Consider the following 143858-nt stretch of genomic DNA (forward strand, 5'->3'; position numbering starts at 1 on the left):
GGTGGATTCTGAGCAATAATCTTAATGAGAACATGACCCCATCGCAGGGGGGATTTACTGTGTAGTGATGACTAGGCACTCAAGGTGCGGAGAGAAACTAAACAGAAGGAAATGTGGTCAGAACTTGAACTCTGCCTGATTCCAAAATCTCTGTTTGTTCCTTTTTTCCATGAGGACATATAACCATTTTGCAATGTGTCTGCGAACTTCATAAAGAAGACCCCTGAGCTGAAATGTGAAGATAGGCAGGATTTTAATTGGTGGAGAAGAGCACAAAGGAAGCTGGGTAGAGCAGGAACAAAGGTGGGGAGGGAAGAATGAGGCTGGCATGAAGAGGAGCATTCCTCATGATGGTGGTGGCAGGGAGTTCGGCTTGGCCTGGCTGGAGCAGAGGAGTCACGTTGGGGAATGGTAGGAGATGCAGATGCCTCTGTCCTGCAGGATTTGGTAGGGGTGGGAAGTGGTGGGAAGAATCAGGGCTCTGAGGTCCCAGCCCAAACCCTACCACTCAGGGTGAGGCTGACATGGCAGGTGGAGGAACTCCAGCCTCAGCAAGTAAAAGGGCATAGTAAGAGTTGGGACTGCCAAGAGAAGCATCAGGGGCGTGGGCTGTGGGCTCCCAGGCTCTGGAAGGTCACGGAAGTGAGGTGCCAGGCAGGGTCCTTATGGGAACACAGACCCAAGACCCATTTACTGGGACTGGGTAAAATCAAAGACCCAGTTACTGAAGTCAGTGAATATGGATAAATAATCTAGTCAGTTTATTTTGTTGAGCACATATACCAGGCACCATTCTGGGCACTGGGGATACATTGGTGAATGGTTCATATAGAATCTTGGCCTTTGGGGAGCTTACATTCTGTCGGAAGAGACAGATACACAGGCATATTATAAAGTAAAATACCAACTGCTATGAATCCAATTAAAGTGACATAAAAAAATAAAGCAATGGAGGTAGAACAATAGTTGCATTATTTTGTATCAACTCATCGTATACCTCAGAAGGTATCTCCAAGGAGGTAGCAGTTGGACAAAAACCTGAATTAAGTAAAGGAGCAAGGGGTTAGGGGAAAAGCATTCCAGGTGGAGGGAAAAACAGGTAAAAGGCCCTGAGGCAGGAATGTGCTTGATACATGACTGCAGGGTGGCCTTTGTGGCTCCAGTGTAAGAAAATAGAAGGGGGAAATGGGGAAGAAATGAGTTTGGAAAAGCAGCTAGGGGTCAAATCACATAGGCCTGTAAACCTTATTGAGCAGTTTGGTTTCAATAATAGCAATGGTTAACCTACACAGAGCATGCAGTGGTGCTCAGTACAGTCAGGTAATCAGTATACATTTACTAGTATTTTTAAAGAGCCTGCTTGGGGGAGTTGGTATGATTATCTCCATTCAACAGATGAAGAAACTGAGACTCAGAGAGGTGTGGTGGTTTAAAAGAAGAAGGCTGTAGAATGAGTGATGGGGCCAGAATGTTAGGGTGTCCCTATGTTCCATTTTGCCCTAAATGGTACACTTAAGACTGCTGCTCCAAAGTAATTTTAGCCCATTTATGCCCAGTGTTCCATTATTGGAATGCTAAGCATGTGGGAATTATTTATATCCTACTGCTCCAGGTCATTGCCAAAATCCAATTGCAAAACTTCAAAAAATTGCAACCTCAGGCATAAATGGGTTAACAGAACCCCTTTTTACTCTCAAATATATCTTCTACCTCCAAAATTCATATGCTGAAGTTCCAACCCCAAGTAACTCAGAATGCAACCATCTTTGGAGGTAAGGTCTTTAAAAGAGGTGAGTAAGTTAAAATGAAACCATTTTCATGGGGCCTGAATCCAATATGACTAGTGTCCTTATAACAAGAGGAAGATAAACCATGATTCATGAACACAGAAAAATGACCATATGTGAAAACACAGCAAGAAGGTGTCCATCTTCTAGCCAAGGAAAGAGTCCTAAGGGGAAACCAACCCTGCCAGCACTATGATCTTGGACTCCAGCCTCCAGAATGGTGAGAAAAAAAAACTTCTGTCATTTAAGCCACTCAGTCTGTGGTATTTTGTTACAGCAGCATGAGCAAACTGATACAGTTGCCTTGCCTTCTAGGACTGGAACCCAGGTCTCTGCTTGGCAAAACCATGTGCTGGCCATCGTGCCACGCTGCCCTTCACTGCTGACATTCTCCTGCCCTTCACTGCTGACATTCGCTATTGGTCCTGGAATCTGAGCTGAGAGCTCAGCCTACAGGGGAAGGCAAAGCAGCCCAGCTGCATGGTGAAGGCTGGACAATTGCTACAATAGCCATGTGTATGCATAACTGTGTACTAAATGGGGTGAAAGTCCAACAGCATATAGGTGTGAATCTGGGTACTGGGGAAGGGGAACAAGAGGGTGAGCTGCTCAGAACAGTACTGCAGAAAGCACACTACCTTCTCATCAGAGGTGCCTGTGCTCTCAGGGCCCCTGTGCTGGCCTCCTTCACACACTGCCCTCCCCATGTTGAATGGCCTATTTATGCCTGGTACCCCACTGCCCATAAACATGTCCACCCAGAAATGATAGCTTTGTCATATATGAAATCCTGGGCCCTTGCATATCAGAGTGAAAATGGCTAAATGGGTTACGTACCTGAGCTTTGGAATCACATAGATGTGGTTTTGAGTTGTGATTCTGCTACTTTCTAGCTCTATGACCCTAGGCAAGAAACTTACCTTCACTGAGCCTCAGTTTTCTCATCGGAAAATGGTAATAATAACAGTATCTACTTAACAGGGTTGTAGTGAGGACTCAGATAATGCATGCAAAATGCCTGGCACAGTGACTGGCACATAAAAAGCACATACTCATTAAGATTAGCCATTAATATTTCTAGGTTCTCTATATAGGTTGCGAAAGCTCTTGAACTTCTGCCATCTGGGCCTTATCTGTCTTGTTCAACCTATGCATTCCAGTACAGAAGCATTCCATAATGCTTCACACACAATTAGAGCTCAATAAAAATTTCACAGGATTTCATAAAATGACTGAATTAACAGGCCTCCATTTTTGCAGCTGTAAAATGAAAGGGCTAGCTTAGGAAATCTCAGAACCCCCTTGAGCTGAGACAGAGTAGGATTCCAGGGTGATCCCAGGAACGTGTCTTCATGATGCTCCACATTGGCTCGTCTGATTGTCTCCTGATGGTAGGCATTCTGAAAAACAGAGGCATGCTGAAGGACAGATGTCACCTGGCCCATCATGAGGGCAGGTCAGGCATGGGAGGAAGTGGGTGTCAGTTTATATATGGGTCCTTGATAAGCATCCATGCAGGGCACTGGGGCCTGGGACAGAACCCTGCTTGCTGCCTGGTTCCTTGGCAGGAGGACAGGGCTGTTCCAGGCATCACCTGGGAACTGGTGACTGAGATAACCTCCAACCATTGCCAATCCTCTGTCCAGAAAGACACAAATAGAATGGAAACAGCAGAGACACTACCACCTTAAGTTGATAAGGTGCTCATCTGGGATGGAAGAGTACACACATGCCAGGTCCTTTCTCCAGCCTGGGCTCCAGTTGGGGTGGCTCCTCTGACTTCCCCTTATCTAGGCTCCAGTGGCATCACTGGTTGGGAATCCATAACTAGGACTCATAGGTAAGGCTGAGGGCAGTCTGCTGGGGTAGTAGGAAAGGCAGAGGGAATGTATAGAACCCCTTTCCAGGTACATGACATGCAGGATTGGAATAGCTGAAACAACTGGCTGTCTACCTTGTGCCAACTGCCTTCTCTCTGGGCCATAGGATTTACACTGCTGAGAATGACAGGTCCATGGAGCACTAGAGGTTGGAGTCATATTTTATTCCTCAGGTGGGCTATCGGCTGCCCTTCACTTCCCTGAGGCAAGGAGGAGGAAAATCTGGCATTTGGAGAGTCAGATGATCATCAGGCCCATTGACTTGGCAGACGGCTTCGATCCAGGAAGGGTAGCTCCATATCAGAGGTACAGGAAGAACCTGGGGCTGAAATTGTATTCTCTGAAGATAGCAGGCTGCTCCCTCACCCTTTCCAACCACAGGCCTCAGTCTTCTCCATAAGATGGGCAAAGTGCATGATGCCAAATCACACCACAATTGCAGGCAATTAGAAGCTTAGTGTCTGCCTTCCCTTCTAGACAGTAAGTTCCATGAGGACAAGAGCTAGTTTTGTTTTGCTCACTGTTGTACCTACAATGCCTGTGATGTTGGAGATATGCACCGTACTATTGTGAAAGGGAGGGACAGAGACAGAGAGGAAGGGAGGGAGGAAGGAGGAGAAACAATCTCGAAGGAAGGTCTATTTTCCTATCACGTAAGAGCTATGGGTGGGGTGAGACGGGGGTGCAGAGAGAAGAATTCGATGTCTGAGTCCCTGCTCACCCTGACCAGAACACCGTGCTGTTTCCACAGACAGCTGGGAGAGGGGTGGCGTTGCTGCCCCTCAGACCCCAGCGTCAGCTGGGAACATTTGAGGAGAAAGGAAATTTGATCCACAACACAGAGTGAGGTGTGTCTTGGGCTCAGTAAAGCACCTCATCTCTTCCCTCTGGCCATGCTCAGGCTCCATGTCCCTTCTGATAGGGTGCTGGGCATGGATGGAGGGCCCTCCCTACTTCCTTCCTCCTCTTCCTGAAGCCCTCCCCTACCTCAGGAGGTGGATCTTTCCCCTTTCTCCCCAACACAGAGCCTGATTGCTAGCTTGCTTCTCAGTGGGTTGGTGAATAAGCCCTTGGGCAACATTAATTGCCATCAGGCATTAGGGGCCTAATGAGAATCATCTTCTTTGACGACTCCAGCACCTTTTATCCCCAGGGCCTCCAAAAGCTGGCCAGCTCTCCCCAGGCTGCACCTTCCCCCAACTTCAGACAGATGTGGGGGTGGGGGAAGGGCCAGAGCAGCCCTCTATAGGCCCTGGTACCAAGCGAGGCAGCAACAGCCAGCAGCCAGGGAGGAGGAAGGCTTCCAGGAAAAATGCAAACACATTTTCCAAAAACAAAATGTCACTGTCCTGGATGAAAGGAAACTCTCAGGGTCAAGAGGGCTAGCATGGAGTCAGGCAGATGGAGGGTAGGGTTTGAGCACCCCAGCTGGCTTTGCTCTGATCTGGCCCCACAATCTCACTCCAGTTGAGTGCAGAGGTATAAAAGGGTGACCCTCAAGATCCATATCCTCCCCAGTAGGGATATGCCCATGGGGTTGAAGACCCTGTCCCTCCAGAGTAGGGTGGAATTGAAATGCACCCTCTGGGGATTGGGGCTGATACCCAATGAAGCTATAAAATCACTGCCATGGATCCGATGCCTGGTTGACAGATGAGGGGTGAAGGTTGACTTGTCGGGTCTGATCTAGGTTGCACTCTAATGGAAAGGGCCTGATAGCGGAACAAATATCACTCCAGCCACCCCTCCCCCTAGTCAGCAGGGGCCTGGGTGAGTATGCAAGAGGGGCAGTTCTCCACCCCCACGGCATGCCTCTTTAAAGGCTTGCTAAACAACCTGTAGGAAAGCACTGTCCCCTCCTCTTCTCCATCATCCTTCCCCAGCAGCGGAATAAATAGGTCTCCCACAGCTGCGCCCCGGACCCATCCCGCAGGAATCTGTGTCCCAGAGCCCCCGCAGCCCGAGAGGAGCTGGGCACAGCAGCGAGGCTGATTCCCAGCCTGTGCCCAGCGGACTCTGGGGATGGGTGTAGGGTGCCCCCTACCCGCGCCTCTGGCAGAGCGGCTGCAAAACACCTCCGGCGCCCGGTGGGGAGCGTGCATCCTTTGAAAAGGGACATCAGTGACTGCGCTGGCGTCTGCCCTGGAGAAACGCAGCTGCCGGAGCTGGCCAGCCCCATTCGGGTCCCAGCGCTAGCAGGCGTTGGGAAGGAAAAATCAAACATAAAATAGGGGCGAGCGGAATCGCGAGGTCGGCCCTTGGCCCGAGTCTCATTAAGGAGCCGCGCGCGCCCCCAGGCTGGGAATGCGGAATGGACACGTGGACAGAGGAGGGGGAGCTAGGAGTGGGGGGAGTCTCCGTGGCGCGCAAGCCGTGGGCCGCGCGCTTCGGGCCCACGTGACCACGGGGAATCTGGGAGGGGTGGGAGCGAGCGCGCCAAGCTCGGGGCCCGCTTCTGCCCGGGTGGGCGCTGAATCCCGGACGGAGGAGGAGGGCGGGCGAGCGCGAGTGTGTTTGTCCCTCTCGAGTCATTTACGGCGGAGCAGCCGGCGCGAGCGCCGAGGAGGCGGCGACAGCGGCGGTTGCTGCTTCGTGCAACTGTGGCTCCCCCCACCTCCTCTTCCTTTTTGCTCCTCGATTCTTTTTCTACCCCCACACACGTCCATGGGGAGCCGGCTCCCCTGCCGGCACCTCCTCTCCTCGCGGCCCCGTAGGCACCAGCTGCCGCTTCCCTGGCCGCAGGCTGCGCTGGTGCCGGCTGCCCTGGCCCCTGGCGCCGCGCCCGCCTCTCACCGCCCGCAGCCCGGACTGGCGCGGCGATCCGCTCGCCCAAACTGACTCGGAGAGAGCGGGAGCCGATGCCCGGCAGCACCGAGACGACGGGCGAGCGGGCGTCCGGGGGCAGGGCGAGGGCGGCGGGGAGAAGGAGGCGTCGGAGACTCTGAACCCCAGAAAAGTTCAAGGTTTGTGCAGGTTCCCCCAGGGAAGGCGAGGAGCGAGGCGGGGCAGCGCGCACCTCTGCTGAGACAGCGAGACCTGAGCGGAGAGCGGGGTGGCCCGAAGCTGCCGCGAGCTGCCGGAGCCCCTCTGCATCTTACAGCGTTTATGGTCATCAAGCCGGAGTCGACGCCCTGGGCGGGAAGGGCTCGGGGCAGGGCCATTAGCCGGCTTTCTCGCTCCTTCGCTTCTCCAAGCCCCATCTACATGGGGCAGCCGGTTCTGGCCGCGCCACCCTTGCCCCAACCGCCGAGCGGCTGCCTGGGCAGGAGGCGCTGACCTGGCCTGTGTGGAGCCCGGGCCCTGATCCAGACTGGAGAAAGCGCGCTGGAGCCGAGGAGCGAGGCTTGCAGAGGGGACAAACATCTGGCCGCCCGCCTCGGGCATCCGGTCTGGGCGTCGCCTAGGGTGGTGGCGACCCGCGTCGCCAGTCTCAGCACCGCACGGAAACTTTTCCTTCTCCAGATGGATTAAAGTTCCCTGGATTTTCTCTTTCTTTGAGAAAGACAGCATTCATTTGCACCTGACCTGGGATTTTTACGCTGGGCTGCTGCAGGGGCTTAGAGGAAGACAGCGGCTCTATCCATGTGGGGTTACTACCGAAACCGAGGAAACTGGGGCTTGCGTTGGAAGTCTGCACCCTCGAGTGAGTTCGGATTCGAGCTGGGCCGTGGGGCCGGGAGATTCAGCACTGGGCTCTAGGTAGCCTCCGGGACGCCCGCGGCCACCGGGCTCGGGACTGCACGTGCGGCTCCCCCCGCGCCTCGCAGATCCTGCAGGGGGCACCAGCTGGGGGAGGTGGAGGCTCCTCCCGCCCGGAGCTGCGCCCCCACCGGCTCCGAGGGTGTAGCCGCCAGGGCCTGGGACGCCCCCTCCCTGCAAAGTGTCCCCAAATTGCACTCTCTGGCCCCGGAGCTGCATCTGAGACAGCCGGGCGCCACGGCCGCCCTGAGTTGGATGTGACCAAGCCCAGCCTGGGGCCAAGTCGTCGTCGACTGTTGCCCTCTCGGACCCCTCCCGCCCCCGCCTCGGCCATGGCCCCGGGGATGTCGGGCCGCGGCGGCGCCGCCCTGCTCTGCCTCTCAGCGCTGCTCGCCCACGGTAAGTGTCGCGGCGCGGACTCGGGGTGAGGATGCGGCAGGCGCCACCGGAGGGGGCACGGGGAAGACTGGGGAGAAGAGCACCCACACCGCCTGGACTCGCAGCCGCCACTCCGGGTTTGGCGTCTCGGGCTGCAGCTCGAGTTACCACCAGCCCCCGAGTCCTCCGGCGAGCTCAGCTGAGGGGACCGAGCCCGGCACCAGGAAAGGGTGGGGGGAGGGCGTCGCTCCAGTCCTCTCCGGGTTATAAAGAAGGGTTCGAACCCGAGGGTCTGGGGGCGTGTCCGCCCACGGAAATCTAGAGGGATCCGAGAGATCCTCCCGATCGCGTCCCGGCCGCCCCCCGCCCCAGTCTCCCCCTGCGGCCAGCCAGCCTGGGGGCTGTTGGGATCCGCCGGTATCGCGTCTTTCCCCGCCCCGGGCGCGCAGGCCGGTGCGGGGCCGCGCCGCCCGGCGCCTCGCTTCCTGCCGCGGTCCTCGGGAAGGGAAGTGGACTGACTCCGGGCCGGGCAGCCGCCGCGGCTCGCACGCCCACGGTCCTGTGAGCTGCATCTAAATGGCCGGCTTAGGCGAGCCCGGAGGGCGGGGGTCTGGGCACCGGTACAGGCCGGGGCCGCGGGCGGCGCGCGAAGGGAGCGGGCTCCGCGCTCTCGCATTCTGCAATCTGTTGCGTCTGCTCCCCAGGCTCACCCCGGGCTCCGCGGTAAAGCGGGTGGGAGAAGGAGGGACAGGGGTTGGTGCGCTTTGGCGGTGGGATAGCGGGCATACGGGTGGCGGGCAGTGGGGCTTTGAACAGCCCCCAAGAGTGGGAACTCAGACCAGACGGAAGGAGGCTGCAGCGGGCCTTCCGCAAGCTGGAAACGCTCCAGGAGGCGAGGGGCGCAGACCGAGGAGGGAAGGAGACAGCTCCGAGGGGAGAATGGAGAAGCGGGGCCCTCTGCTCCCTCCTAACGTGAAACCAGCAGACCTGGGATACATTTTCTCAACCAGCAAGGCGTGGCGGGTTTGGGGGGCGAGGGTGTTTCGGTGCTCCACGCTGAGGGCTGAGCCTCAGGCAGGATGGAGGGCACTTAGATGGAGGGGGCAGTGGGCTGTCTGCATTGGTGGAGCGCCCTCGATGTGCCGGGCTCAGCTCTTGCCCAGATCTGCCCAGTCCGTAAGAGCCTGCCCAAGCTCGCCAGGAGTGTGCCCAAGATCTCTAACCAGCGGCCTCTTTCACCCTGACCAAAGCGCATTCTCAAGGTTGAAAGAATAAGAAAAGGAAGGGGCTCTCGGAATTGTAGGGTCCTGGGGCTAGGAGGGGGGAGGGGAGCAGGAGGACCTCCCTCTATGGGTGGCTTGGTTATTCCCGGCTGAGGTAACTCCAGGGGGGTTGTTGTGCGTTCAGTTCACCAGAGACGGCTAACCTCAGTTCTTTATGGGAGGAATGGGCAGAGCAGCGTGCCAGCAGAGGGACGAGGGTGAGATGAGGGTAAGTGGGAGCATAGCGGGGAACCGGAAATATCTAGGCTCTGTGTGTAACGCTGAGAATGGGATTGGGGGAGAGAGAGGTGGGCTGCCTGTCTGCGCGTTGGAGCTGCGTGGACTGCACTTGTGACCTAGCACTGGCCGGCAGGGAGTTTCCCTGCCCAGTAGGAGGAAGCCCAGAAACCCAGGCCTGAGTCTAGGTGGCTTCTTCCCCTCTTCTTACATCTTGCTGTCAGAATTCCCTTCCCAAAGCCCAACCACGGCCTCACCTCAAACGCTGTTGATGGGCAGCTCAAACTCTGTCGTTAGGGCCCCTCTGCCCACCTTCCTGATCCCTGAGACTGGAATTAAAGATCCCTTTCCCTTCCTCACCTGCCAGAATCCTGCCTGTTCCTAAGACGCAGTTCCAGCTGGGCCTTAGCGTCCTGGCTGCCTTCCCTTGGTCTTGGCCTTGGCCTCCTTTTTTCCTTAGGCACCAGTGCCCTCTCTGTGCCCCAGTAGCCCTGGATTGGTGGAGGCAGAGCCATGGGCTTATTCCCTGTCTCTCCACACAGCCAGTGCCTAACACAGCGACAGCACACATAAGGACAGAGGGCTTGGCTGCCTGAGCAGAAAGAAGGTATTTGAGGAGGTAGGGTCAGAATCGCCCCACTGAGCAGACGTTTCCCCTCCTGACTATATGGCTCCATTTCCAAGCTCCTTCCCTGAGTCCTGAACTCTCTTCTCCATCCCATGTCTCAGTCTCCCCTGCCTCAGAGAAGGGTGCCAGCAGATACTTAAAACTTCGGAGATCCCCCAGATGGGTAAGGCCAGTATGATAAAAATCCCCCCACAATAAAACCCCCTCTCCTCTGGGCCGCCCTCCTCCTCCAGGGCTGCCTGACACCCACCTAGCCACCCTTCCCTCTGTTAAGAATAGTATACAGGGACTTAGTCTCCCTTTGAGCTGACTCTTGGTTGGGGTTCCTGGGCTTTTCTAAAATACTGGGGGATAGAAGGACAGTTGCAGTTTTCTGTGCCTGGCAGGCAACTGAGATCACAGGGTTCTGACCACACGGCCAGACTGAGAGCCAAGTAGCCTGGGTTTCACTCTGACTCTGGTGCCACCGGGCAGGGTGACCTTGGGCTGCCTCCCTCACATTCCCCATTTCCACAGGCAGTATGGTCTCTGGTCCATCTCTCCCCTTCCCAGTTTCTGCCAGGACTCCTGGACAGAGACCATGTGTGAATGGAGCCCCACTACCTTTTCAGGGCCCAGTTCAGCCCATGAGATAGGCAGAGTGGTGTGTCTGGGCACCTCTACACTTCCCAGTCTCCAGGCTTCTTCCAGGGAACATCTGTGAAGACCACTTTCTTGTATCTAATCTTTGGGGAGACTCCCAGCCCCATCGTTAGTTCAAATAGGAGTTTGGAGGTCAGCGTGGTGGATAAATCTGTTAGAGAGTTGATTATGTCAGCTCCCTACTCAGGAACCATTGCTGGCTCCCCACGGCCTCTAGGATAAAGGGTACACTCATTGCCCTGGCCTCCAAAGCCCTTTATGATCATGTCCCAATCCACATCTTCACTTCCGTGATAATGGCCTCTCGCCATCCTCCATGTGCCCCGTGAGGTATTGCTTTTTCTCACTTTCCTGCCTTTCTGCTTTTGCACTCACCAGCCCTCCATCTGGATTACTCTGCCTCCAGAAATTCTTACTTAACCTTCAAAGCTGAGTTCAAATGTCACCTCCTCCAGGGAGCCTCCCTAGATTACCCCCTAGCTTCTCACCAGCAGTCCCCATGACGCGATAGAAATAAATGAACTTTTTCCATGACTTCTTTGGTACTTCATGCAACTTTTCTAGCACTTCTTCCTCATAAGCTGCTGTGTGAGGGGTATACATGGGCATGCTTACCTGTGCAATCCTCCTGATCCCCACGTTCTTGCATTTAGGGCAGGAGCCATGTCTTCCACGTGTTTGCATGGCTCTCCAGTGTTTGACACATAGCAGGTGCCCAGAAGAAATGGATGGGGCAGGAGAACAACTCTGCATTGAGGGACCCTGCCAGCATCAGTTGAAAAGGGAGCTCTAGGGTACAGGGTAGAAGAGGGGCAGTGGAGGAGACAGGCAGAGATACCACAAAGAGAGCAAAAGGATGGAGCAGGCCCATGCCATGCCCCTTGAGTGGGCACATACAAGATCCAAGTGTCTCAGGTGACATGCTATGACATGGTCTCACAGGATACAAATGTAGTGTCCAGGATCATTCTGAATACATTATCTCAAAACGTGTCCTCACCTCCATGATCCCCAGCCCAGCAACCTTGAGCTTCTCCTGTGGGTTGTGTCCACACACCCCACCCCATTCCCGATCGCCCAAGCCCTGAGCCCTTTTGGAGATGCAGGAGGAACACAGCAGGACAGGGTAAGCATCAGCCCTTGGGAGACCCCCTTACTGCCTGGCGTGAGGGATGATGCTTGTCTCCCCTCTCCCACACCCATCTTTCTTCTGGCCACACACAGCCATATTCACAACACAGCCTTGTTAATGTTTAAGACCAGTAGGTGGGGATGTGTTATAAACTTGGTGGCAGAAAATGAGCTTTATTGGAATCCATTCTGAGAATGGCTGGTGCTTCGCTGTGGGGGATGAGGCCACTGTGGAATACCAGAGCTGAACTTGGGTGTCTCCTAGGCCCTTGCCAGGGGCCTGTCTGGAACTGATAGACCCTGGACCTGAGATTGGTAGCGAGTGCTGGCGATGCTGCAGAAACTGAAACCCTGAGAGGCACCAACTCCCACCACTGGGGTCTGGACCACCTACCTGGGGCAGGGGAGTATGCATTGGGGGCAGAGTCTCACCTTGTTGCCCTGCACATAATGATGTCCACAACACTGAAAGAAGAACCGCCAAATTCAGCCTCATGTGGATGAGGAAATGGACACACAGAGAAGGGACTGACCAAGGTCATTTTGCAAGTTTGTTCTGGGATCAGAACAAGCACCAGAGCCCAAATGGGGCTCCTGGCTTGGCTGTCTGCCCCAGACTTCTCAACAGATTCCACCACCTCTGCTATCCCCTCTCTCTGCAGCTTCTTCCAATGGTGGGCTTCTAGCCTCAAGCTGGCCTCTGGTTGCAAGCAGTCATGATAATCAATCACTAGTAGCATTCATTAATAAACCTTACCAAGTGCTATGAAAGAAATGTGAGGGGCTCCACACCTGATCCCCAGCTCTTTCAGTAGCTCAAAGTCCAACTGGGGTGAATGAGACAAAGGTCCAAAGTCTTGAAATTCAAAGCGGTTTGAAATCACACAGTCCTCAGGATATAGGATATCTGGGTTCAAATCCTGACTTTGTCATCAGTTTGCTGTGTAGCCACAGGAATTTCACCTACTTCTCTGGGTCTTGTTTTCCTGCTCTCCCAAATGAGAGGAGGCAGTGCCCTCCAAGCCCCCTTCCAACTCTTTCGTTCTGTGATGGAGAAGCCCCTTCTTAACTCCCTCATCTTTCTCTGCCCGAGCCCACACCTCTCTCCCCTGATTCCTGCAGCCGATGCTAACAAGTGGATACGATTCTTCCTCCCCATTTCCTCCCCAGGGTCTTCCTTACCTCTTCCTTGCCCGTGCTCAACACAGAATTTTAATAAGAGATTAATGAACCAGCTGTGTGTGTGTGTGTGTGTGTGTGTGTTTTTAGGAACATAAATTTCTTTAAAAATTTTCCTTCTCTGTCTTTTTAAATGAAAAGAAAAGTAGGCCTTATTATCACCAATTCAGCTGGCTCTGCCATACTCCAGCAGTCCCCAAGGATTGGACAGGGTATCACAGAGAGCCAACACTCATCTAGCTACTGCACGGGGTCTCTGGGGGACAAATGGAACCCCCAAAGAAAGGGGGGACTGAGACAAGTGAGGCCATTGTTGCAACAAGTGGGGACAAGCAAGCCATTAGAGTGGTCTCAGCACCCACAGTCAGACAGAGTTTATCTCCTTTCTGCTGTCTCAGCTAGGATACCTCACCCTTACTTCTAAACCCCTTTCAGCTCTCCACCACCACCACTTCCCACCCACTCTCTGCCATACACACTTCCACCCAGGCCCTGCTGGCTATCAGACAACCCAGCAAGATGAAGTGGAAAATGGAAGCAGTTACCTAGATAATTCAATGCTTGTTGCATGAATGAATGAGTGCAAGGATGAATAATTCAATGCACAAAAAAAAGGAAGTAGAAAAGATAACTGAAGGAAATCTCTTTTTGCCTAAATTATCTAGGACATTACTTGCCCTCAAAAAGTTCTGCTTTTTATCAAACTTTAATCCTTCCTGCTGCATTCTCACCCACACTTTTTTGGCCTGTGAGAATGAGCGGCTGGTTATTCTTTTCTCTTACATGACTTTTTCTGTTCAGTTCAAACTAATGGCAGTGGGCAGGATGTATGCTTGCTGGCAGAGTTTCTCAGATTTTCTGTTTCCCTGGGCCTGTCTTTCATGACCACTGGAGTTAGAGAATGAGGTACCCAGTGTTACCAGGATGGATAGGATGTCTCTTAAAATGGCCCAGGTTCTCAGCAGTATCTCCATCCAAGAATTCCCAGAACTGAACATCAGACCCCATGGGGCCCTGGCCTTGAGAGAACAGGCAGCTAGGATACCCCACCCTTACTTCTAGACCCTCCCCAGGAACACAGCCCTGGAGCTGACCAACCCTTAAATAGAATCAGTCACAGTCACACTGAGTGGCAAACTCTCTCTTATTCTGAAGAAGAAAAGTGGTGTGGGGGTGGGGGGTGGGGAAATGGTTCTTGCACTTGGGGAGCATCCAGTATAACAAGGGAGGCACATTCCCATCTTCAAACAGGCCCCAATAAGATGAGGGAGGCACAGCTCAAGACCTCAGTGGTAGCCTTTGTTCCTTGCATGGTGAGGGTCTGATAGTGAGTGACTGACCACTTTGCCCAGAGATTGAGGCCCTCACAACCTTTTCAGCCCTTCCTGGTCTCTCCTTCCCCACCTCAGCCCCCAGGGTTTTGGGGGAGCCTGGCTCTGGTCCAGAAGCCAGTGTATTTTTAGTGGCTTGGTACAGGTGATGCAACGACTTTGTCATGGTGGAAGAAGGGTGTTGGTGGGAGGTAGGAGCGCAGATGCACACTTATGTGCACACCCACTCAGTCATGGCCACACACTGCTAACCTTGAACATTCTAACACTTCTCCAGTTCAGATCTATGATGACTTTGTCACAGTGGCTGCTATCTGAACACAGCACTGTGATCCCCTTTTTAGGCAAGGCAAAGCTGAGGCTCAACAGAGTCCTGACCACACTGGCTCTTGAAGTCAGGTTTTCTGACCCTAACATCAGAGGTCTTCTTGTCATACCTCTCTGTCTCCTGCCAACAGAATCAGCAGAGATGCAGGCAGCCTGCCATGCGGGCCCATATACCTGAGTGAGTCCTGCCTGGTGCTGTCAGGGCCCACTGACCCTCCAGTTTCCTCTGAGCCTTTATCTCCCCTTACCCTCCAGGCTTCTTTCAGTCCCTTGAATAAGTCATGCTCTTTTGCATGTCACGGTCTTTGTACATGCTGTTCCCTCTGACCAGAACACTCTTCCACTCCCTTGCCTACTCAGCTTTCAGGGCAGAGCATATCCACCACGTCTTCCTGAAACCCCATCCCTAATCTAAGAAGAACAAGGACCCACTGCAACTCATGACAGATTTGCTGTGGTTTTAAGTCTGCATTGCCCGGCTTCCTGCTGGCTGAAAGCTCAAGTGGATCTGGACCGTGTGTGATCTCTTCCCTGCCTCTGTATTCCCAGAGTCTGTCTGGGAGGGGATGTCTGAAATAAAATAGGCAGCCGATGACTTGTCAAATGAACCAGTGGACAAACCATTGTGCACATATGTGCACATAGAGACACTGTCACTCAACAAGTATTCAGTTAGTGCTTACTATGTGCCAAGCACTGTTCTAGGCACTTGGTTGTAGTCAGTGCACACAATAAAAATTCCTGCACTCATAGTGGGTATGTTTGTCAGAGGGGGGATGCACAATATACATTCTTATGTATATTGGGGGTGGAGAAGGCAGACAGTAAATAATAAATACGTTGAATAAGTGAATTATATATGTTCAAAGGCAACAAGTGGTTTTCATTGTTGTTTTGTTGTTGTTGTTTTTCTGAGATGGAATCTTGTTCTGTCGCCCAGGCTGGAGTACAGTGGCGCCATCTCGGCTCACTACAGCCACTGCCTCCTGGGTTCAAGTGATTCTCCTGCCTCAGCCTCCTGAGTAGCTGAGACTGCAGGTGTGCACCACCACACCTGGCTAATTTTTGTATTTTTAGTAGAGATGGGGTTTCACCATGTTGGCCAGGCTGGTCTCGAACTCCTGACCTCGGGTGATCCACCCACCTTGGCCTCCCAAAGTGCTCGGATTACAGGCAAGTGCAATTTTTTTTAAAAGACAGGGAAACGGGATAAGGAGAACTGGGAATTCTGAGGTGGGTGTGTGTGTCAGGGGAGGGATGCGCAGCATTGATACCAATGATCATTTGATAGTACGTCCTTCAGCAAAAACATTAAGGTGAGAGAGAAACTAAGTGAATATCTGAGAGCCTTCGGTGGAGGGACAAGCCAGGATAAGAGCCCTAGGGGGAGTGGGCTTGACCATTCAAAGAACAGCAAGGAGGTCAGTGGGGCAGAGCACCTGGATGGACCAGGAGGGAGGGGATGATGGGGCTGGGGGCGCCCTTGTAGGAACAGTGACTGGCAGGCTGAGGGAAATAGGGAGCTGTCATGATGGAGTCCACATGCTGGCTGTTCTCATCTGCCCAGGGCATTTGGGATGCTAAGCAACCTTCAATTTATTTCCCAGATTTGGATTTTCTTACTAATTACCTACCTTTACAAAAAAATCAGTTCAGGGGCAGGGATTGCATGCACTTATTTGGCCTGTCTGATCTTACACCACTGATTTGGGGAGTGTGACAGTGGCAGGTGTGGAGGTCCTTGTGTTCAAGGACTGCAAAGTCAACTTCTTCTGAGTCCCTGAGCACCCCACAATGGCCCTGGGTTACCTGTTGCTCTGACCTCACTGCCTGTTGCCAGTCTATGTTTGCAAATGCCTTAATTGGTGGTCCCTCCACCCACCACTGGAGCCCTGCCACCTCATGACCGCTGTGGCCCACGACTCCTATCCAAGGAGGTGACCTGCCCCAGGATGACCACATTGTACCCTGCCCTGTCCCTCCTGTGGAGAGGCTGGCTTATGGGGTCTTTGTCTAAAAGCAAGTAACTATTGGATTGGAAATAGGAAAAATGGCCATTTTCTCAGCTGCCAACACAGCAGAGAAATGATCTCAATTTTCTGTGGCTGTGCTCGGCAGGAGAAAAACTGCTATCAGCCAGCCCCGTGCATGAGAGGTCCGAAATGCTGTGGGAGGTTGTGGGGTGAGAGGCAAGGGGACTGGCACGGTGCAGAGGGCTGGGCTCCCTCCTGGGGCACTGCCAGCCCTCCTGCCTGGGAAGTTCGCCCCCAACTCCAGCCACCACTGGCCACGCACCTGTGTCTGAGCAGTTATTGCACTACCTAGTTATTTCAATGGTCACCCGCTACGAGCCACACCGTGTGCTGGACACCAGGAGTCGTCCCCCCAGAGCTGGCTGTGGACTCTTTTCTCTCGGCTTGGTCCCGACACTCATAGCTTTCCTCCTCCACTTTCACCCTTTCCCTATACTCAGCTCTGAAGCCAACCTGTCTGCTGTCCTCACTTCCACATCTGCACAGCTTGTAATAAAATGCAGAGTCATAGAGATGTTGCAAAGGATACAGAGGATTGCGGAGGAAGAGGGAGAAATCTCATAACTGTTAGAGGGACCCGGGGAGGCTTCATGGAAGAAGTGCCACTTTAGGAGCCCTTGATTAAGTTCAAGAATTCTGCTTCTGAAGACTAATCGATCGGCATCTACTGTTTGTCTGATACCCTGGGTAAGATAAAAACACAGGGCAAAAATGGTCACTGGCCAGCTAACTCTCAGAGTGTTGGTGGGAGAGAGCCAAGCTGCCTGTGAAGAAATAGCATGATATGATGATGAGTTCATGGTGTGTAACTGGTAACTGTTTACCTGGGTGATCTTTAAAGACCCCTCGGAACTTTGGCCCAATGTTCCATGGAGTGCTGGGGAGCTGTAGAGAGTTATGGAGTGAGGGAGTGACATCATCAAAGCAGGGTTCTCAATAATTACTTGGGCAGGGAACAATGGGCAGATTGGGGCAATGCTGAAGGAAGTGTTGGCAGCATCTGTTCTGGGAGTGGGGGTCTTGGGATGGGAAATTAGCACTAGAAGTCATTCGAGGCGCCACCACATGGCAAAGAGCTCACCATTAGAACCAGAGTGATGCATCTGAGTGTGAGTGCTGACTCTACCGCTTACCAGCAGCCTGACTTAGGTTTCTACTCCTTGGTTTCCACCTCCGTGAGACTGGATGACAGATTGAAGGTGAGGAGCCCGCAGCACGAAGGCTCAGTACTTGGAAGTGTCTTCATTATTTTAGCAGCCAAGGCCTGGAGAGCCGAAGGGACATGCCTGTGACTTCACAGCCAGTTCTGACTACTTGGATTACAGGAGCATCTTTATGGTCCAGTCAGGAGTTCTGAAGAATATGACCAAGTAGGAGAACCTAGAGAGAGATGGGATCTCCCTCACTATTTTTTTTTTTTTTTTTTGAAAGACAAGGTCTTGCTCTGTCACCCAGGCTGGAGTGTAGTAGTGTGATCACAGGTGGCTGCAGACTCAACTTCCTGGGCTCAAGCAATCCTCCCACCTCCACATTCCCAAGCAGTTGGGACTACAGGCACATGCCATCATACCTGGCTAATTTTTAATTTTTTTCTCTCCCTGGGGTCTTGCCATCGTTGCCCAGTCTGGCCTCGAATTCCTAGCCTCAAGTGATACTCTGGCCTTGGCCTCCCAAAGTGTTGGGATTATAGGCATGAGCCACCACATCCAGGCTTCCTCACTATTTTTAATGGAGAGGAAGCCTCCCTCCTCATTCCTCACCCAACGGTCAGCCAGTGGCTGAAGGAGCGGATCCACACAGGTATCACTCTCAGCATTTGGGCCCCAGGAAGGCCTTAGGAACCAATCATGTCAGAGAATCGTGGTGGGTCTTCAAGTCACACAAATGTCGGTTGAAATGGTGTGGGCTGCCTGCCCTGCTGCGGTGTAGCTGAGTGACCCAGGAGCACTGGCTGACATCTCCCTGAGCCTCTCCTCCCCCATCTGCAAACTGGGAGTAATACCCTCTCTCAGGCTGGGCTGCCACATGAATGAGATCCTGTGGTGTGTTTGGAAGTATCCAGAACAAACGCTACGTGCCTGCTGGAGGGGCTCGGTAAACCGGGGTCTTTCCATCCTTTCTTGCCTAGAGCCAGGCCTTACTGCTGGGAAGCATGTTTAAGACAGTGCCAGAGCGTTCCTGGAGAGCTGTGTTCTGGTGGTGGGGTTTTTTGTTTTGTTTGGGATCTTTTTTTTTTTAACCCTTGATGCCTCTTAGCAACATGCTGCTTGTCTTAGAAACAGCAGTGACCAGATGCTGGCCCCCTCCCTTCCTCCCTCCCCACTTTCCTTCCCAGGAAAGCAGTCACAGGCATCGTCCCATGTTCCTAGTGCTTCTTCAGCCCAGCCGGGGTGGAGGAGGCATTCCTGGGTCCAGCAGCCGGCCCCCATCACAATACCAAAGTTATACCCAGCTGGCAAGGCCACTGCTTCCTGAACTTTGCATCCTCCCCATAGTGGCCCCTAAGGTGGGTATAAAGTCTGTGTACACACTGCCAGGACAGCACTGCCATTGCCGGATAGCAGGTCTAGGGTTATAGGGAGTTTCTGGCAAGGAATACAGGCCTCCCTAATCTGCAGCCCGAAGGTGTGTGGGGAGAGATACAGGCTTGAACCCTGAAGATCCTGGAGCAGAAGCCTCCTCGTCCACTCCTAGCAGGATGGCCAGGTGACCACAGGCATATTACTCTTTAGTTTCAGTTTCTTTATGTGCAAACAATAAGAAGAAAATCCTACCCATCTTGCAGGGTTGTTGAGGATGGGGCCACTGCAATTATGCCCTGTCAGTGCTTGCTTAGTAAATGGTTGCCATAATCATTATTTCATAATGGTATCATTGGCATCAAGGAACCCTTAGGCGTCACCTCAGACAAACCTGATCCACCCAGAGGGTCCCCCACCTCCCCACATTCCCACCTCTGGTGTTGCTCTTTCCACTGCTGTTCTCTCAACCAACTGCATGCCCTGCGACAAACCCTTCCTCTCAGTGGAATTTTGTTTTCTTGTCTTTGAAATAGAGGTTGCTGAGCAGCATCGGCACTGTCCAGTAGAAATGTCACACCAGCCACGTGTCTCACTTAATCTTGTCTAGTTATCACATGAGAAAAAGCTAAAAGAAACAGGTGGAATTAATTTTAATAGTATGTTTTAACCAATATGCCCAAACAATTGTCATTTCAACATGTAATCGGGACCAGGCGTGGTGGCTTATGTCTGTAATCCTAGCACTTTGAGAAGCTGAGGCCAGAGGATCCCTTGAGACCAGGAGTTTGAGATCACCCTGAGCAACAAAATAAAACCCCATCTCTACATTTTTTTAAAAAAACAAACATTATATTAAAACAATCAAAAATAAAAACATGTAATCTGTATAAAAGATTATGAATGAGATATTTTGTTCTTTTCTTTTGTATTACATCTTCAGAATCCCTTGTGCATTCTGCCCTTGCCGGCAGCACATCTTCATGCCAATTAGCCACATTTCAGTTACTTCACAGCCACATGTGGTGAGTGGCCACCCAACAGGACAGTACAGGGCTGTATGCTGTCCATGGGCTTATCCATACCCAGTTCTCCCATTGGAGGTATTTTCAGGGCCCAGGAGTCAGTGCTCTGGGACTGATGAACTGAGCCCACTCACCTCCTGCTGTCCTTGGAAATCCACTGCCCAGCTCAGTGCCTGCTCAGCCCTTCCTCAGCTCTGGCATGATTTGTGCTGGCGATGATGACTCCCATCCATTCAGAGGCAGCAGCTCCCAGGGCCGGGGTAGGCGGCTCCCAGCTGCCTCCCAAGGCCACTTTCCCTTCCCCTCTGCCAGGAGATCCTGTAAACTACAAGTCAAATCATCACCCTTCTGCTCAGAATCACCTCACTGAGAGTGACAGCCGAAGTCCTCACAGCAGCTCACACCGCCAGCATGATCTGTCCCTTTTCCCGACACTACCTCTCTAACCCAGTCTTCCCCTTCACCTGCTCAGCTCCGGTCATGCTGGCTTCCTTTCTGGCCCTGACATGCCAGGCACAGAGCCTCAAGGACGATTCCCCACTCTTACCTCCTACCTCTTCCGGGTCCCTCCCTGGTCACCCTGTATGTAAAGCAGCCCTGTTCACTTTCACTCTGTCCCCTGACCCTGCGCTGTTTCCCTTCACCTGACATATGACATGGTTATGTGTCCCATGAACCCCTGAAAGCAGAGGTCATTTCTGTTTTGTTCAGTGCTGTATCCCCAACTGCTGAGGTCTGGCACAGAGGAGATGCTCAGTAATGATCTGTGGGATGAATGAATGAACCTGGGAGCCTGCTCCTTCCCACCCGCTCACTCTTTCGAACCAAGGAGTCGCTAGGAAGACAGATTGGGTGGCATGATTGGCAGTAACCAGAGAGAAAATACATTCCTTCATTCACTCATTAACACATTCATCTGCCATATCCCAGCTGTGTGGTCTTGGAAATATTGCTTAAATTCTCTGTGGCTCCATTTCCACATTTATAAAATGGGATAATAAGAGTGCCTTTCTCATAGAGTTGCTGTAATGAATAAATGAGTTAATGCATGTAAAGTGCTTGGAGCAGCGCCTGGCTTGTAGGAAGTGCTCAAATAGACACTCACTATTGTTTCATTCAGCACATGTTTTTTTGTTTGTTTCTTTGTTTGTTTGTTTTGTATTTTAGAGACAGGGTCTTGCTCTGGCATGATCATAGCTCACTGCAGCCTTGAACTCTTGGACTCAAGCGATCCTTCTGCCTCAGCCTCCCGCGTAGTAGCTGGGACTACAGATGTATGCCACCATGCCCAGCTAATTGGTTTCTTGGAGTTTTATTTTTGGAGATGGAATTCTAATGATGTTATCCAAGCTGGTCTCGAGCTTCTGGCTTTAAGTGGTCTGCTCGCCTCAGTTTCCCAAAATGCTGGGGTTACAGGTGTGAGCATGTTTTTGAACACCTACTGCACACCAAGCACTGTAGCAAACACCAGGCAGGCAGAGACGAAGACACCGTGGCTGGCTGATATGAGACAAGGATGCAAATAATTTCAGTGCAGTGTGATTGATGCCAGGGTGCGGGAAGAGCAAGGACTGGCCTACCTGGGCTTTGGAGAGGGCCAGGTGCGGCTTCCTGTCATTCTGTTGGAACCACTGCCAAAATCTATGTGAACTGGTGAGTTGAGCTCCATCAGCACCATGGCGTAACATTTCATCCAGGGCTTTTCCCATTCAGTCACTGCAGTGTGCTGAAAAGAGCACAGCCTAGGAATTAGCGAGCCTCAGCTCTGACAGCAACCTGATGGGAGTCACTTTTCTTCCCCAAACTTCAGTCTTCTCACCTGTAAGGTGGTCTGTAATGAACAGTGCCCACCTCTTAGATCATGAGAATTCAATGAGCTGATGGATGTAAAGTACCAGCATGTGCCTGGACATTCAATAAACAGGAGAGATACTCTGATTATCCTCATTACTGGTACCAGCCAATGGGAAGACCTCCTTATAGGGTGCCCTGCATATAGCTGGCACTAGATCTGTGTGTGTGGACCTACACTGAGAGCCTGTGTGTACTCTGAATTCCTCTCTGGACTGTGGCACAGAGGGCTGCACAATGAGGTGTGATCCTTAAAGTCAAAGAAACATGGGATGGGGGCTGGCCAGGAGATTCAGGCCCCTCTCACCTGGAACCATTTCTGTTTTAAAGATGGGAAAACTAAAGTCCAGAGAGGGGAGAGTTACAAAGCCAGGGTTAAGACCCACGTGCCTGACTCCCAGGCCAGTGGGCTCCTTCTTGTGTCTCCTTTGGTTTCACATGAGGGTATTGACAGGGGCAGCAAGGCCAACAATTGCTGAAGGAAGTTGGTTGGTCACAGCTGTGGGTACCCTCACCTCTGGCTTCCCTAGGGACTGTATCTGGGGAGGTGCCCCAGCAGGCCTGGTGTTTACACTGAGTAACCAGATTCCATCTCCAATAATCACATCACAAACAGCATGAAATGTGAACTATGGGGAAGGCTTTGCTAAATGTGCGACTGGTTTTCTTATTTTTCCCTCCATTCCCCTCCCTAGGACCCCAACCCCTCTCTCCCTCTCATGTCTCTCTGTCACACACACACACACACATACACACACACACACACACACACACACGACCTGCATTGCCCAGGCAACTGGTGCAGGCCTTTGATTCCAGCCCAGTGAAGGGATTTTAGAAGAGAGATTTCCCCTGTCTGGGGTGTGGGCAAGGGGAATTGGTATTTGAAGATCAGGTTCTTGCTCCTTGAAGTTCACTACTGTTGCCCACTGTGACCAAGGAATGTGGAGCCCTTGGCAGTTTAAAAATGGCTAAACATCTTATACCATGTAAGCCTCATCCATGAAATTGGCAATCATGATTCCCATTATATGGATGAGGAAACTGAGGCTTAGAGTATGGAAGGGACCACCAGGTCACAGAGACAGAATTAGCAGAGCAGGACTCTAGCTCAGGAGACTGTCCTCTACTCCCCCTGGGCCCTCAAGGCCTCAAGACCACTCCTCCAGCCCCTGGTGTCATAGAGGATGTGTCACACCCATTCAGCTTGGTCCCAGTGTCATCAAATTTACCCATGCAGGTGCCCCAGTCACAAAAAAGGGACACTGAGGCATGGAATGGCTGACTCATTCCTGGCAGTTGCTTTTCTCCTCACGTGTCTCAGCCCTTGGTCCATAATTTGCTTCCTTTCCCTTGGTCCCTGGCTATTCCCAAGGGGTCTCCCAGCCCTGATGTGTGGGACAGAACTCTGCAGCTCCTCCTCAGAATCCAGATTCTCCTCCACATCTCTGCAAAGCCGATCAGCATAAAACCATCCCTGGGCTTTGCCTTTAAAAGTCTTCATCTTTTCTCTTCTCCCTAAACGGCCCCTAAATGATTTCTGTAAATTGCTCTAAGTAGCTCAAAAAAAAAAAAAAAAAAAAAAAAAAGGAAGAAAGAAATAATAATAACTCAGCGACTGACTGCCTGACCGGAATGTCGATGGCTCTCCTCCTGCCTGGCTGCACCTCCCAGCTCCTTCCCACTGAGCATCCAGACACGCAGGCCCTCTGCTCCAAAGCTAGGAAGGGGGAGCTATGCCTCAGCCTGAGCCCTGCCTCGCCTCTCAGGCAGGAGGCTGCCCAAGTCAGGGCTGCAGCCACCATATCAGACAGGGAGCTCCTCAGGACAGCGGTATCCTCCCCTTCCCTTCCCCTACCACCACCAGACTGGGGACTCTCCCAGGAGAGACCTGCACCTCCCTCATCAATCTGGGGACTCCAACTACCTCCTTCTCAGACTAGGGGCTTCCCCAGGAGAGGCTGTGCCTGCCCTGTCAGACAGGGGATTCCCTCGGGGCAGGGCTCCAGAGGCACTCAGAAGCCCCTCTGAGTCTAACTTTCTGCATCTAGTTCCTTTATAGAGCCTCATTTTTTTTACCCCAGGTTAGAAATCTAGGTCCTGATTCCTAGGAAAAAAGATACTAGGATCTTTTTCATTGATTCAGTCAACTATTCATTGATTCATTCCATTCTACAAAGGTTTCCTGAACACCTACTATGTGCCAGACACTGACTGGATATGTGTCCTTCTGCAGATGTGGTCCCTTTGAGGAGATCCTGCGGCCAGATACCCCAGGCATGGTTCTTCTTGGGGTAGGGCATCCAGCCCGAGGCAGGCACTGTGGTAGCCGCCCCCCTGGAGGTGAACCCAGCCTTTTTTCAGTGTGGGCCAGGGAGCAGAGGCCAGAGGTAGGAGCTCTGGCCTGGCCCTCCAGGCCAAGTGCCTCCCATGAGCCTCTGGCCTGGCCCACATTTCCATCCATAATCTCCACTCACGTTCTCCTCCACACTTCCTGCCCATGCAGCTCTGCCATCTCCTGGCCACTGGGGGCTGAGATCCTACCCAGAGACCTCAGTCCTAGCAGCTCAGCCCCTAAAGTGACGGTGTGGCCTTGAGCAAGTCCCTTCCCTCCCACTGGGCCTCCGTTTCCCTGTCTGAGACGTGACAGAATTGGACTAAATCAGTGATTTTCTAAAACGTTTCTAGCCAGTAAAGTATATATGTAATAGATAATGCATTACAATATATAATATACATTACATATAATACATGTATTATATATAATGCATATATGATACGGTAAAAGCAGAACTACTGGTTGAAGGGAGAGTGGGGGTACCTCCCTAAGGTCTCATCTGTCCCACCTTCCCCTGTCACCCCATGGAAGGCCTTGAGACACCCCCAGAGAGCCCCGCTGGCAAGTCGTTGGTGAACTTGATCCCTTCCTAAGGCCACTTCCACTGTGCCATGGTGAGAGGGCTCTGGATGGTGCTATTGAGCCCATCCGGTGATGGGACAGTGAGGGAGACATGGCACAGTGGGGGAGACAGTCCCATCAGAGAGTCCCATCACCTGTCTGCCCCCTGATTCCCTGGGGCCCCACTCTGCTTTCTAGCGGGGGTGAAGCCCAGGAGAAGGATTGGCTTTTGCTGGGTATCCAGCACCCTCTAGGACTGGAATGAGTCCAGCACCTGATTAGAAATGCAGGCCCCAGGGAAGCTTAGCAGGCAGAGGCGGGGCCTACCCAGGACAGCCCTGCCCGCCCCTAACAGAAGGCAGGATTGTTCCAGATGAGATAAAGCCCCTTTGTCATCCTCCCTGCACTCCCTTTGATGTGCAGAAGGTGGAAGGAGGAGAACAAACATAGACACAGCCCTCTGCTTCCTCTCTGATGTAATTGGAACCCAATTAAGTGAATAATTGTTACAAATGTTGAAATTACCTTCCACCAACTTGGGGATGTGAGCCTGCTCTCAGCAGAAGCCTTTGAGACCCAGGCTGGGACCTGGCCCTGGCCTAGCAGTTTTGGTTTCCCTGGGATGGGGAGGTGTTGAACTACAGCACTCTTGATTGCCCTGCCAGAAGAGATGCTGGGTGAGCCAGTCCAGCCCCTGGCTGCTGCAGACCCTGGCCCCCAGCCTCAGATATTCATTCAGCTAACCTTTATTTACACTCCCAGAGCTCACAGACACTTGCTCATAGGAGCTGACCTGAGTCCAGGCGCATGAAAATAAGTAGCATGGTCGAGGCATAGACAGGGGTCCCAAGGAGAAACAGAGAGGGAGGGCCCCAACTGGAACACTGCAAACCTTAGGCAAAACCTTGCAAGATAGGTGGGAGTGAGGTTCCTGGTTCTGTCCAGAGTGGGTGTCTTCAGAAGAAACTGAGGTGGGGGTTCTCTACAGCAGGAGGGTATTTGGAGAATCAGAGCATGGAAGATGAATGACTCAGATTAGGATGCATTCTAGAAACCTGCAGAAGGAACACTCCACCATGGGGTGCCCGCTAATGCTGGTCAACCCCCACTGTCTAGCCATAAGCACAGTTGCACCATCATGGGGCGCTTCTAGTCCTCACGTTCAGGGCTGGTTTATCTGATGGTGGCCTTTGTATTGGGGCTTTTAGAGTATACCAACCTCATTGATGACACTTGCAAAGTGAATGGCTGATGCCACTGCTTCTGCCAGCGGTGGGTGGAGAGGAGAGTAGGGGGACAGGGCAGGTATGAATTTGGTAATGAATTTGGTGGATTCAGATGCAGGGAAAGGCAACGCTTTTGTGAAAACTAGAACTCAGGCAGTGCTTCTCAATCTTGACTGCACATTCAAGAATTTTATTTTTTATTTTTATTTTTTATATTTTTAATGTTTTTTATGCCAGTATCTGGGTCCTAGCCCTAGAGATTCTGAATTCACTAATCTGGGTACAGCCAGGGATCCCAGGTCTTCTAGTGGGAAATCAAGACTGAGCCTCACTGTCAGAGCAAGGCTTCCCAAGTGTGGTGGAGGGAGTGGGGAGGGGGCCAGAATCACCTTCTCAGCACCCACACCAGACCTTCTGAATTAGGATGGCTGGGAGGGGCCCAGGGAACTGCATTTTATAAGGCCCCCCAGCATTGTGACAGGCCTAGAGGAGATCTCCTGATGCTGGGGGCCCTGGTGGGGAAGGAAGCTTGGAGACCCTGGGGCCAGAGGATAGGACCCCAGGAAGGAAGAAGAACATAGAAAAAGTGTGGAAGATAGGCATGTCTTATTTTGAAATGATTTGAAAGGGAAACTATTCACTTCCTGTCTTCTTTTCTTCCTCTTGCTCACTTAGTCCCCTGTTCCAGGACCCAGAATCCAAGACAATGCTCTTAGAACCACTCTTTAGTCTCATTAGACACATAGTAGATGCTCAATAAATATTGACTGAAGGAATTATGGGTAAACTCTGTTTGGTGGGCTAACCCGGAAACGTAACTACTGATAACTGCTGCTACTACTGAACTACTACTGATAGTATTGTCCCTGTGTGGGGAAGTATTGAAATGTGTTTCCGAGCTCTAATAGCTAATTTCCAATGAACTTTTGATAAGCAGCCCATTTGTTAAGTTTGAGTGTATATGACTGTGTGTGTGTGGGGCGGGGGGGCAGGGTAGGGGAGAGAGAGTTCTGCTCTCAATGAACCCAGCAGGGGATCCACCCTTGGGAGTCTGCCCTGAGGTTTGCCATGGGGCACCCGGATTGATATTCCCAGTGGGGCATTTATGGAGATGGCAAAGTAGAACAAGGTCGGGGTAGGAGGGCCTGAGTGACTGCTGAGGAGAGAAGCAGCCAGGAGAAGCCAAAGAAGGCTGACGGGTCTAGGGCAGGAGGGCCAGCAGTTGGAGTGCGGCCCTGGCACAGCTGGGGGTCCAGGATGGAGCTGTGAACTACCCAGAGCCGCAGGATGCCTTGCACATGGCCTTGCTGAAGTGTGCGAGGGCAACCCAGCAGGTCAAAGGTTCCAAGCAGGAAAGTGATGGATGCAGCTGCAGAGGCGGAGCTGTGAGACAGAGGCCACAAGGTCATGGAACCAGGAGGTTGCTGGCAGCCTGGAGCCCCTACCCTAGGCCCTCGCCAGCTCACGGCAGACGCTCTCTCTCCATGTTTGCTGTGGGAGAGAAGAAGGGCTGGTCTCCACTGGGGAGCAAACAGAGTCCAGGAGGCCATTGGGCTGGACAAATGGCCTTCCTACCTTCTCACTGTGAAATTTGGACAGCAACAGCCAACAGGGATCCTAGGGGGTGCAGTTTTCGAGAGGATTTCAGGAAATCTCAGTTTGATTCTTGCCACATCCCCAACACCCCCTATGCCAGCATTAGTAAGGAAATAGGTTAAAAAGCTGAAAGAGAGAGAAGCAGAGCGAGTCCGGAGGCCTGGGAAGAGCCTACCCTTCTGTGAGCCTCTGGAAAGCCCAGGAGGCAGGCAGCATCTCCTGGAGGTGCTACAGTCAGCCTTTCCCAGTGAATCCCTCCCTCTCCCTGGGGCAGCCATTGAACTCAGAGTGAGGGTCTTAGAGGAGATCCCCCAGTCCCTGACTGCCCTGTCCCAGGCTGGGTTGTCTCTGCTGAAGTCTGGCTGTCCGCTCTTCAGGCAACTCCGGCCTCTGGCTGGGGGCTGTCTTTGTCCCCAGAGTCCCAGCCCTACTCCTTACTGATGGAGGACTCCAGAGAGGGGGCCATTCAAAAGGGAGATGACCCTGATGGCCTTGTGGGAAGGGGCTGTCCCTGACCACACAGGGTGACAGTGATTAAATGCACCAGCAGCTGGGCCATCAGGGCCCTCCCTGCTGCTAATTTGGGTCAATTAAGCCAATTTGTCTTTGTTGACTTGAAGTCTGTTCTCTGTAATGGCTCCAGCCCCTCTGGGGCTTCAGAAGGAAGAGAAGAGGGAGGAAGCGGTCCCCTAGCTACATGACTGCCTCTCCCTTCCCCACCTCAAAACCCCAGGCCCAAGTACCTTCCTCAACCTTGTGACCCCTCTCATCGTCCTCCCCAAGGGCCTCCACAGCTGTCATCCCTGCAGATGCCTCAAGGTTAATCTCACTCCACAGATGAGCAATTAGGGCTTCTCTAGAGAGGGTGCTACTCCAAGTTAGTGGGAGATGGGGGAACCCAGCATTTGGACTCACAGTCTCGTGCTCCTCTCCAGTCTCCACAAGGCACTGGGTTCATGGTCTGGCCCCTTGGGAGTCCTGCTACCATGGCCCCCTGAGGGGTTCCAAGGAACACCATTTAAAAACCAGTTCCTCAGCCCATTAGGCTTCATCTGGCACCCAAAAAATGGGGGAGGCAGGGACGAAAAAATGGTTTCTCCAGAGAGAGACAGCTGCCTGTGGGTGGCCTCCCAGTCTAGGACAGGACAGAGTCTGAAACGAACAATTGTGCTGCCTTGAAGCTGGCGCTCGTGTCCCACTGCCCCCAGGGTTGACCCAGCCCACAAAAGAGATTGAGGTATTGGGCACAGGTCAGAGATGAGGCTGACACAAGGCTCCATCCATTCTGAGGCCCCTTCACTTCTCTGGGCCTCAGTTTACCCATCTCTGGCATCACAGGGGCTGAAGAGGAAGGCTGCAGTAGGCCCCTGCAGCTCTCACATTTGGAGAGTTGGCCTGACAGGGGCCGAGGTGGAGGAGGAGGCTTTTCTCCCTTCTAGCCCAGGCGATGGAGTGCTTCCTCTCGGTCTCCACTCTTGACGGGTGAGAGCAGGTGGGACATGTTGTCACACTGGAGACTGGCAAGGACAGGAAAACCCAGAGCTTCAGCATCCCCTTCAGGAGACTGCTGCTCAGATTTCATCCCCCATGGAGCCAATCTGGCCGAGGGAGGGCTTCGCCCAGGGCAGTGGGGTCAAAAGGGAAGGAACCGTGGTTTCTGGGGAGGAGAACCCAGGAACTGTACACGGCAGGATTAGTGTCCACTAAGGACAGAATCAGCTGAGTTTCCCTTTCAAACTCCACGAGATGGCTTCCTTGACCCATCTGTGGCCAGGATCATTGGCGCCAAGGGCAGAAGCTGGGGAAGCAGATCCACGTGGGATGAAAGTAAGTGGACTGTCATTGCAAAGAGAGATGCCAGTCGCCTCTCCAAGATCTTCCTGGAGGTGCTGGTGACAAACACCAGAGCCAGCTACGTGGGGCTGGGAGGTGGCATTGCCTCCCGGGGAGGCACAGAAACTGTGTCATCCCAGCCTAGGCCTGCCTTACACAAGAAGGTGGTCATCTCCTGGTGTTAAGTCACTTGCATTAACTCCTCTTCGTGGCTGCATCTAGGCTGACAGAAAGTGGGATGGGCAGGGGTCAAGTTGAGAGATAGTGATGCACGGAGGAGACCCTGACCTCCTAGCCATCTTCCTGGGGGTTAAGCCAGTGTCTGTATCAGATGTGTGTAAACTCAGAGTCCTCCACTGCAATGTTAGGGCCTCTAGGGCAGGAGCCTGGAGGGTAACAGACTCACAGACCCTCGGACCCCTAGAAGGAACCTGAGGGAAGGGCTGGCTGAACCCCCTCTTATTATTACTAGTGGGGAAACTGAGGCCAGATGGCTTTCCCCAGCTAGCACACTGTGCAGATGTGCTCCACAGAGACTAGAGTATGACTCCCAGGCTTAGCTGAGCACTGTTTTCCTAGTCATACTTTAGAAACCTCCATGCCATGCCAGGGACTGCAGGAAGAGGGGCTATGTGCCATGCCTGCTCCTGCACAGGGATCCAGCAGACAGAGGACACAGAGGTGTCAGGCAGCGATGCTGAGTGGACCTGGGTCTGGACCCTGGAGGGCACCCTCAGAGGCTATTCCTTCCCTGTGGCAGGGTCCTCCTCTGGCCAGGTCTTCCCCCTGGGTGTTCCTGTCCTCCCTTCCCTGAGCACTGCTTTCTCAGCCTCATGGTGGCTCCTCTGCAGTGCCTGCCACCCTCAGTGATATGCCCTTGTGGGCCTCCATCCCTGGCCATCTCAGCCATACTCACTGTCTGAGCTCCAGCTGACCACTCGTCCACCGTCTCCTGTGGCTATTCCACAAGTTCCTCACTGTGGGTGTCAGCCCCCTCCACTGCCAGGCCTGGTCCCTTCTTTCATCCCCCTCCCTCACTCAATGGAGCCACCCTCCCTCCACCCAGAAGCCAAAGCCAGACAACTGCACCCCTCCTTCTTCTCTCTCCTGCCCTGGAGCCCCCTGGACTGTGCTGCTTTAGAGTAACAGCAACAGTAAACCTCTTCCTGAGTGCTGGGCATTGTTCTAAGGTCTTCGTTTAATCCTCACAACAGTATTTGTACTGTCTTCACTTCACAGGCTCAGAGAGGGCAGTAACATGTCCAAGGTCACACAGCACTGGTAACAGTGGGGCTGGGACGAAGTGAAGGCAGAGTCTGAGCTCTTTAGAATGGCTTCTTAGGAAGGGTTCAGTCCTTCTTTGCTGCTACTGCCTGTTGGGGCCTCCACATCTCTCCCCTGGACCATGACAGCTGCATTCTGAGGGCTGTCCCTAGTCTTAGTCTCCCCAGCGCACCATCCGCCAAGAGAGCCCTTTCCAAAATGAAAATCTGGCCATGTCACCAGCATCCTTCCACATTTGATAGCTTCCATCTCCCATTGCCTGTGTGGAGGATGAGATCCTCCCAGTTCCTCATGGCAGCATCCAAGGCCCCTGTGACCTGACTTTGCCTATTTTCCTGTCATCACCTGCAGCTCATCCTCCCCCTCCAAACATATGCACACCCTCTGCCCCCTCCCCCGACTCAGAGGACCATCAGTGCCTGAGCTCACTGAGCCCCTCATCGTCTGTCGGCCCCTTGCTCAGCCTGGCTAACTCCTGTCACTTTCCCAGCTGAGGATCTGCTGGCTTCCAGCTCTGCACCCGGAGCATCTCCACTAGCCGCTTGTGGGTCTCTCCCACTCAGAGACCAACTTTGACCTCTCTGTGCCCTTCCTGGCACACGGTAAGTCCTTGAGGGGCCGAGAAAAGGGAAAGAATGCATTTTGAGGAAGATGAAGTCCAAAGTCTAATGAGAATGATTTATTATTAATAGCAACAGCTAACGTTTATTTCTGAGCACTTCTGTGCCAGGCACTTGCATTTCCTGCTCACGGCAGCCCCATGAGCTGGATGTTACTGTTGTCAGCACTTTAAAGGACAGGCAGCTGAGGCTCAGCAAGGTTAAGCAACTTTCTCAAGGTCACACAGCTGGAAAGAGGCAGGACTGGGATTCAAAGCCAGGTTTATCTGAGCCCAAAACTTAAGCTGGAGACCTTTGCTTTTTGTAACCCACCTGCCGAAGCTGGCCAGAATAACTGGGTGATCCTGGATGGGGCCTGTGGATTCGTAGCCCACACTGAGAGGGATGTGCCGGTCCTCCACTTCCTAAAGAGCTGCCTGTATTTGCTTATGTAATCGGCCATGAAGTCCGAAGTGAGTGGATTCAGGTCCCTTGTCACCAACTGTTGCACGGGCTGTTGGGGCCCTCAGAGCATGAACCGTGTAATGAGTGAGGCTCAGCCCAGCTTCGGAACCATGTGGTGCTTCAAAGCTGGGCCCAGGAAAGGTATTTCCTTGTGGAATAAAGGGGTCAGGCGTACTCAGCACCCACCTCTGTGGGTGGGGTCAGCCAGGAGGGGTGGCCCCTTCCAGGCTAGCTTCTATGGAAGACCTTCCCTCGCCATCCAGAACAGGCCCCACTGAGCCAGCCTACCCCGAGTATCCGCAGCATCCCAGCATCCTGACCCCAGCCTGCTGTCCCGCTTGGGCTGAACACAGACAGGGAACAGCCCTGTGGCTCTCCTAAGCGACAGCCTTGCCTGCAGACACGGGAAGGGCTGAGGTTTTCCTTCAAAGCCTCCACCATCAGCACCAGGATTCCAAGCATCTAGGAAAGAAGATTTATTCGCTATCGCTACAATAATGCCACATAACAAACCACCCCCAAATCCCATGGCCTGAAACAGTGAGCATTTATTTCTCGTGAGTTGACCAGATGTCTGGGGTTTGGCTGCTCTAGGCTGGGTTCGGCCGGCTGGACTCCCAGCTGCTGATTTGGTCTCGGTCTGTTCGTGCCTCTCTCCTCCTCTTTAGAACTGACACTACTTGAGGTGTATTCTTCTTTTGGCGAAAAGGCCCAGTTGTGCGAGCACGTTTCCAACCTCTAAAGGCATCCCATTTGCTAAAATCTCATCCACTAAAGCAAGTCACATGACTGAGCCTCAAATCAGGAGGTGGAGAAGTAGATTCCACCCACCACAGCGCCATGGCAAGAGTGTGGCTATGTCATGCTATTCCAGAGCAACGTGAAGAATTGAGACCGGGTTGGGCGCAGTGGCTCACGCCTGTAATCCTAGCATTTTGGGAGGCTGAGCCGTGTGGATCACCTGAGGTCAGGAGCTTGCGACCAGCCTGGCCAACATGGTGAAACCCCGTCTCTACTAAAAATACAAAAAATTAGCTGGGCATGGTGGTGAGCGCCTGTAATCCCAGCTACTTGAGAGACTGAGGCAGGAGAATCGCTTGAACCCGGGAGGCAGAGGTTGCAGTGAGCCGAGATCGCACCATTGCACTCCAGCCTGGGCAACAAGAGCAAAACTCCATCTCAAAAAATAAATAAATAAAAATAAAAATAAAAGATTGAGACTGATAGTTCAGTCTACCACACAGGAAGAGAGTAGTCCAGAAGTCAGACCTGGAAAGGGCCTGAGAAGTCACAAGCATAGAAACTGAGGCCCAGGGAGGGGAAGAGACTTGTCCAAACCATAAAGCAAGAGCTGGGCAGAACCAGGAGAAGCACACATGCTTCCAGTTGCAGATTTGTTCTGCCCCACAGCTTTACCTCTCCTTCGCCCTCGCGGACTTCTGGGAAGCCCAGTCCCTGGACGAGGGGTGCTTAGGGAGACATGAGCCCAGTCTCATTCTCAGACCATGATTCTTATGTAGGTCCCCTGGCAAGTTGGAGGAGCTGGGCCACCTGGGGCTGGGGCGGTGCTGTGCCAATCCTGAACCCAGAACCTCCACTAATGAGCAGAGAGACATGGCTGTTTCAGTTTTCCCAGCTCCGACCCTGTGTGCCCTGCCTGGTTGCACTTCCTCTGCCCATAAAACAGTACAGAGGCCCTCCTCTCTGCCACCCACTGGCGCTCTCTCTCCTCCTTTCCTGGCCTCCTTCCTTTCCTCCTCCGCCTTCCACACAGCAGGCAGCAGCTCTGAAGAATGGCAGCCTCCCAGAATTTCACAGCTGGAAAATCATCCAGGCCAACCAGCTGCTTGTGCAGAAGGCTCTGTACAGCATCCCTGATGGGAATCAGTCAGCTTCAGGTGGCTGGGATCCTTCCTGGGACAGGGAGCTCAGTACGCTACAAGGCAGCTCCTTCCATTACTGGGCAGCTCTGACCCTGAGAAATTACTAACCCATTTTTAGTTCCAAGACAGCCTTCCCCAAATTTTTCTTCACTGATCTTAGCTCCAACAATATTTAAGGAGAACTTGCTATGTAAAAGCTGTGGACCGGGGATACAGAGATAGGGTCACTGTGCACCTCCTCAAGGGGCCCAGAGACCACAGGGGAGACAGACATGGCAACACGGTGCGAGGTGACATGTGCTCGGGCAGAGAAGGACGGGAGAACCAGGGTTGACTTGGGGAGGACCCCTATTCTTCCTGCAGCAACAAACAAATCTCTTCCCAAAGGAAAATCCCGCTCCTCTTTTCACAACGTTTCAGACACCAAATGTGCAGGATGTTATTCCTCACACCAAGCAATTCTCCAGTTCTCTGTGGGCACGAAATGGGTGTCCACAATTCAGTTTCTGATATTAACTGCCTGGAGTTAGCACAGACTCCACAGGTTAAAGGCTCAGTCCCACAAGACTGCTGCCCATTCCAGATGCCAGTTGCAAGTATTGAGTGCCCAGGTACCACAGTTCTGTCTGACTCAGCTACGTCGGGGATTCCCAGGACCTCTTCCTCAAGTTCAATAATTTACTACTATGGCTCAAAGAACTCAGGAAAACTTTTATTTTAAAACTATTTACCAGTTTATTATAAAGGATACAATGAATCATCAGATGAAGAGGTACATAGGGTGAGGTCTGAAAGGGTCCCGAGTGCAGGAGCTTCTGTCCCCCTGAAGCTGGGGTGTACCACCTTCCCAGCACATGGATATATTGTTCACCAACCTGGGAGACCTCCAAACCCCGTAGTTTAGGTAGGATTTCAATAAAGGTTCCATTATGTAGGCGTGATTGATTCAATCATTGGCCATTGTTGATTGGCTCAGTCTCCAGCCCCTGTCCCCTCCTTGGAGGTCAGGGAGTGGGGCTGAAGGTTTCAACCTTCTAATCACAAGCTGGTTTCCCTGGCAACCAGCTACAGCCTCCTTGCGTCACCCCATTAGCATAAACTCAGGTTTGGTTGAAAGGGGCTTATCATGAATAACAAAAGATGCTGCTCTCACCTCTATCACTCAGAAATTCCAAGGGTTTTAGGAGCTCTGTGTCAGGAACAGGGGTGAAAACCAAAGAGCGTCACCCTTCCCCAGGACGCTCTGCAGATGCCTTGGTGCTAGTCAGACCTGTGTTTGAGTTCCAGATCCATCATCTGTTAGCGATGATCTTGCACATAGCTAAGCTGCAGTGTCCTTCTGTATACAGTTGAGAAGATGGACGCATATTCTCATGGGGGAATGGAAGGTAGAATACATAAACCACTCAGCTCATGCAAGAATTCAGTGAATGGTGCTGTGGCCATTGTTATTATTGTTCATTATGCAACCCAGGATGGAATTAGCACTCAGCACATCTGCACTTGTGAAATTAAAACCTTGTCTTTCCAAGTGGGACTGTACACTTACACTATGTTGGAGTGGGCAAAGAACTGTTGGGAATATGACTCTGTTATTTGCCTTCTTGTCTCTTCCTCTCAGAAATCAGGATGGAGGGGCTTGGCAGCAAGATCCAGCTGTGGACCGTTCAAACCACATAAGGCGTCTTTTTAGCAGAGACAGGGGAGCAGGTGGCCTTAGCATTGAAGAAGATGTCAATATCATCTGCTCTTGTGTGGCCTCATAGGGAACCTTAAAAATGTCCAGCCCAATACCCCATCTGATTATTGTAGTCAGAAGGGTAAGGATAGTAAAGCTATGACACGGAGGCCCCTGCTTCTCACCCAGTACTTGCAGCAGGCAGCCTTAATCAGTCATGGCTGTCTTCTTCCTCTGAGTTTGGACTCAGATCCTGAATCATTCCTCATATCAGACTCCTTGGCATGAGAGAGAAAAACCTTTTAACCAGCCTGGCTCTACAGCAGTCAGGACAGTCTTCCTGGAGGAGGTGGGATTTCAGAATCTTATAAAATGAGGTGAATCACATTAAGCAGATGTGAGGAAAGCATGTTTTGAGTATGGAGTTTGGGGGGTTTCTGAAGAATGTCTGTGTTCAGTTCTGTCTGTGGTCTGGAAGAGATAAACCTCCGGCTGCCCTGCCTTTCCTGAACCTTCCTTGCAGAGCTTGGGTAAGGCCCCAGGAAGGGCGAGGAATGTGAGAAAGAGGATGAGATGGATGGAAGTGAAGTGAGATGGGGAGGCATGGGGAGGAAGAGGAACACAACTATGAGGCCATCAGGTGAGGGAAGCGGTGGCTGCCCCTTTACCTCGGGATGCCTGAGCAAAGCCAGGGCAGGGGAGCTCCTTCCTCCCCAGGACCTGACAGGTTGCTGAGATAACTTAAGCTGGAGAACTTAATTACAGCACTTGCCTCTCGCCCTATGCACCAGCCCCATGGAACAGCAGCTCTATCTGCCTCCCCTGTCTTGGCCCTGCTGTCCAAGTGTGTGTGGTTTGTGTGGATGTGGAGGAGACAAAGACAAGCACCACCTCGTGGTCTCATTCCCCTGCTCAAGAACCCTAAAGGCTCCCGATGGGGAAACTTTTAAAGGCATAGGATCTATCATTTTTCCAACAGTCTATGTGAAAAATTATAACAACAAAAGCTGACCCTGGGACCTGGGACTCCTCTGCAGAGCCCCAGGGCTCTAAGGAGTACAGTTTCAAAACCTCTGGGATAAAATTCACAGACTCCTTAGCCTAGCATTCAAAGCCTTTTGTTCTCTTGGTGTTAACCTGCCAGTCCAGCCCCATCTCTGTGCTTTCCCTCTTCCATGCCACTCAATCCAAACCTGCCTTTAATTCCTGGACCCCAGTTGCCACTCTGTTCCCTCCATCCCTGCCCCCCACCCAGGTCCCACCACACCCAATCAGTTCTCGAGTTTCTACCCATTCTTCAAGATCTTACTACTCAAATGACTCCTCCCATTGAAAGCGTTTCTTGTGTAGGCATCTGGCTCTTAGATGCTCAGGGAGCTCTGCGTTTCTCCGAAGCCTAGCAGCACTTCCTACCTTTTAGCATGGTTATTTATGTACTTGTCTGGTCTCCCTGTTAGCCAGCAAATCCCTTAAGGGCAGAAACTATCGTCTTTATCTCCGTCTCCCTGGCAGTTCCCAGCAGGGTCTGGTGCAGAGAAGGGGCTGAATAAATATTTATTTGTTATATATCTTTACTGAGTGTCAGTTACACTGTATTGTATTAAGTAGTCAGGCTGCACAGTGAAAGGCCTGGTCTCTGCCCGCAGCAGGGTCTCTATCTAAGAGAAAGCAAAACATGCAAACTGACAGCTGCGATGCAGAGAAAAAAATACAGAATGATAGATGTGAGCAGCCCAGAATCCTGCCTAACCCAGCCTTGTGGAGTGGTCAAGGAAGGCTTCAAAGAGGAGGTGATGCTGGGAGAAGTTAAAGGACATGTGACACTGATACTGGTGGGCTGAGGGAGGTCCCCAAACCAGTGGAAACTAGCTGGTGTCCAGGCTCTTGACACTGTTGTGAGAATGAATTCAAGGATGAGTCAAATAATAGTGAAATCACAAAGATTTATTGCAAAGGGAGAAGTGCACACTCAAGAACAGGGAGCGGGAGCATACTAAAGAGAGTCATGCAAGTGGGCTGGGGCTGCTACGTTTATGGATTTCTGTAACTGAGAATTGGAATATTCATGAAAACTCCTGAAAAAGTGGAGATTTCTTGGAACTGCAGTGTGCTAGTCATTTTTATACCAAATATGGATGTTCTCAGAACTGTCATGGCACTGGTGGATGTGTGATTTAGTGTGTTAATGAGCGGATAATGAGGTCGTAGGTGAAACCTAGATCAAATCCAGTGCCATATTGGGTCCAGTCGGTCTTAGCCAACTTGATTCACACCCTGTTTTTCAGAGTCTTATCAGCCCATAGCCTCTAGTCATGTGAAACTGCTGCCTGCAATTTTTTATTCTTGTCTCAACACCTACCAGGTGGAATGTGTGAGGAACAACACAGCAGAGAGAGGGAACAGCATGTGCAAAGGCACAGAGGCAGAAAGAGCATGGCTGGAAATGCCCAGACCTGGGGTGTGGGTTGGGGAGTAGGAGAAGAGAATTCAAGAGCAGGCAGGAGTAGATGATGCCAAGTACTGTGGGGCAAAGGAAACACTTGTGGAAAAGTTGGATTGGGAAATAGGAAGATAAGCAGCCCTCAGAGATGAGAAATGAGCTCCAATGAGACAGAGTGGCGGATGGGAGAGGAGAGAGCTGTGAGACCTTGGGCAGGGTTTTTCTCCTCTCTGGACCTTAGACTTTTCTGGAAACTAAGTGTTTTGAACCAGAGTCTTGAAAGCCCCTTTCCAGCACTGAGTTAGAAGTGCTGATGAAGCAGCAGTCAGACAACTGTCAATCAATCAATATGGTGCCAAGATAAACCAGGTATAATAAGGCATAGGCTTGGAGGGTGGTTAGAACAGGGAAGAGCCCATCAGGGAGGACTCTGTGGGGAAGACCAGGCAGCTGGAGAGTGGGGATGTCACATGTGAGCCAGGGTCCAGGAGAAGCACTCTGCCTGGATTCCCATATTCACTCCACAACAATTGTGTATTAGTAGGTTTTGTTGGCCCCATTTTGTAGATAGGGAAGCTGAGGTTCAAAGACTAAGTGTCTTCAATTAAAGGTGATGATTTCAGGGACTTCCATCCTCCACCCCCAACATAAGAAACTGGCCCAGTCCACAGTCACCTCTGCACACTTTGCAGGTCTCTTTCTGGGCCTTCTCACCACTCTATGGGGGCAGAGAAGGGAGGTTAGCCTTGTTCTGAGGGTGACTAACTGTCCCAGTTGGCCTGGGACCTAGGGTGTATTATTAAACCTGTAATAGTCTCAGGCAAATCAGGACAAGTTGGTCAGCCTACTCATTCCACAGGTGGCGAACTGAGGCCCAAGTCACCTCTGGCAGGTGGCAGTACTCTAGGCCCCCAGAGTTTGCCCCACTCTCAACGCACACATACCTGCTGCCTGGGGACCAGGTCAGGAGGGGGCTTTCCTTCCCAGCCACCCAATTCTCTAGGCTTCATGTGAGCTGGTCCTGAGTTGGAGGCCACTGAAGACACTAGGAAAGTAGAGAGCGTGTAACTGAGTCAGGGAAAGAAAGCTAAGACTCAAAGACTAAGCACAGAAAGGAAGGGGTCAATTCAGGGCTGAGGAAAGCAGGCTCCTCCTCAAGGGGCAGGTGCCCAGAGGGGCTTGGAATGTGCTCTGCTGTTGGTTCACTCTCTTCCCCATCTGGAAATGCCCTGACTTTTCCAGCAGGGGCCTTGGCTTACGGAGCCCCCACCCAGGGGTAGGAGTATGAGTTCCAAAGCCCACTCTCTGCCACTAAACCTCTGGGATCTCAAACAAATATCTTCCCTTTTCTAGGCCTTAGTTAAAACAGGGATCAGAAGATGGTCCAATTCTCAGGAATGTTGTCAAAACATCAGAGATCATTCACGCACAAGTGCATGGCAGAGCAGTGAGAAAGTCCCACCTTCACGACCAAGCCCACCTCCAGCTCAGGTCTGGGAACATAGCTCAGGGGGTCTCCACGCCTGGTCCCCGACTTCCAGCTCACTGCTCCCATGAAATGAGCCCAGGGCCAGGGAAATCAGGAGGGCCAGTGGGGCCTATCCCCAGCTGTGTGTTTTGGGCAAGGCTCTTGGCCTCTCAGCTTTGGTTCCATCATTGGGGGCGAAAAAAGATGCTGTTTCCCCGGAGTTATTGTGAGGTTGGGGTGACACTCAGCCAGTACCTAGCACTCCAGAGGTAGCCTCTAAATGTTAGGGGACCCCATGTCTCCCACCTTACACCTCTAAGGCTGCTGTTTGTTGCAGTTCTTACCTTGCCCAGGGCTGAATGGGCTGGAGGGGTGATGTGGTTCCCCAGCTCCCCCCAGAGCCTCCCCTCCCAAGGCCCAGCTCGAAACCCTTCTCCACCCACTGCAGGCCTATGGTGGCACTCACACATTCTCTGTTTCTCTCCACGCACACATACACACACACGCACACACACGTTCTTGCATTCCTTTTCCGTTGTTTGCAGCTAATTGTTTATTAGGAGATGCAGGCGGCTGCGCCAGTGGGAAGGCTCAGCTTGCTCCGCTATAATTAGGATAATGCACATTAGCCATTTAGTGTAACTCGGAGAGCAGCCCCCTCCCCTGCACTCCCCTCCCCTGCACTCCCCTCCCCTGCACTCCCCTCCCCCGCCGCTCTTGCTCAGCTGGCTGGGTTCCCAGGCCAGGGCTGTGCAGGTTTGTTCAGATTCCTTCCCGGGCCGCCTTGGTTGGCCCTGGCCCTGCCTCACTACTACTCCATCCAGCTGTCCCCAAGGCCCCCACCGCCTTCCTCTACTCCAGGATAGGGTTTTCTCTACTTTCTCTCTCCAGCCTTACCTCCTAGTTCCTTCCTCTCTGTGTCCCCTCTTTCTCTGCCTCTCCCTGTCTCTTTCCTTTGAACCCTAGCTTTCTCTCCCTCTCCCCGTTCTCAGCCCTTCTCTCCAGCTTCTGCACCCTTGCCTTATTTCGGGGGTCTCTCTCCTTCCCCAGCCCTCCATGGGTAGCCCAGCAGAGCAGGTCAAGCCTGTGCTCCAGGCCCTGGGGCGTTGGTGGCAGTTCTCCAGTCTGGCGTGACTGTAGGGGGTAGTTCAGACCCTCTCCCTGGGGCCTGATCCTCTGGAGGTTGTCCTCCTTGCTGCTGCCTTCCCTGACACCCCCGCCGCCAACCACAGCCCACTCTTTGGCTGAGGACTAGGCTGGCAAAGGCAGGCCATTGTCTCCAAAAGACGCTTCCCACGAGCACATCAGTGTGCCCTCACTGCCTCGTTCCCCCATTCCCTCGTGGTCATCCTGAGATCCAAGAAATTGGGCCTCACAGGAGGCGAGGGTGCTTGGGGGTGAAGGTGAGGGCTCTCAGCATGCTGACTGGAGCAGACAGCCCTCTGTTTCATGTGGCCTGGAGCGGGCATGGGGCAGTATCTTTTCCACTAGGAGCGAGAGGCTCTTCAGCAGTGTCCTTTTGTCTCTAGCTGCACAGCCACTGGCCAACTCCAGACCTGGTGACAAATAAACCTCCTGACCCCTATTCCTACATCCCTGAGACCCCCTCGCAGCCCTTTCTATCACAGAAGGGACCTCACATCAGAGCCCATTACAACGGAGCAGACTGAGGTCTAGGGCCAAGGGTTTGCCCTGCAGGTCGCTGCTGGGGTAAGGATGAGGATGGGGTCCCTCCAGTGTTTCAGAAATAAAGGAACTGCTCCCAGGGGTAAGCGATGCTTGAATGGAAGGACAAGGCCTTTCTTGTCTTCATAAGCCTGTTGATGTCTCTGGTTCTGATCCTGAAATCACAGATGCAGACAGACTAACAGACACAGGCTCACAACTTGCAGGACAGGCTCACAGAGCAGGTACCACAGCGGGCGTGGGGTCATTGTGCACTTGGAAGGGCCAGAGCTTCTGTCCCTATATCTGATATCTCTCCTCTGCCTGGACTCTCCGTGCAACAACTGGGCCTCCAAACTCCAAGCCCCTCCTGCCTTGGGAACCCTCCAGCCCAGGGACACCAGCCTGAGTTGTATATATTGTAGTCCCTGCCCCTAGAGATCCACATCACCCTGTCCTGCGCTGCTCCTTCTCACCCTCTTTCTCTATCATGTGCCCTGAGGCCCTGCCCCTCAGCGCCATATGCAGTTTACAGGATCCCATGGGAGCAGAGGCTGGAGGGGAAGGGAGGGACCCTGGCCCAGCTGATCTCCCAGGACCAGGGAACTTTTCCTTGGCCTCCTCTTGGGATTACTTCCTCATAGGTGACAAGGCTCCAGGGGCCAGAGGAAGGTACCCCTGAGACTAGCAGGGAACTGGGAAACAAGGGCCCTGATTTTCAGTAAGTCTCTCCTACTACCTTGCCATATGCTTTGAGCAAGTCTTGCCTCCCTGGGCCTAGGTTTCCCCAGGAGCAGGACTAGAAGGCCAGTTCAGGGGCTGTCCTGGTGGCAGCTTCTTGGGGTCTCATGGCCACCTGTCCTTCTGGTACCCTGGTCCTCCTTCAGGCTTTCGGGAAACAGACCTATCCCCCAAGTTAGCTGAGCTTGATTCATTCTTTCGCTCACCAGTCTGTAGTTTAGTACCCCCCTCCCCAATTCCTCTGCCTAGGTCTCTGTGATTTCTTTCCTTCCTTCCTCTCAAAAATGAGGAAGTCACACTGAGCAGCAGCCTTGGTCCTGTTTTAGGCTGAGGGAGTAAAAGGAGTGGCCAGTTTAAGATAGATGTCCCAGGATGGGGTACAGCAGGGGTGCCTGCAAGGGGAAGACTGGCACAGATCGTGTGTGTTTGTGTGAGTGTGTTAGCAGGCACAACCACAACCACCTCCCAGGGCCATCCCAGTCATTCCTTCACTCATTCATTCACTCAACAATCCTCTGTTCAGCACAGACCATGTGCGAGGTGCCAGGGATTTTAAAAAACAGCAGGATTTCCACCCTTAGCGGCAGGCAAGTGGAGCCCCAGTCAGAGCACAGGAGGATTCGCATTGGGTTCACACACAGGATAGAGGGGAGTCGGTCGCTGGGTCTTGGAGGATCTCTGCCTCCTGACTCAAGAGGCCATGTGGGGATCCATTTAATGATGATGATAATAATGCTCAGAGAATAGCTAATATTTAAAGAGGGCCATCTGTGTGCCAGGCACTGCTGAAATATTTCCCAGGTAATCTCATAACATAGGCATTTTGTTAGCAAAGCAAGTCAGTGAAAAAGGGGCTATTCTCACTCCATTGTACAGTTTAGGAAACTGAGGTGGGGGATATGAAGCCACTTGCCCATGATCACACAGCTAATAAATGACAGAGCCAGCCTGACCCAAACCTTTGTGACCCTTCTTTCTCATCTGTGAGGCGTAGGGGAGGGACCCTGACATCCCTTCAGCTGAGAGATGGGGAGTTCCCAGGCAGATGGCAGGAAACCAGAGCTGCTGGGAGTCAGCAGGCAGGAGGTCTCCTGGGAGGGGATTTAGGGCAAAGTGGAGGAGGGGCGTCCCTCCTGCTGGCCCCTCCCCACAGCTGACTTTTATTCCAACATTGGGTTCCAGTCAGGCATGGGGGTGGGGTGGATGACAGTACTGGGAAGCTGCCTCTCCAGGATTTACAACCTGCCAGGGAGTAGGCAAGAGCCATCTGGGGGATGCTGGCTGCTGGTGGCTTCAGTGGCTCTTCCTCCCACCCACCCACCCACTGGGGGAGTGGCCGCAGCATGGAGTCAGCGATTACGTATTCCCAGGCTGCATGTCCTTGCTCTGGGGCTCCTGCTGCTCCCAGACCAGCCCAGGCTGCAGTCACCCAGAGGCACTCAGTGTTGGGAGTACAGCGGGGAGAGAAAAGTGGAGCCTCCAGGTTGACGAAGGAGCCACTAGCCTGTGCCAGAGGAGCACCCAGGCTGGTCCTAGAGATGGGGCTGCAGCTTTGTGGTGGGGATGGTTTGAGCTGCTTTGGAGGAGGGAGGTGCTACAGGGCTGGGGATGGGATGGACATCTCCCTCAGACCCCAGACCTCAGGAAGGCACTCATTCCTCTGTCTCCGGGCTGGGCCCCTCTTCACCCCGCTGGCCCAGTGTGATTTCCTGCACCTCCAGCCTGGGGTGGGGACATGCCTGTGGGGACCAGCTTAGATGGTATCTTTGTGTATCTTAGAACGATACAGAAGCAGCCCCTCGCGAGGCACTGGGCTTGGTGAGCAGAGCCGGGGCTGGGTTTTAACCTCTGCTTGCTCCTTGAGCTGTGCACCTTTGTCCAAGACACCAAGTGTTCAATAGTATTATACATAGAGGCCCTGTCCTGGTGGTTAGGGAGGGCAGTGTTCAGGGCCCACCCGGCCCAAGTCATCACCTCTCCTTCAGCCAGCTGACTGCTTACCTAGTCTAGAACTCCCTGCAGACATAACCCTTACCCACTTCTAGGTCATCCATGTGGCATGCAGAGCAGGGACTATCCGCTTCTCCCAAAGAAAGAAGCTGAGGCCCGGAGAGAGGAAAGAAACTGCCCAAGGTAACACAGCAGATCAGTGACAAAGCTTTCTGGGCCGAATACTAGGGCCCCTCAACAGCTGGCACTCCTTCCAGCCTCAGTGCCTCTTTGGAGGCCTTTGGGACACTGCTCCATGTACCTGTCATCTCTGTACTTGTCTTACTTTGACTTAACCGACCTTAGCAGAAGAACTGCGTGAGCCAGACAATGCATCCAGTGCAGGAGAAGAACAGGTCAGCACTTCCCACCTCTCAGAACTAAATAACCAATAAATGTTGGATGAATGAATGAATGAACGAACGAATGAACACTGAGCACCAACTTTGTACCAGAAATTACATCAAGCAATTTGCTTATTTAATCACAACTCTATGAAATAGATTCTAAGGTCTTCATTTCACAGGTATGGAAATCAAGGCTCTGAGAGGTTAAGTAACTTGCCCAAGGACACACAGCTATATCAGAGCTGGGATTTGAGTGAGAGTTTATGTGACTCCAAAGCCAAACAGGTTCTTTCTTCTTCTTCTTTTTTTTTTTTTTTTTTAGAATTTCCTCTTTAAAAAAAATTCTTGGAACAACTTCAAATACTTTTGTTTATTTTTAATGGTATTTATTGTTTCCTTCCTAATTTTACAAGCAATGTGTGTTCATTGCAGACAACTGGAAAATACATAAAAACATAAAGTAAAAAATAGCAATCATCCATAATCCCCACCCCCTAGAGATAACCACCATTAGCATTTTGATATATTTCTTCCCAGTGTTTACATCTTTTTATATAAAATTAGTATTATGCTATATAGTCAGTTTAATGCCCTGCTTTGTTAATTCGCACTGTTTTGTGAACACTTTCCCATTCAAGTAAATATTCTTTTTTGAAAACTTGATCTACAATGGCTGCATATATCCGTTTTTATGCATTTGCATTTATTTAATTTAACTCTGCTTTTGACATTTAGGTTGTTTCTAATTTTTTACTGGTAAACATAGCATTACAGTGAACATCTATGTAAATTTTTTTGTTTTTGTTTGTTTGTTTTAGAGATAGGGTCTCACTCTGTTGGCCAGGCTGGAATGCAGTGACGTAATCATAGCTCACTGCAGCCTTGAACTTCTCAAGTGATCCTCCTGCCTCAGCCTCCCAAGTAGTTGAGACCACAGGTCCATGCCTGGCAATTTTTTTTTTTTCCAGAGATGGGATCTCTCTTTGTTGTCCAAGCCAGTCTCAAACTCCTGGTCTCAAGCCATACTCCCTCCTGAGCCTCCCAAAGTGCTGGAATTACAGGAGTAAGCCACCGTGCCCAGTCAACATTTGTAAATCTTTGAGCAGATTTTTGTTTATTAGATTCTCAAAGTGGAATTTCTTGGGTCAAAGAGCATGGACAGTTTTAAGACCTTTAAAACCTATCTTGTAATTGCTTTCTAGAAAGCTTGCCTAGTTCACCCTCCACCAGGAGGGCAGAGGAATGCGCCAGTTCTTTAGCCCCTTGCTAACACTGGGTATCACTGATTTTTTAAAAAATGAAACATCTTTCTCAAGACCTAGGTTTTTCCCACTGTGACACTCTGCTACACAGGAACAATTTGATATCACAGGCTAATAATTCCCCTTTTGCCTATGGGGAAATACGGCCCTGGAGAGCAGAAATAACCTGCTAGGTCAGACTTGCCAATCAGCCAAGGAAGAGCAGGCCTGAAACCCAGGCATCCTTCCTCCCAGTTCAGAGCCCGCTTCTTTGTACCCTTGGCCTCAGCTTCCTCCACCGCAGCTCTCCTGGTTTGGGGGTGTTTCCCCAGGGCCAGTCCCTCCCACTTCCTTAGGTTATACCCTCCTGTGGTCCTCCAAGTCTGGGTTGGGGTGGGGTCACCGGGCAGAGGCTATTTCTGGCCTCTGCATCATGGACCACATGGCACCTGGGATTCTCACCACCAGCACTAATCATGGCTCATGTCCCCTCTCATTCATTCATTCATTCATTCATTCATTCATTCATTCATAGATTTGATAAAAAGATGTGTTTCACATCTATATGGGCCAGGCATTGTTCTAAGCGCTGGGTACTTGTCATCATTAACTATCAACAACACCAACGTTAACGCTATGCAAGTCACAGCCTCTTCAGCGTCTTCACCCTTCCTACTTAGCGCTATGATCCAAGCATCTGCCATGATAACAATGCCTGGGATGCTTCATAAACATACAGATACCAGGCCTGTCCCCTGGAAATTCTGACTGTATAAGCCTGGGCCCTTCCTTAGGCGTTGTTTGCTGTTGTTTTGTTTGCTGTGGTTGATTTCTACATTCAGGCAAACCCAGGAGCAAGTGCTAACGGATCCCTAAACACTGACATCTGGTGTGGATGCATCTGTGTGTGTACACACACAGGTGAGCAGGCCAAGCTCTCTCCCAGCACAGCCCAGCACCCTCCAGCCCTGCTGGCATACCTGCTGTGCCCCTGAACCACAAACTCACCAAAGCTAATGACAGTTTTTTTTTTCTGATTTGCAAGAGATTAGTTTTAATTTGGAGACAATTAGAGGTAGAAGTAGGAAGCATCTGATCTTGATTAGAAGCAGGGAGATGGTCAGGGGGGCCCCCACCCCCAAGCTGCCTGGCCCTAGCTTCCACAGAGATTCATTTATGCACCCGGGAAGGTGGGGGCTTGCCTCTGCACCTGGGGAGAAGGTTGTCTGGGAGAGGCAGAGGGCCCCTGCTGTGCTCCCAGGCACCTAGGGCAAGCCTGAGCAGGTACCCCCAGCCTCAGAAAGGTATGGAATTGACATTTGTTAAGCACCCACTGTGTGCCACTTGAGCTGGGCATCTTTGTCCAAGACACCAACTGTTCAGTAGTATTATACATAGAGGCCCCGTCCTGGTGGTCAGGGAGGGCAGTGTTCAGGGCCCACTGGGCCCAAATCATCACCTCTCCTTCAGCCAGCTGACCTTGTACTATGCAAAGCTGGTCCAGCACCAATGTCCACCCATATCCCAGTTCAGTTGGATAGGCAGAGGTATGAAAAATAACTATGTGCCATCTAATGGTGGAGACAGCTGGAGAGGCCTCTGTGCAGGCACAGGGACGCAGGAGCCAGTGTCTCATGGCCCTAGGGGAGCAATCACAGAAGTGACTAATGAGAGAGTTCCCACATCACGTGCGTTTCACTCATACCAAGGCCAGGCTCCTCCTGATCTGTCAGAGTCAGAGCTGGCCAGAGCAGAGCAGTAGCAGAGAGGAGGAGGGGCTGTCTGCCTAGGATGGTGGCTGTGAGAGATATCAGAGAAGGCTTCAGGGAGGAGATGATGCTTGAGCTGGGCATGGAAGGATGAGGGAACCCCCCCATCGTCCCACGTGCAAGTCTTCTCTTGGGTCCTGTTGGGTCAGATACCCTCCCGCCAGGATGGTGAAACCACTATTCATGTATTTGTCTCTTTGGGTTATGAGAAGAACAGGGCTGGTCCAGCTCACATGGAAAGGGTGTCTCGCTAGGTACAGTCTGGCAGGGGTCGGGGATGCTGGAGGGAACTCGGAATACCTCAGGCATCATCGTTATCCCCATGTGCAAAAGCTGGATGATCCCAGCCTGTCTTCCCCACCCCCCCGCTGCCCCTCGCTGTATGGTGTCTCTACATCTTACTGGGGGAATCTGAGGCTGGGAGGGGCAGAAATAGTAATCCTCATGTATCAGTTTGCTAGGGCTGCCATGACAAAATTCCACAGGCTGGGTGGCTTAACAGAAATTTATTTTCTCACAGTTCTAGAGGCCGGAAGTCTGGGGTCAAGGCGTCAGCAGGATTGGTTTCTGGTGAGGGCTGTCTTCCTGGCCCATAGACGGCTGCCTTCTCCCTGTGTCTTCACAACATCGCTCTGTGTGTGTCTGCATCCTCACCTCTTCTTATAAGGACACTGGTCATATTGGATGAGGACCCACCCTCACAGCTTAATTTAAACCCTAGTATCCTCTTTAAGGATCCTGTCTCCAAATACTGTCATATTTTGAGATACTGAGGGTTAAGATTTCAAGGGCAGGGCACAGTTCAGCCCATAACACCCCACCATAAGTCAGAGAAGACATGGAGAAGCTCCTTTTCTCAGGAGATGGCAGCAAGGGATAGGGTCCCAAGGCCAGACCCAAATGCCTGAAGACCAAGTCAGAGCCCAGGCCATCAACAGGAAAGCAGCAGACGAACTGGTCTGCAGGGCAAACTGGGGTCAAAACAGAGCTGCAGTGCAGCCTGGGGGCACAGTGGGGCCAGGGTTCAGAACCAGGCCCACGGAACTGTTATGGGCAGCCTGCTGTGGAGGTGAGGGGCAGACAGGTACCAGCGGGTGTGTGTGTGTGTGTGTGTGTGTGTCCTCCCAGGTCAGTCTGGAGGGCATGGGCACTCCTTAGTGCTGTGCGTCCAAGGTGGGTCCACGCAACGCCTTCCACCCCGATCTCTCCCCTCTTCCACCTCCAGTCCTGGCCTGACCTCAGTCTCTAAGTTGATCAGCCTCCCTTCTCCCCACCCCACATCTGTCTTCCTTCAAGGAACCTTCCAGTAGCTTTTCCTCCCATGCCATGCTCCATGATGTCTGGCAGTCAGAGCTCTGTGCCGAGAGGCAGGCCGGAGCGCGGGTTAGCACACATATATGTGTACACTCAAGCACACACTTAGTGTCTCTGAAAACTTGACGGACCATGTGTCTATTCATTCCACCAGTCTTACCTCCTCCCTCTCCAGCCACACCAGAAGGCTTCAAGGGCCTTCCCCACCTCCCGGGGAAAACTGAGGTCCAGAGAGATCAAGCAGGATCCTTTAAGCTCCAGAATAGGTGAGTGGGAGAGCATAGATTAGTGCTAGCAACTCAGAGACCCATGCTGCTCCACCGCTGAGGAGACTATAGGGCCCCAGCAGGATGGAGTGGTTCATGGTGGTGATGGGAGAGGCTGCTGCGGGCCACAGTGACATACATATACAAATTGCAATGCCCTAATGTCAGCTTTTTGGCTCCCTCTTCTGAATGCCAGCTGTTTTCTTGATACAGGTTACTTCCCCTTCCAGAAACTCAGCTTTCTTATCTGCAAGGTTGCTAACAGGGTCCAGAGCCCCTAGGCCTGGGGCCAGGAGCCCTCCCCTCAGTGGCCACCCAGTCTCCTCTTGGATGCCCCATTGACAAGGAACTCATTACCCCCACAGCATCCCAGTCAGTGCTGGGCTGTTCATTCAGAGAATTTCATTCTTTCAACAAAAATGTATTGAGGGCCTGCTATGTGCCAGGCCATGTTGTAAGCACTAAAATAGAGCAGGAAGCAAAGCCCTGTCTGTGCCCCCATGGAACTTAATTTCTAGTTGGCAGAAACAGACACATGCATATAATATAGAGTTAAGTGGTGGTAAGTGCTATGAAGAAAATGAAACAGGAAAAGGGATAGAGAGAGATCAGCGGCACGGATGGGGGAAAGACAGTGCTACTTTAGATAAATGATCAGGAAGATGTCCCTAAACAAAGATTGATGAGAGAGAGAAAAAAAAAGAGAGGGGGAGAGAAACATGTGAATATCAAGGGGAGAAAATTCAAGGCAGGAGGAACAGCAATGCAAAGGCCCTGGGGTAGAAATATTTTCTCATTATATTCCAAGAACAGCAGATGGTTTGGATGATCCAGGATCCTGGTTTTGCTAGACCAGCTCCTCCCCCAGCGGGGTGAGGGGATTCAGGTGGGGGATGCAGTCACACTTCCCCAATCCCTTCCTTCATGCCCCTCTGAGTCCGGTGCCCATCTGGTGGTCTCTGCCTCTGCTGTGCCTCCAAGGAATCCAGATGGTCAGTCGTGAAGTTGGAACAATAAGAGAGGGCAAAGGGGACTAAGTGCCACTTAGCAGCTCTGGGGTCTCCAGGGGATGGATAACAAAGGCAGGGCTAGTCCCCCACCACCACCTTGTACCTCTGCAGCCTGGATAGTGAGCACTGAGAGCTCACTGACCGCAGCTGCACTTCTCCCAGCCTAGAGGGAGGAGCGTGGGGCCCCACCTTGACCCCAGTACTCAAAGGCCCTGTACCTCCCCATACATGCAGCAGTGCCCCTGCCCTGAGCGGCTCTGCAGGTCCCAGAGGATGTCTTGTTCTTGGTCTTTCAGCTACTCAATGTCCCTGCGAGGGGGAGGGACTGATGTCACCACCGCAACTTTAGAGGTGGAAACTGAGGCTCAAAATGGAAAGCAACTTGCCCAGTGAGTCTGTGGCAGAGAGAGGCCTTGCACTTGAGTCCCAAAGCTGGTTGGTTCGCCTGCTTGCTGCTGCTTCCAAAGCAGGGTCCAAATGTGGATCCTGCATTTCCACAGTCAGCCTCGGGGCCAGCATTCCCCAGGCTGCAGGGACACATTATGAGACCTCAGGCACCAGCCAGAAAGGCTCTCCCCATCTCTGCAAACAACTTCCTGTCCTCATTTGGACTCTGCTGCACACCCGCACCCCACCGTCAGTTCCCAGCATTTCTTGCCAATGATTTCCCCACTTGGTCCTAAGGGCTGCTCAGGTCCTCCCGAGCACGCCACAGGAGAAGTGGTGAGAGCACGTGCCACGCCTCTTAAAACAACTGACCCCAACAGCCTTCGTCATACCCCAAGCCTGTTGCCTTATTTTTTGAACGAGGAAGATTACTGCAGATTTTGTTTTAAAGGATATTGAGACCAGAGCCTCAAGAGCAGGGAATTTTTAGTTCACTGCTTTTGCGAGGAACTGGATGTGAAAGTTTGTGAAACTGCCAAGGTTTAATTGACAGTGGTAAAATGATAAATATGCATAAACTGCAAGTAATGTCTAGTACTGACTAGGAGTCTCCTCTTTGGGACGTAGGTCTCTGCAGATCACTCAGTGTAGATCAGCCATGATTTGTGGAAGGCTTTCTTGGTGCAAGGCCAGGTAGGTAACAACTCCTACACAAGGCAGGATGGGAGGTCCCCGCAGAGAAGGACAAAGCTCTGAGGAAACTCCCAGGAGTTGAGGGCACATCTTGGAGGGCTTCATGGAGGAGGTGGCATTGAAGCTGGACCCTGGAGGAAGATTCAGATTTGGATGTGCACAAATAAGAAAGGAGAGAATCTAATGCAGAGGGTGCAGCATGAGCAAAGGAGGGGAGATAAGGCAGCATCCGTGAGTGTGAAGGTCAGTGAGTTGTCCAGTTATGCCACCAGCAGGGCATTGGGAGGAGGAATCCTAGGAGAAAAAGGATCCTGATGCTTTGTGTAGGGGGCCCTGAATGTCACGCTCAGGTACAAAAGTGAGTTTGGGTTTTATTTTGTAAGCAGATGGGAGAGCTTCTTTGATATATACACATTTGCATTGTGTTGCACAATTCATAGAGTGCTTTCTTATTTGATTCTCAGAAACAAAACAAATGACAACACAGCCTCCTGCGAGACCAGCATTACTGTTATCATTGTCCTGATTTTACAGTTGAGGAATGTGACTCGGGAGGTTCTTGGGAAGATCCAAAATAAGATTTCAAACCTCAAGCCTCCACTTGCATCCTTCCTGTTCCTTGACAGTGTCCAACAAGTTTTGAGCTGGGAGTGAGGGGGGCAACAGTGTCTGATTTGTGTCCAGGAGAGAAAACACTCTGGCTGCTTTGTGGGGCAGGAGAATGCCAGGGAGGAGGGGAGACCCTGCTGGCCAGTGGTATGTCGTCATAGTGACAAAAGTAAGGCCAGAATGGGAGCAGGGAGGGAGGGCAAGGGGCAGCCCGAGGTGGAATTGCCAGAAGTTGGCAGCCTCCTTGGTAGGTGGGGAGAGGGAGTTAAGAGGAGGGAGGAGGCCCATGTTTAGGTGTGCGAGACTGAGAATAAAATTTCCTGCTTATATAGTCTGTGGCCAAAGGGAGAAGGGAGACAGCTGCTGGGGACCCTACACCAGCTGAGACAGCAGGTGCAATACTAAGGAGCTTGGGTTTGAGAGTCAGGGGACCCCAGGTTCGAGTCCTGCTGCTGGCCCCTTTGCCCATGTAACTTGGTTAAATTATTTAAGTGCCTTGCACCTTAGTTCATTTATCTGTAAGATGTTAGAATTGGCACTCAAAAAGGAAGTTACTGATAGAAAACTGGTTGCGTGGAGGGAGATCATAATAATACGTACCTCAAAGGATTGATCTGAGGATGAAATACAGTAACGCCTGTCCCACACGGAGCGCAGTGCAGGTTACACAGGGATCACAGGGACTCTTTTCAGCACCAGAGTCCACTCAGTCCTTTATTTGCACGACTTTGAAAGTCCTCACAATGGCACTTTGAGGCAGAAACAATTATTATACTTGTTTTACAAGTGAGGACGCTGGGGATAGAACCTCCTGAAGGTTCACAAGGTTTTGCGATGGTATTGGCTTTACCCCTATGTCGCAGGTAAATACATGAAGCGGTGGCTGAGAGGGTAATTCACATACGAGCAAAGGGGGTGCCAGGCTTGGAGTTCGGGGAGCCAGGCCTGAGCCAGGCTAGGGGCCCACCGGAGGATAGACAGCCAGGCTGAACCTGCCCAGTTAGAAGAATGGGCAGCCCTCTGTGGGGTGGGCGAGACGAGGCTGGGAGCACCCGGGGGTCCCAGCGTGCCCTCTCCTGACCACCCTGGGCCTCTTTCCTCTGTCTGTCCCCAGCCTCTGGCCGCTCCCACCCGGCCAGCCCCAGCCCGCCGGGGCCGCAGGCCAGCCCGGTACTGCCGGTCAGCTACCGCCTGTCGCACACGCGGCTGGCCTTCTTCCTGCGGGAGGCGCGGCCCCCGTCACCCGCGGTCGCCAACAGCTCCCTGCAGCGCTCCGAGCCCTTCGTGGTGTTCCAGACCAAGGAGCTGCCGGTCCTCAACGTCTCGCTGGGGCCCTTCAGCACCAGCCAGGTGGTGGCGCGGGAGCTCCTGCAGCCTTCTAGCACCCTGGACATCCCCGAGCGCCTGACGGTGAACTGGAAGGTGCGGGCCTTCATTGTCCGCCCGCGCGTGCCCGCCTCGCAGCCCGTGGCCCAAGTGCTGTTCTACGTGGCCGGCCGGGACTGGGACGACTTCGGCGTCACGGAGCGGCTACCCTGTGTCCGCCTGCACGCCTTCCGGGATGCCCGGGAAGTCAAGAGCTCCTGCCGCCTCAGCGGGGGCCTGGCCACTTGTCTCGTGCGGGCCGAGCTGCCCCTGGCCTGGTTCGGGCCCCCAGCCCCGGCTGCGCCGCCCACAGCCCGCCGCAAGTCCCCGGACGGGCTGGAGCCCGAGGCGACAGGGGAGAGCCAGCAGGCCGAGCTCTACTACACGCTCCACGCCCCTGATGCGTCGGGGGGCTGCGGGGGCTCCCGCCGTGGGGCCGGGCCCGGGGTGGGGGCCCGAGCGGAGAGCCCTACCCAGCACCCCCTGCTGCGCATCGGGAGCATCAGCCTGTTCCGCCCGCCCCCCAGGAGGACCCTGCAGGAGCACAGGCTGGACAGCAACCTGATGATCCGCTTGCCAGACCGGCCCCTCAAGCCCGGGGAAGTGCTCAGCATCCTCCTCTATCTGGCCCCCAACTCCTCCTCGTCCTCCAGCCCCAGCGTGGAGCACTTTACACTCAGGTAGTAGGGAAGATGGGTGGGGATCTGGTTTCCCTTCCAAGATCAAATGCATACCTGACTCCTTGTGGGTGGGTGGGAGGGGGGACCTCCCAGCTGTATCCCTGTCCAGCTTCCTAATCCTAGGTCTGTCATTTAGTACTTGAGCAACCTCAGGAAGATACCTCGCTTATTGGAGCCGCAGTGCTCTTATCTGTCTAATGGCAACATTCCTGCCCCTATTTCTGGATCTCATAGAAATGGCATCATGGTAAAGAGGAAATATCAGTTTCACAATCATAGATGTCCAGAATAATAGAACTGGGACTAGAAGTGCCGTTAGACATTTTACAGACAAGGAGACTGAGGCCAAGGAAGAGAAATGGGGACCAGAGAGCAGCCTCTTGGCTGGGAGCCAACAGAAGCGTGAGAGTGTGTGTGTGTGTGTGTGTGTGTGTGTGTGTGTGTGTGTGTGTGTGTGTGTTTAGGGACATTTGCTCCAGTCCTAGAGTTGGGAGAAAAATTTTCAGGATTCCCAGCTCTTTCTATCCTTCTACATCTTGAAAAGGACACAGTTTGCAAACTCAAAAATGCCTTCGATTGTATCGCATCCCCCCAAAACATGATAATATTTCACACTAGGAATCTATGGTTTGACCTATGTTGTGTAACTCTGAGGACACCCACCAAAATGCTTCCCCACCCCCAGACACTATGCATGGGACCTGAAACATCACCATTAGCCTGCAACTTCTAGTATTTCCCTGTCTCCTCAGTGTCCTACCTTCAAGTTTAAATATTGTTGGAAAGAGTCATGCCTGATTCAGTGATTGATACCTGAATGTGAACATAAGTTAAATCAGTCATCAGAGATCTTGGGCTGCATTAATAGGAGTAGAGCTTGCAGAATTAGAGAGGTGGCAATTACCTCACTTTAGCCAATGTTCATTGGGGTGCAGCTGAAGTGTTGTATTTAGTACGGGACACTTCACATTTAGTGTCCAGAAGAGCGTGACTGGCTGTGAGGTGATTCAGAATTATGGCAACAAACAATTGGAGGAACTGAAGGAAAGAAGATTCAGAGAACACCTACTCACCTCGCCAGCTTTTTAAAGAACTACTACAGTTAAGATGGAGGGGAATTGTTCTCTGTTGCCCCGCAGAACCTGTGGCTGTTTTAGCTCAACCACATCCAGGGAAGATCTTTCTAGTTTTCATGGGCTTTCTGAAAAAGGAATGAGATGTGTGCAGTAGTGAGTCCTGTCACTAAGGTATGCCAGTAGAGATGAGGCAAAGACTTGGCAGGGATATGGTAGAAGGAATTGCAGCTTTCACCGAGGGTCAGAGTTTTCAGCTGTGTGATACCAGATTCCCCAAATTCATCTGAAACATTCATCTGAAACTTCCAGGACTCAGGGTAACTTAGCTTATCTGTCCCCTTCCCCCCAGTACAGCCTAGTGATGGTGGCCAGGTGGGCAGCTTTGGGCTGTAGCCTGACCCTCTCCCTCTTCTCCCTCCCACTTTGTCCCAGGGTAAAGGCCAAGAAGGGTGTGACCCTTTTAGGTACCAAGTCAAGGAGTGGCCAGTGGCATGTGACCTCGGAGCTGCTGACTGGGGCAAAGCACTCAACAGCCACCGTGGATGTGACCTGGGCTCAGGGCACACCCCTGCCCCCCTGGTGAGCCAGAGTTGGTGCATCTACCCACCTCTGCAGAGCAGCCATCTGAGAGGGGTGGGGAATCTTTGAAGGAAGAGGCTGGACTTGGGGAGGGCTGGGGCTTGGCCTCTGGGGTCTCTGAGGTCCAGGCCCCTCAGTGGCATCCTGGGGCTGGAGCACCTCAGATGGGCTGGAGAAGGCTCACAGGGCCCCGTCAGGTAGCTCCCGGGGAGAGGTGGGGTCCCCATTGAGGGTTTCTGAGCTCCTGGGCCACTCCCAGCCCTTCATCCTCTGCTCTCCTTCCCTCCCCTCCCCTGGCAGGGAGGGCCAGGGCCCCTTGGAGATCCTGCAGCTGGACTTTGAAATGGAGAACTTCACCAGCCAGTCGGTCAAGCGGAGGATCATGTGGCACATTGACTACCGTGGCCACAGCGCCCTGCCTGACCTGGAGCGGGCAGTCACTGAGCTGACGGTCATTCAGCGGGATGTGCAAGCCATTCTACCCCTGGCCATGGTGAGCAGACAGGTGACCGGCCCAGAACATGCCTGAGTCTATGCATGCATGCACATTTGTGTGACAAGAATGTGAACCACTGAGTATATGTACAAATTGACATGTGTGTATATGTGAGACTTCCTGCCATGCCCAGGTATGCCTGTGTGAGAAGCTGTGTGCATGTGTGTTATATTTGTGAGGCCATGAGGACAGCAGATGCTCGTGGGGGCAGAGGTGGGAGATGTCACCATGGAGGGACCACTGATGGGAAGTTTGCAGGAGGAGGTAGCAATGCAGTTGAGTCTTGGAGGTCACCTGGGAGGGAGGGCTCCCAGAGATGCACAGTGTGTCCTAGGCAGGGCATTACTTGGGCAAAGGTACAGTAGTGAGAATATGAGTAGTTTGTTCAAAAGAACTATAGATTTAGAAAGAGCGTCATGGAGTGGTAGGGCTGGAATGATTGTCTGGGGCCAGCCCAGGGCAGCTTGAATGGCCAGGGGCATGTGTTGGACGTTACTATGTGAGTCCTGAGGAGCCTGGAAGCTGTTTAAGAGGAGACGGCAGGGGCCTGGGGAAGGATTGTTTCCTGGCAGCACAGTGAGGTGGACCCTGAGGTTCCTGTAAAAGCCCAAAGTGAGCAGACCATCTGTCAAGGAGCGTGAGGCGGGGTGGTTGCCTATCCCTGCACACGTGTGCAAGTGTCCCCACTGGAAGGATGTGCATCTGAGAAGTGGGGGGGGTGTCCAGGAGCCGGGCCCTTCGCTAGTGTGCCCCAGGACAGAAGAGGACCACAAGCAGAGCCCCCCTCCCTGCTTCTCCTCCCTGCAGGACACAGAGATCATCAACACTGCCATTCTGACTGGCAGGACAGTGGCCATCCCTGTCAAGGTCATTGCCATTGAGGTGAATGGCCTCGTCCTAGACGTCTCTGCCCTAGTGGAATGCGAGTCAGACAATGAAGACATCATCAAGGTGGGCATCCTGGAGGTGGGGCCCCTGGGGAAGAAGCCCTAGGCCTTCAGGAGAGCAGAACCTCAGACCAGAGTCCAGGTGGCTGACTCTTATTCATCCTCTAAGACAGAACTCATGCCTCCCTGTGCTGGGACCCCTTCTGTTGCAGCAGCTGCCCCACCCTTTTCCTCCTACAGCACTGGCCTTACTTCATCCCAAGCTTCACCACACCATTCTGAAAGGGTTCATTCCCAAGTCTACTGACTCCCATGGTACTCCGTCTTCCTGCCCCTGGATACTGCTTTAGCCAGTCCTGGAGGGCTTCCTGTAGGAATATGAAACAGACTGTCAGGCCAGAGGGGAGAAGGCAGTGTCAACAACTTGAAATCAATCTAGCAAGACATTATTGAACCTTGGTGTGTGGCAGACACCTGGCAAGGCAACGGGGTGGGTGAGGGAGACAACCCCTCAAAGACCTGCTCTGAACCCAGAGTGCGAGTGATCGGATGAAGGCAATATAGCTCAGGAAGAAGTCTCAAGAAGTATGTGAGTAAGGCCAGGCGTGAAGGTTGTGTACTGAGGGCCCCACTCCCGGCACACACGCTCCAGCTCCTCCAGCTCCTAAAGGCTCCTCTCAGCCGTGAGCTCCCAGCCCACCTCTGAGCTCCTCCCCAGGGACCTGCTCTGGCCCCAGGTCCTCCACAGCCCAGCCCACACGACACTCATCTGACTCAATGACCCAGTTTGCCACCTCCCCAAGAGGACTCCAGATTCGCTCCTTCCCCTGGCTTTGAATGGTGGTCAGAAGTGAGTTGGGAAGAGGAGGCAGTAGAGTGGGCAGTGGTGTGAGCAGATGTCCAGCCCTGGTACCTGTGGGGTGGGTCAGCCGCTCACTATGCCACCCTCCAGCAGGCATCAAAATCAGATGATTAGACAACTGAATTCGTTCTTGCTCCTGTAAATAATTCAGCTTGAAGGAGAGCAGGACAGTTGGAATGCAGATGTCCTCCTCCTGGTCGCTTGGGCTCGCTCCTGCTCTCTCTCTCTATGCTTTGCCTTTGGGTCCCTCCAAGTCTGGGGAGCATGGGGCTTACCTCTTCTATCCATCATCCAGGAAGGATGCCTTCCAAGGGAGCCAGAGCAGATGGTCTGGTACCCCCCACTCCACTGCATCACCCCCTTCAGAGAAGCCTCACCAGAAGTCTGTGGGGCTGTCCACGGCTGGCAGACTGGGATGGGAAGAAACAGGTCTGCTTCCAAGGGCCCTCACCCAGCACCTTCTCTGCCACCCAGACTCCCCCACCCCAGCTCCAGAGCAGAACCAAGGAGAATTAGAGAAGATGTTAAATGAAATTGGTTACAAATCTCGATGAAATATACTCAGGTCTTATGGAGTCTGCCACATTGTAAGTGGAATTTACAGGTCTGCAGTTGGAATTCTTTGCCTTCCGAGGTGGGAAATGAGCATTTCTGGCAGGGCTGCTGTCCCATCCCTCCACCCACCCCTCTGAGATGATGATGGGAGCTGGCAGGGTTTGGCATGCCCCAGGGGCTCATCTCCATGGATAAGCCATAGTCCCAACGCCCCTGGGTCCTTCCAGAGCCTTCAGGGCATCATCAACCCACCAGCTGAATGATAGACCTGCTCCCAAACTCAAGACCATGTATCCATGGACATGCGCCAGCATGAGCACCTAGATGCATGTACACACAGCATCCGTTCTGGGCTGCCAGGTGTGTGCGTGGGCATATTTAACACACAGAGCCATCTGCATTTGCCCTAAAGTACTGGCAGTGACACCTCTGTGAGTGGGCACAGGTATCCACCAAGATGTACTCAGCAGGCGTGTGGTTTCCATCCAGGGAACCTCTAGGAATGCAAGTTGGTATCCAGGTGGGCAGGCATTTACAACAGCCACATTCGTTGGTGGCAGCCATCCACCCATCTATGCCTGGGGTTCTCTGGTCCTGAGTTTTCCTCTCCCATTCCCTCATCTCCACACCTGGTTAAGCAGCCCCCCTCACCAGAAATCAACTACCTGCCCATTCTCCTGGGGCAACCATGCCAGAGAGGCTGTGGAGGACATGGGCCTGCCCCTCATCCCCATCCCCTCCACCTCAATGTCCTCCCTTCCCAGTTAAGTGCCCATGTCCTTTTCTGCACCATAGAGGACTCTACCTGCCAGACCCCTGGATCCAGAGCCCCGCCAGTCCTGCTAGGGGAGGGGAGCCAGCCCTGAGAGGCCCTCACCCTGGAGCCTCCTCCAAAGTGTGGCTCTGGCAGATCAGGAACAGCCCCTGAAAAGCATTTGCATGTTGGCTCCTTACTAAGGAACAAAAGCCTTCCCCAGTGGGCACCAAGAGGTGATCTCGAGAAAGAGCAAAAGCAGTGATGGAAGCCGGGACTCCCAGAGGAGTCAATGCCTCCTTCCACTGGCCGCCTCTCCTTCAGCCTCCTAGGACTTTCCCTCCAGCCCTGCTTGTCAGACTGAAGTTCCCTGCATTGCCTCACAGGAAGACCTGTACGGCAAGACGTGCCAACTGTTCCTCCCTTCCCCCAGGTTTCCAGCAGCTGCGACTACGTGTTTGTGAGCGGAAAAGAGTCTCGAGGGTCCATGAACGCCAGGGTCACCTTCCGCTACGACGTTCTCAATGCCCCCCTGGAAATGACGGTCTGGGTACCCAAGCTGCCCTTGCACATTGAGCTCTCAGATGCCCGCCTCAGCCAAGTGAAGGGCTGGAGGGTACCCATCCTCCCCGACCGGAGGTACAGCCCCTCTCCTATGGCAGATACTTGGGATACTCATGGGTGGATACAACCTCGGCCAACAGTCTGACCTGCATATGGATATAAGGCCCTTGGTATACATAGTCTGTCGGTTGGTTGTGCAGTTAACAAACTTTCATTGACCAGCTACTGTGAGCTAGGCACTGGCAAGTGTTTGAGATGGGGTGACTGTGACCAGTGCCTGACCATGCCAGTCTCTCAGTCCAGCAGGGGAGGAAGGCATGTGCGTACCACAGAACATGGTGATGGGTGGGAAGCCCTGTGTGCAGGGAATCAAGTGGCACAAGGAGAGGACCGCTTCTTCCTCCAGAAGTCAAGGCAGGCTTCCTGGAAGAGACAACTCTTGAGCTAAGTCTTAAAGAATGAACTGAAAGGAGTTGGCTGGGGAGACAGGTTAAGAGACTGCCTGCAGTCAGGCAGACAAAATGGAGCAGACACAGCTATACGCGTGTGCCCCAGCCTGGGCACATCAAGGACACACTAGTGAGTGCATGAGTGCAGGCACACTGTGACTCATACCCAGGCTCCCTTGTGGGCTTGTAAGCTCAGGCACCTGGGTGCCCATATGTGGGGCATATACGTGTGTACTCACCGCATTCCAATCACCCACTCAGCTGCTGGAGAGAAAAGCCCAGCAGGGAAGAGAAGAGAGGAAAGTGACAGGCAGCTAAGAGCAGGAGGTGGGCGGGGCTGGAGAGAGAAGCAGGTGGTGAGAGAAACAGGCAGCCAAGTGAGAAATGGGCTGAGTTCAACTCAGAGAGGTTTGGAAGAGACCAGTGCCTCTCAAACTTTAATGTGTACATGAATCACCTGGGGATCGGGGTAAAATGCAGATTCTGACTGGGCAGGTCTGGGGTAAAGCCTGTAATTCTGCATTTCTCACCAGCTCCTGAGTGATAGCGATACTGCTTTGAGTAGCAGTGGACTCTGAAGCCAGACAGCCTGGTTTAAGTCCTGCCTCTGCTATCTACTAGCTGTGTAAACTTGGGCTACTTATGTAACCGCTCTGTGCTTCCATCTCCGTATCTGTAAAATGGGCACAATAACACCTGCCTCATAGGATTTTTGTGAGGAATAAATTAATTAACCCAGGTAAAAGAACTCTCGGTGTAAATGAATATTCTAGTTGCTTGATCCTCCAGTACACCAACAAAGCACTAGCTACAGAGAGAAACACTTGGCTTTATCACCAAAGCACACCTTCCTGGCAGTAAACCTCTCAATTTTAGCATTTTTTTTTTTTTTGCAATGTGCACAGGCTGAGAATTTCCCAAATCATCAAGTCCAGGTTCCCTTTTGCTTAACAGTTTATCTATGTGTCTCTCTCCTCTCACATTTGACTAAAAGCAGCTAAAGGAAACCAGGCCACAATTTCCACACCTTGCTTGGAAATCTTCTCAGTTAAATGTCCGAGTTCATCACCTACGGGTTCTGCTTAGCTTCCTCACAACCGCAGAACACAATTCAGCTAAGATTTCTGGCATTCTATAAAAAGGATCACATTTGCTCCAGGTTAGAGCTTAAAACAGTGCCAGGCGCAAACTTAGTACTGAAGAAGAGGCAGCAGTTGCTGTTAGGATTTGACACCAGCTATTCTCAGGCTTGGCTTAAGCCAAGAGGAGGCAAATAGGAACAGGAGGTAGGGTCGAGAAGGTACTTTTCTAGGAGAGAAAAGACTGGGACTCCTGGCTCCAAACTTAGAGATGAAAGGCATGAACCAGAGAGGAGGCTTGCTTTTGCAGAGCTTCTGGGAAGCTGGGAGGACCCAACAGGGCAAGGGTGAGGGGTGTGAACTGTGCAGGTGAGAGTCCAGGTGAGAAGCCTTCAGCATGGCATGTCTCCACCCCAGGTCAGTCCGGGAAAGCGAGGACGAGGACGAGGAAGAGGAGGAGCGGCGGCAGAGTGCAAGCCGGGGCTGCACCCTGCAGTACCAGCATGCCACCCTGCAGGTCTTCACCCAGTTCCACACGACATCATCCGAGGGCACCGACCAGGTGGTCACCATGCTAGGCCCGGACTGGCTGGTGGAGGTCACTGACCTAGTCAGTGACTTCATGCGGGTGGGCGACCCCCGAGTGGCACACATGGTGGACAGCAGCACACTGGCAGGGCTGGAGCCAGGCACCACTCCCTTTAAGGTAGGTATGGGCTCTGTCCCCACACAAAGGGGCAGTGTTGGGAGCCTTATTTACCTGTGGGTGCAGAACTCAGATTTTCCCAACCCCAACTGGCCCCCAGAACACTCTTCCCTGCCTGCCCCTTGTCTGAAATCCAAGGTCAAGCTCCCTTAGCTTCATCCTGGTAAAAGTTCTCACTCCAAGCTGTATCAACCTTTATCAATCCTCAGCGTGGGTGACTCAAGCAGACCCCTCCCTGAGAGCAGAGGGGGAGCAGGTGAGAGTCAGCCAGGCTGGAGTCCAGGAAGGTGCGTTTGGTGATCTAGGAACTGAACTTTGACCTTTCCTGACTTGTTTCAACCCTGACAATTGGGTGTCTGGATAGAAATCATCTACCTAAGAAACTATTGTGACCTGTAGGCTAGAATCTGCCTGCAGACATATCTTCTTTGTAAAACAATTGATCCAACGTGTTTTCAATTGGGAGATTTCTCATTTAAAAAATACATATAGATTCTGGTTTCACAAAAAATGAATCTGGCAACAATCAGCTGAAGCCGGTATTGGTGCCTCCTATACGTGAGAATGAGTTCCCTCATTTTCCACAGTCCTCACCACTCCCTTTTGTCTCTCTGACATTGAGGTTGCACATCAATTGCTGCTTATCACTGTGTGTGGGTTGTTGTTTTCCTTAGAATTGGCCCACCTCTCTCATTTGTGTTCTTGCCTGACTCCTATGAGCCCCTAACACTCTCATGACCTCTGGACACTGGTTCCTGGTTGCAGACCTGAGCCAGAGCTGCAAAGTCCTGCCTCCCAGCCTGCCTCACCCTTCAGGCCCCTCTTGCAGCAGTGCTGGGATTTCTCCCTAGCTGGGGATCTTGGGCAGGGGGGTTGCGCTTTCCTAGCTCTCTCCCATCCCGGTCCCGCTCTGCCTCAGGTGGTGTCTCCGCTGACGGAGGCTGTGCTCGGGGAGACGCTGCTGACAGTGACGGAGGAGAAGGTCAGCATCACACAGCTTCAGGCCCAGGTGGTGGCCAGCCTGGCCCTCTCCCTGCGGCCCAGCCCTGGGAGCAGCCACACCATCCTAGCCACCACAGCTGCCCAGCAGACCCTGAGCTTCCTCAAGCAGGTAACTGGCTGCTTGGCCCACCAGCCAGGGATTTGGTGGTACGGAAGGAGGACCTGGGGACTCTGCTTTGCCCTAGCACCAAAAGTCCCCAAATTAGGACTTTAGAAAACAGAGGATCTCTGCCCTCCATGCCCTGCACACCTGCCCACCCCATGGCCACAGCATCTACATGGGAGGTCAGAACAAGGTCTCGCTTGCTGCTCTTGCCACCTGAGATGTTCCCTCTGAGGGTCTCCCTCCTGGATTCACAGAGGGCTGTCACCTCCACATCACCCCCAGGAAGTACCCTCACTTATCTCTGAAGCCCCAATTATACACCATGGGCATAGCCACAGGACAAAAGTGGAAAGGTGACAGGTGGGAGTCCTGGGGAGTGAGGAGGTGACAAGTGTGAGTCCTGGGGAGTGAGGAGGTGAGCATCAAGTGCTGAGCCCAGAGTCAGGACACAGGGGTCCTCTGTCCCTAACTCATACCATCACCCCAAGCCAATCACTTCTCTCTGAACCCTACTTCCTCATCTGGAGCAAGGGCAATTCTCAGAAGGTTTTAGCCAACAGGCAGAAGTGGGGAGTGGGTGTGTATTCTCAACAGCTTGTTGTCTGACGGGGGCAAACCCAAGGTCAGGCATGGAGATACGGAGCTATTCCAGCAGCAGAAGGGACTTGAATTAGACCCAAGGCAAAACTTACCTTCCGCTTATCCAGGGGAGACGGGTGAAGTGGACAACGGCATCCTCAGAGCGTTATGAGCCTGGATGCCATGGTCAGGGATTTAGCCTCCCCACACCCTGTAAGGGGGACTCTCACTTGAGCAATAGTTCTTAGTGCCTGCCACAGTCCAGGCACAGTTCCAGTGCTGAGAATACAGCAGGGAGCCAGAGACCTGTGGTCCTCACCCCTACAGAGCCCAGGATCTAGCAGGAAGCCAGCTAAACAAGCTCTTTGACTCCTGACCCCTCCTTCTCCTCCTCCTCCAGGAAGCCCTACTGAGCCTCTGGCTCTCCTACAGTGATGGCACCACAGCCCCACTCTCCCTCTACAGTCCCCGAGACTACGGACTGCTAGTGAGCAGCCTGGATGAGCGTGTGGCCACTGTGACCCAGGACCGGGCCTTCCCTCTGGTAGTGGCTGAGGCCGAGGGGGCAGGGGAGCTGCTCCGCGCAGAGCTAACCATCGCTGAGAGTTGCCAGAAAACCAGACGCAAGAGTGTGCTGGCCACGACCCCTGTGGGCCTGCGGGTGCACTTTGGGAGGGACGAGGAGGACCCCACTTATGACTACCCGGGCCCCAGCCAACCAGGGCCTGGCGGGGGCGAGGACGAGGCCCGGGGAGCCGGCCCGCCAGGCTCTGCGCTACCCGCACCGGAGGCCCCAGGCCCGGGCACCGCCAGCCCCGTCGTGCCACCCACAGAAGACTTCCTGCCGCTGCCCACCGGCTTCCTGCAGATGCCACGGGGTCTGACCGACCTGGAGATTGGCATGTACGCGCTGCTGGGCGTCTTTTGCCTCGCCATCCTCGTCTTCCTCATCAACTGCATCGTTTTCGTGCTGCGCTACCGGCACAAGCGCATCCCGCCCGAAGGCCAGACCAGCATGGACCACTCTCACCACTGGGTGTTCCTGGGCAACGGGCAGCCGCTGCGAGTGCAAGGGGAGCTCTCGCCGCCGGCAGGCAACCCGCTGGAAACCGTGCCCGCCTGCTGCCACGGCGACCACCACAGCAGCGGCAGCTCTCAGACCAGCGTCCAGAGCCAGGTGCACGGCCGGGGCGACGGCTCCTCGGGCGGCTCAGCCCGGGACCAAGCCGAGGACCCCGCCAGCTCGCCCACCTCCAAGCGCAAGCGGGTCAAGTTCACCACCTTCACCACGCTGCCGTCAGAAGAGCTGGCCTATGACTCGGTGCCCGCCGGCGAAGAGGACGAGGAGGAGGAAGAGGACCTGGGTTGGGTCTGCCCGGATGTGGCGGGCACCACGCGGCCCACTGCACCCCCGGACCTGCACAATTACATGCGCAGAATCAAAGAGATTGCATAGAGGCGCCAACCGGAGTAGCAGGGACTCCCCCATCGGGGTCAGCTCGGGGTAGGACACAGCCGGGACCCCCGGTTCACACGGACTCTGGGCGGCTGAATTGATTTTGTACTCCCTGCCCCTGCAGCTTGACTCGGTGCGAGTCGGGCCGCCTCAGTGTCTGGGTCTTCCCTCGCCTCACACCGTTACCCTCTTCTGCCCCCTGCAGGTGGAGGGCTCTTCCTCCAGTGGCTCGCAAGGAGGAAAGCAAGCCCAGCCTCTGTTCTACCCTTTCCAAATCTCCTCCCATCTTAAGCAACTCCCTGCCCCAAGAGTGAGGCAAGGAGGTCTAGCTTGGGGTCACGTGGGCCCACGCTGTGTCCCGGCCCCGCCTCCCGTCCCCCCTGTCGTCCCCCTGTGCAGGGGGTTCTGTGGGGGTCTTGTGTCACAGGTTGCACAAAGACTTTCCTCAAACTAATATTCAGGGATTTCTGTCCTGCAGGGTGGGGAGGTGGCGGCTGCCTGCCCTGCCAAGGATCTTGCTGTGGATGAAATATCTGGGGGCTAGGGGGACAGCTGTAGCATCTGCTGGCATTCGCGTGCCTCCCAGGACCTGGGAGCTGACTCTACAGAGAGGTCTGGGTGCCAAGCCAGGCACCTTCCTGAGTTCTCAGGACTCCCACCCCGGCCCCAAGGGCTTTAGGCAGGGACCTAAAGGGGAAAGAGTCCTGGATCCATCTCTAGCCAAATCACACCCCAGAGCCAGAGGCCTGGGGACCTCCTTGCCTTCCCCTTCCCCTACAGCAAGGTCAACACTACTACGCCTTAGCCACCTCTCACCCTGCTGACCGCGCCTTCCCTCTGCAGCACAGGGCAGGCAGCCACCTATCCCCCACAAGACAGAACCCAGGAGGGGAGTAGAGGGCACCGGGGAATGCTGTGAGGGACTTTAGGGTGAGCAAACCCAGAAGGGAGCCAGTGTCCCCCCAACCCCATCCCACAGCCATTTTTCTCTCGGGTTCTACCCACCACTGTGTCGGATTTTTCTTAAATAAATGGAAGTGGTCAGACTGGAGGTGGGGGCAGCAGCTCCCATGAACAAACAGTACACGGTGGCTGGCTCTGTATCTTCCTTGTGTGCATGGGCAAACACACACACACACACAAACAAGTCCACACATGCACGCACACACACTCGCACACTGTGGGCACACTACATGACATGAGACCAAAACTCGGCTAGACCAGGCTGTGGTCCTGCTCTTCCTCCCCCAACATGCAGGTCCCTTAAGACCCTCTGGTGTTTTGGGATGCCCAGGTCAAGGGATGAAGAATCCGCTGACCCACAAATGTGCCCTTATAAAGAGGTGCCTCCTCTAAGGCTCTGTCCTGATTGGCTCAGGGGAGGGAAGGGCAGGCCTCGGAACTGCAGAGAAAGATCTTCTGGGGGGGCACAGAAAAATAAGGAGAGAGGCGAGAGGGTTGGTGTGCCCACCTGAGTTACTCCAGCTTCCTTCACTGCCCACCTCTGAGGTGGCCCTCCCTGTAACCACCTCTCCTCCCTTCTCTCCCCCTTGGGGTTGATGGAGAAAGCCTGGGGATCTACATGTTAGAAACCAGACAGGAGAGAGCACATGCGTGTTGGGGTGCCCCTCCCCACCAGTGGGCCATGGGCTAGCTGCATCTCATGCCACACTTGACCCGTGAGTGTGCATGCAGCCCCTCACGAGGCCCTGGGAGCCCACACCCCAGCACAGGCAGCAACCTAGGGGGCACAGGAGCTCAGGCGTGAGTAGGGCAGGAGCTCAGCCAAGGCTACCTGGCCAGCATCCAGTGCCCATAGACAGGTGGCTCTGGCAGTCACTTTTGGAAAGGAAAGGAACAGTAACCAGCATGTGTCCCAGAAGCAGCCAGCAGCAGAACTGGGGCTACACTGGCACCTGCCCAGACATGCTGTTGCTCACTATGGAAGGAAGCCTGGCCTCCCACAATCATCTGCTCAGCTGATGGTGCAGCCCAGGGTGGTTGTGAGGATTAAATTGGATCATGTATGAAGAGCACTCTGCACAGCTCCCACAGACAGCATGCCTAGTACAGACAGCTGCGCATAGAGGGTATCAATGAACGGACTTCGCCACAACCAGGTCTTAATTCTCAGGCAAGGCATAGGTCTGAAAGGAAGACTAGAGACTGACCAGCTGTGCCCAAGATACGTTTGGCAACAAAGAAAGGGTGCAGCTCTGCAGCAAGTAAGGAGCTAACAGAAAGCTGAGCCTAAAGCAGAACCACAGGGGAGCCTGGCAGGGGGCTCGCCTTGAGTTCCCAGAACAACAGATATCTGCCATTCAAACATTGCCCTGACTACATGCTCCTGGAGGGGCATGGGGGTCTCAGTCATTTTTTAACCCCTTTGTGCTTAACCTGGTGCCTGGAATCAGCAAGTGCTCGACAAATGATTGCCTACCAAATTAAGTCCAAATGCAAACTCTAAATGGTTTTCACATTATCCCGTATTGAGGGATTTGCTCACTCTACCACCTTACTTGAGGTTCATCACCTCATTCCCTTGGAGTTCTTATAAGAGGTGAGGAGGGCAGGGATGTGAGTCGAGGAAGAATACACTAGGTTGAGGATGTGTGCCAGGTGGGGTAGATTGCTGGTGTGAAACTTGGAACATGGAGCCATTTGTTTCCTCAATGCATTAAGCTCCTATGCCCTGGACCCTGATGGGGAGTCTGGGAAGCAAAACTGGATCTGTCCTCAAGGAATCCCCAAGCCCATAGGGAAGATGGACAAGTCAGCTGCCCACTGTCGTCTGGGATGATGACAGACCTTTACCCTAGGTTGACAGGGCACAAAGGAGGACAGGAGAAGACAACCGAAGCTGAGTTTGCTGAGGACAAGGCCAGGGACAGTCCGGTAAGGAGGACAGAGGCTACAGACTCCACACCCTGTGTTTTGCTGCCTGACTTTGCACTTGCTTTCCCTATGCCTGGAACACGAGTCCCTGGTGGGAGGGGAAGCACAGAAAACACACATGCAAAGGTGCGGAGGCCAGAGAGGGTGATGGGTCCAGCAAGGACAGGAATCAGGCTCAGACTTGAGGTTCCGCTCTTGTGAAGGAAGGAAGGATGGAGGGGAAAGGGGACCCGTTAAGAGGATGCTGCAGCAGAAAGCATGAGGCCCTGCGCCAGAGCAGTAGGTACAGAGAGCTGGGAGCAAACTGATATTCGGCTGCGGAATTTGCCAACTGTACATCCCACACGGGGACGATGAGGAGGAGACATGAGCTGCTTGGCTGCAGACATCTCTTTCCCAGATAAACTTCGGACACCAGGCCACCCCAAGCAGGAAAGTGGAATGCTGTTTGCAGGCACCAAGGGTTTCACAAACAGGGAGACGAGGACCTAGAGAGGAGAAGCAGTTGGCTCAAAGGCACACAACAAACTCGGAACAGAGCCAGAGCTATGCCTACTGCCCTGTCCTGTAATTTGTGTCCCTCTCTCCTCATCCCTCACCCCCTGTCCAAATGGGAGAATTCAGAAGCAATTGCAAAAAACGTCAACTCCTGACCCTCATGGAGTTCAAGCGGGAGCCGGCTTGGTGGGAATGCAGCAGGACATTAAGTTAACAGCCCCTCTGGAATGGCCTCGGTCCTTGCACTCCTCTTTAAAAATTTGTCTTCAACCCCGAAAACGAATCGAGGGACCTTGTAAAGAATAGTTATTGACAGAGAGTTGCTTAGGGAGCACCAGGGAGCCAGGCCCATGAATCAGATCACTAGCAAAATGAGATTTCTCAGACAGCCAGGGCTGGCGAAGGCAGACCGGGAGATTTGGAGGAACTGCCCGGAGCCCACCCTGCCGCAGCCCCAGCCCCACGCTGCCCGCTGTCCTCTCCACATCAGCCCTGGACGCTCCTCCATGCCTGTCTTTAACAAACACTAACTTCAGCCCAGTGTGCTCCCCTTAAGAGAAGGCTTCAGGGGGTGGGGAGTGGGGGGTGTGTTTGGAGCCCAGTTGAGAAAATGGAAAACACAGTAAGTAGGCTAGAGAAGGAAACTCTCGTCTGAAGGGGCAAAATGTTCTAAGATACGTTGGAAGGGACTTGTGGGGTCTGACAGTGCATTTGCCATGTGACCTTTAGCCAATATGTCACCATTTCTGAGCCCTGGTGTCCCCATACATAAAAACATGGGAATCACTGCTTCTAGGCAGTGTCTACTGGCCTCCCTGAAGAGGCCCTGCTATTTCAACACTTGTATTTCTTTTTCTCTCTTTTTTTATTTTTCCATTTATTTATGTATTTATTTAGAGACAGAGTCTTGCTCTGTCACCCAGGTTGGAGTATAGTGGCACAATCACAGCTTGCTGCAGCCTGGACATCCTGGGCTCAGGCGATCCTCCTGCCTTAGCCTCCTGAGTAGCTGGGACTAGAAGTGTGCACCACCACTCCCAGCTACATTTTTATTTTTTATATTTTGTAGAGGTGGGGTCTTACTGTGTTAACCAGGTTGGTCTTGAGCTCCTAGCTTCAAGCAATCCTCCTGCCTCCCCCTCCCAAAGTGCTGGGATTGTGGGAGTGAGCCACCATGACTGGCAACACTTGTATTTCTAATAAGAGTCATGGAAGATAGGAATTATGGCCATTTTATAGATAAGGAGGCAAGCACACAAAGAGGGCAAGTAACTTGCCTTCAGCTTAGAAGTGACCTGGTGGGCAGCTCCAAACCTACCTGCTTTCTGCTACATCCTGAGGCAACTGATGATGTTGGAAAGTGAAGGGAATGAGGTTGGAGAGATTTTTAAGTGGGAGAAGAAGAGGGAAGGGTCTCTAAGGATTTGATGTGCTCAGTAGTGGGGTCAAGGCTGTGGGACCCCCATTTAAGTCACAGATTGGGGATAGTGTTGGGGCAGATGGAAGACTGTGAATATGCCATAGATGCTTGGCCTCTGCCATTGCTGGAGTAACCACACTCCCTCCTCCACTGGGAACTCCATCCCTAGCTGACTATCACAGCAGACAACCATCAGCTTCTGAAAGCAGAGAACCAGCAGAACTTCCTGAGCAAGGCACTGAGCTGAGCTTCTTCGGAGAGCTGGTGGCACAAGTGGAGATGCCTCATGTAGGGAGATGGGCATAAGCCAGCACCTGCCCTTTCCCTTGAGATACTGGCTGTTCCTTCAGCCTCTTGGGCTAAACAAGAGAAACTGGGAAGTGGAAGCCATCCCCTATGGCCCTCATCCTTGCCACATCAGCTCAGTGAATGTTTATTATACCCTTGCCATAGATCTGACAGAGAGACAAGCACAGAGGAAGCAGGAGTATTAAATAACCGCTGGCATTCACTGAGAGCTCATTACATACTAACCACTGTAGAGCTGTCATTTTATTGACTCCCCACAATAACCAAGTAAGATAGGTATTATTATTATACCCATTTTACAGATGATAAAATTGAGGCTCAGAGAAGTTACATAACTTGTCTCATGCCACCCAGCAAATAAATATCAGAGGCAGGATTCATTATAATAGTCCCAAGTTCTACGGTCTCCCTGCTGCTCCACACTGCCCTCCTCAGTGGAGCCTGGCAGTTCAGATAATCATTCTGATGCAGTGGCCAGAGTGCTAGACTGGATTACAGGGGCTTAGTGGGGTTCTCACTCTGGCATTGACTGGTCATGTGGCCATGAGCCTGGTACCACCCACATCTGGAGCAAGCCAAGACCCTCAACAAGAGGCCAGGAGCCAGATGGTCCCTCCAGTGCTGTCCCTTCAGTCTTGATGGTTCTTGGGCCTTATGGTATGAAGCCTGGCACACCCAGACCTGCCAGTTCACACCCTCCCTTCACCCATCCCGTTGGACAGTTGTTGTGTGGTGGGAGGTGGCAGAAGTGGGCAGTAACAAGTGTCAGGGGTCCCCAGCTGTCCTCCAAGCTTTGCCAGCTCTGCCATCCTCTATTTGGTGCTGCCATGGGCGGGTGCTCCTGTGGGTTTGGGGTTTGCTGTGTTGGAGGAGGCTGGGCATTGTGAAGGAAAAAGGGAGGATGGGAATGGTAACTACCCCTTTGCTGTGTGTGCCAGAATGACAGTGAGTCTCAGGGTTAAGACAGAGCTGGAAAGTTCAAGTCGTCTATCCTCTGCCCACAAGGAGTGCTCAGGCAAAAGAAGAGAAAAAGGATCTGTCCTACAGCAGCTCCCAGGCTAAGGGAGAAAACAAGACACTGGCCCACGAGGAATACCCAGTCTGATGGGGGAGACTAACCATACCGTGAAGAAATGATGTCATCATTCAGGGAAATATACAAATAAGTGCAAAGTAACCTATGCATGTAATTTGAGAAGAGGAAATGGAGCAAATGCAGAAGCCAGGCAGTTCATCAGAGAGGTAGCCCGCAGAAGGGTAGAAATGGTGTGAGGAGAGGTACTAGAATGGGCCCACCAGATGGCTGGGATGTCCAAAACAAGCTGAGGATTAGGAGCGGGGATGGATTTAGCCTGGCTGGAGGGCTGGAGTCTTGGGGGCTTGGCTGAGAGGAGGGGTGGGTGTAGGGAGGCAGAGGAGGTGACCCTCCCTCACATCTCAGAGCCTGGAGCAGCCCTGGGCACCTCCAGTCACAGTGTGAATTTCCTGGGTCTCTGCCCTCCTGTGAGATGGATCTGGACTAAATGTTCTCTGGGTGTCTTCGCCATTCAGGGCCCAACCCTAACTTGTCTGCAAAGCGGATTCAAGTATCACCATCACTGGTGTCTAACAGCCCTCCCTGGTCACTGAGCAGGGCTGGAGCACAGAGTGGGCCTCAGCCCCCTGTGTTAATCCCAGCTCTGGAGCAGGAGGCAGACAGCTGCAGAGTCCCCTGAGGATGAGACCAGCAGAATTTGAGCCTTGTCTGTGCCATTGCCTTCTTGTGTGACCTGAGGCAGCCCCTGCAGCCCTCTTCGGGCCCCACTGTGGGGCTGGAAGGCCTCTTTCCCTCTGGACCTTCTGCAGTTCTAGAATGGCTTCCTTTCTCCTCCATCACAAACATTTCCAACAGCCCTCCTGTGGTTCCCATGGGACAGGGGCACTGGGGCTGCTTCCATAGCTTCTGCAAGCTGCGAGGTGTGCGAAGCTGCCAGCGAGGAGAGTTGACAGGGAACAAAGGAAGAGTGGGCATGTCCTGGGAGCCAGCCTCCATGGCCTCATCTGGAGCAGAACTGTATGGCCCAATCCCTGCCCTGAGGGTTGACCCCACCTGACAGACCCTTCCACATCCAGACACAGAAGAGGGGAAGGGGAGAGAGGGCAGAAGGGTGTTTAGAAGGTTGAAAATGGTGGAAGGTGGCAAGGGAAGGGTTCCTCTTTCCTGCCTCTGCCCTTCTTACTACCTGCCACCTCCATCTCAATGCACTCTGCCACTCCAAGAAGCAGAGAGCCCAGCCCACACCTCCCCTGGTGGGATGCAATTCATCAACATTGACGGGAGCCTGGAAGATGTCGGGGGTGGGCCCGCCTGAGCCCACTCCCTCTACATATAGACACACTTGCCCACCAAGTCCTCCTTCCAAAGTCCCTCCCTCTCTAGGCTCAGTTCCAGAATCATCCACTGTGGGATGGCACTCTGCCAAGGAAGGGGCAGGCCCCGTGGGGTAGGAGAGCTAGAATCTTGTTAGCCTACTGAGCAGGGATCACATGTCCCAGAGATTGGGGAGAGAGGAGAGGAGGGGGAGGAAAGAATGCTCCAGCAGCTGCCACTCCTCGAGATCTTTAGTGATGCCAGGGCCCCGGGGCGACCCTTCACCCCAGAAAACCCCACTCCCAGAAAACACAGCAAAGCATCAGCCGTACCTGGTGATAAAAGTGCAGCCCTTGTTAGGAGACAGGAAACGGGCTCTGTGGGCACTGGGCACGCAGGGCACACGCATGCACACCCACTCCCTGCATGCTCAAAGGGCACACATTGTAAAGGCACACTCTCTGAGCACTCTACTCACACACCTGCCATACTCACAGGGTGCAGACATGCGGGCGCACATATGCACATCCACCACACATGAGCACTTGTGCATATGGATGTGCACCCTGGCTACTAGAGCCACACAGCTCTAGTGCAGTAATAACCAGGCAGCTAATGGGAAGGCGGAGTTCACAGGGGTGCTGGCCAAACCCAGGCGTGGGCCCAATGGAGAGGGGCTGGAGTGAAGACAGCAGCCCTCCAGACTCTAGTGTACCCATGGGGTCCCCGCAGAGGGGAACTGCTGCCCATCTGTGTAAATAGCCTTCAGTGGTCCTTTTTGGAATAAGAGCTTCTCAGAGGGAGGGGTGACCAGGAGCATATCTACTCCATACTTAAAATAATAAATAAATAGTCTCATGGCACTCAGAAGAATAGCCATTTGCATGCAAGCCAACACTGAGTTAATGACAAAGATTCTTATCTGTTCATTAAAGCAGACTAGTGGGCTCTCTATGTGAAAACACTTTGCAGTTAAAGGGACTATGTTATTAACTCATGAAATGATTTATTTGGAGCTGATGCCAGTTGAGGTGCAACCTGGAACAGAGGCCCTCATTCAGGGGTGTCCCTGGACTTCCGGGAGGAAAGGGCCAGAGATCCTGGAGAGATGTTTAAAACCCCTCCTGTGGATGGAGAGAGGTCTGTCAGAGGCTGGATGGGGCGAAAGGGCACCTCAGGTGACTCAGGTTCCATCTGGCCTGGCTGTGGAAGGCAGCAGAATAGATTTCTCTCTGAGCTTCAGTTCCCTGTCTATGAAATGGGGATAAAATAGCACCTCCCTCACAGGGTTCTTGTGAGGAATAAATGAGTTATTGTCTGTGAATAACAGAAAATGTCTGGCCCACATCTCACCTCTGCAAATGCAAGCTATTATTTTATCATTTTCCAAAGAAAGATGAATTTTCTAAAGGGATGTGACAAGGAGATCTGATCTGATCCTCCATCTGATACTCTAATTTTTAAAACATTTTTCATTTTTTGGTTTGGTATTTAGAGGCAGGACTTCCTTCTTGAACTAAGTCATCTCTCAGGGGTACTTTTGAGGAGATGTTAGAAGTACCCCAAAGAAACATATTGTTGTTTTGCTAATTTGGGGCAGGAGGAGTTCAAGCCATCAGTTTGACAATTCAAAAGAGAGCTTACTCTAAAGTGGTGTCAAGGGTAGCTACATTTAAAGCATCCTTCAAGACAGGTTCGTTCCTGGAATTATTCTAAAAAGAGGGGGTCTGAACTGAACCTTTCGTGTAGAGGGGAGGGAGCACAATAAATTAGTCTTCTTGGTCTAGACGACACTAACTGGGGATAGGAATCCTTAAGCAGGGCAGGCCCTGGACACTCAGTTACAGAACCAGGCCTTCAGCTAAGGCAGGCCAGGGAGCTTACAGGCCCTGCACAGCCCCATTCCCACTCCTCAATCAGGCACAGAGCTCCAAGGACCATGGTGGGCCTCAGCTTCTAGCCCAGCAGAGATGTCTATCTTCAGGGTGGAGATAAGGCCCGGGCCCGGCAGCAGGGAGCTTATCGCAGTTGGCCTTTCTCTGGGCTGTGTTCACAAACTGGCTGGCTGCCACCTCTCCCCACTCCATCCTTCCATTCCTCTCCTCTTCCAAGACCTGCATCTTAATCCCCCTGAAGGGGCTGTGCACTGGGACAGGGACTGCCAGACACACCAGCCTGGGCCCCCTCCAGAGGAAAGAGCTTCTGCAGTTGGGGCAACCAGAGCAAGAGAAGAAAGAGGAACCTATACCCTTTTCAGAGCTGGGTATCACCAGGAATTGCCACTGTCTCTGATGGCAAGGACTCTCTTTCCATGGCAAGACATCACCTGGGAGCAGCATGCCTCATTTACGTGCCTCATCTGCAAATGCTCCCTCCTTGGGATTGACGCAGGGCAGGTGAGCCCAAAACTGGGGCTTAGCCCTGGAGCGTTCTTGGCTTTGCCCAGGAAAGAATTCAAAGATGAGATGGTAATGTTAGACAGTGACTTTTATTGAAGCAGCAGAGGTACTGCTCCTTGCCAAGCAGGGCGACCCCATAGGCAGTGTGCCCAGAGTAGCAGCTCCAAGGCAGAGCGGCAGTCATATTTATACCCACCATTAATTATATGCAAATTAAGGGCAGGATAATGCAGACATTTCTAGAAAAAGGATGGTAACTTCCAGGGCATTGGGTCATTGCCACGAAAAGAGGCAGTAGCCTCTGGGCGTCGCCATGGCAATGGTAAATTGACAAGGCGCACTGGTGGGCATGTCTTATGGAAAGGTGCCTTCCTTTCCACCATGCCAGTTTACCACCTCCCCCACCTCATCCCTGTTTTAGCTAGCCTTAATTTGGTCCAGTGTCTGAGCCCCACCTCCAGAGTCAAGTCCCACCTCCTACCTCAGGATGATGAGCCTCCTAGGAGGGCTGCAGCCTCTGGTCTTGGGGGTGTCCACCTGTTTGTTCAAGGAGATGCACAGACTTTGGCCGAGGCCACCAGATCCCAGGGTAGGACCCAAAAGCTGTCTTCTGTTTGTCTCCTCCCAGGACCATTGGTCCCTGAAGTCAGTTTTGTGGAAACTCATATCCTGAGGATTTGATCCAGGACTGGAGGACCAGCGGGAAAAGCCCGTGATCCGATTCTTGCTTGGCTATCCCCCCCTCAGAGGGCCCTTCTCTGACCCCTCTACCCAAAATAGCAGCCCTGGGTCACTCTCCATCCCTCTAGCTTGTGCCCATGTCCTGTCTGCACCCACCCCCACCTGGCATCCAATTTTGTTAATGCTCTGTCTCTCCCCCATTAGGATGAAGGGCTCCAAGAGGATGGAAACCTTGTTTTAGTCAACACTGTATCCCTGCATCTGGCTCTGGGCATGGCACACAGGAGGAACTTCATATGTGTGTTTCATTCTGAGTTGGCGGTGATGTGAGCAGGGGCAGAGGCTTCACTCAGGGAGCTGGATAGCCCACTGAGCATCAAAGGCTGGTGTGCACCATCAGTGAGCATCTCCATCTTGGGTAAAAAGAGAGCCCAACATAGTAAGCTCACGGGGCCCAAGGCCTCCAGCCCATCATGCCAGCTTCATTCTGGGTTGCCCTGGGCCTGTGAGGTAGCTGAGGGCACTCCCAGGCTGAGGGGGGACCCACCACCCCATCACCAACAATACGATGACAGCCATTAGCTGGGGGTAGGGGGAGAATGGTGGGGTGGGAGACTCACAGGCAGGGACTCTGCCCTGGTCAGAAGCACTGGGAAGGAAGGGCATGGCCGAGGGGAGGGCAGTGGGTATGGAGTCTGAATTCAAGCCCTGGAGCAGGGCTCTAACTGGAGGTTTATGAAGGACGTCCGGGAGTCCACATCCCCTGAAATGATTCACAAAGGGAATGTGGGTGTGTGCACTTGCACACTGGCTTTTCTGAATTTGATTCATTTCTCAAAGTGGCCTTGACACTGAACATATTGAGAACTTGAGGTAAGGTATAAAACAGTGCTTAAGTCACAGTCCAGGCCCTCCTCACCTCTCCTTCCCGCTCCAGGGTCCCAGCTGGAATCCTGCGCTAGGTCACACCTGAAGGGGGATCCATTGAACAGTCAACAAGGCCACTCACTTGCCTCAGCAGACAGTGGAAGTTACCACCAAAATAAAATGAAATAAAATCTCTAACCCCAACTAGCCCATAATGCATTCCCAGACAATGTGGATATGAATTGGAGCATGATGATTCTGTTTGGGATACTCTGTACTCCGCATCCTTCTGCTGGAAGGAAATGAATGTGCAACAGTTTTATTTATCATTCGCTGGGAACCCACAGAGGCTGGGAGGCAGCTCCTGCGGGGCCCAATCAACCCAGTAGAGGATTCCTGCGTATCTTAAGCTGCCTACAACCCACAGTCTCTGGGCAGGTGTGGCAGGAGCCGAGTTCAACACCCAGACTGGGAGAACCCCTGCCTTTGATTGCTCAGGCTCAGTCTCCTGTAAAAAGCCCTGGACAACCTTCTCACCTGGACAGCTTTCCAGGGGTTGGGGGTGGGGCAGGGAAGGAATGAAGTCCGATGGGCAAATAGCGTAGCGGGGAAAGGCTTTAGTAAGGGTTCAAAACTTTCTTCTGGACAACATAAGGATAACTCATGCTGGCAAGAGGAGAAATCTAGATCCCCAGAAAAGACCCAGAGGCAAGAGGGGGCCTGGGAAATTTTAGAAAACCACAAGGTTTCTCCCACTGAGCTCAGTGAGCAAACTGGGAATGGCAGGAGAGGAGAGACAGGGCAGGTAGGCAAGGCGGTCCTAAGAGTCTGGACTTTATCCTGACCCGGAATGTACCAGGAGAGGCTTTTCCAAAGAGACTGGCTCAAGAAGATTAGACCAATAGGTTTTAGAACAACAGATATGATGCAGGAGAAAGGCGGAAGGACAGGGACTAAATGAGATGAAGCTATGCTAGGTGTTAACTGAAGCCAGGAATGGAAATACTTCCCAAACAGCTTTCTCAGGGTTCCCAAATCCCTCATTTCAATTCCTCGACAAGATTTCCTAACACGCAGGCTTCCAGGAGTCTCTGTGCCCTGGGACAGACATGTCATCTAGCAAGAAGAAAGGACTTTGAAGTTCAACAGGGTTGGATTTGAATCTTGGTTCTTCACCTTATTTCTTGCATGTGACTTTGAGTCAGTATCAAAGTCTGATATGTAAAATGGGGCTGAAGTTGGCTTTTTCTAAAGATGGTTGTGGAGATCAATGATCCTTTCCATACAGTCTAAGGCACATCATAAGTGCTCAATAAATAGTGAACATGAGTACCATGTCTTTAAATTCCCAGCGTGTGCTTGTTAGTCTGGAATCACCAATCCTTAGTACCGGGAAGAATCTATTCCAATATTGGAAGAAACAAGACCCAGAGCAGAAGAGTGACTTTTCCAAAGTCCTAAAGTTTTATTAATAAAGGGGCTGGGATTCAAATCCAGCCCTCCTAACCACTGTTCCATCTTCCATCTTCCCAGTAGCCTCACTCCCAGGCACACTTGGCCTTTGAGTGCTTCAGTGAAATGACCACCCTTCATCATGCTTTAAGACTGTGAGGATGTCAGGTCTATAGCCAATGCCTTCTCTTCGCCTCTCCCCAGATCACAGCCTCATCGTCTCCCTGCCTGGGAGCATCTGTTTCCAAGTGCCCTCAATGCCCCCAGAACTGGAGGAGCAGCATGAGGCTTGGTCTGTACAGTGGAGTGGGTGGATCTTGGGGGAGGGAAAGGGCTGCACCGAGGAAGGGAAAGATGCTAAATGTTCGCCCTGTCACCACTCTCTCCCCTGGGCCCCAGTGCGGGGCTGAGGGATGGGCCTGTGCTCTGTCAGCAGCCCTGGTCCACGATGGATGTGGAACCCGGGAGGATGGTGTCGGCACCACTTGGTGAGATTCATTTTCCCACTGCTATGGGAGAAAAATGTTGCCTTTGTGTCATCCATCTGCTCTGCAGTGAAGTGGTAAACAGGCAAGCCTTGCAGAGAGCAGCCTGGAGTCCAGCCCAGCTCGCAGTCTTCCTACAGGGCTGGGAGGCTGGGACAAAGCACTGGATCCATGTCCCTGGGCCCACGATGGCAGGGCTCCTTGGGGAGGACTCACTGACTGGGAGCCTTTGGTGCTGCCACGTGCACCTCCAAGAACCAAAAGTTAGAAAGTCAGGTGGGCCATGATTCCACATCCAATTCATTCTCGCTTCTCACATGGATTCCAGAGATAAATGGCTGGGATTCCCTGAGGTTCCCGAAGCCGGCCCCTCTGCTCAGGCTATTCCTCTCTCCGCGTCCATCTTGGAATCCTTCCCATGACCAGCGCACAAGTCACTTCCTCCAGGAGCCTTCCCAGATCTTCCCAGCCTGATCTCAGTGTTCCTAGTGGTTCTCTTATCTTTGGATTGGGCTTTAGGTAGTTGAATAGCTTTTATCCCACCTCCACCCCCCACACACCGCCTCCCTGTCAGCTTCACCGATAGTGAATTATCTGCATTCCAGCTCAATCAAGGACTGGGTTGGAACACAAAGAAAGCCAAAGCTCACCTTTTCCCCCCCGAATAAGAGGCCGCCTCCTAGAAGACTGTGTCAAATACTCTTGTCAAATAAATGCATTGTGCTTCCAGGAAAGCAAATCGGACACCTCAGGGGAGTTGACTTGTCCATCTCCTGACACTTGTCCATCTCCTGACACTCTCCATCACCTCCCCCTTTCCCCACCTCATGTCTTTCTATAAAACCTTTCTTGAGTCCTTGCCAACAGTCCCTCCATCTATTCTCTGCAATGTCAAAGCACTTGCATGCCTGCTTGCCCTCTTGTTCTCAGGCCTCATTGGCTAAGAAGGGTTGATTGCTGCTATGATGATTTCCCATCTTATAGATGGGGAAACTGAGGCCAGTGCAGAGATGAGTCTTGCCCTAAGTGACAAGAAGGCAATGCAAGGATTAGGACTGGATGGATTCAATTCAAACCTCAGAAGCAGTCCCTTTCCACATTTTTAATGTTCCCAGCACCAGCATAAGGCCCCTGCTGGATCTTTTACTCTGTTTCCCCACGCTTTGTTCTCCCCAAGACAATGATGACACCCTCTTACTCAGCCTCCCTGCCCGGCTCTCCCCACGTTCAGCCTTTAACTGCAGAGCCATCTTTCTAATCTGTCTCTGATCCTGTCACCTTTCAAGGAGGCTGCCCTCCTCCCTTTCCCCTGTCCCCTATAGGTGTCCTTTAGGGGAGTGCAGAGATAATATTTATGCCACTCCAGGTGGGTGGCCCTTGCGGGTGCTTTCAGTCTGCCCCGTGGAACACCAGAGCCCTCCCTACTTCCAGGACTCTCTGAGGAAGTGGGAAGGATGGCTCATCCATCCAGCGACACACACCAGACTCTGTTCGAAGCCCTGGTCTTGTCTCTACCTCTTATCCCTCAGACCTCCTGCCCCATGGTTCACCAGGAGAAAGGGCACGTAGAGGACAATCAGGAGGCCTGAATCAATCCTTTTCCATCAATGCCCCTCTTTAGCCAGAGGCCTCAGAAACCATGGGGAGACAAAGATGAAGATGATCACAACCCAGCCCATCCCCCAGGGCTCACCCCCCATCCCATGTGACACTGGACAAGCCCCTTTCCCTCCCTGTCTGTTAAGCAAGAGACAAGAATCCAGATCTTAACTTGGGGAGGGGTCATGGACCCCTTACACACCATCCAGCTGGGTGGTTGAGGCATTGACTGCTTCCTGACCATAGACTCCCCTTAAAGCTCCATGGAGGCCACTTTTAGATGCCCTTTCTAGTTTCTGCATCCCCTAAACAGGCCAAGAAAAAGCAGTCCCTGCTTTTTCTGCTGTCCCCTGGCAGCCAGTCCCGGAATAGGCTAGGGGAGGGGGCGTTTCACCTCTCATCCCTCATGTGGGGTGTTAGTGGAGCCAGCAAGGCCATTACTCACAGTGCCAATCTCTTGCTCCAGCGCCAACCCAACCCCATCCCCTCCTCTGGAGAACAACATTAAAAGAGATTTGTCCTCCAGCGAGGACAGCTCATCTCTCTTGCCCCCAGCTCTCCGCAGGCGTGGCTGGGTGAGAGCCTGGGAAGGACCCTGGAGACCACCCTCCAACTTGGCAGTCTGCCCGGGTCCTCCTGCTCTCAGCATCTCTTCAATACTCAGCCCCTCCCTCCGGCCCTCTCCTCCCATCCCACTTTCAGCCCAGGAACATTTTAAATGAATTCAATTTAAAACTTCAGAAGCAATCCCTTCCCACATCTTTAAAGTTCACGGCCCCAGCATCAGACTCATTTGTTTGAGCTTTCATTCAACAAGGAGCTCAGTTTGTCACCTCTTTGCTGAAGCATCCAAGCTGAATTTTGGCACTCTGCTTGGAAGTCCTAGAATGAGCATTTCCTTGAGGCTTCTGTCCTCAGGGTGAGGGCCTGAGCTCTGGCTTCTCTGCCTCTCCCACTGGGCTGTGAACAACTCGAGGGCGCACACCCTCTGGATTCATTTTTATAACTCTCTGCCTGTGCCTGGCATACAGCATGTGCCATGGATGGCTGACTGCCTCTGCTGATTGGGGATCCACTATGTAGCCAGCACTGTGTAGGCCCAAAGGGCTGACCAAGAACAATGCATCTAGTGGAGATGACAGATGCAGAAACCAACAAAATACAGCTGTGACCATCAGCACGACAAGGTGAGCAGCCCCCACCCCCATGCTGTGCCCTTTATCCATTTACACACAACTCCAGCAGCACTGGCCACACCCTCTAGAGCTGAATCAGGCCACCCAGGCAGATGAGGAGTCCAGCTCTCCTAGATTCCACCACTGTCGTCACCACCACTCTCCAGAACATTGGGCCTAGAAGAGAGAGCTTAGTGTCAGCTCTGCTCCTTGAGAGGAGAGTAGAAAATTCTCTCTGGCTGTTCTTATAAAGGACGGGGAGGGCCTCGCAAAAAGGAGGAAGCAAAGAGAACCATTCTGTCACTCTGCCCCGGATCACTGGCTTACTTTGGTTAGAGGATATTATCCCAAATGCCATGGGGACAGCAAACTCACTACAGAAAACAACTGTAACCCTCAGAATGCATTTGGAGGAGCTGCTTTGGGAGATCTTCCCAGCTCCCTGGGGCTCCTCCTTTAGGGAGCTTGCAGCTACAGCAGAAGTCTAGACAGACTCCCCATTGTCCATCTGGTCTCAGTTCAAGGGGGTTCAAGAAGGAGAACTACTCAGATCTAGGCAAAAGGGGTCCCTGCCCAGGGTTAACAAACTTTCTCAAGGGACCAGAAATAAGTATTTCAGGCTTGCAGGCCATCCAGGTTCTGTTAAAACTACTCTGCCCTTGTACCTCAAAAGCAGCCATAGACAATATCTGGACAAATTGGTCTGGCTGTGCTCCAATACGACTTTCTAAAAACAGGCAGCTGTCTGCTGGAACTCACACACACCACACAAACACACCCTTAAAGAACATGGGGTGCCTCCTGTCACTCAGAATTATTATGTTCAGCACTGCCATGATGCAGCCCATAATCCTAAACATCTACTTTCATGATTAACACTGTTCAGGCCCCAGGGAAATGTTTTTCACATATTTTGCTCTAGGTTCTCAAAAGAAAAGACCACAGAGTCAGAATGCTGTGAAGGTTCCTGGGATCTGCTGCTGGTGACATCGGGCTCCACTTCAGAATGTGGAGAGGGTATGCGCAGCAGAAGCTCTTAGATAAGAAAGGAGATAATTAATTAGCTTTTCAAATCCTTGCTCTTTGACAGCGTGAATGCAATAGATTCTTGAAAAGGTATCGTTTCCAAGTAATGCCAAGTGTCCATGCTCTAGCTGTCTTCCTGTTCCAATGAATGGTTCTGGAAGCACTCACGAGTTGTCAAATTATTATTTGTAGCATTTACTATGGTTGACATGGTGGCTGAGAAACATTTTTCTACATTAGCAATCTGTATTAATCATATGGTACATATGTAGGTCTACATGTAAAAAGTACGATGCTGATTGATTACATTAAAAAATGGCACATTTCATGTTACAGTTGTGAACAGTTTTATCTTTATAAAATATTTAATAGTAGTTAAGTATCTTTTCCAAAAAATTAAATTAAATTTCAGCTGTACTCAAATGGTGTTTGTTAAATTTTTTATATTCATTAATCATAATGTGAATTATACCTTTTAATTATATAGGTGATTTTGAATACTTTTTTGAGAGCATATATAAGTATAATGTTTCAATTTCATACTATTCTTGAACTTAAATGTTTAAGAAAAATACCTTCAAATTTTGGACTCTGAAAAAGATTGCATTTTATTTTCTAATCCTTTACCTGAGCTGTCCAATACAGTATCTGTTGTTTACATATGGCTATTCAGCACTGGACACGTGCCTTGGCATACTGAGATGAACTGTAAAATACACACCAAATCCCAGAGACCTAGTATGAAAAAAGGAACAAAAAATATCTCATTAGTAGTTTTTAAATATTGATTCCCTGTTGAAATAATAACATTTTGGACATCTTGGATTGAATACAACATATTATTAAAATTAATTTCACTTGTTTCGTTTTACTTTTTATATGAGTCACAACTAGCCACATTTCTGACTCACATAATTGTATTGGACAAGGCTACTTTAGAGCACGACTGTCAGTGCCACACAAATTATATGGAGATCCTCATTTTAACAAAATTGGTGTTAAATTTTAACCAATTAAACATTATGGCAAGAAAAATAAATTTTATGGAGTAATAACTTAAGTATTAAGTACATCTATTTTTGTGTAATTTTCATTACATTTTTTTGAGAGAGGGTCTCACTCTGTCACCCAGGCTGGAGTGCAGTGTTACGAAAACAGCTCACTGCAGCCTTGACCTCTCAGACTCAAGCAATCCTTCCTCCTCAGCCTCCCTAGTAGCTGGGACTACAGGCGCACACCACCATGCTCAGATAATTTTTGTATTTTTTTGGAGACACGGGTTTTTGCCATGTTGTCCAGGCAGGTCTCAAACTCCTAGGCTCAAGCGATCTACCTGCGTCAGCCTCCCAAAGTGCTGAGATTACTGGCATGAGCCACCGTGCCTGGCCAATTTTTCTGTAATTTTTAACACCAATTTATTCTAAATTTCTCATGATTCTGATGTCGTTAAGGCTTTTGTTGTACTTGAGGTATAATTTACATACAGTGAAATGCCCTTATTTTAAGTATATAGTTGAATGCGTTTGGCTCAGTGTTTACACCATGCCAACACTCCAGTCTAAATAAAAGACAACTGCATTGTCCCAGGAAGCACCTCATACTCCTCGTCAGTTAAACTCACCTCAGAGGCAACTGCTTTTCTGATCTCTGACCTCCTAGATTCACTTGCCTATTCTTGAACTTCATATAAACAGGATCAAGCATTATCTACTCTCTTAGATCTGGCTTCTTTTATGTGCTTTTCTATTATTACTCATCTAAACATCAGCGGCCCAGCAACAGAACACCAGGACACGTACAGGAAAAATTTAATTCAGTTGTCTTCAATATTTGCCACCAAAGCTTCATACATATTTTTCCATTTTGTCATTATGAAGGTATACTTGCCAAGGGAGATGGATAAAACATATTTTGTTTACCAATCTGCTTGCTGAATTAATGACTTATAGGTATTTAGACATGTGGTATGTGAGCCTCCCTCTGCACTTTGCCCTGGGGCCCACAAATGGTAGGTAGGCATGGGCTGGCCAAGGAGGGAGAGAGAACAGAGGCCAGGGCTGCAGAATAGCCTCTACCTTCCAGCCCAGGAGTGTGGCCTGGGAGAGCGGGGCAGAGGAATGGGGTCCTGGGGTGCCAAGCTGAAGCAGGCACTATCCATTCAATTAACAAATCTTTACTGAGCATCTAGTATCTGCCCACAGTGTGCTAAGTTTTAGGATTACAACGAGGAAAAAGTAAATAAAAAGACATCCCCTCTGGCCTCATGGAGCTTACAAATTAGAAAGAAGAGACAGATATTTATCAAATAGTCACATCCGCAAGGGAGAAAACTTAAAGGATCCAGCACAAATTTCCTTGACTGATACTCAGGCCTTTATTCTTGCTGCCCTCAGTGCTGGAGATGCCCTTCTCACTCTTGCACCCACAGAAGTCCATAGTCATTCAGCAAGGCCTGGCTTCAAATGCCCCGCCTTCAGAAGCCTACCCTGTCATCTGAATTTGCAGCACCTTCCCCTGAGTTCCCATAGCACCATCCTGTCACCCCTGTTACCTTGTGCATCATGTTAGGTGGGCACCTTTGCCTCTGCATCTGTCCCTCCCACTGAGAGGTCTCTGGTATGGGGTGTATGGGGATGAACAAAGAGGTGATGTGCTTTAAGGTCCACTTTTTTTTTTTTTTCTTCATGGCAGGTTCTCACTCTGTTGCCCAGGCTAGAGTGCAGTGGCGAAATCACGGCTCACTGCAGCCCTGACCTCCCAGGCTCATGTGATTCTTCCGCCTCAGCCTCCTAAGTAACTGGAACCATAGGTGCATGCCACCACTCCCAGCTAATTTTTTATGTTTAAATTTTTTTGTAGAGATGGTGTCTCACTATATTGCCCAGGCTGGCCTTGAACTCCCTGGCTCAAGCGATCCCCCCACCTTGGCCTCCTGAAGTGCTGGGATCACAGGCATGAGACACCGTGCCTGGAAAGGCCTGCATTTGAGGACTGGCTCTACCACCTCAAAGCTCTATGGGTTTGCCCAGGTGAATTATCAGCCCTGAGTCTGCTTCCTGGTCTGCACAATGGGAACAATGCTAGTTCCTTCATACTGTTTCTGTGAAGATTAACTACGTCTACAAGCACAGACAAACACTGAGTGGGTTAGTCTTCACACACACACATTCCTCCCCTATTCGTCTGCAAGGCCCAGGACCTGCTGAAAAAAAGAGTCCACCCTCACCTGGCCCCGTAGCCTCTGCATCCAGGGCTCAGGGTGCCTGAAAGCAGATAGACAGCCGGGACAGGGAGGGAGAGGGACAGAGACAAGCTGAAGGCTCAGGGCCCCCGGGTTCCCTGGCTGGCAGAGCAACTGGGTGAATTGGTCCCCACCTGTAACATGCCTGAGGGTCGGAAGAGGTGGCCGCTCTAGCTCCTGGCTCAGAGTCAGCTGCTAGGGTGGACCCTGTGTGGTGGCAGAACAGGCTCAGAGCAGCTGGGATCCAGGTGGGGACTGCCAGGAACAGGCCCAGGATGCTGGACCAGGGCCCAGAGCTGCTTTCCAAGGCCCATCTTCTCCCCATTCCCAGAGTATGGCCACCACGCTGCCAATAGTCCTGGCAGCCCCCAGCCCCTCTGTTTCCAAAGCAGCCTGAGATGTTGCCAAGCCAGCCACCAGCGGGCAGAGGTGCCCCTGCCTGAGCTCCGAGAGTAATATCCTTCATCCATTTCATCACCAAGCTCCAGGCTCTCAAATACGATCACCAGTGGCCCTGGAACAAAGCCCCCACCCCCAGACAGAGAAGGCAGGATGGAGTCATCTTGAACTCGCTGCTTCCTCTCTGGAACTTTCTTTGACCTGGCTGGTGCTTCCCCTCTTCTGACTTATAAAAAGGAAAGAGTAAGCTCTGTGATCCTATCTCCCGCAACTCTGTGACTGTAAAATAAGACCACACAAGGGGATACGTTTCACATATGGGCCAACTTATTATGTGACCTAAGCCAACGTGTTCCCCTTCTCTGTGCCTCAGTTTACATGAGGCAGCACTAAGACAAGCCAATATGGTGCTCCCTGACCCCATCTCAGAGAAAAAGGAGAGCACTTCTTAGCAGATATCAAGTTTTCTTTTTTCTCCTTAGAGAAATCAAGGTGGCTTGATTTCCACCTCCCATCTCCATCCATCCAGGGAGGGTTCCCAAGTCCTGGAAGAAGTCCAGAGGGCTCCTGTATAGAAAGATAAGTCCCCAACCAGAGCTCAGCTCCCCTACCAGCAGCCAGGCTCAGCTAGGCTCCTCCTGCCCCCCGCCCATGCCAATTATCACTGGTCCTGGCAGCTCCTCCTGCCAGCTCAGACCTCCACACCTTGCCCAGCTGAGTCTTTCCTCCTGTCATTCCTTCCCTGCTCCTCCACACCTGTCATCATTTTTCCAAAATCATTTCATCTAATAGGGATTCATCAGCAGCCTGCTAAGGCCCAGGCACTGAACTAGGCATGGAGATACCACATAAACGAGACACAGCCCAACTCCATGGGGCATGTGGCCAGAATTTAACCCCAGCGAGCCCAGAAAGATGTGTTTCCTTACACGTGTATATCAATAGCCAACATTTATTTAGTGATTACCAGGTTCCAAGGACAGAGCTGAGGGATTTACAAGGATCATCTCCTTGAACCATCTCAGCACATCTGTGCACTACAGATACACGGTGCACTGCACAGTGCGGCTGTGCCCTAACACTGAGGGTGAGCCAAGCCTGGGTAGAAGCTGTCCAGTGCAAAAACAAAAACGTGGGGTCCCTCTGATATCCTTCCCCATTCCCTGGTTCCTTGCCCTGCTGTCATTCACGTCCCAACTTTATAATAAAGCAAATAAGTCTGGCCCACGAGGTACGGACACTGAGGCTCAGAGAGGCTATTTCTTGCTCAAGGTGGCAGTGTCTAACGGGGGCAGAGCCAGAGTTCAGACCCAGTGTGTTGGGCATTAAGTCACTAACTCTTCACTTACCACCTTATACGATGACCACAGCTGGGCAATGAGGAGCCACCAAGTATGCCTGGGAAGACCTAAGAATGCTGAGGTGACTTTCAGACAAGGATGGACCTTGGTAGGTGAATAAGACTCTGACAGGCAGACAAGGAAGAAAAGGCATTCCAGCTAAGGGGAATCATGTGGGCAAAGGCACAGAGGCATGGGAGTGCCTGGTAGATTTGGGGAACAAATCCATGCCTAGTTCAGTGCCCGGGCCTTAGCAGGCTGTTGATGAATTCCTATTAGATGAAATGATTTTGGAAAAATGATGACAGGCAGACCCAAAGAGAAGCCAGAATGAATGTGCAACATGCAAATTTTCTCATCTCACCTTTTCTTTACAAGGGAGAGGCTGAGGCCCAGGAGGGCTCCACTCACCAAGGCCAAGTTGCCAGATTGGGACTTCCACTCTCAGATCAAGCTACCTTTCTGTTTCTCCCCTCTTTCCTCCCTTCTTTGCCTCTTCTCCCTGTTCTCCTTCACTCTCTGCAAACCTTTCCTCCCTCCCCTCTCCCCTGCCTGCTACTAGAACCACCCGCAGGGGGTTCCCAACCTTCTGCCACCACCAAGGATCCTCCCCTTTCTCTATCCCCAGCCTTCTAGACCTGGCCTTCCATTTGCTTCCCCACTACCTCTGATGGGCTTTACCCATAATGCAGAGGGTGGAGTGAGGTTGTGGGAATGATTTTCCTAGTCTGTGTGGAGAGCTCAGGCCGCAAACTGCTCACCCACAGGTAAGATACAGGTCTCAGATTAGCCACTCACGTCAGCCTGCTTCCTGATGACGCACCGGTACGCAGTGCCCTGGGCGAGTGCACTGTGCCCTAGCACTGGGAGTGGGCAAGCCAAGCCTGGGTAGAGGCTGTCCATTGTGAAAACGAAAATGTGAGGTCCCTTCTGATTGCTCCCTCCCTTTCCTGGCCCCTTGCCTTGCTAACATTCATGTCCCAAATGTATCATAATGCAAAAAATTCTGGTCCATAGAAATGCAAATTGTCTGCAGAGGAATGCAATTGATTGTTGTCCTATGGAGGCTGACTAGATCGCCAGGCTTTGCATCTCTCTGTAATTTCACGTCAGCATACCGTATCTGACTATATATGGGCGGTACCTGGAATTCTGCTTTGAACAGGTTGTAATATCTCATGGAGTCCCTCACTAATTAATGAGTTAAATGCAATCTTTAACACATGTTCATTTTATTTCCCTATGAGAGTCATGATTGTACTTTTTCAAAATCAATTATTATTGAATGCTCCCAAGATGGCGGTGGCCAGCTTTCATCTGGAAACTGAGATGGTTGAGATTACGGGCAGGGTGCCCTCAGTGGCAGGGGTGTGCACCTCAACGTCTGGCTGGCCCAGCACTGCTGCTCCTAGGTAGTTGTTCCCTTGCTATCATCCCTCCCTTAGTGAAGCAAATGCTTCACTAAGTTTTTTTTCTTCTTTTAAACAGGGGAGTGGAAAGACTTCTGTGTTCCCTCCTGAAGGGAGGCCTCAGCCCCACACTCTGAGCAGAAAAGGGCTTTTCTCTTCCTAGTCATACTCAGCCCTCGAGTCTCACAGAGGAGGGCTCTAGAGGCCAGACAATGGGGACTCAGGATCTTCTGCTGGGGGTCCTCAGTCAGCCATTCACTCAAGTAGCACTAATCGAGCACCTACTAGGTGCCAGGTGCACTGAGAATAGAGTCCAAGCAGAAGGGCTCCCCGCTCTGGTCTCTCTCACCTTCCCTTGGTCTTGACTCATGACTCATGGCCCAACTGGCCCTGGCTTCAAGTGGGGCTTTATGGAACCAGAGAGGCCCTCTGTACCAACCCCATCCCTCCCAGCAAACCTGGCCATAAGTCCTCCCATGGGAAGCAGGGCTCCCACAGGACTCCAGGGAACTGACCCACCTCACTGACCACTCTCTCGCCCCCAAGGGAAAGCTTTCTCACATGGGACCTACTTCCCCAGGGAGGAAATCATCACCTTTTTCCAGCAAAGGTCTTGGGTCTTTAGAGTCTCCCATAATAATTCAGTAAAAAGAGCACTGGGCGGGAGCAAAGTTGGAATCCTGGCTCTTCCACCAATTACTCTCTGTGTGACCGCTCCAATTTCCCATATGGAGGATGGGGACCACAGTACAATAGCCCCTACCTCATAAGGTTGTGAACATTCAGTGGGACCACGTGAAACATCTGATCATAAGCCCAGCACACAGTAAACTCAGAATAAATGCTGGCTGCTATTATAGAGACTATGAATTAGTAAACCCCACCCCCAGCTCCCATAAAAGGCTAAGTGAGGTCAGGGCTTTTAATTTCATCTCATAAACTAGCAAATTGAGGTCCAGATGACAAGGAGATTCCAAAATGTCTCTAAATGTAATGTCAAGTACAAAGCCAGAAAACAAGAACCTGGAGACACCCCACCTCCACCTCCACCCACAGCACTACCACCAATTTGAATTCCCTTCACCAATTCCTGGGGAAGATAAAAGGCTGGGACCACTGAACAGGCAGATGGGGCAGGAAGAGGAGGCTGGCCACAAAGGCCTGGGCGCCCCAAATCCCAGCAGTCCTGTGCCCAGTTTGCTGTATCCCTCTTGGAGTAGTTGAGGGGTCACATAGGCAGCGCAGTCTTCCTGGGACTTCAGCTTGCAGCTCCAAACACTCCCACCAGGGGATATGGAGGGTGAGAGGCCTCTCCACCTGGGGCTCCCCATCCCTGTCCCTATCTCGCACTCTCTGGGCTGCAGCAGCCAGCGGGGAGCAGCAAGCAGGTGTCCTGGGAGGCAGGTAATGTGAAAGACTTCATGGAAGCTCATTAAAGAGCTATTAGAGGCTCCACTGCAGCCCTGGAGATGGATGGATGGATGGATGAACAGGAGAGTGGAGGGAGATCTTCCCAGGAGACCACAGCCCCACCTTCCCCTGCTGTGGCCCAGGCTGTATCCCCACTTTTCCCCCACATAGTTTTGGAAGAGAGGAGGAACGGGAAGGCATTTCTGATGATAACCAAGACACCCTCTCCTTTCAGGCCTGGTGGACCTGGCAGGGATCAGGGTGAAGGGTTGCAAGGGAGGGGAGGGTCAGAATCCAAGAGAGTGGGGCTTAGGTGGATCACAACCTATTCTGGGCCAAGCATCGCGCCAATGACAATAGGTGACCTTCATGTGACGCTTCCTCTGTACCAGGCACTGGTCCAAATGCTTTACTATGCTATTTCCTTTAGTCCTCACAACTGTTAGAAGGGAGCACTGTTATTATCCTCATGTTACTGATGAGGAAACTGAAGCACAGACAGGTTAAGTAACTTGTTGAAACAAAGCACTGTGTGTACAGGACCTCATTGAATTATTCTCACAACTCTGGTGTAAGGGACTATCTCTATCACCATTTTATAGAGAAAGAAACTGTGGCTCAGAGGGGTTAAGTAATTTGTACAGGCCACACAGCTAGAAAGTAGGACAGTGTGAATTAGAACACGGGGTTCTTTAGCCACCTTCACCCCAAGTTTGGGTTCATGATCACCATATCACATTGCCGTCAACCCTGAAATGAAGGTGCATGATCACCAATCCCATTTTCCAGAGGAAGAAGCCAAGGGGTGAAGTGAGTAGCCCAGGGCACACGGCTAGTAACCAGGGCCACCTTCATCAGGAATGGAGCGCAGCCTGTCTGTCTCCACACTCCAGGACACCAAGCACTCCTTCCACCCACACATGTGGAGGCCACATCTTCCACATCAAGCCAGGTACCCCCAGAATAAGGGACTCTCTATTTCCAGAATTTCTGCAGTCTCCAGCTGGGTATCTGCTCAGTGTAGAGAAGATGCCTCCTCAAGCACAGCTGTCTAAAAACAGACTCAGCACTTCAAAGGTAGGGAATTCCTCCCCTGGAAGGCCTGCATCAGAGACTGGTGGGCCCGGGGGCACTTGGTGGGCTTGCTGGTAGGTGGGGGCCTGCTTTGAGTGGTCCTTGGTGGACCTGATCTCAGAGAAACTTCAAATTCCACCCAGTTCTCAAGAGCTTCCCCTGGAATCCTTGACTCTTGGGAGCCCTGCTCGTTCCCTTGGGACCTAGCTCCTGTCCTGGGGGTCTCAGCCTGAGGAGGACAAGAGATCTGCATGGTGCACTGGTTCCCAGTCTCGACTGCCCTGCTCCCCTTCTCCAGCACTGGGCGGCCCTGGACGGAGGGCCCTTCCACCCCGGGCCTTGTGTGTTCGTCCATTTTGCACTGCTATAAACAGCAGCTGGGGCTGGGTGATTTATAAAGAAAAGAGGTTTATGTGGCTCATGGCTCTGCAGATGTACAAGCATGGCAGCCACATCTTCTTCTGGCCAGGATCTCAGGAAGCTTTCCCCATGGTGGAAGGTGAAGGGGGAGCGGAAGTGTCACATGGTGAAAGAGGAAGCAAGACAGAGAGGAGGAGGTGCCAGGCTCCTTTAAACAACCAGCTCTTGTGTAAACCAACAGAGAGACAACTCCCTCAGTACCCAGTACCCTGGGAAGCCACCAAGCCATTCATGAGAGGTTCGCAGCATGACCCAAGCACCTCCCCCCAGGCTCCACCTCCAACATTGGGGATCACATTTCAACCTGCGGTCTGGAGGGGACAATTCTCTAAACCCTATCCCCTTGTCTCTGTGAGGGGAGCAGAGGATCCCACCTCAAGTCCCTGCACACATGGAGCCATGAGAATCCCCACCAGGTGGAGGCAGCCGGGCCCAGGACACTCAGAAACCCACTGCCACGTGCATGACCCCACACTGGCACAGGATGAATGTGTGGCAGGCCCGTGAGGAAGGCTGCCTGCTGTTGCTCGAGGCGGTTGTCTGGAGGAAGGGCACAGGACACATGGGAGAGAGACAGAGATTGAGAAATGGGGGGAAATTAAACAACAGAAAGACATACGGGGATTTACCAAGACAGAACCACAGGAAAAGATACAGAGAGAGCCAGAGGGCATCCCAAAGGTGGAGAACCATGCAGCGAAACAAATCTACAAATCCCAATATAGATCTTGAGGAAGACAGGCAGTCAGAAAACAGGGAAACGAACAGACATAGAAAAAGGGAGGAAGATGGGAAGGGGTGTGGCAGGGAGTCTGAGAGAACGCGATTCCAAACAAAACACAGAGACCAGGTGCAGGGGAGAAGGTACAGAGCAAGGGGGCAGCAAGGAAGAAAGGAGAAAGGAAGCAGAGGGGGGACTGCTGGAGGAGGTGGGGCCTGGAGGGAGCTGACGCAGAGGGGCCCAACACCCCCACCCCGCCCGCCCCATCACACGCAGCAGCATATGGCTCCTGATTTCCTAGAGGCACGAGAGTGATAACCATTAATCTCTATAAATAATTTTACCAACCCAGGCTCCTAAATGGGTTCTCCGTGTCTGTGAAAGCTTTTAAAAACCATTTGCTTGGTAAACATGCAGGCAGCAAACAAGGCCTCTCCCTACCAGCAGGAGAGGAGGCTGGAAGATCAGTTCAGCTGGGGGAATAATTAGAAGGGAGAACATGTGCGCAGGCTCGCCCTGCTGCCTCCTTCCCACCTGGGGCCACGGACCCCGCTGATGAGGCTGCTGGGACCCCTGGCTCTTCACCCCACTCGCACCCTATTCCTCTCTTCCCTGCTCGGTGGGCCTGGGTGGGACACCCAGTGGGCATCTCAGCCATTCCCCTGTCCTGATCCCACAGCGGGGGTCTTTTTCTTAACAGAACCCTGAGGGAGAGTAAGACCTTGGCTGGTATTCCTAAGCATTTAGGAAGTTCTTCTTCATCTCTACCCCGAGGTCCTCATGCTTTTCCGTGTCATTCAGCCTTTAGACCTGACATTTCACCAGTTACAGCTGTCTCAAAACAGACTGGGGCCGGCCGGACAGGGTGGCTCATGCCTGTCATCCTAGTACTTTTGGAGGCTGAGGTGGAAGATTGCTTGAGCCCAGGAATTCAAGATCAGCCTGGGCAACATGGCAAACCCCATCTCTACAAAAAAATACAAAAACTAGGCTGGGCACAGTGGCTCACACCTGCAATCCCAGCACTTTGGGAGGCTGAGGCAGGCAGATTGCCTGAGGTCAGGAGTTCAATACCAGCATGTCCAACATGGTGAAACCGTGTCTCTACTAAAAATACAAAAATTAGCCAGGCATGTTGACACACGCCTGTGATCCCAGCTACTTGGGAGGCTGAGACAGGAGAATCACTTGAACCCAGGAGACAGAGGTTGCAGTGAGCCAAGATGGCGCCACTGCACTCCAGCGGGGGTGACAGAGCGAGACTCCAAAAAATTAGCTGGGCGTAGTGGTATGTGCCTGCGCCTGAAGTCCCAGCTACTCAGGAGGCTGAGGTTGGAGGATCACTTGAGCCCAGGAGGTAGAGGCTGCAGTGAACCTTGATTGTGCCACTGCACTCCAGCCTGGGAGATAGATCGAGACCCTGTCTCAAAAATTTTTTAAATAAACTGAGCAGCCTCCCATATAAGGAGTTCCAGATCCTTGACTCTAAACCCCAATGTTCAGTGCTGGCCCCAGGCCCTTCTTCCAAATATGATGGTTTCAGGGCCCCTCCTGGCCATCCCCTTGACACACTCCATTTTGTCAAAGTCCTTCCCACGTCTTATACTGGGAATTGGACTTGCCCAGAAAAGAATAATCTTGCCTTTCAGTTTGGCTGCTGTATTAACAGAGCCCAGGAGAATATTGGTTATTTGGGTATCTATACCTCCCCCTCCAAAAAATAACTGCTGCCTGATGTCAGCTGTGTGTTTGCTGAAGCCCCCAGGTCTTTGTCACTCCTGCTGACCCCAGCCTTGACTCTTGAGACCCCCAAAGCAGGATTTGCCCTTTGTTTCTGTTAAGCTTCATCTTAGATGCTGGACTTTGCTCTAATCATCAAGATCTGCTTGGATCCTGATTCTGTCATCGGGCTTGTTCACCATCCCTCTGGTTCCTAAGCAGCCTTTGGTGGCTGGGCTCCAGGGCATTGCTGGGGACACTAGTGTTGTTGGGGACAGGGGACTCTTGTCTGCCCTGACTCTTCAAGGCTGATCCCTTTGTGGGCTGCCACCAAGTCCTCCATTCACGCTGCACACAATCGCCCAGCTGCACGGAGAGCCCCACGGGAGGCCCCAGCTTCATGGGCCATGCTCCCACATGGCCCAAGGTGGTCCAGTGGTGCTGAGGCTCCCCCAGCCAGCGTTCCTTGACCCCCCACCCAAGCCCCACAGTTCCTTGACTTTAGGGCTTAGGTTAAACCGGCCCATGAAGGCTCCACATAGCAAAGAGGGGTCCTGCACGCCAGCTCCAGGTGCAATTAAGCAAGATCCCGCCCCTCCGATCCCCAGAGGCCTTGGTGGGAATGGCCCAGGGGAGGAGGGTAGGGTAATGGCTGGACAGATCCATTTCCCAGTGCTGATATATAACAGCTCTCTAAGCCAGGCACAGTGGCTCACCCCTGTAGTCCCAAGTACTCAGGAGGCTGAGGTGAGAGGATGGTTTGAGCTCAGGAGGTTGAGTCTGCAGTGAGCTATTATCACAACACTGGGTGACAAAGGAGACTCCTTCTCTAAAAATAAAACAAAACCCAGCTCTCTGTGCAAGGCCAAAGATCACCCAGAGATATGGTAGTTGTGGCTTCCCAAACTCCACCTGCATCAGGTGGAGAGAGGAGGAGCCCAGGACTCTGCCAGCCTTTCCCTGAGTCCTGTGTCCAACAGAGGCCAGGGCCAAGCTGGAAGTGGGAGGGGAATAAGTCATGAATAGAATTCATCCTTGACTGACTCTTGGAAAAACAAATCACCTGACAATGGACATTTTTATTTAGTGACCTGTATAATGACTAAGACTGTGAATTTTGTGTTTGAATGCAGTTCTGCCACTTACCTGCTGGGTGATCCTGAGAAAGTTACCTAACCTTCCCGAGCCTTTATTTTCTGATGTGTAAAATGGGAACACTACTGTCTCCTTACAGGGGCATCTGGCCGTTGCCTGAGTGCCTGCTGTGTCTAGGGAGTCACAGGAGGACTGCTTCATTTCAGCCCCAGTGAGCAGGTGCTATAGGTCCACATCCATCTTCAGAAACTCTTGCAACCAGATTTTTGAAAGGTAATTCGGTGTGTATTCTGTTTTATTTCATAATGCCTCCAGGGGTGTACCCTGTAATCAAATGCATGAATGTATCTGCAGTGAAATATGTGACTGCACACAAAGCAAAACAAATAAACCCTATACATTTACAGCCTCATGTCCTTTCAAGTCAAGTTTTGTCACCAAATGAGTTTTGAAAAAAGTTTGGTTTTGGGGGATTGTTGTTTTCTGAATTGCGGGTAAGAGATGTGGACCTGAGTTATTGTCCCCATTCTATGGATGAGACAATGGAAGCCAAGAGGGCTTAGGCAAAGTGCCCAAGAACCCCCAGCGAGTTTGAACAGTGCAGACTTGGAGCTGAAGTCTGTCTAACTGCCTGCATCCAAGACCTGAGCCCTTACCTGGGCACTCAATATAAGATTTTACCTCTTGCCTGCTACCCAGTGCTTTTATGTCCAGTCTCTACGTTGATCCTTGTAACCCCTGAGGGGCAAACAGGGAAGGTTTGATTTCTATGAATGAGGCATTAAGTCCTAGATTGGAGAGTGACTTTCTCAGGAAGACAGGATTTGCCTTGTTGCTTCTCCCTCCCTTCCTAGCTGGCTTCTCTTTCCAACCCAGACCCTTTCCCTGGACAGCCCCTCATCTTCCAGACCTCACTAAGGCCGGGATCAAAATCAAAGATCCACTGCAGCTTGAGCCAAGAGGCCGAAACTTTGCACTTGTCAGGGTATGTGCATGCTTATTGTGAGCCAAAGGCAGGCACAGAGGGGGCAGGATTAGGGCAGAGTGACCTGCAATGGCCGAGGGACTGTGGGTCAGGGACGTGGCTTCATGGTACTCTGGCGAAAGCTCTCCACCCCAACGCCCCACCACCAGCTACCAGACCGTGCCCTGGCCTTAGCAAGGGAAACACTGCCCGTTGCCAAGGCCACAGACCTGAGACTTCCTCCCACTGTACCTCACCTTCTCTCTCTCCCCTTGAGCGGGTCTTCCCTGTTGAGCCCAGTCCACAGTCATCCATCCCCTCTAAACCTCGAGGCTCGAGTCCAGGATACTGAGGACATGCGCATTGTACTCTCCGCAAGTCCACCCTCCGTTCTGAAGATGTCCTAGGCCAGGGCTTCCACTCAGAGGTCAAGCAGCTTCCAAACATAATTGGTATCAGTCTTCCATTGCTGCTGTAACACATTCACAAACATGGCAGCTTAAATGATATACATTTATTATTTCATAGCTCTGGGTATCAGAGTCCAAATGCCTCTCACGGACATTGTATCTTAGCAAGAGGAAGATGGGGAAAAAAATACAAATCAACATATAAAATGTCCAGTGTGGGAGATAATTGTCGTGGAGAAAAATAATCAGGGAAAGGGTATAAAGACCAAAGGACAGGGCAGGTTGCTATTTTAGGAAAAGTGGTCATGAAAGGCCTCTCTGAAGAGGTGGCATTCGAGAAAAAGGAAGGAAGTGAATCAAGGCCTGTGAATTTCTAAGGGGAAGGATGTTCCAGGCAGGCGGGCCAGTCAGAGCAAAGGCCTGAGGCAAAGGCCAGGAGTGTGCCTGGAGTGTTTGAGAAGCAGAAGGGTGATCAGAGTGGTGAGAGGAAGCGGGTTATAGATGAAGACTTTGAAGGCGATGGGAGCTGCATTAAGTAGGGCCTTGTGAGCCATAGGGAGGGAGGACTTTGGATTTGGTGCTGGATGGAATGGTCAAGTTGAAAATAAACTTCTTGGGAATTGATGTTGTGTAAAAAACACCTGGTGCAAGGCCTGACATGTAACAGTGTTTTAAAACACTTCCATCCCTCCTAATCCTCCAGGGCAGAAGTTTCGCGTCCTCCGTCTGTCTAGGATTCCCCACATGCTAAGCTGTGTCTCCCCCGTCAGACTAGCGGATTCCTCCTTCCAACTTCTCCCAGCCCGCAGGGGCCTTTTCCTCACCCTCAGAAGCTACAGCCCAGAGCTCAGCCCTCTCCCGACAGCCTCCCGCTGCTGCCCCATTTGTGTTTGCTTAGCATTTCCTCGAAGCCCCCGCAGTTCTGTTAGTTTTCATTGCTCCTTTATTAATTGCCTTTTCTGTCCTTAGGATTATTTGATTTCCACTTAATTGCTTGATGACAGTGAGGTTTATTTTTGTTCTCTTCTTTCCCAGAAAAGGGGAGGGTGCTGGGGAGTGGGCCAGGCTGGCCGCTTAGGGCTGTCTAGTCTCCCACCTGGGCCCTTGGATCCCCTTCCCACGTGTCACCCTACAGGGGATGGAGGCTGGGGACCAGAGGCTGCCACAGCTCTAAGCCCCAGGTCAGAGCTATAGGGGCCAAGGAGGAGGAGCACTCATAGTGTTTACAGCCACGATCTGGCTGCTAAAGACCCAATTAAACCCCTCGTCTGTGGCACTGGTGCCTGGAGCTGACTGGGAAGAGGCTTGAACATACACCATCACTCACTCCCAGCAGTCTGTAAGTGGGAGCCATTAATATCCCAGTTGAGGCAACAAGAACTGCAGGGAACTTGCCTGCAGCCTCAGAGCCAGCATGGGGCAGGACAGGAAGCCAGATCTGCCAGATGCAAAGGACAGACCATTCCCTTTTCTGTGCGTGAGCCCTACCCTCCGGGGACTCTCAGAGCACGGCAGAGATGGACAAGTAAGCCGATAGTGAGCAGTGAACATGGAAGGCAGAAAATCACCCGGCCACCCAACCAGGGAAAAAAGCCACAAAACCCTACAGAGTGACCCAATTTTTGGTAAATGAACACTATCTATTCACGTACATGGAAAGATTCATTCTTTCAACAAATATTTACTGAGATCTTCGTGTGCCTGTTTCTCATCTAGTTACTAGGGATAATGCAGTTGTGGAAAAGAGAAGGTCCTGTCCTCATGGGCCTTGCATTCCAGAGGGAGAGATGATCACACATGAGAAAATCAGCAAGTGACAATTTTAGATAATACTACATGCTGTGAAAAATATAGGGTGCAATATTAAATGGTGTGGCCAGGGAAGACCTCTCCAAGAAGGTGGCATTTTGTTGAAACCTGAGTGATGAGGAGCTAGTCAGAACCAGGGCAAGACTGTGCCAGGCAAAGAGAATGACCTGTGCAAAGCCCTGAGCTTGCAGTGTTGGACGACCAGACAGAAGCCTGGGGAGTGAGTGGGGAGGAAGAGGTCAGAGGAAAGCAGGGCCAGATCACAAAAGGCTTTGTCAGCTATGGAATGGAGTTTGGATTTTATGTTAAGTATAAGGGGATGTTATGGGAGGATTTTAAACTTTGTGTAGAAAAAAAAGGTCTGGAAGGATACCTGCTATGTTCTAATTGGTGGTTTTCCCTAAGAGAGAGTGTTGCAGGGTAAAAGAAGAGAGGATGAGGGATTGGGGACAGCAAGACTGACATCAAGGTACAAGAGTGAGAGGCAGAGTTGGGGCCACTGACAGGCATAGAGGGGCCCAGCACTGGGAAGGCAGAAGGCTTCAGCCAGATGCCTGGGGTGGGGCCGGGGGAAGGGATATTTACATGCCAATGGAAGAGGCCACTGGGCAGAGAGATGAGTTGCTGGAAGCTTTGTCTGGTTCCAGGGGACCCTGAGAAGGCTGGGTCAGTCTGCCAGGTCAGGGAAGGCCCTGCAAATCTTGACAAGGAACTGGGCTCCCAGGACATGAGCAGAGGGCCAGCTCTGAAGATTGCATGTTCACGGTGGGGGAAAAGGAAGTTAGAAAAGAGGCTATAGCCTCTGGAGTCCAGGACCTGGGTCACTCAGGATCACTTATACATTCATTTATTTATTCAGTGAGCATGCATTAAACACCCATAAAGCGCCAGACACGCCATCATCACCAGACATAGAAGAGTGGCCATGATACACTTGGATCCTACCCTCTTGGATGTGAGAGCAGTGTAGACTTGACCAGGTCCACCTTCTTGTGGGAAGAAGTGAACTCCCTGAGTCTGCGCAATGTGTCAGGCATGCAATAGGTCTCTTGTATTCATCACCTGTTTAATCCTCGCGACAAATCAAGGAGGAAGTATCATTGTTCATGGTTTATAGATGAGGACCCTAGGCCTTGGAGAGGGTGAAGGATTTGCTGAAAGTCATGCAGCTATAAATGTGAGCCAGAATTTGAACCCAGATCTATCAAAATTCAAATCCTGGGCTCTTTTGACGCCACCGTGCTGGGAGCTCGAGGAGGATCTTGTTTTCAGGAGCTGGTGGGGTGAACCTGTGGATGGCTGGTGATCATGGGCGTGTGTGGTGGGGGTGCAGGGTGCTGGAAGGTTACTCAAGACTGACAATCCTGGAGGAGGGCTTGTCATAGGGACTCTGGCAGAAGCTGCCTCCTTCATCCATGGAGACCTAGGCCCACACCTTGCACTGAGCACTGAGAAGACTCTGAACCAGCCCTTGGGCTCTCTGGCTGGAGACACTTGGAGCCTAAACTTCAGGGTTAGACCCCTTCTTTCCACTACATTTGGGCTTCCAGATCTGCTCAAAAACATCAGTGACTCACTCCTCCCCACCCATTACTGCCTACAAATGTACATGTGATCTCAAAGCCTGGCATTCAAAGCCTGGCCCAATCCAAACTCCTCAGATTCATTTCTAAAGACCTGACACCTCCCCAGCACACATGCTACATCCTGTAGCAAGCCAAGGGTCTTAGCCCAGGGATTTTTGGTGGCCAGGTATAGAAACCCACTCATAAGGGTTTCTAAGCTAACATAAGGACCCAACAGGACAACTTGTATCAGGTCCCAAGGGCTTTCCCTAGCCCTACTTCCTTCTCCTGCTCCTTGCTACACACCAGCTTTCCCTGCTCACAGCCCCATCACTGGGATGGCAGGTGGCTCTGCCTTGTCTGGCACCAATTCCCACTCCCACGCTATGTCTCCTGTCACCTCACCTGCTCACTGCCATCCATCTGACTAGTTCTCAGGATTCAAATTCTCAATTGTGAGAAGCAGGGCTGTGATTGGCTCAGCATAGATTAGGGGTTCACCCTGGCCCAGTCAGCTGTGCCTTCAAGGAATGGAGTTCCCTGTACATGACTGCCCTTTCTAAGTGCCTTGGGTCTGTAAGAATGGACGGTGGGCCTAGAAGCCGTGGTTGACATTTCACCTCTTCCTGTTCTACAAGCCGACCCCTACTTGCCAGTCCCTGAGCTTTGACTTTTGCTGCCCCTCTACCTGGAACACTCTGCCCACATTTGATTTCTCCAGTACTCCAACTGGGTAACAATTCCCACCCCCCAAATGCCTTTAGATGCCCCTTCCCCACCTCTTGCCCCATCCAACGATGCTCTCCAGACCTGTTCAGGCTCTTCCCCTGGCACTCCCCAATTTGGTTCTGCCCAGCCCCAGTTTGCACTGGCACAACATACTTCCCCTAGTCTGTATCCCCACCCCTACCCTGGTACCCAGCATCAATGCTCAAACACATTGATGAGGAAAAAGCAAGTGCAAATTCTGAAGACCCCGCCGGCAATGCCAGGCTTTCCAAAGCAAAGCTGACTCCTCTCGATTTGGAAAATTTCTCCTCCCTCTTCTGACTACTCCCCAACCCTGTCTCTAGGACAACCCCCACTCTCAGACTGGGCTTTCTGGCCAGATTCCCCCAGCTGCCCCACCATCCTCCCCGGAGGCCCATCTCCTCCCCTTCCCCTTCCTGACACCTACTCTGAACCTCCAGGTTGGGCAGGGGGAGTTTTCCTCCACCCCCACACACGCACCTGCAAAACCTTTAAAATCAAAGATTACATCAAAATGCTCCAATGCTGAAAATAATAATCATGCCCTCCCTTGCTCGCTTTGCTGGAAGAGCAAGGTCTCACTTGGACTTTCCATTCTAAGCTCCATTAATATTTTCCCTGTCTCTTCCTGTTTAAACACAGGGTAATTTAAAACCTCTTTTCACAGATGAGAAGCTTTTGACTTTGGCACCAGAACCTGGATTTGATTTAGGGTTTTTTTTTTTTAATTTGTTTTTTTTTTAATCCTCAGAATAGATTTTTTTTCCCAGCCAGAGGGACCCCCTGATCCTTTGGGCCAAACTGGAGCTTTTACAGAAATGATTGCTCAGACACAGGGAGAAGTGGCCTTCCCCAGGCCCCAGCGTGAGCAGGGCGAGATCCCAGATTTCCTGACTCCCTTGTTTGTACCCTTCTCACTCGGCTGCACATGGTCATATTTTAATACTTGCAGAAACTATGCACTGAAAGAGAAAAACAGGAAGAGATTGGACCAACAAATGTCACCTTAGAGAGGACTGAAGCCAAACTGATTCCAACACAGACTGGCATAATTATGAGGACAGTCACTGTGTTACTGCAAAGCTTAGGGCTGGGGCGAGAGTGCAGTGCTAGAACCACAGCTGCCTCCAGAGATGCCTGGGCCCTGAGCAGGGCCTTGGACATGAGAAATAGAGGCTTTAGGGCCGCTGGCCCCCTGCCATCCAGGGAGGCAGGGATCCCAGGATCTACCCAGCGTTGTGGCTGCTCCCATAATAGAAGCCCAGGTTCACTGAGGGCTGGTGACATGCCAGGAACTTTGCATGCATCATCACATCCAGTCTTCCCAACAATCCCATGAGGTAAGCACCAGTGCCACTAGGACCACTCTGTGAGTGAGGAAACTGAGGCTCAGAAGAATTCAGCAACTTGTTCAACATCACACAACAGGTATAGTGTAGATCTAGGATCAGAAGCCATCAGGCACAAGAGCCCGAGCTCTTCCCATAACTGCCCTTAGATTAGATTTAAAAAAAAAAAAATCTGCAGGTTGGAAAGCAGCCAGGTGGGGAAACATGAGAAGGACTGAGGGAATGTTATATACATGGCTGGGGGTGTGAGGATGCTGTCAGGAGTGCCAGAGGCCAGCAAGTCAGCAGACAGCTGATCTCATTGCCAGCCTGGCTAGGCCCATTGGTATCACTAGCAGCTTAGATGCTCGACTGGGATGAGACCTGTCTTCACTTCCCTCTGAGGCTGACTGTACCCAAGTGGACAAACCAGTCATTCCAAGGCCAAGAAAGCAGTAAGACCCCAGGACAGAGGATGTGGCCCTAACCCATGGGTGGCATCACAGTAGTGCTGGATGAAAGCTGAATGTGCAGGGCCATGGAGGCCACCTGCACCCATTCCTGACATAGCCAAGAATGAAGGAAGGAAGGAGAGGGAGACCAGAGAAGAAGAGGAGGAGGCAGCAGCTCTTGCAGGTAGGAAAATGAAACTGATCTCTCTTTTGAGCTTGAGTCTTAGAGGATTTCCTATGTGCTTGGTGCTCACCCAGAGTAAAACCAACATTCTTGCCATGACTGTCAGGGTCCTAGGTGACCTGGGCTTTCTGATCTCGCTGACCTCACCTCCTACTTCTGTCCTCAGTGCAGACTTCTCTTCAGCCACATGAGCTGCTTTGCTCTTCCTCAGAGGCCACAGGCACCACCCTGCCTCCTAGCCTTTGCAATTGCAGTTTCCAACAGTGCCTAATGCAGAAGTGCATCATTGAATGAGGTTGGTCTTCAGTTTAGCTAGCGCCACATTGATCACAGTCAAGTAGGTGTTTGAAGACGGCAAGGAGATGTTACACCCAGGTACCTGTAAACCACTCAGCTGTGATAGGGTGTGTGAGAGAGGGCAGTGGAAACCAGGATGCAAAGCCAGGCCAGGGAGTAAATTTCCACTGAGTAGTTCCAACTATTATGGCAATTATAGCTGCACATTTCTCTCCATTGCAGCATATGCTTCTATTCAATCAGGAGGGTCTATACTAACACTGGGGGTTGTGTGTGAGTGTGCGTGTGTGTGTGTTAAAAGAAAAAATTAGAAAAAGATACTCAGAGCCAACAGATAGCCACAGATAGACAGAAAATGAGATGAGAGTGGGTGAAAGGAAGAGCTAGAGCTCCCTAGAATATCTTGCAGGGTTGCTTGAGCATGGTACCTCATGCTGTCGAAATTCTTGTTGCACTGTCACATTGTATGTAGTTATGGGTATGCTTGTCTCTTTTTCTCCCATGCTGCAGCTCTTTGAGGGTGGAGACACTGTGGCATTCACTTGGACCTCCTGTGCGTAACTGGGCATCTGGTGTATATATAATAGGTGCTTGGTACAGTTTTAAGAAATTGACTTGGCTTTTTGGGTTTTTTATTTGTTTGTTTATACTTTAAGCTCTGGGATACATGTGCAGAACACACAGGTCTGCCACATAGGTATACACATGCCATGGTGGTTTGCTGCACCCATCAACCCATCATCTACATTAGGCATTTCTCCTACCCCACCCATAGCCCCTCACCCCCTCAACAGGCCCAGTGTGTGATGTTCCCCTCCCTGTGTCCATGTGTTCTCATTGTTCAACTCCCACTTATGAATGAGAACATGCGGTGTTTGCTTTTCTGCTCCTGTGTTACTTCATTGAGAATGATGGTTTCCAGTTTCATCCATGTCCCTGCAAAGCACATGAACTCATTCTTTCTTATGGTTGCATAGTATTCCATGGTGTATAAGTGCCACATTGTCTTCAACCAGTCTATCATTGACAGGCATTTGGGTTGGTTCCATGTCTTATTAAAAAGTCAGGAAACAACAGATGCTAGAGAGGATGTGAAGAAATAGGAAAACTTTTACACTGTTGGTGGGAGTGTAAATTAGTTCAACTATTGTGGAAGACAGTGTGGTAATTCCTCAAGGATCGAGAACCAGAAATACTATTTGACCCAGCAATCCCATTACTGAGTATATACCCAAAGCATTATAAATCATTTTACTCTCTTCCAGAGAAAGGATCAGGCAGCAACATTTGCTGTTCAGCAACATTAGCTGTTCTGCAGCCTCAGTTGCTGATACCCAGGCAAACAGGGTCTGGGGTGGACCTCCAGCAAACTCCAACAGACCTGCAGCTGAAGGTCCTGACTGTTAGAAGGAAAACTAACAAACAGAAAGGACATTCACACCAAAACCGCATCTGTAAGTCACCATCATCAAAGACCAAAGGTAGATAAAACCACAAAGATGGGGAAAACACAGAGCAGAAAAGCTGAAAATTATAAAAATCAGAGCACCTCTCCCCCTCCAAAGGAACGCAGCTTCTTGCCAGCAACGGAACAAAGGTGGATGGAGAATGACTTTGACAAGTTGAGAGAAGAAGGCTTCAGACAACCAAACTTCTCTGAGCTGAAGGAGGAAGTGCAAACCCATCGCAAACAAGTTAAAAACCTTGAAAAAAGATTAGATGAATGGCTAACTAGAATAACGAGTGTAGAGAAGTCCTTAAATGACCTGATGGAGCTGAAAACCATGGCACGAGAACTATATGATGAATGCACAAGCTTCAGTAGCCATGTCAATCAACTGGAAGAAAGGGTATCAGTGATTGAAGATCAAATGAATGAAATGAAACAAGAAGAGAAGTTTAGAGAAAAAAGAGTAAAAAGAAACAAACAAAGCCTCCAAGAAATACGGGACTATGTGAAAAGACCAAATCTATGTCTGATTGGTGTACCTGAAAGTGATGGGGAGAATGGAACCAAGTTGGAAAACACTCTGCAGGACATTATCCAGGAGAACTTTCCCCAACCTAGCAAGGCAGGCCAACATTCAAATTCAGGAAATACAGAGAACACCATAAAGATACTCCTCGAGAAGAGCAACTCCAAGACACATAATTGTCAGATTCACCAAAGTTGAAATGAAGGAAAAACTGTTAAGGGCAGCCAGAGAGAAAGGTCGGGTTACCCACAAAGGGAAACCCATCAGACTAACAGTGGATCTCTCAGCAGAAACTCTACAAGCCAGAAGAGAGTGGGGGCCAATATTCAACATTCTTAAAGAAAAGAATTTTCAACCCAGAATCTCATATCCAGCGAAACTAAGCTTCATAAGTGAAGGAGAAATAAAATCCTTTACAGACAAGCAAATGCTGAGAGATTTTGTCACCACCAGGCCTGCCCTACGAGAGCTCCTGAAGGAAGCACTAAACATGGAAAGGAACAACCGGTACCAGCCACTACAAAAACATGCCAAATTGTAAAGACCATCGATGCTAGGAAGAAACTGCATCAACTAACGAGCAAAACAACCAGCTAACATCATAATGACAGGATCAAATTCACACATGACAACATTAACCTTAAATGTAAATGGGCTAAATGCTCCAATTAAAAGACATAGACTGGCAAATTGGATAAAGAGTCAATGCCCATCAGTTTGCTGTATTCAGGAGACCCATCTCACATGCAGAGGCACACATATGCTCAAAATAAAGGGATGGAGGAAGGTCTGCCAAGCAAATGGAAAACAAAAAAAGGCAGCGGTTGCAATCCTAGTCTCTGATAAAACAGACTTTAAACCAACAAAAATCAAAAGAGACAAAGAAGGCCATTATATAATAGTAAAGGGATCAATTCAACAAGAAGAGCTGACTATCCTAAGTATATATGCACTCAATACAGGAACACCCAGATTCATAAAGCAAGTCTTTAGAGACCTACAAAGAGACTTAGACTCCCACACAATAATAATGGGAGACTTTAACAGCCCACTGTCAACATTAGACAGATCAATGAGACAGAAAGTTAAAAAGGATATCCGGGAATTGAACTCAGTTCTGCACCAAGCAGACCTAATAGACATCTACAGAACTCTCCACCCCAAATCAACAGAATATACATTCTTCTCAGCACCACATCACACTTATTCCAAAACTGACCACATAGTTGGAAGTAAAGCACTCCTCAGCAAATGTAAGAGAACAGAAATTATAACAAACTGTCTCTCAGACCACAGTGCAATCAAACTAGAACTCGGGATTAAGAAACTCACTCAAAATCGTTGAACTACATGGAAACTGAACAACCTGCTCCTGAATGACTACTGGGTACATAATGAAATGAAGGCAGAAATAAAGATGTTCTTTGAAACCAATGGGAACAAAGATACAACATACCAGAATCTCTGGGACACACTTAAAGCAGTGTGTAGAGGGAAATTTATAGCACTAAATGCCCACAAGAGAAAGCAGGAAAGATCTAAAATTGACACCCTAACATCACAATTAAAAGAACTAGAGAAGCAAGAGCAAACACATTCAAAAGCTAGCAGAAGGCAAGAAGTAACTAAGATTGCAGCAGAACTGAAGGAGATAGAGACACAAAAAAACCTTCAAAAAATCAGTGAATTCAGGAGCTGGTTTTTTGAAAAGATCAACAAAATTGAGAGACCACTAGCAAGACTAATAAAGAAGAAAAGAGAAAAGAATCAAATAGACGTAATAAAAAATGATAAAGGGGATATCACCACCAATCCAACAGAAATACAAACTACCATCAGAGAATACTATAAACACCTCTACACAAATAAACTAGAAAACCTAGAAGAAATCGATAAATTCCTGGACACATACACCCTCCCAAGACTAAACCAGGAAGAAGTTGAATCCCTGAGTAGAACAATAACAGGCTCTGAAATTGAGGCAATGATTAAGAGCCTACCAACCAAGAGAAGTCCAGGACCAGACGGATTCGCAGCCAAATTCTACCAGAGGTACAAAGAGGAGGTGGTACCATTCCTTCTGAAACTATTCCAATCAATAGAAAAAGAGGGAATCCTCCCTAACTCATTTTATGAGGCCAACATCATCCTGATACCAAAGCCTGGCAGAGACACAACAATAAGAGAATTTTAGACCAATATCCCTGATGAACATCGATGCAAAAATCCTCAATAAAACACTGGCAAACCGAATCCAGCAGCACATCAAAAAGCTTATACACCATGAGCAAGTGGGCTTATCCCTGGGATGCAAGGCTGGTTCAATATAGGCAAATCAATAAACGTAATCCAGCATATAAACAGAACCAAAGACAAAAACCACATGATTATCTCAATAGATGCAGAAAAGGCCTTTGACAAAATTCAACAGCACTTCATGCTAAAAACTCTCAATAAATTAGGTATTGATGGGACATATCTCAAAATAATAAGAGCTATTTATGACAAATCCACAGCCAATAACATACTGAATGGGCAAAAACTGGAATTATTCCCTTTGAAAACTGGCACAAGACAGGGATGCCCTCTGTCACCACTCCTATTCCACATAGTGTTGGAAGTTCTGGCCAGGGCAATCAAGCAGGAGAAATAAATAAAGGGTATTCAGTTAGGAAAAGAGGAAGTCAAATTGTCCTGGTTTGCAGATGGCATGGTTGTATATTTAGAAAACCCCATCATCTCAGTCCAAAATCTCCTTAAGCTGATAAGCAATGTCAGTAAAGTCTCAGGATACAAAATCAATGTGCAAAAATCACAAGCATTCTTATACACAAATAACAGACAAACAGAGAGCCAAATCATGAGTGAACTCCCATTCACAATAGCTTCAAAGAGAATAAAATACCTAGGGATCCAACTTACAAGGGATGTGAAGGATCTCTCCAAGGAGAACTACAAACCACTGCTCAGTGAAATAAAAGAGGACACAAACAAATGGAAGAACATTTCATGCTCATCGTTAGGAAGAATCAATATTGTGAAAATGACCATACTGCCCAAGGTAATTTATAGATTCAATGCCATCTCCATCAAGCTACCAATTGCCAAGACAATCCTGAGCCAAAAGAACAAAGCAGGAGGCATCAAGCAATCTGACTTCAAACTATACTACAAGGCTACAGTAACCAAAACAGCATGATATAGAGATATAGACCAATGGAACAGAACAGAACCCTCAGAAATAATATCACACGTCTACAACCATCTGATCTTTGACAAACCTGACAAAACAAGAAATGAGGAAAAGATTCCCTATTTAATAAATGTTGCTGGGAAAACTGGCTAGCCATATGTAGAAAGCTGAAACTGGATCCCTTCCTTACACCTTATACAAAAATTAATTCAAGATGGATTAAAGACTTAAATGTTAGAACTAAAACCATTAAAAGCCTAGAAGAAAACCTAGGCAATACCATTCAGGACATAGGCATGGGCAAGGACTTCATGTCTAAAACACCAAAAGCAATGGCAACCAAAGCCAAAATTGACAAATGGTATATAATTAAACTAAAGAGCTTCTGCACAGCAAAAGAAACTACCATCAGAGTGAACAGGCAACACACAGAATGGGAGAAAATTTTTGCAACCTACTCATCTGACAAAGGGCTAATATCCAGAATCTACAAAGAACTCAAACAAATTTACAAGAAAAAAAACAAACAATCCCATCAAAAAGTGGGTGAAGGATGTAAACAGACACTTCTCAAAAGAAGACATTTATGCAGCCAACAGACACATGAAAAAAATGCTCATCATCACTGGCCGTCAGAGAAATGCAAATCAAAACCACAATGAGATACCATCTCACACCTGTTAGAATGGCAATCAATAAAAGTCAGGAAACAACAGGTGCTGGAGAGGATGTGGAGAAATAGGAACACTTTTACACTGTTGGTGGGACTGTAAACTAGTTCAACCATTGTGCAAGACAGTGTGGTGTTTCCTCAAGGATCTAGAACTAGAAATACCATTTGACCTAGCCATCCCATTACTTGGTATATACCCAAAGGATTATAAATCATGCTGCTATAAAGACACTTGCACGCATATGTTTATTGCAGCACTATTCACAATAGCAAAGACTTGGAACCAACCCAAATGTCCATCAATGATAGAGTGGATTAAGGAAATGTGGCACATATACACCCATGGAATACTATGCAGCCATAAAAAGGATGAGCTCATGTCCTTTGTAGGGACATGGATGAAGCTGGAAACCATCATTTTCAGCAAACTATCGCAAGGACAAAAAACCATACACTGCATGTTCTCACTCATAGGTGGGAACTGAACAATGAGAACACTTGGACACAGGAAGGGGAACATGACACACCAGGGCCTGTCGTGGGGTGGGGGGAGGGGGGGTAGCATTAGGAGATATACCTAATGTAAATGACGAGTTAATGGGTGCAGCACACCAACATGGCACATTTATACATATGTAACAAACCTGCATGTTATGCACATGTACCCTGGAACTTAAAGTATAATAAAAATAAAATAAAATAAAATAAAATGTCAAAAAAATAAAATAAATCATTCTACTATAAATCACACGCACACATATGTTTATTGCAGCACTATTCACAACAGAGAAATTGACTTGGTTTTAATTGCATTTAATTGGCTGGGCCAAGGGAAGGGGTGTGTTTGGGAGCTCCCTCAAGGGCCCATGGTGGGCTTGTCCAGGTTATACCCTTTACCAGACATGTGTCAGTGAAAACATCACTTGCCTGCTTTAGACCTCATTTTAGTCATCCATGAAATACATGCTTATACTATATCATCTCTCAGAGGGTATCCAACTTTAATATTCTGTGGATTTATGGGGGTTTTATTCCAAATTGCATGAGCCCCTTCCTGAATGGAGGCAGCTACTCTCCTTAACTAGAGGGAAACTGAGGTACTACCAGAAGAGATATAGTGTGTCCAGCTTCATTGCCTTGCCCCAGAGGTCAGCCCTTTCTTTTTCCTGGTAGTGTGTCCCAGTCTACCCTCTGCTTTATGTAGGGTCATTGTCCATTCTGCATAACTTCACTCAGACTCAGGAGTGGCCTAGGCCTTCTCCGTCTGTCTCACCCCTCTTCAATCCCATCATCATGTCACGTCCAGAGAAACTACATTGGAGCTCAGCTCTGATGATTTTACCCCTCCTGCAAGTCCCTCCATGGCTTCCTATTGCCTACAGAATTGCCTCAGTCTCTCATCTGGCATTTGAGGCCCTCCACGATGTGACACCACCCTTCCTTGCTTTCCCACTCTCAGCTCCCTTTCTCATCTCCTCTTCTCCAGATCAGGTTCTTTTCCACCTCCATAACTTTGCTCATGCTAGTGCCTCTCTTAGACCACCCTCCCAGTCCCAGTATTCATTTTATTCATCCTCCATTGATCCAGTCAAAGACCATTTCCCCCTCTCTCCATTAAATTTCCCATAACTCTCCAAACAATTGAAACATTTGACCCAGCCCAGCCCCAATGCCCTTTGTCTGTGTTTGTTGTGAACATCACAGAGGGGTATGTCAGGGGTTATCTCTGACTGATCTTTGTACCCTCCACACACCAGCAAGTGACCTGCACACAGTAGGTGCTTTATATCCCTGGTAGAATGAAGCCAGGCATGATGGCTCACACCTGTAATCCCAGCACTTTGGGAGGCTGAGACAGGAGGATTGCTTGAGGTCAGGAGTTTGAGACCAGCCTGAGTAACATAGCGAGACCCCATCTCTAAAAATAAAATTTTAAAATAAAAAAATTAAAATATATCCTTGGTAGAATGGGATGCCAAGGACTCCAGTCCGGGATAGAAATAACCACTGACACTGGAGCACATGCATTCTTCAGGCACTGTTTTAGCTTTGTGATATAATGAAAAATATGGTACAGATGCTCCTTGACTTACAATGGGCTTACTGGACACAACTCCATGGTAGACCAAGGAATGTACTGAATGAGTATTGCTTTTGCACTATCATAAAGTCAAAAATTGTGAAGTCAAACCCCATCTGTATATTTGGTCTCTGTCCCGGGTGCCTGGTGCAGAGCCCCTAAAGCCTTTGGAATTTCCTGAGTGATAAGAGCATCTTTGATTATCCATAAAGAGCCCCTTTCAACCATACCTGAATTTATAGTAATGAGGTGATATTTGGGCCCCTAAATAGCTTCAGGACAGGAGCTGGTAGCCAGAGGAACGAGACATGTGAACAGAGGGATTTGGAACTTTCAACCCCTTTCTCCAACCTCCTGGGAGGGGAGAAGGGCTGATAATTGAGTTAATCACCAAAGGTCACAATCATGCCTGTGTAATGAAACCTCCATAGAAATTTCGAAATGATGCAGTTCAAAGAGCTTCCAAATTGGCAAACATATCTGCATGGCAGGAGGATGGTACCTCCCAACTCTATGGGGACAGAGGCTCCTGTGCTTGGGACCCTTCAGGACCTCACCCTGTGAACCTCTTCATCTGGCTGTTCGTTTCTATCCTTTGTAATAAACTTTAAGTATAGCATTTTTTTGAGTTCTGTGAATTATTGTGGCAAATTATTGAACTTTTGGTAGAGGGATTGCGGGAACCCCTGAAATTTGCCCTTTGCAAAATTTTGTCTTTGCAAAAATTATAACAGTGAGAAAATTAGGACAGTGAAAGAGATCTGACCTAACCAACTCCCATCTTGCCTTTGAGCTCCAAACTGCCCTTAGTCTTTCCTGGGCTTTGGCCAAGCTATCTTTGGGAGAAATTTAGTTTGTAGTTTAAATGATGATAGCCCTTCCCCAAAACTAAACCACCTTTGTAAAACAATAAAGACCACCAGGTTAGAAGGATGAGAGGAGCCTGAATTCTGCTAAGACATAGACATAAACGACTGCCAGTCATTATTACGGAGGTCACAAGGTTTGCAACTTCCCCATTTACTCCTGCAGATAACATCACTATTGTAGAACTTAAAATTGGGTCTTTTGAGATGTCTTTTCAGGCTTCTGCATTTCTGATGTTTAATAGCTCCACCCAGACCCACAATTCTTCATGCAACTGGTCTTGTGGCCCCTACCCAGAAGCCAACTCAGCACACAAGGACCATTATCCACATCCCTATGATCGCATCCACAGTGAATCAGTAGCACCCATTCCCTTGCCCATCAAACTATCCCTGAAAAACTCTAGCCTCTGAATTTTCAGGGATGCTGACTTGAGTAATAATAAAGCTCCTGTCTCCCATTTTGCCAGCCCTGGGTGCATTACACTCTATTGCAATTCCCTTATCTTGATAAATCAGCTCTATCTGGCCAGTGGGCAAAATGAACCCATTGGATGGCTGATCCTCCAGCCAAGTCGGGCAGAAGTGAGGGTAACCTGAGAGCCTGATACTTGAGACTGGCATCAGAAGTGTGGGCGGTCTTATGGGACTGAGTCCTCAATCTGTGGAGTCTGACACTAACTCCAGATAGTTAGTATATCAGATTTAAATTGAATTTGTAGACATCCAGTAAGTGTTAGAGAATCAGAGAACTGGTTGGATGAAGGGGAAAAAAAATCCCACAAACTCTTATATGTATTAACTTATTTTATCCTACAGCAATCCTGTGAGGCAGATACTATTACTACCAGTACCTCTATTGTACTGGCGAGGATACAGTGGCTCAGGGACCTGTCCAAGGCCACAGAGCTGATACCAAAGCTGGAATTAGAGCCCATGTCCTCAGTAGCCACATATACTACAGGCTCTCCCCAAGCCTCCAGGCTGGCCACACTGAGCTCCTGTGTCTCTCAGTTAAGAGGCATGAGGAACCCCAGCCCCTGACAAGGTTTCCTGGAATCATTCCTACAGAAGGGAGCAGTTTGGATTGTTGATCCTGAGCCCTGCATGAGAAAGATGCCTCAGAGAAGTAGAGATTTCATGAGGTAGATGCTCAGCAAGTATTTGAAGGTTTTTTGTGGTTGGTTTGTTTAGAGACAGGATCTCGCTCTGTATTCCAGGCTGGAGTGCAGGGCTGCAATCATAGCTCACTGCAACTTCAACCTTCTGGCCTCAAGTGATCCTCCCATCTCAGCCTCCTGAATACCTGGGACTACAAGTACGCACCACTACACTTAGCTAATTTTTAAATATTTTTTGTAGAGACGGGGTCTTGCTTTGTTGTCCAGACTGGTCTTGAACTCCTGGCCTCAAGCAATCCTCCTATCTCAGCCCCCCAAAGCACTGGGATTATAAGTGTGAGCCACCACGCCTAACCTTCAACAAGTATTTGCCAGGAAAATGAAAGGATGACTGAGCAGATGAATAAGTGAGAGAGAAGGTGAGCAGGGAAATGAGTACAAGGGCCAGAGGGACTGAGGAGGAGAAATGAGGTAGAGTGAGGGGCAGCTCCCTTCTCTCTCCCACCTTAAACAAAACCTTATTGCTTTAGCCACAGAGCTGGCCACAGTATAAGGAGAAACCTCCCCAAGGCATCCAAAAGGAATATGACAGCAAGAATTCCTGCCTTCCCCCATTAGGAGCTTGTGGGACCCCAACGGAAAAAGAGGGGGTTCTTTATTAAGACCCCCAAGACTGTATTTACCTGACATTCAATGTCTGGAAAAAAGATGAAAACTCATCATTGTCAGGATGTTTTTTTTTTTTTTTTTCCTCTGTACAAAAAGAAACATCTGGGTGAGGGGCTGGCTGATTCTGCTTTTCATCCAGATGTTCAGCATTATCTACTTTCAGCCAGAGTGGAGGGGTTGAAGCGGAGGAGACCAGGGGCTGATGAGGGGAAAAGGACCGCAGTCCTGCCCTGTGGAACCTTCTGTCCCTTGGATCATCCTAGTCTTCACCACCATTCAGAGACTTGCCCCCTTGGCTGGGACGATTTGTTCTCCTCTGACCCCATCACACTGCCCCCAAGTTGCAGGGAGCTAAGAGACATCGACATTTATACATCTTCCACTGAGAAACAGCCGGCCCGGTACAGAATTAACTGGCGTCTTCCTGCTCCCAGATTATGCAGGCAGAGACTTTGATCGAATCTGGCAACCAGATTTATGAATCAGTCGATATTTATTGCAGGGAACAATCCATCTTCATGACTGGTCTGTGCACACAGAACCCTGCTCTGGGCACACCCGGGGGCCTTGATGCTAAATGTTGGAGAGGTCCAGTGAACACATCTGAGGGAGGGGGCAACAGAGAGGGCTCTAACACCAATCAAAAAGGAGACAAGATATGATGTGGGAAGTGTCAGTTGTGGGGGATAGCTACCACATCCATCCATGTTTGTCCTGGTCTGCCCTTCCCACACCCTTTCCCACTCCCCACACCATCTGACTCAGCAGGAGTCAACTAATTGTTAAAGTATTTGAAGTCAAATATAATGCAAAATTTTGATGTAATGCATTCCCAAGTGAACTGAAAGTATGTTGCTTTATTCTAACATCTACTCTTTTGTTGCCCACTGGCCCATTAAAGAAGATAATTGAGTCCAAACTCCCAAGCTGTCTTCTGATAGACCAATCAGAGAGACAAGGTTAAAACTCTGCTGATGAGTGGCCAGGGAAAAGGCTACTCAGGATTCTCTCATTTGCATGCCTGCACTGATTGGCTAAATTGCTACAGCCTGCACTAGAAAACTAGTTCCCAGTTAAGGCAGAGGGCACAATGACCATCAACCCAGTGACAAGAAGTCGGCTCATTTGGAGGACTAGGAAAGATGGTGTGTTGAGTAGAGCAAAACCATCCTGGGCTTGTCAGCCTAATTGGAAGAAAGGAGTGAGGGACAGAGTTTAAGATGGGTAAAGAGGAAGAAAGTAGAATTGTCTCCCAAATACAGTTTTCTACTGCTCGCTTCTCAGCCTTAATTCTGCCTCCTGCCCTGACAACCCCTTATTCCTTTGGTGCTGTAGTTCCAATTGATCACACTTTAGATACTATGCCTATGGCCCACCCCCTACAATCCCTCCCCTTCTTGGGGCTTCTTGTAGGAAGTACAAGGCCCATTAAGGGGTATTGGGGAGGAAAAGCATAAATGTTTGTGGAAAGCTTGGTAGCCTCCCCAAAGCTGTAGAATGGAATTTCTCCCAGTGGCGACATCAGAGAGACCTTGCCCTTCCTCATTAACCCAGCCTGCATACGCCCCAGGCACATGGAGGATGTTCTAGAAGTGATGAAGGAGCTGAGAGGCCAGGGCTGGGTTGAGGAGACATGCCCAGGAACCACCTCCACCCAGCTACAAGACCTGGGCCTGAAGTTGGGCAGGGGGGCTGCTTTCTTGCCTTACAGACACATAGATCCATGGTGAAGGGCTGGGGAGGAACGGGCAGGTGAAAGGGACAGCTCAGATGGCACAGAGCCAAGAAATGGGCCAAGTTAGCTCCTTAGAACACGTGTATTAGTCTATTTTCACACTGCTGATAAAGACATACCCGAGACTTGGTAATTTATAAAGAAAAAGAGGTTTAATGGACCCACAGTTCCACATGGCTGGGGAGGCCTATAATCATGGCAGAAGGTGAAAGGCACGTCTTACATGGCAGCAGGCAAGAGAATGAGAGAGCCAAGCAAAAGGCGAAACCCCTTATAAAATCATCAGATCTCATGAGACTTATTCACTACCATGAGAAGAGTATGGGGGGAAACTTCCCCCATGATTCAATTATCTCCCACTGGGTCCCTCCTACAACACGTGGGAATTATGGGAGCTACAATTCAAGGGAAGATTTAGGTGGGGACACAGCCAAACCATATCAGCATGATTGATGGGAAGAGATGGGGAGCACCCAGAGGAGCTAAGATAATATCCCTCCCGCATCCATCCCAACTATGGACCAAGACACCTCTGGGCACTTGGGTTCTTAACCTAGCTCTGAGCCTTGGTTGATAACTTCACTTCTCCAGACCTCTGTAAGATGGAGAACCATCTCAGGCTTTTCCCAGAGCGATGTCAACAAGACAATACACGTGAAGGGCTTGAATCTCTGTGGTTCCACAGGGCAGGACCAGGAACTGATGGGTAAAATCACAGGGAGGCAGGCTATGAAAGATGTGCAGTCATGTGCTGCAGGTGACATTCAGTCAACAAAGGATCACATGCACCACAGGGGGCCCATAAGATTACAGCACAGTATTTTTGCTGTACTTTTTCTATGTTTAGATACACAAATATTTACCATTGTGTTATGGTTACCTACAGTATTCAGTAACATGCTATACAGGCTTGTAACCTAGGAGCATAGGTTATACCAGGTAGCCTGGATGTGTGGTAGGCTGTACCAGCTGGGTTTGTGTCAGTACACTCTACGATGTTCACACAAGGATAAAGTCACCTAACCATGCATTTCTCAGAACACATCCCTGTCATTAGGTGACGTATGACTGTAGAAGCGTGTAGAAGAGTTTTCTGTATTCAAAATATCCAACAATAGAATCAGTTAACATAATGATTTCTCTGTCACCAAAAGCATCCAAGCATACTTTGGATGACCATGTTTTGTAGAGTATAACTTCTGGACACTCCTGCATGAGACGGGAATTTTATCATAATGTGTTGGCTGCTTCTAACTCTTTATGATTCTATTATTCATTCAACAAATGGTTTATCAGTTTCCCACTAAACCTTCCTCTGAGGCTAATGTACTATATGACTGCCATTTTTCCTCTTAGAACCCAGTTTTTTTATACATAAAATGAGGGTGTTGTGTCAGCAGACCTCTGAGGGCTGTTGCATCTCTGACCACCTGCCTTGCTCAAAATGACAGTGGGACCAGAAGGAACCATGAAGACACATCGTCCTCTCCCTGATCCCCTTCCTTCTTGGACTTCTTTCTGCACTGCCTGTTACTTAGAGTTAGGACAGGATGAACTTCCCCTGGCCTGGGATGCCACATGAAACAGATGGCCCTGTTGCCACAGAGACCAGGGAGGGCTGGGGATTGTCCTGAGGGGCTGGGGATTGGGTAGGGATGAAGGCAAGCAAGGGGATTTACTCCTGCAATAGACCAGCCTGGAATCTACATGAATGAATGTTCAACAGGGGTGGCTCCAGGCACTCATTCAGTCAGAGAGATCAGAAACCACTTAAGATGAAAGACCCAGAACATTTGTGCATCTCTTCCCGAGAATGCTGCAACTTCCTCAGTTCCCCATTCCTACTGCACAACCTTGGGCAGGCCCAGGGGATTTGACCCAATTCTCCTGCAGGCAAAGCTGCAGTTCTTCAGGAGAGAGATACAGGCAGCTCTGGAGAGGGCCCTGGAGATGGAGGGAAGCTGACTTATTGGGCTTATACCAAAAAAAAAAAAAAAGAAGAAGAAGAAGAAGAAGAAGAAGTTCTCCAGCAATCAGTGCTGTCCCAACCATAAATGGGCTGTCCTGTGAGGAAGCTGGCTTCTTTCTACCCGAAGCATTTGAGCTGGACTGGGAGAATTCTCAAAATAGCTTTCCCTACAAGTAGGAGATAGAGCTTGGTGACTTCCTAAGATGGCTCTTTCAAGTCTGAGATCTTGCAATGGTAGAGGTGGCGAAATGCAATGGGTTTAAATATGTGCTTTGGATGCAGGGAGCCGGGGCTCTGGCCCCAGCTCTGCATCTTACTTGCTGTGTGACCTTGAGAAGGTTAACTTCCTCTGAGCCTCAGTTTCCTCATATGTGAAATGTAAATCAATACTGGCTTTATAAAAAAAGAATTTGAAAGGATCTAAATGGAATAATGCATTTAAAGTGCTTAGTACAGAAACTTTTATGTATTAAATGCCAAGTAAGTGGTAGTTATAATTATTCTGCAATAGTAAACCGACAGCAGAATTTGGATTGGACTCAATCAAGATGCCTGGCTCCTGCTCTGCCATTTACTGTGTGACCTTGGTAAATGTCTTAATCTCTCTGTGCCTTGGTTTCCTCATCTGCAAAATAAGGCTAATAATTGTGCTTACCTCATTATTGTGAGGATTGAATTCTGTAACACATCTGAAGTGTTTAAAAATAGAATCTAGTCAGTAGCAGTGTACTATTGCAATGAACTAAATGCTTGTGTTCCTCCCAAATTCATGTTAAAAATCCTAAGCCCCCACTGTGATAGTATTAGGAGGCAGAGACTTTGGAAGGTAATTAAGTTACAAAGGTAGATCCCTCCTGGGTGGGATTAATGTCCTGATAAAAGGGGCCCCTGAGAGTCCTCCCGCCCTCTTCTGCCATGTAACAGTACAAGAAGTCAGAAGTCTTCAGCCCAGAAGAAGTCTCTCACCAGAACCTGACCATGCTGGCACTCTGATCTCCAACTTACAACTTTCACAATTGTGACAAATAAATTCCTGCTGTGTTCAAGCTCCTCAGTCTGTAGTATTTTGTTATAGCTACCAGTACTAAGATAACTATCATCATCATTATCATCATTCTCATTCTCATCTCTAAGTCACCTCTCTAATGCCTGGTACTTGTTAGTGCTTATTTAAAGAAAGATTGAGTGAATGAATGAGTCAGATATGAGGTACAATAATAAGCATTTGTGAGGATCTGCTGTGTTTGTGGTTCCTGTGCCGGCCAAGAGAATGCAGAGGCACTGTCCTTGTAGGGTTTACACTGAGTTTAAGCAACTAGCAACTTCAGGGAGAAATGAAACAGCAGTAAGTTCTACAGAGCACCGAAGAAGAGCCATTGTATCCCTGATGGCGTGACCAGGCAGGCATCCCAGAAGAAGTGAGAGCTGCATGAGGCTTGAGGAAGGGGCAAAAATTGGGCAAGTGTCCAGACATAAAGAGGGTAGGTGGGTAGTATACCAGGTAGGAGGACAATAAGGAAAAGAACCCAGGTAGTAGTGCACACGGCCTTTCTGGAAGACAGTAACAGATGAAGAAGGATGGGCCCCAGAATTTCCATCCAGGGCATCCATGCCTGGAGATGTGACAGTACAAGTCTTTAGGGATGAAAAGGGAGTTAGGAAGCAAGGTAAAGTGCTTCATGTGAAAGGCAGCGATCTGGATTCCATTTCTACCTGGTAGTTGCATGATCTTCAGCAAATAATTCAATATTATAAGCCTCAGTTTCCTTGTACTTACAAGGAGGTTAATACATGATCCCTACAAAAATTAATATTAGTTACCCTACAAAGCTCATTTTAATGCAGAATCTGGCATGTAGCAGATACCCAACACATGGCAACTATTGTTTGTCCTGTCAGCAGCAAAGAGCCAAGGGAAGCTTCCTCCTGATAAGTTTCAGGGAAATTAATCATCGAGTGGTAGGAAAGATGGATTGGAGTGGGACAAAGGGGAAGGTCAAGAGATTGTTTAGAGACTGTGGTTCATGAGCAAGGCAATGTTGCTTTAAGATGTAGAAGAGACAGCAGAGGTCAAAAGGAGGAAAAAGATAAGGCAGTGCAACCCAAAGGACCTAGCAGAGCAGAAGTTGATAACTAATGAAGAGCAAGGAATCACCAGTAGCTCCACACTTTTAAGGAAGAGAGGGTGAGCGAGAGAATAGAAGAGGGAACTGATGGGGAAAAGCCTGAGTGACTCCACGTGGAAACCCTGACCTTCCTAAAATGCAAATGTTATACAGTCAATAAACAAACATATCCTGAGCACCTACAATGCATTAGGTACTACGGATATCAATATGAATAGACATAGTTCCTGCTCTCAGGGACTTTGTGGAAGCAAAGACATCAACAAATGCATGCAATGAAGGATAACAGATGCTTTTATCCACAGAATCTGTCCAAGTAGACTGCAGAATAAGGAGGTGATTGATTTCACCAGGCTTCATGGAGGAAGTTACTCGTGAACTGAGCAGATGTTCTCCAGGGAGATTGTAGGGGGGAAATATCCTCCATTTGGAGAGGAAAGCATGAGAAAAATACAAAAAGCATGACATGCTGGAGACTTCCAAGTCACGCTGATACTCAAGGCTGTCAGAGCCAGAGCTGAGGCTGGAGATAGCTAAAGGAACCATTGCATGAACAACAGTATGGGTTGTAATATGGAAAGAGGGAAGAATCAAGAATATTGTGTTGGGGGTGTTAGACCAACATTCTAAGGGGAAGGAGATGAGAGTTCAGGTCATGGACTTAAAGTCAGATATATATGGGGAGAGTTCAGATGGGAAAAATCAAGGACTATGCTTTCTTTAATATAGGAGGGAAGGAAGAAAAAAAAAACAGATAAAGACAGTTTAAAGTAGGGAGTGGGGAGCTAATAAGCCTGGGAGATCCACCTTGACCTTTATATAAAAGCCAGAAGCAAGGGCATTAGTTAAAACAAAAAAAAGGGATTGGCAGGGGCAGGGACAGCCAGCCAAGCTAGGCTAATGAAGGAAAGAGGGAACACAACTTACTGATATCAGGAATGAGAGAAGGAGTATTACTACCGTTCCTAGAGATATTAGAAGGAAAATAAGAGAACAATATTAACAGCTTAGACAAACTGGACACATTCTTTGAAAAACACAAGTAACTAAAACTGACACAAGATAAAATAGAAATTTCAAATAGCCCTGTATCTATTAAAGTAATTTTTAAATCAAAAACCTTTCCACAAACAAAATTCCAATAATAGATGGTTTCACTATGAATTTCATCAAACATTTAAGAAAGAAATAATGCCCATCCTACACAAACTAAGAAAATAGAAGAGAATGTTATGATGCCAGATTAACCCTGATACTAAAATCTGATGGACACATTACAAAAAGAAAAGAAAGAAAAAAATGTCAGACCAATATCTCTCATTAATGTAAATTTAAAAATTATTAACAAATCAAATTCAGCAATATATAAAAAGGATAATTCATTATAATCACCTAGGTTTATCTCAGGAATAGAAGATTGTTTGAATACCCAAAAACTAATTAATATAATTCATTACATTAATATAATACAGCAGAAAAAATCATAGAATTATTTTTATTAAACTTAATACTTGTTTATCATTTAAAAAAATAAACTGAGCAAACTGAGAAGAAAAGAAACTGAGAAAATTGGGAATTTCTTCAATCTGATGAAAGACATCTATGAAACACCTACAGCTAACATCATATTTAATGATAAATGATCAGACCCATTCCCCCTGACATCAAGAATAAAGCAATGATGTCTACTTCCACCATGTCCAATAACATTTTATTGCAAGTTCTAGCCAGAGCAACAAGGCAAGAAAAAGGAACAAAAGGCATATGCACAGATGACTGATTGTTTATGCAGAAAATCCTAAGTAATATACAAAACAGCAATTAGAACTAATAAGGGAATTTAGCAAAGTCCCAGGATAAATGGGCATTACACATAAATCAATTATGTTTCCATATACCAGCAGCAAACTACTGGAAAATGAAATTTTCAAAAATTCTATTCACAATCAGGCAAAAAAAATTACTTAGGAATAAATTAGCAAAACATTAGTAATACACACTGAAAACTACAAAGAATTACTGAGACAAATTAAGGAAGACTTAAATAAATGTTTCTGTGCTGGAAAACTCAATGTTGTTAAGATGTTAATTCTCCCCAATCAATAACTCCCCTGTTAATTCTTTGGATTCAACATAACCTCAATCCCCTTTTCCATTAGGCTTTATTTGTTGAAATTCATAGGCCCATTCTAAAATGGAAATGAAAATGCAAAGAATCTAGGATACCCAAGGCAAACTTGACAAAGCAAAACAAAGTTGGAGGACTTAACACTACAGAACTTCAAGTCTTGTTGTAAAGCTAGTATACTGTCACCAAGAAAGGATGGTAGTACAAAGGGAGATATAATTCCATGGGAGATAATAGGGAGCCCAGAAATAAACCCACATTTATATGGTCATTTGATTTTCAATAAGAAATCAATGTAATCCTATAGGTAAAACAATCTTTTCAACAAATGTGGCTGGAACAACTGGTTATCCATAAGGAAAAATATGAATTTTGACCCCTGTCTCACATAATGCATAAAATTTAATTTAAAAATGAATTGTATTTCTCAACATACAAGCTAAAACTATAAAACATCTGGAATAAAACAAAGTTTAGAAAATGAATGGCTAGTCACAAACTAGAAGAAAATATTTATAAAACATATCTGTTAATGGACATATCAAGAATGTACAAAAGAATTCCTAAAACACAGTAATAAAAACACAATTCAGTAAGGAAAAGGACAAAATATTTACATGGACATTTCACAATAAGGTGTGTATACTAAACATATACCTACTCTATGACTCAGGGATTCCTCTTCTAGGTATTTGCCCAAAAGACATTAAAACATATGCCAACAAAAAGACTTGTACAAGAATATTCATAGCAACTTTAATCATAGGAGCTGCTAACTAGAAAAAACAAAAACAATAGGAGAGTTAGTAAACAAATTGTGATCACTACTCAGTGGCACAAAAGGAAGAAACATGCAAAAACATGGGTGAATCTCAAAAACACGACGATGCTGGGTGTAGTGGTTCATGCCTTCCGGCGCTTTGGGAGGCCAAGGCAGGAGGATTGCTTGAGCCCAGGAGCTCAAGACTACATAGTGAGACCCCGTCTCTACAGAAAAAAAAAAAAAAAAAAAAAATTAATCAGGCATGGTGACATATGCCTGCAGTCCTAGCTACTCAGGAGGCTGAAATGGGAGGATCACTTGAGCCAAGGAGGCTGAAGACGCAATGAGCCAAGATTGCACCACAGCACTCCAGTCTGGGCAATAGAGCAAGATCCTGTCTCAGTAAATAAATAAATAAATAAATAAATAAATAAATAAATAAATAGAAGCATGATGAGTACATACTAGGCAATTTTGCTTATATAAAATTCTAGAAAGGGATTTTTTTTAATGAGAACTGCAATTGCCTCTGCAAAGTGAGAACAGTGATTAAAAGGAGCATGAACAGGTTTTCTGTGTGATAGTAATGTTCCATATCTTGAGAGAGATTTGGGTTATACATGTGTAAGCATTTGTTAAATCTCAAAGGATACACTTATAATTTAGGCGTTACTGATGTAAATTTAACCTTCCCACCTCACACATACGGAACTACAAGCAAATATTGAACTCTACTTAAGGGTAAAATATACCAAAAGTCTGCATCTTACTTTAAAAAATACCAAAAATAAGATTGAAGAATAGATATATACATAGGTATTTCATGAAAGAGATAAGGCAAAATGTTGACAATTGTAGAATCCAGATACTGGGTATATGAGTATTTACAATTCTTTCAATTGTTCTGTATGTTTTAAAATCTCATTTTAAAAGGCTTTGGGAAGAGGCAAGCCAGGAGAAGGGGTGCAGGGCTGGTCAAGAATGGGGGAAAAAAAAACTCAGAATAGCCTTGATGTGAGGGCAGGAAGGAGTGGTCAGGATTTCCCAGGGAGAGTGATGGCTCAGTTAGGGTTCTATAGCCCTTATGTGTAAGGAAGTCAGTCAGTATGTATCCCAGAAGTTCTCCAGCCCAACAGTTACCCCCAGCCAGCTTGATCACCCCCTATCCAATTGGACATCTAAGACAGAATGGTTCTATCACATCTGCATCTCCTGATGGGGAGTACCTCCTCCATCAGACCAGAGGTTCCTCCAGGGTGGACTTAGTTCCCCACATAACACTAGGAGTTTACTTTAAGCAGGACCAAGGTCTGCCCCATTACACTAGGAGCACACTTAGGATAAAGACTATGTCTTTTCCATCAACTTGGGAGCTTCCTCAGGACAGGACTAATTCCATCATCAGAAGGCTTCTCTGGATGTATCTGCCATCTGGTAGGGGCTTCTTGGAGGACTGGCAATAGTTTGTCTGTGTGTCCCCCATGACTCTCACATGGGCTCTGCAGGCTGAATGCACCCAAACAGGAGCACTCTATCTTCAATCATCCCAGGAGCTCACACTTATATGGGTTTCACATTTAACCAGGAAAAAGCAGCATTAATTCACTGTGGTGACAGAGATTTTACACATCCTAACGTGAAGAAATTCTAACGTGAGTTTCTCCCAGCAACTGTAGCTGGGCAACATAACCCCCAGGCATTTGCAAGAGGTCACAGCATTCAACAGCTCATTTGGCAGGGAAGAGCACAGGTGCCTTCACACACCGGGGTCCACTGGAACTGAGGATGGGAATGGGATCAGGGAATGGGAGACAGTGCCGAGGACCCAGGGAGAGAATGCCTACCACTCCAGTTTTCCAGGTCTCTGTGTGAGGGATGGTTCAAGCAAAATAAAGTGAATCGTATGGAGAAGTGCAGGCAGGAGATGACAGAAGAAGAGCCAAAAGTGTGTTCTCTACTTTCCCTCTTTAGAGCACACCATAGAATAAGTAGTGTATCTCTCCCATATCTTTCTCTCTCTCCCATCTCTTTCTCCTTCTCTCTCTCGCATATGCATACACAGATGCACAGCTTAAAGTATGACTGATGTTCACAAGAGTAAGTTCCCTAGCAACTGATGATACATTTCCAAGATGTTGGATGATTAAACACCTAGAGTCGACACCTAGCTGAGAAATGGAACAAACTTGGTTATTATATGGGATATGAGGTATATTTATCTCCCATCCTTCATGCCAGTTTCCCATGGGCCCCCCTTCTCACCAGACCCTTATAAGTTTGACTAACTTCCAGATTATCTTTGAGACTCAAGTCCCATTATGCTAACACAGCTTGTTTTTATTATTCTGGGTAAGGTGGAGAGGGGGCTATCAAGCCAGGCCATGAGGATTAATCTCTCATCTTTTCTGTCAGATTTTTTCAAAGGGTGATTTTATGTTCCTTCCAATGATTGTAAACTGGATAACCTAAAGGCTTTTTTACCTAAAAACATCCAACTTCTGCTAAAAGAAACTTAAGTACATCTCTCGGCTCAACACAGGTAAAAGAAATACATAATAATCCCACCCATCTCTCAAAATGTATTAAAACTAGGATGAGGAGTAGTAGGTAGGAAGGCAATTCAACATGCAGGCATTGGAGCAAGACAAGAACACCTACTTTCACCACTGCTATTCATCATTGTACTACTAGAGCAATGAGACAAGAAAAATAAAGTCATCCAATTGGAAAGCATGAAGTAAAACAATCTCTATTCATAGAAGATATAATCCTGTATATAAAAATCCCGAAGAATCCACAAGAACATTATGAGACCTAACACAAGAATTCAAAAATGTTGAAGGTATAAGATCAGTATACAAAAATCAGTTGTGTTTCTATACATCTGCAATGAAGACAGGGAAATTAAGGCAATGCCATTCACAATAGCATCTAAAACAATAACACTTCTAGGAATAAACTTAACCAGGGAGGTGAAAGACCTCCACAGTGAACTCCACAAAACATTGTTAAAAGAAATTGAAGAAGACCTAAATAAATAAATGGAAAAGCAACCCACGCTTACGGTTAGGAATACAATATTGTCAAATGGCCTACACTACTTGAGATGATCTTCAGATTCAATACAATCCCTATCAAAATATCCAACAGACATCTTTTCTTTATTACTACTTTTTGCAGAAATGGAAAAGCCAGTCCTCAAATTCACATGGAATTGCAAGGATCCTTGAATAGACAAAATAATCTTGATGGAAAACAAAGTAGGAAGGCTTGCACTTTCCAATCTCAAAATGTACTGCAAAGCAGCAGTAATCAAAAGAATGTGGTACTGGTATAAGGATTGTCATACAGGCCAATGGAATAGAACTGAAAGTCCAGAAAATAAACTCATACTTCTATGGTCAATTGATTTTTTTTACAAGAGTTCCAAGTCTTTTCAATAAAGAAAAAAGAGTCTCTTTAACAAGTGGTGCTAAAACAACTGGATTTCCACATGTAAAAGAAAAGTTGGACCCCTATCTCACAGAACATACAAAAATTAACTCAAAGTAGATAAAGAACTGAAATATAATAAAAATATAAAATTATTGGAAGAAAACATAGGGGAAAATCTTAATAATCTTGGACTTGGCAATGGATTCATAGGTATGATACCAAAAGCATAAGCAATAGAAGAAAAAAAATAGATACATTGTACTTCATCGAAGATAAAAATATTTGTTCATTAAAAGACATTATCAAAAAAGTGAAGACAATCTACTAAATGTAAGAAAATATTTGAGTATCATTTGATAAAGGCTTGCTATCCAGAATACACAAAGAGTTCCTACATTCGGCCGGGCGCGGTGGCTCAAGCCTGTAATCCCAGCACTTTGGGAGGCCGAGACAGGCGGATCACAAGGTCGGGAGATCGAGACCATCCTGGCTAACACGGTGAAACCCCATCTCTACTAAAAAAAAATACAAAAAACTAGCCGGGCGAGGTGGCGGGCGCCTGTAGTCCCAGCTACTCGGGAGGCTGAGGCAGGAGAATGGCGTGAACCCAGAGAAGGAGCTTGCAGTGAGCTGAGATCCGGCCACTGCACTCCAGCCTGAGCGACAGAGCAAGACTCCGTCTCAAAAAAAAAAAAAAAAAAAAAAAAAAAAAAAAGAATTCCTACATTCAGTAATAAAAAGACAAGTGATCCAATTAAAAAATGGACAAAATATTTGAAGAGACTTTTCTCCAGAGAGCATGTACAAATAACCAATAAGGATGTGAAAATATGCTCAGTATCACTAGTCATCAGGCAAATGCAAATTAAAACCACAGTAACATACCACTGTACACATACCATGATGGCAATAATAAAAAATAGTAGTGGAAAATAGCAAGTGTGGTTGAAAACATGGAGAAATCGGAACCCTCATGCATTGCTGGAAGGAATGTAAAGTGGTGCAAACTTTGCGGAAAACGCTATACTGGTTTCTCAAAACGCTAAACATAGACTAATGATACAATCCAACAACTTCGCTACTAGGTATATACCCAAAAGATGGAAACAACCTAAGTCCATCAACAGATAAATAGATAAGCAAAATGTGGTATAAACAGGCAATGTTAACATTACTCATCCATAAAAGGAAATGAAGTTCTGGTATACACTACAACAAGGATCAACCTTGGAAAAATTACTGTAAGTGAAATAAGTCAGACACAAAAGAATAAATACTATATGTTTCCATTTATTTGAAATATCTATAATAGGTAAATTTGTAGAGACAAAAATTAGATCAGAGGTTGTCAAGGGCTGAGTGAAGGAGAAAATCAGAAGTCATGGCCTAATGGTAGAAAGTTTCTGTTCGGGTGTTGGTTATAGATAGTGATACTTGCACAACACTGTGAATGTAATTGATGCCACTAAATTGTACACTTAAAATGGTTAAAATCACAAATTTTAAATTTTTGCCACAGTTCCTATATGTTGCTACAAAAAAAATGTAGGACAAGCATTCCCTATGGACAGTTGCTGATATCAGTGCTTCCACTGATAGGAATATTAAACCCAAGAGTGGTGGTAAGGTAGAGAAACTGAGCCAGGGCTCCCACTTTAATCTGGGCTCTCAAAAAGGTTAAATTGGTTCCAGAACAATAACATTCCCCTGGTTCCTGAAGAAGCAAATAAGTATTCTCTGGAAAAAAGACATCTATAATTTAGGTTCTTCACATTCCCACATATCATGCGCAGCCAAATATGAATTCACAATCAAAGATTACAACTGTATCGGGAAATAAACCACTATAAGTGAGAATCAGCAGAAGCAACCAACAACAAATTCAGGCTCTCAAGGGCTTCAGGTATTGGAGTTATTTATTAGAATACAAGCTTCACGACAGCACGCATTTTTATGTTTTGTTTACTGCTGATTGTCAATCTCTATAACAGTGACTGGTATCTAATAGGCACTAAACAAACATTTGATGAATACTCAGGCATAAAAAACAAATATGTATAAAATATTTAAAGAAATTCGAAAATCAGAATAATGAGCAAACAGTAATGGACCATAAAAACTATTGGAAATATTTATAAGAAGAACCAAATAGAAGCAAGGCATAGTGGCTTACAGCTGTAATCCCAGCACTCTGGGGGACGAAGGTGGGAGGATCACTTGAGGCCAGCAGTCCAAGACCAGCCTGGGCAACAGAGAAGACCCTGTCTCTAAAAAAGAACTAAATAGTACTTTTAGAAATGAAGGGGATATAATAAATTAGACACAGCGGAAGAGATAATTTAGTAGACTGGGCAATCAATCTGAGGAAATTATTCAAAGATAAGATGCTGTGAAATAATGAAAGAGAGATTAAGAGATATGGAAGATAGAATCTAAAGAGATCTAGCATGCATTTATCAGAGACCCAGATGGAAAGAATAGAGGGTATCAAAGAAGAGGCCCAGATGGAGAGAATGGAAAGAATCAAAGAAAAAAAATATGTGGATAAAAATGACTGAAAATTTTCCACAAGTAATAGAAGAAATATATCCAAAGTATAGGAAGCATGACATATATCACGTAGAATTTTTTTTTTTAATTTATGTTTACACACATCATTGTGAAATTACAGGATACCAAAATGGTGTCGAGAGAAAAGAAATCAGATACAAGAGCCAGAGAGAAAAGACAGATCATATATAAGAGAGCTAGAGTTAGGCTAACAGTGGACTTCTCATAAACAACAGAAACCAGATGACAGTGGAGTGTCTTTAAAATGTCTAGAAAAATAATCATCAATATAGAAATGTGTATCCTGCAAAACTGTCTTTCAAAAGCAAATATGCAATAAATATATTTGTAGATGACCAAAATCTGAGATAATTTACCACCAACAGAACTTCACCAAATGGACTTCTCAAAGATCTACTTCAGGAAAAAAGAAAATAATTCCAGAAGGAAAACCTCAGATGCATAATAGAAAGGGGAGCAAAGAAATTGGCAAAGATAAATATTAGTAAATAAATGGGTAAATTAAAACATTGTCTGTTAGGAGTAATTACTATTATAATGTCTAATATTGGGATTAAAACAAAAGACAGACCAAAAGGACTGAAAAAATAGTAATTCTCTTCTGTTGGCTGTCTGAAGTGAAGAAGGTCAACAATATTGCTGTGTACATAGCTGAAACTTCAGAAGCTGAGAAAAACATCAGTTTGAGTGACTAACTCTGAGCCTGTTTCTCTGTGAGGCAGTCCATAATGGACATTGTATTCATATCTCTTCCTTGGACTGTGGTGAAGTTCACCTTTAAAAATTTCAGCTTCCTAGATGGGCCTCTTGCTCCACTCAAAATTCCCAACTTAAGACATCATCTGAACACGTTTCATAATAAATCTAAATGTGTATATTGGCCCTCTGTACTGACCACTTTTGCATTGTGCTTTTTATTGATACATGTGTTTTTTACTTCCAAACTTTCCTTTTTGAAAATTAACAAAAATTTAACCTTTTAAGGCAATAAAATTATGTATACTTTTATGAGGTGATATACATTCTATGTACTCCTAACAAAAGTGTTGTCTACTGACCACTCACATCACATTCACCTGGGTCACTTGTTAAAAACACCACTACATCCCTGATAAATCAGAATCTCTGCAGGTGGGAACTAGCAACAAGCATGTTTAAAAAAAAATCTTTCAATTATGCTTCTAGCTAAAAAATTTGAGACTCACAACCATAGGTGACAAAGGAGAGAATGCCATTAGGAGTAGAGAAGAGAAAGTAAAGAGGTGAAACTAGTCCTTAAGAAGCACCTTTGGGTACACATCTGTCACCACCAGAGCTATTAAAGACTTGGTGGAGGTCTCACTATGAAATGAGTTCACCTATTCTTAGTGCCACTTCTCTCCCAACCCATCTCAAACCCCTCTCCCCAACACACACATGCGCACACACAAATCTATAATTTATTCTGCAATGTTAAGAGAAGACCAAAACTGTAAGAAAGCAAACAACTATTCATAGGCAGCACCTACAAAATGAATAACAACCATAGCCACCTTGAGGGAAGGGGTGTAGATTGGGTAGGTCCTTGGATTTTATTCTTAAGTAAGATAAAAGTCATTGGAAAGTTTTGAAGAGGTAAAATGCAAGGAGAGAAGCAGAAATCAGTTAGGAGGCTAGTGAAATCACCAGGTGAGAGGTGATGGTGGATGCACCCAGGATGCAGCAGTGGAAGTGGTAAGAAGTAGGCAGATTCTGAACATGTTTTGTAAATAAAGACAACAGGATTTTCTAACAGAATAAAACTAGTGTGTGTGTGAAGGAGAGGAGTTGAGGATGACATCAAGAATTTTAGCCTGGGCAAAGGATGGATGGAGTTGACACGGAGATGGGAAAGACTGTGGGAGAAGTGTGGTTAGAAGAGGGAATATCAAGAGTTTCTTTAGGGATGTGTTAAGTTTGATTTAAGATGTCTAAGAGGAGATGCTGGGTAGGCAGCATCTGGTACACAAGAGTAGGCAGCTGGGGATATGAGTGAGTCTGGAGTCAGGTATGTGTCAGAGATTACAGATTCAGGACTGTTAAGATATTTGTCCAAGGTCACACAGCGAGAAAGTGGCAGAACCCAGAACTCAGGCCTACAGCATCTGACATCAAGGCCTGGGTTCTTAACCTCTATGTTATGCTGCTTCTCCAGGAACCCAAGGTGAACCAAGACCTAGTTTCTGAGAGAAGAGAACAGAGCCGAAGTTTTCAAACTGCAGACCCATGACCTCAGTGACTATAATTCTTCCTGTCACAACCTGAGTTGTTTCTAGGTTACGACTTCGTCTTTACTCCCTTTCAGCATGTACTTGCCTTTCGAAGAAATCATTTCCCAGGAAATGGGCACCCCATGTACTTCTGTGCATGTGGATAGAGTGGGAGGAAGGGAGAGTTGTCGAGTTGTTGAGGGCTTTTTTCCCCCTTTCTTTCTTTTCTCCTTATTTTATTTTTTTATTTTTTATTTTTTGGAAACTGTCCGGGGGCTGTGGTGTTGCTGCTGGTGGTGGCAGCAACTGCTACAATCAGAGCTATTTTGAACCAAAGAACTAATTTACTGCATGAATGACTTTAGCTCAAAAGAAGAAATAAGGACGATCAGGAGTCCTAAGGGAAACGAATAATAGGGTAATTTACACGGGGAGATGAGGGAGGTGGGAGGAACACACAGGGTAATTCTTTTGCATAATCTTTATTTTATATTTTTGCCCTTTCTCTCTCTGCCTCTCTAGGGACAGATCTTCAGCTCTGAGATGCTTCTGGCCATCCCCAGGGTTGATACCTGAAAAGGATGAAAGGGCAAAGGAGATAGGGCTGCTTAGAGTGGAGAAGAGAAAGTCAAAGCACAGTTTCATGTCCATTTTCTAAAGCTATCTTCTACGAGGGAGATGGTCTGTGAGAGGCCACCATTAAGCCTTGAAACAGGTGAGAGATTTTAAAGGACAGTATCAAAGGACAGCCCAACTGAGTGTCATATACACCTGTACCACCAGCTTGGGATGGCCCCAAGCTGAGAACTCACTATAACCCCTCTTTCTTAATTTCCCAGCACAGAGAGAATCAGGAATAGCAGGACTCTTGGAGAGAATTTAGTCCAAGGCCTATATATTCTATGGCAAGGAAACCCCAATGGCATGGATTCTAGATCTTACTCCAGCACATAATAGCTATTTAACCTTGGTCAGACCCTGAAACCCAGAGTTCCCTCACATACGCAATCAAAACTGTCATTTTCTTCACTGAGTAATGAGGATCAAAAGGTCGGGCACCATGGCTCATGCCTGTAATCCCAGCACTTTGGGAGACTGAGGCAGGTGAATTACTTGAGGTCGGGAGTTTGAGGCCAGCCTGGCCAACATGGTGAAACCCTGTCTCTACTAAAAATACAAAAATTAGCCAGGCGTGATGGTGGGCACCTGTAATCCCAGTTACTCCTAGGTTCAAGTGCAGGAGAAACACTTGAACCTAGGAAGCAGAGGTTGCAGTGAGCCAAGATTGTGCCAGGACACCCCAGCCTGAGTGACAGAGTGAGACGCTGCCTCAAAACAAACAAAGAAAAAAACAAATTAAAAAGAACAATGTCTGACAAAGCACTTTGTAAACTGCAAAGCACCCTATAAAGGTGAATTATTGTTTTTGGTACTTGTCAATGAAGGAAACTGAGTCCCAGAGGCATTATATGACTCATCCAAAGTCACATTGCAAGTAAATGCAGAATAAAGACTTGAACCTAAGCCTCCAGTGTTCCTTCCACAGGAGAAGCAGTGTGGCATTATGGTTAAGGGTATAGACCTTGGAGCTGTGAAAGAAGAAATTAGTCATAACTCTTGTCATGATTCAAGGTAGGCTTGATTCAAGGCTATTGCAATTGGTATAGGGATGACTGCCATGGAGTTTTGCAGTAGAGGAGCGAGATAGGGCTCAACTTCCAATACAACATGAAAAAGTGGGAATTTATAGCCAAAGAGTGTGATGGAAAGGGGGTGATTGATGGGTGAAAAATCACTAAGTAGACATTTCAGGGGGGAAAAGGGATTTCTGGCTAAACCAACCTAACAAGATTTTTGCTTGAGGCAGGCCAGAATGACCAGATATCACCTGGGGAATGGTAGAGGATGAGGAATTTGCTCAGATATTGAAGGTGGAGGACCTTGCTAAACCAATTTAGCAGGATTCTTGCTAAAATCAGGCAATGCAAAGACAAAACCAAAGTCCAAAAGTCAAGTCCTGGTTGGGAAGAGGATTCAGGGGAGCCTGACTTAACTTTGTTCAAGGAAGGGCTCTTCATCAGAGCCAAGCTATCTTGTTCACCGTTTGCCAACCATGGGACTTTGGGTAAGTTGGTTAACAAAGCTGTCTTCAATCTACTTCATAGAGTTGTTGTGTGAGTCGTATGCTTACATGTAAAGTATATATATACACAGCTACAAGTATTCATGTGCAGCATTTAGAATAATGCCTGCAAATTATGTCTAATAAATGCTAGATGTTGCTATTATTCAGGAAATTGGACTAAGCCCAGGGAGCTTCAAAGCATGTGGAGATTCTGCTCTTATGGATTCTCTCAAAGACCAAGAAAAGAAATGAGAGTCAGATGCCACAGTAGGAGTTGAGGTTCAGCTGACATGGAGCTTCACATACGGTAAAGCCAAAGTATCTTGCCTTGGAGTCAGGAGTCCTAAGTTCTTGTCCCAGTTCTGTCATCTAAGGCAGACCCTGGACAAGAGTCTGTCTAACGTTCAGGTGCCTTGTCTATAAAATCAATCTAATAATCATTTCTCAACCTGTCCATACTACAGTGCTTTGGTTAGATTCAAGTCAAAAACTCAAGAACTGTGAGGTTCTGTGAACATATTAGGATTATTTTTGGCAGTACAACTCTCTGAAACACATTTTACAGGTGTGTGCATTGGGGATCAGGGGGTGACCGGGAAAGGTATGGCGTTTTCTGCCTCTGGAAAGCATGAACAATAGCCAGTTTCCAGAGTGTGTCGGGTTGCAGTTCCTTCTGACAGTGAAAGATGCTCAGGGCCTTTTGTGCACAATCCTAGCCAGGTACTGCCCAAGAATAGACATGAGGGGGGTGGAACAGGACAAATTATTTACATACTTTATACCATCCCCCAGCACCTACAACGCTCCTATGGGTGAAACCACGCTAATTGCATATATTTACATCTTTCAATGCCCTCTGTCAGACACTCCCTTCAGAAAAACTGCCTAGAGTTTTCTAGCTGTTGATCCTCTTCTCCTTCCCAGGATGCTTTTGTTCCTTGCATAAATGGCTAACTCTCAATTAAATGGAGCAATGGAACATAGAGGAGTAGAGGGAAGCCACAGATAGCCCTGAGTCACAAATAAAACAAGACTGCAGTAACCTTTCATTATATATTATCAAATTACTGTGGGGAAGAAGAGCTCTAGACCTGGGGGTGCTCACTTCTCAGAAGGAGCTTAGAAATTGGGCCAGGGATGATGGGTATAATTACAGAAAGGAGTTAACCTTGGGGTCAGGAAGCTAGGGGTGGAGATAGAAAAGGGAGAGAAGTTGTTCCAGTTGTGAAGCAAGTAGGAGCGTATCCAACTCTCTGACATGGAATCACAGACATTTGCTCTTCACAAAGCAGGTTTCAATATACATTAATCACCTCTGCTAAGCCTCTTTGGGGTAGGTGAGCACATCTCAGCCTTAAAGTATTTTAGCCACAGGTAATGCATTCATTAACTCTCATATAATGATAATAACAATGGTTTTATTACTACATCTAGCACACTATATTGCAATTTGTTACCTTTACAAGTCCCACACCAGATTAGAAACTCTTTGAGGGAAGGAATTGTGTCAAATTCACTTTACACCCCTTGTGTCCAGAGCCTCACATACCATAGCTGCTTAGCAAAACGGTGTGGGGCAAATATTTGTTGAGTTTAGAGAGTTGAATTTGTCATTAGAATGTAGCTTATTGCCTTTTCCAGAAGTAGGGAGCAGCAAGAGGTTTACCCCATAAATTAGTCTCTGTCCTATGTGCTGAATGGATCAGGGGAGGCCCCAGAAGCCATCAGCAGATTGGAAGGAAGGAGCCTAAACTTCAAGACCAGACTCAGAGCTGAGTTCTGAATGCTAACAGTGACCATGACTTACTGAATCAAGATTTTTTGGGGGGATAGAAAAGGAGAATCCAAGGAATATTTCAAAACATCATGCTTCCTAAATCCCCACATAAGCATCACCAATACGACCTAGATACTGGCACCATCATTCTTGGAGGCAGAAGCATGGACAAACTGACTTACTTCCTTGGTCATGAAATTCAACCTTGGCCACAGTTTTATGTACACTGACCTTCTCTGTCCCAGACCTCTTTGTTCATCCACCATAATTAAGCAGCCACAAAAGCTGCATAAAGAGCCAGTTATTACCACAAATCCAAGATCAGGAGTTATTCTCTGTTACCTGTACATAAATGTTCCTACTTAATGTGTAACAGCACCTATTCCATGATTGAATGGGCTCTAGGTTTATGGCTGTAGCTGTTGCATGCTGTAGCCTGTGGTTTTATGGCCCTAATTCCATAATAAGTCTTAGTTTTAATTTTTCTCCTTCTACCCTGTAGCCAGAGTCTCCTGGGTGTGGGGGAAGGGAGAGGGCTTCTGCCCAATGGCTCTAGGCAACCTGTCACAGAAAAAAATCCTCGCTAGAGCCAAATCAACCCACCTGCTCCTCCATCAAAGAAGAAGGTCACCTACCCCGTGGGGAGGAGGCCTGAACAGCCCAGATGCCCTCCATGTTGGAGGTCTCAGCTTTGAAAGTGGCAAGTTTGTCCTGTAAATGTGCCAGGGCAGTGCCAGCTGTTCATGGCCCCAGGAGATGTCCTAGCTGGGGCAAAGGGGAGGAGGGGGTCAGGTAAACAGACCAGGATTAGGAGGTCTGCCAGTTGGAGGACCTGACCCTAGCCATAGGGCACAGCATCATTAAGCAGGAGCCAAGGGAACGGGGTGTGCGACAAGCTCCGTCGCTGTCCATGGTGTTGACTCATGCTTGCAAACTAGGTCCTGATTATTTCTCCGAACCCTAGGATTCTGGAGAATCTTGTTCAACCTTCTTTTGATTGTATTTCCTTTTCTGATGGCAGTTTAGCATTTTTACACTGCTGCAGAATAAACAGAATCATGACATGTGTTTCACAATTGCTGCAATGGGTTTCAAGTAATGTTGACAATTCTATCACATTTCCAACATTTACAAGAAAGTATTTTCCCTTGGACATTTTAGGTGATCCTCTCCCTAAAACACCATTGCTATTCACATAATCTCAGCACACAGTGTAGAGGTGATAAGTGGAAAGAGGATGGCACCAGCAGGAGCTACTAGGTGAGTAAAGTTGGTCCCAGCAGGATGCCTCCCACCTGCAGATTTACTATTCTTGCGAGCCACCAAACGACCCTTGTGAAGCAGAACATGTAGTTTGAACCATTCTAATTTTGTGAAGTCACTTAGTGTGACAAAAACTCTCTCAAGAGACATATTTAAGAAGTAGGTGGCAAGAATAAAAAGGGAGAAGCTCCATTCCAGCTCCACTCTCCAGAGAAGAAAGAGTAATGGACATACCCCAAGAAGGAATCTGGTATTTTACCTGCTATAACAAAGACAGGGGCTGCAGGTGAGGAAAGACAGGAAATTTGGAAGAACTCAATATGAGATTACTTTAGGCCCATTTTCTTCCTACTTCTGGACCTGTATGCATTTTGGAGTGGGAGAAGTATAGGTCACTTGCTACCTGGTTAGTCTGGGCCAAGCAGTTAATCTCTCTGTACCTCTGCTTCCGTATCTGTCAAGCTGACAACAACAATAATCCTTTGCTATGGTTTGAATGTTTTTGTCCCCTTCCAAAATTCATGTGTTTGAAACTCAGTCCCCAGTGCAATAGTGTTGTGAGGTGAAGCATGTTGGGTGATGTTTAGGTTATGAGAGCTCTGCCCTCATGAATGTATTAATGCCCTTAGAAAAGGGGTTGACCAAGGAAATTATCTCATTCTCTTTTTCCTTCCAACCTTCTGTTATGTGGGCACACAGTATTCCTCCCCTCCAGATAATGCAGCGTTCAAGATGCCTTCTTGGAAGCAGAGAGCAGATACTCACTAGACACTGAACCTGCTGATGCCTTGTTCTTGGACTTCCCAGCCTCCAGAACTGTTAGAAATATATTTATGTTCTATATAGATCACCCAATCCATGGTATTTTATTATGGCAGCACAAAGAATTTAAGACATCTTTCTTCACAGGGATCTTAGGAGGACTAAATGAAATAATAAATGTGAAACACTGAAAGCATGGTGAAGACTCAATAGATGATAGATTTTCCTCTACCCTCCTTTGTGTGTCTTATTTTTCTCAAATATTCAATGGGACTTTGAACACCATCTAAGAAATCCAAGAAGGCAAAAGCCACTTGAACGTCAGATTGCCAAAGCTCAACCCCCTTGCCTGCTCTAAATCCAGGAATAGAGGGGAAAGGGAAGCCTTTTCAAGCCAATTCTCTTGTTAAGATATCTGGCCAGGAGTGGTGGCACATGCCTGTATTCCCAGCACTCTGGGAGGCCAAGGTGGGTGTATCACTCAAGCCCAGAAGTTCAAGGCCAGTCTGGCCAACATAGTGAATCCCTGTCTCTATGAAAAATACAAAAAATAGCCAGGTGTGTTGGCATGTGCCTGTGGTCCCAGATGAGGAGTCTGAGATAGGAGTATCACCTAAGCCCAGAGAAGTCAAGGCTGCAGTGAACTATGATTGCACCACTGCACTTCAGCCTGAGTGATAGAGTAAGACTCTGTATTTAAAGAAAAAAAAAGATATCTGAGGGAAACCTTGAGGTCATGGAGATCAGCTAGTGAGGTCATGGAGATCAGCTAGTGATGAGAGGACTATTGCCTGACCCATGGAATCACACTCACACTCATCCCATAAAGAAGAAGGAGGAGCATATGACTAAATAACTTGCTCCCTGTCTTCTCCAGTTCCCCACAATTCCTCTTCATGACTCCTCTGCCATATACACAGGCAATTTTGGGAAAACAGGCATCAACGGCAGTCCTGACCAGTGCAACCAGAGGGTAAACATCACAATAAAGTGATAGGGCTGGACTAAATGTCCTCTAATCTCCTTTAGTACCGATCCTACTATATGTATATTCCAACTTGCACAAGCTGCTTGGAGGCAGAGTTTGCATCTTAGATTTTGGCTATGTCACCCACAGCTCTGATTATAGACTTACCACATGCATGCACAAAACTTCAAAACATCATGTGGTTTACCATAAATATATACAACTTTTACTTGTCAATTTAAAAATAAATAAAGTTAAAATTTTAAAAACCATGACAACTGACAAATGGGGAAAAAAAAAGTGCAACCGTAATTGGGCCAGATCTAAGATGGTTGATTCTCCCCGGGCCCAAGCTCTTCAGAACCGTGGACAGCTCCTGACAGCCGGGAGAAGGGAAAAGTGGTTGAGCGGAATGGCAGAAAAACAAAAACTAGAGTGTCAGAAACTGGAAAAGACCTGAGAGATTTTCTAAATCAAATCATTTATTTCGAAGATAGAAAACTGGGGCCCAAGAATTATTCCAGAGTCATGCAGTGACCAGGTGAGTTCTTATGACTCCCAGCTCATTTTCTCATAACTCAAGAAAGTGTAAAAATGACTTCAACTCTGTAGGGTGAGACATAATATTTATATGTTTGTTCCCAATTTGAGCGTTTCTGTCCCAAATGACAAGGAACAGAACAAGAGAATCTTTTTCTCAAGGTTTCCTTGTTACATTCTCTGTTGAACAAATTTAGAATAAGAGCTCCTTTCCTAGGCATGGAATCACACACACACACACACACACATAGATACACACACACACACACACATAGATACACACACACACATAGACACACACACACACACACACCACTCTTTTCCCAACTATGATCTCCTTTATTACTGTGCTCCCCAAGAGTGAGGGGCTTGACTCAACTCTCTCCAAGATAAAGGCCACCTGAGGTTAGGGACCGTCCTCTTACCTCTAGGATCCAGTTGAATATTCTTTGTTAGTCATCTTTCTGCATCTGAACTTTATGTTCAATTCCCCTAACTCCTTTGGACCAGCACCCCACCAACAGAAACCAGGATAATATCTGCCCCACCAGCCCAAGAATTCCATAAAGGAGATAGCCACAATATCTTGCCAGGTTGGTGCTCCTTCTGACTGGGAGCCACTCTTCCCTCATCAGGTTTGCACTTCCCATAAGATGAGAATGCGTCTCCTCCCGCAGGCAGAGCCTTGTCTCTTCCTCTCACTCTGCAATACTTGGGATGATTGCTCAGAAAAATGGAGCAATTATAAGAAAATTATACTGAGGCCAGGAGTCCTTTCAGGAACCAGACACCTTCCTTAAAGTGTAAAGAAAGTGAAGCATTTAAGAATCTGAAATCTCTCTCACTACATTTTTACAAGTTCACATCCTACCTCCCACCCTCCTCTTCTCAGCTTCAGAAACATCTCCATTATTCAGTGTCTCCAAAATCATGAACACGTCTGGGAACTTTGGTGCTAAGCTGCTAATTGGAGTCTGTGGCTTGAAGGGAGGGGGCAAGGAAACAGAAGTTGTTGGGCCCCAGAGACACAATATATTCAGATTTCCTTGCCTGCTGGAATCCTGAGGCTGGACTGTCCCTTTACTCCCCTCCTGAATGCAGTAACTTGTCTGCAGAGCCAGAACCAATAGCCAAAGTATACGAGGTGTCTGGAGGTGGCAATGACATGGCCTTGAGAGGCAGAAAGTCTCCTCCCTAGTTCACTGATGACAAAGATCAGGCTGAACGCCTTGATGTCTTTCCAAGCCATTCAGCCTTCTGAACTTTGGGTTGGGGAAAGCTTCCAAATTCTCAACTCTTTTTTTTCTTCAACTTTAAAGTTCTGAAGTACATGTGCAGGATGTGCAGGTTTGTTACATAGGTAAATGTGTGTCATGGTTTGCTGCACAGATCATCCCATCATAGCTATTCTTCCTGATGATCTTCCTCCCCTTGCCCCTCTGACAGGCCCCACTGTGTGTTGTATTCCCCCATGTGTCCATGTGTTCTCATTGTTCAGCTCCCACTTATGAGAACATGTGGTATTTGATTTTCTGTTCCAGTGTTAGTTTGCTGAGGATAATGGCTTCCAGCTCCATCCATGTCCCTGCAAAGGACATAATAATCTCATTCCTTTTTATGACTGCATAGTATTCCATGGTGTGTGTGTACCACATTTTCTTTATCCAGTCTATTATTGATGGGCACTTGGGTTGATGTCATGTCTTTGCTATTGTGAATAGTGCTGCAATGAATATGTGTGTGCATGTATCTTTATAATAGAATGACTTATATTCCTTTGGGTATATATCCAGTAATGGGATTGCTGGATCTAGTGGGATTTCTGCTTCTCAATCTTTGAGGAATCACCATGCTGTCTTCCACAATGGTTGAACTAATATACACTCCCACTAACAATGTAAAAGCATTCCTTTTTCTTGGCAACCTCACCAGTATCTGTTGTTTCTTGACTTTTTAATAATGGCCATTCTGACTGGCATGAGATGGTATCTCTTTGTGGTTTTGATTTGCATTTCTCTGATGATCAGTGATATTGAGGCTTTTTTTCATGTTTGTTGGCTGCATGAATGTCTTCTTTTGAGAAGTCTGTTCATGTCCTTTGCCCACTTTTTAATGGGGTTGAACACTCACATCTTTAGCATGGAAAGCCAGTACTAAAAGGGACTTTAGAAATCATCTCTTTTCATCTTCTCATTTTACAGATGGGTAAATATAGGCTCAGAGGGATTCACAAAGCAATTTAGCATTGATGTTCATCTCTGAAACTCAGAACTCCCAAACCTGGTCAGGAAAGTGGCACTGAGGTAAAGTAGAAAGGGCTCTGAAGTCAGACAGGACTGGTGTCCAAATCTTGACCCTGCCACCTGAAATGCTTTGTGTTCTTGGCAAAGTCACTTAACCTCTCTGGACCTTTTTCCTCTGTGTTTAAAATGGGGGTGAGGATAGGCTACTGTGAGGATTTAATGAGATGACATGTGTGGAAGTGCATCATAAGTACCAGATGGTCAAAAGATGTATTGTTTTCCCCAACTCTGATTCCTCTCAATGGCAGTCTATCTGCAGCTCCTTCTTGACCTTCCCCAGCTCTTTCGTTTTCCCCCACAGCCTGTACTCCTCAGCCCTCTCTTTTCCTGCCCCATCTATATGCCCAACTCCCCTCCAGAGTGGGTGAGGAAGGAGGGACTAATAACAAGAGTTCTTGGGTCCCCTCCAGGTCTTTCAAGGGTAGAAGGTCCTCATGCAACCAATCAGAGGCAGGGAACAGAGCAAGAGTGGGAGGAGACAGGCAAGGTCAGCAAGCTGGCCTCTTTGTTCCTGGAAAATGAGTGCAATTTCCATTCTTTTCCATGGAAGCTGAGTCCAGCACCAGTGTGTGGTAACAGGCAGCAGAGGTGTTGCCGTGGTGAATAATGGTCCTGGCTATGACTCTGCCCTCAGCTTGTACCTCATGCCCTAAAGGTGAACTTAGGACTAATGAGTCAGGGTGAGTGACAGCTTTGACTTGGCCCTTGCTGGCACACCAGTCCCTCAAAACCCCTGCACTATTTCTGTTCTCCAGGGAGCCCTCCAAACCCCATCTCAGGAGATGTTGCTGGTGCTCATTTGATTCACTGCAGTGGAGGAGATGGAGGCCCAGAGAGGGGAAGCTGCTCTCTCCTGCAGAGGCTGTGGGCTTCCTGACACTTTCCAGGGCCCTGTCAGCAGCTCACACAATTACCTGCAGAAGACAGAATTAAACTTCAGACACAGTTGACTTAAGCGTCAGCTTGCTAGCTATGTGGCCTTAGGTAAACTACCTAATCTCAATGTTCCCGCCTGTAAAAGTGTTAATGATAGTATCTCGGTGTCGTTAAAGGATGAAATGGGTCAGGGCATTTAAAGTGCTGTGCACAGTGCCTAGAACAGAGTAGGCACTTTACATGCATGATTCTCCTTCTAGTACTCATTCACAGACCCTGTCCATTTTTCTCCTCTCCACCTGCTTCTCCAAACATTGCCAGGGAGGCAAAAATATCCAAGATGAGACTCACAGAAAATGTGTTCTCCAGCCTCTAAAGGAAATTAAAGCCCAGAAACCAGGAAATCATGTTTTTAGGAGAGGCCCAGGGGTCCCCCAAGCCTGGGTTCCTGTGACAGGGTAAGAGAAGCTCCTGCTGGATCGTGTCCTGATCTTGACCCTGAGCATCATTCGATGGGAGCAGAGACAGAGGAGAACATGTTAAATCTTATGTCTGTCACTTTCTCTGACCACCAGGCCCTTGGAGGGGCCACTGAGCTCTGTGGTCCACAAGAGTGGCCTGCAGGAGCCTGGGGGAAATAATGTCCACTTGTAGACCAGAGAAAGATCTGATTGAGAGGAGCATAGAGGAGGGCCCTGTGGGACATGGAGGAAGCCTCTTTCAGATCCTCTCCCTGACCGCATTCATACACACAGGTGCATGCACCTGCCTGCTTGGAAGCACGTCATAAGCTGCAAGCCTGACATGCATGTATTTTGGCAGGTAAGTAGGTGGGTATGCACAGGCGGGCCTCCTCACCTGTGTCCAGTGCTTCCAGGAGGGGCTGCATGCCCCCATCTGAGTCTTAGTCCCACCCAGAGAGGACCTTCAGAAGCCTAGGTCTCATCCCCAAGCCCACTGGCAGATGGCAGATGTAAAAAGGCCCAGAGGAGTAAGGTAGCCTGTCAATGTCACCCAGGCTGGAAGTGGCAGAGGTGCAGCTCAAATCCATGGTTTCTGACTCCAAATCTAGTGTTCTCTCCACTGAAGCATGCCCACAGTGCACACACGCATGCCCACATATGCTCTCACTGGCAAGTGGGCACACATGCAGCTAGCAGAGGGTTCGCTGTCACCAGCCTTGTTCTATAGGGCTGTATTCATCAGGTTGAACCCTTCCAACACCTGTAGGAGGTAAGTATGTATTATCCCTATTTTTTTGGATAAGGAAACCAAGGCACAGAGAAGTTATGTCACTAGTCCAAGGACACATAATTAGAGCCCAAATGTGAATTTTGAACAGTCTGGCATCAGAACCTCTTAACTGCCATTATCTCTGCTATACTGCTATATCTGTGCATGAGTGCTCACACACTCACACTCATATACACACTCACATACTCACACATTGGTCTTGGGTGATCTAGGTGCACACCCCTGGACGCAGCAATGATGCCAAGAACAGAGAGAGGAAGCTGGCTCCGGCCCTAGGGTGGACCCCCTTCCTGGAGAAAGCAGAAACATCTCTCCCAACCATTTCTCTCCCCTTGCCCTGCCCCAGCACCTGCATGAGAAGAAAAAAACATCCACCATTCCCTTCCTCATTCCAACCCCATCTCTCTAAGCCCCCATCTGCTTGGCTCCCCAAGGGCTTCCAGTTGCATTGCAAAGATGTCCTGGCAGTAGGGAGGCAAGAACAGAATGAAATATATGTAACATCTTATTAGTAAAGGACATCTGAGCCTCTAATTAAAATTTGCCTAATGACCCAACTTCTCTGTCATTTTTGCTCTTAGAGACATTAATTTAAGGTGACAGGTACTTAGGCAAAGGAAAATTAATTTTTCCTTTAAAAAATTAAAGAGGAAAAGAGTGGCCTGCTCCCTTATTTATTTGTCTTTAAAATTTTTATTTATTTGTCAAATTCCCTCCCACTCTTTCCCAATAAAACCTAATGATGGAGAATAATTTGGTGAAGGGAAGGAGACTGGAAGAAAAGTGTCATGGGGTAGCCTGGTGGCACCCACTTGCCCTGAGGAGGGCTGTTTGTGGTTCCCCTGCTTAGCAGCCCCTGACTGACTGCTCACTGACAAGCCTGACAGCAAGCTGGCTGATGCTGTTCGGATTCTGGGGGAACCTGTTTCCATCTAGGCTGTTTGACTTGGCTGTACCAGTGGTATCTGTTTCTCTACGGAACAGATGGTTGGTACCTCTCCCCCAACACCGGGCTCCAGCCCAGCTTTCCGCCTCAGCATATTTCCCCAAGCAACAGGCTGCAGCCTTGAACACACTCTGCTTTCAGGAACCAGGTGGGAAATTCGAGGGATGCAGCTGTGGTCTTTCTGTGTGACTCCTCTCCCTGTCCTCTGTCCTCCCAACTCCTCTAGTCTCTGAGTACAGAGGAGAGGGCCATCCTGACAAGGAGACAGGGGAATGAGCTTCAAGATATTCCAATCTCAGAGTTCAGATCCTGCAAAAACCTATTGGGATGGGTCTAGAGATTACAGAAACATGTCCTTAGCATTCCCCCTTACCACCTTTTTCAAAAATAGTATTCCTGGCCCGGGTGGGGGGTGGCCCATGCCTATAATTCCAGCACTCTGGGAGGCTGAAGCAGTGGAATTGCTTGAGCCTAGGAGTTCCAGACCAGCTGGGGCAACATGGCGAAACTCTGTCTCTTCAAAAATGAAAAAATTAGCCAGGCATGGTGGCCTGTTCCAGTAGTCCCAGCTACTCGGGAGGCTGAGGTGGGAAAATCACTTGAATCCAGGAGGTGGAGGTTGCAGTGAGCAGAGATTGTTCAACTGCACTCCAGCAGTTGAACTGGTGACAAAGTGAAACTCTGTCTCAATAATAACAATAATATTCCTTTTTTGTCCCATAGGCTCCTTTTCAGACTCTCTGATGCGCTGTCTCTTCTCACTCTTCCCAGGGCATCCTACTCCATCCTCACCCACATTTTCAGCCCCACCCCGCCCCCACTAGCTCTCAGATCTCACCCCGACCCAACCTGCTCCACTCCACTTCCTAAGGCCTTTCTGCCGCTCTTTCCTCATTCTTCAGGATATTAGCTTTGAAGCAGGTGTCCCCAGTAGACTAAGAGATGGAGAGAGAAGATGGGCAGAAAGAGAGGGAGAGAGGTGAAGGAAGAGGAATCCTCTTTACTAGAGACCTAAGTCCTGCTCCTAACACCTCTCTCTCTTTCTTTCTCTATCTCCATTTCCCTCTCCAGCAGCATGACTGATGCCAGGAAATCTGTCAGGTTTTGCTTCCTAGGGAGCCAAGGGAGGCTTTTCTAGCAATTAGGCCAAGGCCTCTAATCCAAGGGAGCTCTAAACACCTGGCAAGCAATAACTCGTTCCACTGGGCCCTGTAGGGAGGACAGGAGGAGCTAGAGAGGTGTACTCAGGGTTCCTCTCCATCA

General features: G+C 49.2%; 1 protein-coding gene and 1 non-coding gene across 2 annotated transcripts; one reads left to right on the forward strand and one right to left on the reverse strand.

Moving 5' to 3' along the window:
* Nucleotides 1-4052: 4052 nt before the first annotated feature.
* TMEM132E-DT (TMEM132E divergent transcript) lies at nt 4053-5980 on the reverse strand. Its single transcript, XR_006693080.3, has 2 exons — nt 5501-5980; nt 4053-4231 (listed from the first exon to the last, which is right to left on the reverse strand). It is a non-coding gene; the product is annotated as a TMEM132E divergent transcript (transcript).
* An 84-nt stretch (nt 5981-6064) lies between these two features.
* Nucleotides 6065-65588, forward strand: TMEM132E (transmembrane protein 132E). The gene is made up of 9 exons (XM_015437996.4): nt 6065-7765; nt 52426-53356; nt 54865-55011; nt 55312-55504; nt 56315-56458; nt 58999-59204; nt 61075-61363; nt 62283-62474; nt 63451-65588. The coding sequence occupies exons 1-9, from the start codon at nt 7699-7701 to the stop codon at nt 64504-64506; spliced, it is 3225 nt and encodes a 1074-aa protein (XP_015293482.3). The 5' UTR covers nt 6065-7698; the 3' UTR covers nt 64507-65588.
* The last annotated feature ends 78270 nt before the right edge of the window (nt 65589-143858 follow it).

This window comes from Macaca fascicularis, chromosome 16, assembly GCF_037993035.2.
Source record: "Macaca fascicularis isolate 582-1 chromosome 16, T2T-MFA8v1.1".
NCBI lineage: Eukaryota > Metazoa > Chordata > Mammalia > Primates > Cercopithecidae > Macaca > Macaca fascicularis.

Coding starts and splice junctions, on each gene's coding strand:
- TMEM132E (XM_015437996.4), top strand. CDS start 7,699: ATGGCCCCGGGGATGTCGGGCCGCGGCGGCGCCGCCCTGCTCTGCCTC. Junction 7,766..52,425: donor CTCAGCGCTGCTCGCCCACG/GTAAGTGTCGCG, acceptor GTCTGTCCCCAG/CCTCTGGCCGCTCCCACCCG. Junction 56,459..58,998: donor ACAATGAAGACATCATCAAG/GTGGGCATCCTG, acceptor CCCTTCCCCCAG/GTTTCCAGCAGCTGCGACTA.